Source organism: Amphibalanus amphitrite, unplaced genomic scaffold, assembly GCF_019059575.1.
Source record: "Amphibalanus amphitrite isolate SeventyFive unplaced genomic scaffold, NRLGWU_Aamphi_draft 000246F_arrow, whole genome shotgun sequence".
In the NCBI taxonomy this organism is placed as follows: Eukaryota; Metazoa; Arthropoda; class Thecostraca; order Balanomorpha; family Balanidae; genus Amphibalanus; species Amphibalanus amphitrite.
Window position 1 is genome coordinate 166,599 of NW_024881741.1, and position 140,762 is coordinate 307,360.

Here is a 140,762-nt window from a genome sequence, read left to right on the forward strand (position 1 = left end):
TACCAGGCACGTGACGCCAGCTTGCGTCACGCGTCAGCTCGTGGATTTCGGCCAGCCTGTTGGCGACGAAGGTCTTGAATCGGCGAGCTTCGTTGTCGATGTACTGTTGCACAACCTTACTGTCTGTCCAGCAGACGATGTCGTCAGGTCGTTGGGATAGCTCCCCGACGACAGCGTCCGTCAGCCGCGCTCCCAAAACCGCCGCCTGGAGCTCCAGTCGGACGATGGATAGAGGTTTTACCGGAGCGACTCGGCTCTTCCCCATCAGGAAGCGACAGTGGTGACATCCGTCCCTCGTCGTGGTCCTCAGGTATGCCACGGCGCCGAACGCCTCTTCGGAGGCGTCACAAAAGACATGGAGCTCACGCCGTACTGTCTCGAGGCCTCCTGGCGTCACGCACCGTTGGACTGTCACCTCAGTCAGCTTCTCTGACTCTTTCAACCATTCTGTCCAGGTGCTGAGCTCAAGCTGTGGCAGCGGGTCGTCCCATCCCAAGTGAAGGCACCACAGCCGCTGCATCATCACCTTCGCTCGCACCGTGAACGGAGCGACGATTCCAAGTGGGTCGAAAATCGCTGAAACCTTGCAGAGGACTCCTCGTTTGGTTGCACTGGCTTCTTCATCTCGTAGTCTGAAGCCAAGAGAGTCTTCTTCCTCATTCCAAACGACCCCAAGAGCCTTTTCACTCAGTTTTGAGCCTTTCAAGCACAGACTCGTCGAGGGATTTGCCCTTTCAGCCTCTGGGAGACTCCGAAGAACTGTAGGTGAGTTGCTGCGCCACTTCGTGAGATGAAAGCCGCCGTTCCTCAGAGCTTTCATCACCTCTGCTTGCAGATCATGAGCAGCTGCTTCTGTCATGCTTGAAAACAGGCAGTCATCCATGTAGAAGCTCTGGATCATCTCATCAGGGCTCACTGGGCCTTCCGCACTGACTGAGGCTCCGTGATCTTGAAGGGCTCTTCGCAGCACGTAGTTGGCGATGGTCGGCGATGACTTCGCTCCGAAGATTACCACCTGCATTTGGTAGACATCAGGTTCACGTTGTCGCTCCATGTCTCTCCAGAGGAAGCTGGACGCGGGCTGGTCAGCTTCCCGTATCCGGACTTGGTGAAACATTTGCTTGATGTCGGCTGTGACTGCAATTAGTCCCTCTCTGAATCGCAGCAGTACCCCGGGAAGGTTCTGGAGTAGGTCTGGGCCTGTGATTAGCTTCTGGTTCAGGGACGCTCCCTGGTACAGTGCCGCAGCGTCGAATACGACTCTCACCTTCCCCGGTTTATTGGGATTGAGGACTGCATGATGTGGCAGGAACCAGCGCTTCTCCTTGGGTTCCATCATCTCTTCTCGTGATAACTTCCTTGCATGTCCATCATTGATGTACCCATCAATTATGTTCTTGTACTTCTCCGCAAGTTCTGGATGCTTTTCCAGTTTCCTTTCTGTTGATGTTAGCCGGTAGTATGCCTGCCTTGAGTTGTCGGGGAACGTCGGATTTTCCTCACTCCACAGCAAGCAGGTCTCGTATCTCTCACCGACCTTTTTGGTCTCTTGATCCAGAAGAGCCAATGCACGGAGATCTTCTTGAGATCTTGCGTCCTTGACGTTGATCTTTGTGCCAAAGGCTTCAGTGGTCCACCACTCCTGAACCAGCTCACTCAGGTTCTCTTCATCTGTTGACTGTTTGCGTACAAACATGACGTGCCGCGTACTACGGGGTACCAGTGCCGACACAGATCCAGTCAGGGTCCAACCGAAATCTGTCCTCACTGCGACCGGTTGGCCGGTACCTCCCACTCTGATCTCCCGTTGCAGGACAGCTTCCAGTATGTTGGCCCCGAGCAGCAGCTCGACACGTGCACCACTGTACTGAGGAAAGTCGAGACCCTGCAGATGCTTCCAGCTGGAGGTCTGTCGTCGGCTGATGCTGGGTGGAGTAACATTCAATCCTGGCACAGACCAAACTTCCGGGATTACGATGCGGCCCTCTTTGGCATCGGCAGAAATAGGGCTGACTGTCAACGGAACACGGATGGATGACTGTCTCTGTCCGCTTCCTTCGACGTTCTGAAGTCTGAGCTCTTCACGCTCCCCCTTCACACCGATTTCTTGCAGCACCTTCTCACAGCAGAGTGACGTTTGCGCCCCCGGATCCAGAAGAGCGACAACATCCTTGTCACCGTTCGGGCCGTGGACTCTGACAGGAACCAGTTGTACAGGGTGTTTCACTAAAAGTGTCAAAAAGTAAAAGGCCCTAATGCACATAATAACAATGTTTTCTATGGACATTTGCACATCATTCCATCCGCAATTGTTGGACATTTGAATATATAAAAATGATATCACCGTCACTCAAACCTATTCCACATATCCGCCGCTTCTTTTGATGCACCGTTTCGGCACGTGTCCGGAGGTGCCTCACAGCCCGTTTTCATCTTCAGCGTCCAGACTGTCGGCAAAGCCTTGCATTGTGCTCTTCAGCTCCAAAAGTGATGCGACTTAAGTCTTCCTCAGCTCTGCGAGAGCTACTGACCAAAACCAGAAGGCTAGCGGTGACAGATCGGGGCGGTGAGGCAGCTGATTATTCGGCCCGGGAACGGAACTTCTGGTCCAGCCAGTTCTTGGTGGCTACAGCCGTTACAGTGGTTGTTTTTGATAAATTGGGGACTTGGCTATTTCTGATGTTGAAATAAGCTTCTTGTTATCTTAAAAGGCCCTAAAAAAGACCCTGACCTTTTCAACGATTTCCGCCGAGAGTTGGGGGCGACCCGCCTTTTTTGGACTGGAACCGGCATCAAAGGAACCCTTTTAAACCTCTCAAGAAGCCCTTTGAAACTTTTATAATCTGGGTCGTAGCGAGGTGAGAGAGTGAAACGTTTCCTGAAAAGTCGGCGCACGGTTTCAATGTTTCTGATAGCACCAAATGTAAGTGTAATCCACCGCTCCTGTTGCGGTGTAAATAATCTGTTCTTGTTCTGTATAAGGAAAAAAACGACTAGTAACTTTGGCCTCCTGCCCTCGCTCCGTATGAGTGTAAAATATATCTTAAGTGGCCAAAGCATAAATGTCCAAAAATTTGCAACAAAGCCACGTGCGCAACCACGTGCTTTGCGTATTTTATATATCTTTAATAAGCATTTACTTTTTGACACTTTTAGTGAAACACCCTGTAGAAGCGTGTCTGTGGCTTCCGTCATGGCTGCACCAACGATCGGATCTTCTCTGTTCAGGCGATTCTCTGTTCTGCCGCTGCTCTCCCCGCCCCCTGAATCACCTCTGGGCGTATGTAGAAGCTTGTGATGTGTCGCCCTGCATCCATCTGTGCCACAGCGCTTGGCAGATCTACACGATCTGACGAAGTGCCCCTTCCTGAGACAGGCCCAGCACAGTCGCTCCCGTCTCACAGTCACGAGCTTTTCCTCCAATGCCTGGGCTTGAAAATCAGGACAGTTTTCCAGTTTGTGCTCCCCTTCGCAGACGACGCAAGGCCTGAGCCTATGGCTTTCCTCACGCGGTGAGGATGCGGAAGTGGCCAATGTCGTCCGCCTCGTCATGGTCTCTTTCGGAGTCACCACAGTCTTCCTCTTTTCGGGGTCACGGCTCGGGCGAGTGGTGTAGCTCAACACGTTCATCTGGATCTTCAGCCACTCGCTAAACATCTCCAGATTGGGCTGGTTTGGTCGCATCCTGTAGACTTCTTGGCCCCACTGATAAGTCAGCTCGTCAGGGAGCTTGGCAATCACTCTGCGGAGGGTGTCGCTTGCCCCCAGATCATAATAGTAGCCCAGGGCTCGCAGAGTCATAACCGTGTTGCTGATGGCGGAGCTGAACCTCTCCATTGACGCCAAGCTATTCACACTTGGTGCTGGGGTAGAAAACATCTGATTGAGACTTGCCTGGCTGATTTCGTCTTTCCGACCGAAACGTTCATATAGCGTCTTCAGTGCTTGCTCGTACAGCGATCCATCAAACAAAAGCCCTTCAATGGCTTGGTGGGCAGGGCCCTCAACTGCTTGCTGCAGATGAGTCATCCGCTCTGCATTCGTCAGCGATGTCTGATTGTGGACCAGCACTTTAAAGAGGCTGATCCATCGAGGCCAGTCAGCGGGATCCCCTCGATAGGTGTGGAGGCTGAGGCTCGGTACACTCTTGGAGAACGCTGTTGACTGACTCGAGCGTGCTTGCTCTTGAGAAACATCTGGAATCATCCAGGTACTGGGATCTAGGGTTGTGGTTGCACTTCCAGCTGAGGCCTCAAGTGGTGCCCCAGTCGCAGCTTGATCGGCTGTCGTCGGCTGCACGGCGTCGTTCACAGCGCAGTCTTCGTTTGCCAAATGGTGTGTGGCAGCGGTGTGACCTTCCTGCCGCTCGTCCCTCTGTTGATCACGCTGAGAGTGCATGCCGCAGTTACCCATGGATGTCGCAGTGCCCTCACAGACACCTTCACGTGTTGGCTTTGCTTCTTCTCCCATCCCAGCGACAGCTTCGTCAAAGTCATGACGACGATCCCAATTCAGGTCATCTTCAGCAGCGCGATAGAGACGGACCTTTCTTGCTGCTCGATTTCGAGTCTCTTCAGCTATCTTCAGCTGAAGTGCACTGTCGCGCTCTTGAAGCTCCCACTCTTCTTGTTGTCGGAGATTCTCCATTTCGAGCTGAGCTTCACGTTGGCGTTTCTCCGCCCTTTGCCTCTCCATCATGTTACGGCGACTTTCTTCTACCTGGGCCCTGACGTCTTGTAGCTTGCGATCCGCATCCTCCAATTCTACGGCGACCACTCTTGATCGGACTGAAGCGGCCGTCCCTGCTGACGTATGTGACTTGGCGTGACTCGGCCCACGGCGGGAAGTGGTAGCTGATGAACGAACTTCGTCCAGCTCTTGGAGATATTGTTGAATCTTGCCCTGGATGGCTAGCTCTTCTTCTTCGAAATGATCGGCATATGCTTGAGCTTCTTCAATCTCTTCGTCTCCCAACTTGCTTTCATATGTCTGATGAGTCTTTCGCAAATCGGCAAATGCTTCTTCTAGTCTTGCGCTGACCTGATGGATGCGGTCACGATTAGCATGTCTTGTTATCTCTACTTCTACTGCTTTGCTGGCCCTTGTCGTAGCAGCCCTCTTGCATCCACGCAGTCGGCGCAGGTCAGCAAGCTCCTGATCCTTGGCGGCACGCTGAGCTTCAGCCATTGTAGGATCGACTGCTTGAGTTTCACAACTGTATTCTGCATCCATTCAGCAGTTGCGATGGGATCTCAGGTTGAGATCCGGCCCGTGGAGGACCAGAAAATGTCGCCACGCCGTCCTCTGGTCTGTAGTTGCGTACAGCGACACTTGATTTGACTGACTGGCTGTGGTGCAGGGTGAGGAGAAAGTGGATTTTGGTAGAGGATGGGAAGGAATGCGGTAGCCGCCGAGTGACCACAGCCCCTCGATGGCGAGGCTGCTGTGGTCAGACGGATCTGAGATGCTCCGGGATCTCGATGGCGAGATTGACCGAAACCGACTGGCCGCCCCAGGAACGAGGAGGCCACGAGTGTTGTATCCCGATGGCGAGACACGTCACTCGCGGTCAGCTTCGATGACTCGATGGCGAGACACCGCAGCCGCCTCCCTCCACACCCTCAATGAGAAAAGGAGAGAGAAAGTAGTGGGCCCCGGGACATAAAGACAGGTATCAGGAGCAGCCACGATTAGCACTGCTCGCACCGTCTTCCGCCACTTATGTCACCGCCCACCACACAAAGATGCACTTAGTAGGACGCTGTATTTGTTCTTTACCGTCCTCACCGCACGAGTCACAGACAGAGAGTGGGTCGGCGCAGCGAGCACCGGCCCCAGGTCACCTCGTTCCTCCCTCGCGGCACACGCCGGCGGCGGCCAATCACGACAGCGGGCCCTCACGTGACCCGAGCCGGGCCTCGCCTCGAGCGGGACCACCGGACGCACGTGGCCACCACATGGCTCGGCCGTAACCGGGCGGAGAGCGGCCGTCGGCCACTACAAAGGTCATTAGGGTTAGGGTCATGAAAATTTCATGGTAGGTGTAAAATTGATTAACGCGAGGGTACTGAACGTTTCGTCGCGATCGGCGCTTTTTACGCGAGTTATTGGCGAAAAACCGAGGGGGTCCGTTCGACCCCCCCCCCCCCCTATACGGGCGAGGGTAATAAATATCTATAGGAATCTTGAATAACTCCACCTTTGTGACACTGCTTTTTGGATTTACTAAGCGGTGGCCTTATTAACTGGAGTCAGTTTATGCTTCTATGGACAAATCCGTGAACAGCACAAGTGGCCACAATAAGCGGATGGGTTTGTTATCCCAGGATTTATTAAGCGGATTCTACTGAACCAGCACAATTGAAAGAAATTATCCGACGAAATAAAGGAAATATAGTTGTAGATCCCAGGCGACTTACAATATGTATAAACGGGCAATACCAGAAGATTTTAACATGCAAATGCCGTCACTACTATCAAGGCGTACCTAAACCAAACTTCTTCACCGTCTGCAGTAGGAATAATTAATAGGCAGGCATATTCCAACTAGAAAGTATTTATGCACGAGAGGGGTACGTAGTTGGGAGTCCATTATGCTTGAAATACTTTGAATTACATAGATGATCTTTAACATTTTTTCTTTGGATGTGTAGACGTTAAAATATTGTGGGCAAAGGTCATCCGTCATCTTGAAAATAAATCTTTCGACTTCCCAATAACTTCAAAACAAATAGTTCACTAGTTTGTGGAAGCCCTGCGGCACCACCCTTTGTGAACCCAACCATGTATTTATAACAAAACAATACATTGTTAATGTGAAGCTGGGCAATAATGACAGGGCCCAATGGCAATGTGGCACTTCCAAACGCTATGGAGACCCGTATGGCCCCCTGTGGTGGGTTCCGGTCTTGGGACTGGGTAGGTGGGTAGATGGTGGGCACTGGGCAGTAGGGTTGTTAAAAAAAACGAATTTTGGAAAAGTATACGGGCTCATGGCTCGTGTTGTGAGGTATTCTTTTCTGAGTCCAACGATGCCCTTTTTTCCGAAAAATATTAACTGCTTCATGCTCCCCAAACGGCTTGAAGAGGGCCATGTCACGCCCGGCGACCGGCCGGTGTCAATAAGGGCGAGAATTCGCCGCCGCGCACGGGCGGAAGCGCCTTATCGGCACCGCGCGCCACAACATCTACCGGGCGGCCGGCCGGCCGATGGGAGGGAGTGAATGCGTGGTCTTCTTTCACATGATAGGGGTGCGCTAGCCCATATTGTCGGAGCGGAAAGCTTCAGTGCAGCATCGTTGCCTCTGCTGCGGTGTTCTGTGTCGATGGTTCAGAAAATAGGCCAAACAGAACTAAGAAAAGACTCAATGCTTCTGGCTAGTTCATTCGAAACAGCTCGTTTCGAGAATACACGTAGGCGGCTAGCGAGCAGTAATCGCCACGCGCTTTGAGAATGTGGATCGATCATGGTTGTTCAATACAATAGCGCCCGTGACACAGAGCGCAGCTGCCACTCAACGAACCATATCGCTTTGTTCATTAGTCAAGAAGCGAACTCTGAGCAACAGCACAGCTCTTTGCACTGCTGTTGACAACTTACATTGCTTTTAGACATTACGGTGGCTTGCAGCCCACATATGCTGTTGCCAACTGCATGCGAGAACTTGAAGTTAAAGGGACTATCCCACCTTCTAAAATGTTGTTAAAACCAGTTAAATTGTGCCCGACTTTATAGATTGGATGACCAGGAACACGGTTCTGGCATTTATTTTTCATTAAACATCTTAGGCTTCCCATATTCCAAACACAAACTTTCAAATATGTGACGTCACAGCCCAAAATTACCTCCTTCCCCAGGCCACATTACTGTCATAAAGCTGATTCTTTTTACTCTGTAGGCACCACAACAAAGTTCAGACCAAGTTTTAAGCGATTTTTCAACGAACAAACCCATTAAATCAGAATGACAAAACGAAGTGACGTCACACTAACGGTCGCTCCATGTTGAAGATAGGACCTTGTGCAAGGCCCATTTTCAAATGAAGGGAACGAATTTCTTCAACACCAAGAGGCCGCGGGGGTTGCAACCTAGATAGATAGTGGTTTCTGAACCTCGCCGCAAACTTGGCTATCTCAACTCAAACCCCATGTTAAAGGTGGGATAGTCCCTTTAAGCGAAAATGATTCACTCAAAAACCAAACTCAAACAGCCTTTAGCATTCACCAGATAGGGCAGCCTCCACCGAGCATCAGTGGATCGTTCGTACTCACGATCAGTGATGATCTTGTGGTTGGTGCCGTTGAACATGACGCTGTTGATGCTGCCGCGCATAATATCCGAGAAGAACACCGTCCTGGCTTCGTAATCAAACGCCAGCCCGATAGCCTGCCGCACAATATCCTTCGAGTCGATGGCCGGGAACGGCCATCGCCCTGGTGGGGTCTGTTTATAACGCGACCTGGTGGGGGGGGCTATTTTTTGCCCCCCCCCCTCGTATCTCCGAAACTACTGGATGGATCCGCAAAATTCAAACGGCGTTCGAAAGGCCTGTCAAATTTGTCGAAGGAAACCAAATTTCATTGACCTCGGGGTCACCGATGACGTCACAGGTCAGGTCAAAGATGAAATGTTTCACCGTTCACGGGTCTTCTAAGGAATGCGCTATAACACCGAGGAAAACGCATTTTGTCGAGAATCAGCGATAGGGCGTCAGTTGCCTAGTAGATATGTTGCTATTAGAGGTCACTGACAATACCAGGTCACGTCACAGGTCAGGTCACCAAGGGTCACAGGTCAGGTCACATGAGCCCAACTTTACTAAGGTTGTGTGATGCATGTTTTATGGCCAATTTTTCATTTCCAACTCAATGGTGTTGGTTATAAGACTATCAGGTACGGCTTAGGTCACTTTCTGGTGAAGTTTAGGTCAAGGTCAGGTCAAGGTCAGGCCAAAAAAGGTCAAATTTTAAAGTTGATAGTTTTGCATAAAATGGGTATTGATTCGATGCAGCTCGTCACGGGGAGTCTAATGGTGGTCTTTGTTTTGCGCTACGGGGTCTAGAATCGCTAAAAATTGAGTTTGAAAATTTGACGTCATCAATTTTGAACAGTTTTTTCACTATAACTTCGCCAAAAAAAGAGGTATCAATCTCAAATTTGGTATGTGGATGGAAGGCGGTAAGGACTATCACATATATTCCGGTTTTTGCGAAATTCAAAAAACTTTTGGGATTTTTCGATCATTATATCCAAAAAAATTATTTTTTGATTTTTGGGAGTCAAAATCCAAAATTTCAAAAATCCGAGATAGCAGTTTTGTAGCCCTGTCAATTCTACAGCTTTTATGTCCTTATCATTTTTCTGTATTTGCAAAGCTATAGGCCTGACAGCTCTTCCCGCGAAACCCTTTTTTGGGTCGAAAACGGCAGAACATGACGTCACTCTGACGTCATTTCCGGCCAACCTATCATAGCCTTTGGAAAAATTTTTGGTCACCATATGTAAAATTGATGTCCAGGAGGGTACTGAAAGTTTGGTTACGATCGGCGCAGCGGTTCTGGAGATATATCGAAAAGTCTGGAGGGGGGGGCAAAAATAGCCCCCCCCCCCCCCACCAGGGCGCGGGTTAAAGGTGGGATAGTCCCTTTAACTAAGAACAGCAGGAGCTGGCAAGGTGCAAGGACAGAATATGGAGACCCCGACATCGACGTTAAGTAACTTACATTTGCAGTTAAAAAAGGATGACATGCCCGGGAATGACGCGGTGGCCACCCTGACATTGTGCCGAAGTTGGGCGTGAGTAGAGACAATAGCGGGAGTACACATACAAGTCAAGCGCCCCTAACTCCAACCCTTCGGGCAGCAAACTGCACCAGCAACCCGGCCATGTCCACCGATGTCGTTCAAAATCCGAATCCAGAGCCGGCATAGAGCACGGATCCATGCCCTGACGTGACATATATCCCCGGCGTGTCACGACAGTACCTATACCTTACCTATTTTCAAGTCTCATGTTGAGGTGAGAAGCGATCAGCGTCCAGTTCAACTTCGACGCCAGACTCGTACTCAGACCCGGCAAAGAGAGCACGGCTCAGCCCTGTTTCCGCGGCTTCTAATGGCCACATCGGGACGAGACATCTCCAATCGTATCGTCTGTTTTACCTACTACAAAACCAGGTTGCTGTGTTGCGATTAGCACGATACATTTATTGCGTAGATATCTGTTAAATGCGTAATTAATTAGAAATAGGAAAAGTAAACAATGCCATCGTCATTCGCCAAACAGGCCAGGTCAAGCATAAGTCTGTCCATCATGACACGCCGGAGATATGTCTCATGTCTCGGGGCGGAGCCGCGCTCTATGCCGGCTCTGGATTCGGGTCTTGAACGACACCGGTGGGCACGGCCGGGCTGCCGCTGCCGCTGCTGGATTGAGCGACACAATTGATTTATAAATTATATGTGTACTCCCGCTATTGTCTCTACTCACTTCTCACTTCTTCACACTGTCAGGGCGGCCACCCTGTCATTCCCGGACATGTTATCTTTTCTTTCGAACTGCTAATCTAAGTAAAACAAACGTCAATCCTGTTGCTTCAGCATTTCACTTCAACGAAACTGCATGACATTGGTGACGCCGATGCTGGTCAGAGCCATGCCCCAAAACTTGAGCCAATGACTGTGCGAGGTCTCCATATTCTGTGCTTGCACCCCATGTGCCAGCTCCTTATCCTTCATAAATTTCGCATACAGTTGCGCAGCAGCATATTTGGGCTGCGAGGCATCGTCCAAATGCAATGTATGTTGTCAACAGCAGTGCAAAGAGCTGTTTTATTGCTCCGAGTTTGCAGCTTGATGAATATTGAACAAAGCGATATGGTACGCTAAGGAGGCAGCTGTATTCTGTAAACGGAATGTTTCGAGTGAATTACCCGAATTGTATTGAGTCTTTTATTAGTTCTGTTTGGCTTATTTTTAACAATCGACACAGAACACCGCAGCAGAGGCACCGATGCTGCACTGAAACTTTCCGCTCCGACAATGCACCCCTATCATGTGGAAGAAGACCACGCATTCATTCCCTCCCACCACTGCACCGGCCGGCCGGCCGCCCGCCCGGTAGATGTCGTGGCGCGCGGTGCCGATAAGGCGCTTCCGCCCGTGCGCGGCGTCGAATTCTCGCCCTTATTGACACCGGCCGGTCGCCGGGCGTGACATGGTCCTCTTCAAGCCGTTTGGGGAGCATGAAGCAGTTAATACTTTTTCGGAAAAAAGGGCATCGTTGGACTCAGAAAAGAATACCTCACCACACGAGCCATGAGCCCGTATACTTTTCCAAAATTCGTTTTTTTTTAACAACCCTACTGGGCAGGTAGAGAGGTTAAGGTCGGGTGACGAGCTCAGAATCTTCAAAACTATAGGCCTGACAGCTCTTCCCGCGAAGCCTTTTTGGGTCGAAAACGGCAGAACATGACGTCACTCTGACGTCATTTGCGGCCAGCCTATCATAGGCTTTCGAACATTTTGGTCACAATGGGTCTGTTCCAGTCGCACTCGTCGCACTTCCTAATACCTTTTAACTCCTCCAAGATTGATTCCCTGTTCCAGTGGCAGCTCTAGCCCCCAAAGCCAAGGAGTGCCCTGCTCCAACCTCCTCTATCTTGCTCTTGGAGGAGTTAAAGGTAGTGTGCCAGCTTTCCTGGACCGTATGGAGTTAATGGCCCAGATAAGGAGAACCGGATTTTTAGAACTTATCCATACCTTCAAAACTCATGGAAACGTCTTAAATTCTTCAAATTTTGAGTACCCCAGTGCGAAATTCGCCCCGACGGGTTGTCGGTCGTACCCCAACCACATTTCACACCACTATGAACAATAAATGCACACACTGAAATCGCTATTACCGATATGCTCATCCAATCAAGTTTCGATAAACCCGTTCATCATCATCTCCTGCGGTTTCGAACACGCCTGTTAGGTGGTGCGGTAGACTGCGCCCAAAGCCAGGGCCCCGGTAACGTGAGGTAGCCGAGTCGGGGCAGCGTGCGCTGACCCAAGCCGGGGCCGCGCGTCCTCCCGGTGTCATGTGATAGCCCGGGGCTGCCCGCGGGGATGCGGTAGCAGTGTTCTATTTTTGGAAATTTTGGGTGGAAAATCACACCTAATGGGTAAAATATTTTCATCCCCAAAACCATTGGAATTCTTTCATCTTTGAAAAATGCTCAACTCATGCTCAACAATTAACAGCCAGATTACCAGATATACCTAGCAGCGCCATATAGACAGTTAGAACTTATAGGTTTGCTACATAATACATAATTTCCATGAAAAAAAGCGAAATCAAGGCACAAACCCAACAACTCACCCTGACTGACAACGAAAGAAAATAACCTTGCACACTTCCAGCTGTTAATAACAAATATGCGTTGAATGACCTTGATCACCTCAACTGTTTGTAAAAACCAGGCTTGTGTTCTGAATAAATGCTTTTGGATATTCATAACAACTATGATTAGTGGTTTGCTGCCAACGCAAAACGGATGAGCCGCTGCTTGCGCAAATTAAACACTACCTCTGCAATTCGCTTTTGACTAAGTTGCGCAGGATACGCCTACAAAATTTTCATCTTTGAACCCGCAGTCAGCTGGGCACACCCTGGCACACCCTAGGGATGAATTTAAAACTTGGTGGGCTCTAACTTCTTTCATATACAAAATAGGGGTGAGGCAGGTACCAACTTATTCTACATTCATTTCTGATCCTATTGTATCAATTTCACCACAAATTATGTCCGTCAATGGCTTCTAGAGGACTTTAAAGCTCGATGCATCGGGCCTGGCAGAGGTCCAAGATGAGAAAAGCCACCCTGGGCACACCCTAGGGATGAATCTAAAACTCCGCGGGCTCTGGCTGGTTTCATAGGCAAAATAATGTTTTGAGACCGATACTAATTTATTCTGCGTTCTTTTCTGATCATATTATATCAATTTCACCACAAATTATTTACGTTATTAGTTTTAAGATGTCTTTAAAACTCGAGGCGTCGGGTCGGGCAGGGGTTCACCGTTCAAGATGACTGACACGCCACCCTGGCACACCCTAGGGATGAATATGAAACTCTGTGGACTCTGGCAGGTTTGATACGCGAAATGAGGTTATAAGACCGGTAATGATGTATTTCACGTTAATTTCTCATGCCTTTGCAATAATCTTACCGCCAATTATTCATTTCAATTAGTTTCTAAAGGTTTTTAAACACGAAGCGTTCGGCCGAGGGAAAGCCAAGATGAATGAAAGGATACCTTGGCACACCTCTAGGGATAAATTTAAGATACGGTATTCCCAGATCTGCCCAATACATGTTCTGAAGCTGGTAGATGGGATTAAGAAGGCCCTAGCTTTTTAATAAATTATCTCTCGCTCGTATAGGGGGGGGGGGGGTCGAGCGAACCACCCCCTCGTTTTTTCGAGAAAAACTCGCGTAAAAAGCGGCCGATCGCGACGAAACTTTCAGGACCCTCGAGTCAATTAATTTGACACCTACTCTGAAAATCTCATATTCCTGACCCAAATGACCTTTGACCTGTGACCTATTTCTTGAGGCCATGTTTGGCCGGAATCGCGATTCGGCGAGCCGCTAATGCGTTCCGTTCACTCCTGTTCCGTTTCGGGTGTTCTGGTCAGTTGTGCTCTCGCTTTCCCTTCCGCTTGGGGTGTCCTGATCAGCGATGCCCTCCGTTCCGTTGCAGTTGCTCTGATCAGTGATCACTGATGCCCTCCGTTCTGTTGCGGGTGCTCTGATCACTGATCACTGATCATTGACGCTCTCACTCAGCACTTATCACGTGACATGATACGAAGCTACCGCTCCGTTTCGGTGGCCGGCCATGAGGTCGGTGGCATCCTTTTATCATTCTTTTTTTGCATCCCGTTCCGTTCCGATATGGATGCTCTGGTTACTGGTTAGTTGCACGCTTTTTATTGCAATATTGCGTATTATGCTGCGCAGTGCACATCGTTCCGTTTGGGGTGCCCTAATCAGTGACCCTTTGTCTAGTCTCATGTAGTGCACCGTTCCTTTCGAAGAGTTGCGCTGACACCGTTTCCATTTTCACTATGCGTAATGAGTACCGACTATCGCTGGCCGTTCCGGCGTTCGGGCCGGGAGATTTCCGGCGTATGTCATGCTGCATAGTGCGACTGCAATTGCATACTCAATACTGCGTCCCGTTCCGTGTGCCCAGAGCAAAGGCACCATTTCCAGTATCATCCGGCCATTGTCATATCTGTTGAAAATGGAAAGCTCAAAGCTATACTGCGTACACTGTACGAATATTACCAGATCAGATGCGAACGAAAACTACATAACTACTTATATTGCCGTATATTATCTCAAATATACAGTAATCTTGGAAGCGGTGCTGCCATATTGTAGGCGCAAAACGTCCCAGAGGCCAGAACACATGAGTTATACGGTTTCTGGTTTCATAGCGATCAGTTACGTCAGCAAACTGCCCATCAGGGTATCATGATTACCTAAGATTTTATGTCTGACAGTGTCACAGTGATGACCACGCCTCACGCATTACACACTTACATAATTATTACACAGTCTGAGTCAACTGCACTAAATCAATAATACAGGACGACAGAATGATACCCTTTGCAACGGCAACGACAGGTTCCTTCCCACTTCCTTTGCTTAAAAAAGAAAGAAAACTTCTCCACATGGCACTAGTACCAAAGCCTGCATATAGAGAGAGCTCCCTCACCCGCCCCTCCCCCAACCTCCTTAAGATATGACAACAGATTTCAACAGAATCATTGCATCTTCTGCTTCAGACCTAGTTCGCTCGCATGATGGCGTCGGGCGACTGGCGTCGCGAGGATGGAGGTCCGCGGATGATCTTTAGGAGAAATATACAGGCAGAAGGACCGTCCTGGATCCGTGCCAGTAAGCATGAGTAGGAACTTAGCAGATGCTGACGGTAATATCTGCTGTCTGCATCTGAAACGGAAAGGAAGGCATTGATTTAAGGCTAGGAGAAGGATGGCCACTGGACAGTCATTCAATTGTGACAATGCATTTTGACTTGTGAGGAAAATGAAATCTCACTGGTTGAAGTAGGTATTCATTCTTAGCTGTATAACCCGGCAGGCGGTGGGCCTACCAGCCACCTTCCGCGCGGTGGGGGGGGCACTTTTTTGCCCCCCCCCCCGTATCTCCGAAACTACTGGACGGATCCGGAAAATTCAAACGGCGTTCGATAGCCCTGTCAAATTTGTTGAGGGAAACCAAATTTCATTGACCTCGGGGTCACCGATGACGTCACAGGTCAGGTCAAAGATAAAATGTTTCACCGTTCACGGGGCTTCTAGGGAAAGCGCTATAACACCGAGTAAAACGCATTTTGTCGAAAATCAGCGATAAGGCGTCAGTTGTCTAGTACATATGTTGCTATTAGAGGTCACTGGTCATACCAGGTCAGGTCACAGGTCAGGTCACCAAAGGTCACCAAGGGTCACCACATGAGCCCAACTTTACTAAGGTTATGCGATGCATGTTTTATGGCCAGTTTTTCATTTCCAACTCAATGGTGTTGGTTATAAGACCATCAGGTACGGTTTAGGTCACTTTCTGGTGGAGGTCAGGTCAAGGTCAGGTCAAAAAAGGTCAAATTTCAAAGTTGATATTTTTGCATAAAATGGGTATCGATTCGATGCAGCTCGTCACGAGGAGTCTAATGGTGGTCTTTGTTTTGCGCTACGTGGTCTAGAATTGCAAAAAAAAATGAGTTTGAAAATTTGACGTAATCAATTTTGAACAGTTTTTTCGCTATAACTTGGCCAAAAAAAGAGGTATCGATCTCAAATTTGGTATGTAGGTAGAAGGCGGTAGGGGCTATCACATATACTCCGTTTTTTTCGAAATTCAAAAACTTTTTAAATTTTTTTGCAATTATATTCAAAAAATATATTTTTTTTTATTTTTGGGGGTCAAAATCCAAAAAAATTCGAAAAACGGAAATAGCAGTTTTGTAGCCCTCTCAATTCTACACCTTTTATTTTGAAACATTTTTTTATATCTCTAAAGCTGTAGGCCTGACAGCTCTTCCCGCGAAACCTTTTTTTGGGTCGAAAATGGCAAAAATGACGTCACTCTGACGTCATTAGCGGCCAACCTATCATAGCCTTTGGAACAATTTTGGTCACCATGTGCGCTAGCTGCTCCCGGGAGGGTACCGAAAGTTTGGTGACGTTCGGCGCAGCGGTTCTCGAGATATATCGAAAAAACTAAAGGGGGGGCAAAAAAATGCCCCCCCCCCCCCACCGCCTGGAAGGATAAGAGACAAGGGTGATTCTTAACTTCATTAGTCTCAATCAAACACAAAGGTTGGGATAAAATGGGACGGATTTCGAAACACTTGGCGATCAGATGCTAAAGTTATAATTCTGCCGTATATCATCCTTACCTATTTGCATCGTCTTTTTCGGTTAGTTTTGGTGGTCAGGAATGGTATGTTCTTTTATTATCAGCCAGCGTAGCGTTACGCCTTTATTGCGAAAGTGATATAGGTTTTCACTTGTTTTTTTTTCTCATCCTAGATTTTTTGGTCATCATCGTCACACCCAACCAAAATCCAATTTTAGAACACTGTGCGGTAGACCGCGCCCAAAGCTGCGGCCCCGGCTTGGGTCAGCGCACGCTGCCCCGACTCGGCTACCTCACGTTACCGGGGCCCTGGCTTTGGGCGCGGCTTCTGCTCATACTTTGTGGTGCGGTGGTGGTGCGTCGGGCCGCGCGCTCTGACTTCGGCCAAGAAAAATGCGTCAGCTGATCATTGTCATTTCTGCCACTTGCGTGTGGTGAAATGGGGTCATAACTTAAGAGATGGCTTTTTCATATCAATTATTTTACATAAAATCATATTTCAAACCATAAATAATGTTCGACAGCCAAATAAAAGAAACAATACCAATACAGGCTTACAGTTTAAGGCTCGACCAGGCCCATGTCACTCCACTTTTGATGACATCATATGGGGGCCTCAGGACAATAATGGCGCGGCGCGCCACAATCGCTTCAAAGCTACTTGCCAACAGTTGCCATTTTTGAAAATATTATTTTGAAATAAAGTTCCGAGTAATAAAAATATTGTAATAAAGTTGTTGCATAAATCGATACCATATCTAAAAACTTACTGAAAAATGATTTATTCATAGTAAAAATATAACCTCGATGCGTTTTTACGTTGCTTTCCTGCAACTGCAGAGGGTTTTTAAATCGTCTATATCTTCAAAACCGGCCATTTCTTAGCATATTGCTGCTCTTTTTTATCGCTAGAAATTTAGTTGAACTTTCCAATGACATCAATGGTTGAGCGATGTGTGTAGAGTGTCACCAACAATCTTCAAATGAAGTTAGTCATTTTTACGTTGTAAAGGAATGGAGTACCCCTTTCGAGCATCAGGGGTGACGTCACTCAGGATCTGTCTCTGATTGGTCGGCGGGGGAGTGACTGTACCTTCTATAGATGGCCTTGGGCTCGACATTGTGTTGTCTACGATTAGACAGCTGATAACTCATTCCCGTACGTCGTAACTCGATAATGACCTTTGCTTATTGTCACATGTGCGCCGCATTCGCGATTGTTGCCGACGCCTGTTTGCAGCTCAGTCCACTACAGTTGTTATACATATCGAAAAACCGATAAACTTTTAGGCGAAAAAGCACTATTCCAGGCCCATTTTTGATTTTTTTGCGATATTAGGTAAAAACGGAAGCTTCTTATCCTAGGAAAAATAAAATGGGAAATCTTTTAAAGGTGGCACACTACCTTTAAGACATGTTAGGAAGCGCAACTGGAACAGACCCATAGTGTAAAATTGATGCCCGGGAGGGTACCGAAAGTTTTGTGACGATCGGTGCAGTGGTTCTGGAGATATATCGAAAAGTCTGGGGGGGGGCAAAAATAGCCACCCCCCTCCACTGCAGTGGAGGGGGGGCTATATAATGGGCTAACCCCATGGGGTTAGCCCACGCCCTGCGGGGGGAGGGTGTTTGCACAGTGTATATAAATAGGTGTTTGAACACCCCCTTGTGGTATTTTCGGGAATATCTTAAAAAAGTGGTGGCGTGAAGCGCCGCCGTTTTTGCACACCTTAGGTATTATACATCAATTCTACATATGTTGTAAAAATTCTAGACCATGGTCATTCAAGGTCAGGTAACCACTAGGTGACTTCAATAGACCTCACCTCATAAAAAGTTTCAATGAGTGCCATAGCTACACAGAGAGACCGATCGCTTGGAAACTTTCAGCGATTGCTAAGAGGAATAGTAAGTATGTATAAAATATGTAGGTATCTCAGAACTTTGATGTCGATGACCTAAGCTCAGGTCAATTTTGCGACCTCCCCGTTATAGGTGAGTCAATGGGAGAAATTGAAAGGCGCCTCTTTTGGACGAAAGCCATTATAAACACTCCCAAACACTGAATTTCAAGTAAATAAGACACACTTAACATGAAAATGGTATCCGTGACCCCTGTTTATGCCCCTTAGGTCACCTCAGGTCACGATTACGAATGGTATCAAACAGTTTTTCGCGAATAACTTTTGATAGAGGCATGCTAGAGCGATGAAAACGCCTTGGATGGATGTGTTCAGGTCGACGATACGGATCGACTGATATGAAACATGACCCTTTTCGATCAGGTCATGACCTTGACCTGAGGTCAAATTTTCAAGTTGACCCCTTAACCCTCGCCCCGTTGGGGGGGGGGGTCAATTTGGCCCCCCTGTGGTTTTTCCTGAACAGCAAGAAAACGGCGGCGCGCAGCGCTGCCAAATTTTCAGTACCTTCCCGGGCATAAATTTGACACCTTCAAACATAATGTCAAGTCTTAGGTCACCTTAGGTCAGGAGTTATTGAGGTCAAACTGAGGTCATGTTCGAGTAAAAATGAGCAAAAAACATGCAATCTTGAAACGCTCACTAAATCTACAGTTACCAAGCAATTTCAAAGTTCTTTATATGGTCATGTAGACAAAAAGCGGCGCTACAAAATTATTTTCTTGGAACTTCAAAGTTTTGGGTTTTTGACCCCAAAAATTCAAAAAATTGATTTTTTTAAGAAAAACTAAAAAAAATCCAAAAAATCCGAACAAAAAACCGGAAAATATGTAATAGTCCTTGCGCTCTGCTATACACATATGGGAGAACGGGGTCAATTGTAACATTTTTTGCATTTTATCACTTGGTGCAAACACATTTGCAGTTATAAAGTTCTTTCTTTTATTATCAAAAACTACGATGTTTTGTCTTTAAAATGCAGCTAAAACATTTCCGAAATAACTTCTTTTTCGGGTCAAAATTGTTGTCTGAAAAAGTCAATTCAGCTGTTACAATTCACCCCAGATACGGGGTCAAAAGTAACACCACCCGGGGACAATTGTAACATGTTAACTTACAGGCTACAGCAACACATTTTTTTCCAAAAATTTGACTTAACGAAAGTATTGGACACTTGTTCATCTTCCCAGGCTTGGTAGGTACGTTTCTTCTCAGGAATAAAGGCTTAAAACCTCGCACTTATGCAGGGGTTGGATAGACCTCCTCTCCCTCGGTTTTTTCGCAAATAAATCGCGTAAAAAGCTGCCGATATTGCGATTAAACTTACAGTTCTCTTAATTCTAGCAATGTTTCGTCTTCCTTGAAAATTTGACGACTTTGACATAATGGGCACTGACCTATAGCCTGTTACATTTGACCCCTGCAAAAATGTTACAATTGTCCCCGTCGCGCCTTGACATATTTTAGCCGAAACTGGCGCAAAAAAGATGTTGCATGTACAGCATTTAATGCTTTCAATTTATGGGCAACAAGCCTGCTAACGCTTACACAAAGTCTGAAGTCGATATCTTTTCAATGGCGGGAGTGAGCTAATCAAATATAACGGTATAAAAATTTACAAAATGCTCTCAAAAACACATTACTGTGCACAGCCATCGACATACCCGGCACTTTCGCCTCAAACTCTGTTGGGAAAGGCAGTATAGAATTACGCATTTTTGGTCTTAACATCAGCTCATTCTATTGGTAAGTTTATGAATTATTAACACTGTTACAATTGCCCCGTGTTACATTTAACCCCGCTCTCCCCTACCTACCAAAATTTCAGATCGATATCTCGTTTTTTGGCCAAGTTATAGCGGAAAAATGTTCAAAAATGATGACGTCAAATTTTTTAACTCAATTTTTAGCGATTCTAGACCACGTACGGCAAAACAAAGACCACCATGGAACTCCCCGTTACAAGCTGCATCGAATCGATAACCATTTTATGCAAAAATATCAATTTTGAAATTTGACCTGATTTGACCTGGCCTTGACCTGACCTTGACCTGACCTTCACCAGAACATGATCTTAGCTAACCCCAAAGGCTGCCTGACCCACATAATGGTATTTGGCATATAAAATGGACCATAATACATGCATCACATGATGCTTTCATATTGTGACCCTCAGTGACCTGTTGACATCTGTGACCTGACCTGGTGTCAGTGACCTCAAATAGCAAAAAATGTGTTTGAAAAACATTTCCCCATCGATGATTTTCAATGAAATGCATTTTACTCGATTTTACAACGCATTTCTTGAAATGCCTGTAAACGGTAAAAATTCGACCTTTGACCTGACCTGTGACGTCATCGGTTTGACCTAGGTCAATGAAATTGGGTCACAAGGTAGCTCCCTGATGGCGCTATCCAACACCGTTTGCCGCTTGTCGCTAGGTTGCGTGGTTCTCAAGATCTTAGGGAGGGGCAAATTGCCCCCCCCCCCCAACAGGGCGCGTTGCTCGGCAGAGCCCAACGGGGCGCGGGCTAAAGATTAAGTAATTAGGTATACCTAGGTCATTCGATGCGTCTCGACGAGAGGAATACGATGCCGGTAAAAGTAAGCTCCTGCAATGCTTGACTCAAAAGTTATTGCAGAAAAACTGTTTCAGAAAAAATAGGCTAGTTTGTCAGTTTTTGCCCCCTGCAGGCCAAACCGTTGACGCTAGGTCAAATCTGAGAGAATTAATCAGAAAGGGCGTTAATGGGCTATCAAATGCGCTTTTCCGCGGCGCTGTAGCTCTATTGGTTCCCGAGTTATGCGTTGGCCTCTTGAAAATTGTCGACATGTGACCTGATAATCGGCGAAATTTTCCCTGGTGACCTCTGTTGACCTGACCTTTGACCTGACCAAAAAGTGACCAAAGTGATTTCGTCATTATTTTTGGCGCTCTTTTGGAACGCCGCCTTCTGCGTAGGTATCGCTACGTGGCCCAGGAGCCGAAAGGGTGGGGGCGGGGGTCGTAACCCCCTTCCCCCCGGTTCCATCCCCCGCTCGGTTCGAACGTATGTAGAAAAACAATTGTTAACACGCGCACCGACGGGAGGGCGGATATCCACCCCCTGAGGCTTTTCGCGAATAGCGGGAAAACCGCGGCGGAAATTTGGTACGACTATTTTCTCATCAATTTTACACATGGTGTACAAGTTTCAACCTCCTAACTTTTAAGGTAAGGTCACCAGGTCACATTGAATGACCCAACCTCAAGTCACTTTTTTTGCAACTTTGTCACCGTGCCAGAGCTACAGTAGATGTCGGAGGCCTTTGAAAGTCGCAGGATGTTATAAGGTCATTAGTGGCTACAATTTGTATATCTCGGAATTTTGATATCGGTGACCTAAGGTCATGTCAATTTCTCGACCTCTCCATGATAAGTCAATGGGGGAAAAATCAACTCCCTGTTTTTAGCACTAAAACGGGTCGGAATGGCCCCATATACCATACATGACTTCATATACGATCAAACTTCACTACCTTGAGGTCTGTTTTGCTGTTGGGTAGCTGTAAGGTCATGTGACGTCATCAAAGGTCACCAGCGTTTTTTTTTTTTTGCCAATAACTCCGTACAGGAACAAGATACAGCCGCGCGGATGGTCTCATTGTGTTCAGCTCGTCAAGACGCATCGAATGATTTAGGTACATGATGACCTCGAGGTCACGTGATCTGAGGTCAACCTTTGACTTGACCTTTCGAGGTCAACATATATATCATTCTAAGCGGATTGACGAGATCACGATGATGCCCTTAGATTGTTCCTATCTTGACTAATTCGAAAGTTTTCGAGAAAAACTCTCCATATCTAGCGCCGCCATTTTAACTTTTATGACCCCTGTAACGTCATCGTTGACCTGACCTGAAAATGACCTTAGTGAAAATTGTAGACCTTGTCCGTGCGTATCCCATGCCGTTTACCGCTTGTCGCTATCTTGCTTCGTTCTCGAGATCTCAGGGGGGCGGTCATCCGCCCCCCCCCCCCCGTCGGTACGAAGCTGGCGCAGGCCGCAGACCCCCGTCAGTGAGCGTGTTAAAACCAAAACCAAAGGTTTAATCTATGTTTTTTTAGGACATGCCCAGTTTTTTTTTTGCCTTTTGTTCCTTTCGATGACGCGAACAAATTGCAAACTCTACGTCATCAGATTTATGTTTGTCGCCGCGCCCAATACTTTGCCGCGCCGGCTGCAGCAGAAAACCCCTAAACAGCTGATCGCGGCTGAATGAAAAGTGGCAGCACTATCGCGGTCACGTGACCTGTCCTTTTTCGCTCGAGCCGGCTGGGTGAGCGCCTCGGGAGCCCCGTTGGATTGGTGGCACCGGAGCATTGCCGAGGCCCGTCCTTCCTGTTTTAATAATTTCCACCATCATGGCTCTCAGCAAGATATTCTCTGCACCTCTGCTGTCGAAAGTTCAGGTAAGTGTGAGAACGTGTTGTCCCTGACTGTGTTACAATTGTATTTGATGCGCAAGTTATGTATATTTTGCTGCTTTTCGGCGTATCTGCACTTAGGTGATAAATTTATGACATTTTTGCTTGCAATTTTCTAGATAATGCTCCTTTGTGCTGAATTTTAATTTTGAAAATATATTTATCAAATATGGTTCATTATCATGTATTTCAATGAATCCAACAACTAAAACTTACTTGAGAATGCATTATGCTCATTTAGTTATGCGTTTGCACATTTTTTATGCTTTATATCATGGAATCTGAAAACAGGGTGCCTGGGGCGTTGATCAAGGCTCTTAAAATTGTCATGTGACAGTCAAAATCTTAAAGGCATTTAAAGGGGGTGGATTTATCGGTAATCATGTACTTATATGCCCTTTGGCGCTCTATTTTCAGATTCCACCCATTATAGGTATAGTCTGTCTTAAAAGTACCGTGTAAAGTGACAGTGAATCTATCAAGCCTGACTGAGGAAGGGCCTGCTAAATTTGAGTCACCAAAGCAATTGACATCCTCATCCATTCCCCAGGTCAATTGGTTCGGTGACTTTGAAATTATAGCAGGCTCTTCCTTGGTCAGGCTTGATGGATCCACCATCATTTTGCGCGGTACTTTTAAGACAGACTGTACACATTTTATAATACATTTGAACCTGCTAGTGGCATGCTCATCTTGTTTTTCTTTGTATGTGCATAGACATTGCTTTTTATCAGCTCTGTTGAATTGCAGAAGAAATTGTTACTGTGAATTTTTATTTGGTTTTGGGTATGTTTTATCAGCTCTGTTGAATTGCAGAAGAAATTGTTACTGTGAGTTTTTATTTGGTTTTGGGTATGTTTTATCAGCTCTGTTGAATTGCAGAAGAAATTGTTACTGTGAGTTTTTATTTGGTGTTGGGTATGTTTTATCAGCTCAGTTGAATTGCAGAAGAAATTGTTACTGTGAGTTTTTATTTGGTGTTGGGTACACCAGCAACAAGACTACTTCACAATTCATTTTATTGGGTACCTTTTCAATTCAAAGTTAAAGAAACATCGGCATTTGGTCATCTAGTTATGAACAAGATTTTTGTGTTTTCTTTATTGTCCAATAATGTTAAGTTTCAGTTATTTCAGTCTTTCTGTCATATTGAAAACATATTCATCGAAATGTAAGAACCTGTTAATTTATTCAATATTCAACCACCAGCTGCCATGTAATCTTTTGAGGAAATGACTTATGTGACTCATATCCTTGCCTGAACTAGATTCAGGCACTAAATTTACAAGAATTGTTCAAAGGAAAGCTTGTGGTTCAATGATTTGGCATGCCTATATGACCATTTGTTCAAGCCAGGACTGCCAGGGATTTCTTATCAGGGAGACATCTCTGAGTAGGAAGTAATCCTAAGCCCTCACAGTTTGTGTATCATATATTTTCATGCTTGCTGTTTGTGGTCAGTTTGGTCACATGACTGCTGAATTTATGCACAATGTAGGTACTAGCAGCACTGGTTAATGTTTGCAGTAGTGAGGCCACTTCAGGTCATCAGATTGTGCTAACAAGTCTAAATTAAATTTAGTTGACTAGCTTGTCAGGTGAGCAATGTGACCTTCAAATGGGCTGCCAGATAAGATACTATGCAGCATGACCTCTATTAAGTAAATTGTTGTCTTGAATGACTTTTCTGACCTTGACATGAGGTCACAGGCCCATGTAACTATATTGTATACTTTTTTCGAATTAACAGCAGGTACCTATATCATTTGATGTGGCTGGGCAGTGGGCAAGGCGGTGGCTAAACCAAATATCTTCCACCATTTGAAAGGAGATGTTTATTAAAAACTGGAAGTGGACCCCCTACCTTGGGATCATTGACCTAATATCAGAGGTTGCTGAACAGCGTGAGGCCTGAAAAAAATAGAGATTAGTTGCTGCATGTATAACAGTCAACAAGCGCTTTTTCGCGAAACTTAGATCAAATAGCGGTACAACTTGCAAGAGGACCTGATCCCATTCCACTGTTTGGCTGGGATCATAGGCTGGGAATTGGGATGATGCTAAAAACCTGAAACAATAGGTCCAGCGGGGGTCAGACGTCTGGGAGCAGCGCCGTTCTACCAGCAGCGGCAGTTCCATCGACGCACCGGCTATCGGCTCCGATGACCTCGGATCGACTGTGTACGCCGTGTGTCGACCAGCGGAGAATATGGGCCAAGGCCGCCCCGCGACGATCCACGTCTGGTCCTTTTAGCAGCAGTGATACAGCAGTGCCAGTGTCTCTGGTCACATACAGTGTGAAGTTGTATCTTTAAAGTTGACAAACTTTTTATTGCTGTTCTCTTTGACCTGTCGCGTCAACATTCGTAACTCGCGCTGGCCGGAGGATTTGCCGTCGACAATGCCCGAAAACACAGATATGCACGGAAAACTGCCGTGGTTGAGGTCAATTTGGACAATTACCTTGGCTTTCGTTTTGAGTTTGAGCTCTGATTTGGTGCCTTCTGCTTTCCTCTACAGCATATAGATTAAGATGACTAGGTAGGCAGAAGATGACAAAATTTATAACAGGCTGATACGCTGCCCCTTTTCTGGTAAGGTCGTAACTGACCGACCTTGGGTCAAGTTTTCAAGCTGACCCTTTGAAAAGTTATACTTGATTCCACAATGATCTTGAGAGGTAGGTATGTGAGCCGGTAAAATTTGTGCCATGCATGTTTTGTATGAAAAGTTATTGAAAAGGTGCATTTCCGCAAAAAGGTCAATTTTGACGGTTTTTCTCTCTCTGGACCAGTTGATCTGATGTCAAATCAATGATATTTCCATAGAGAGCTTTAAAGGAGCTACAGAATGCGCTTTCCTCGGTGCTGTAGCTTCATTCGCTATCGAAGCTATGCGCCTTTCAAAAATTGTCGAACTATTCGAAATTTGCCCTTCGATGATCTCTGGTTACCTGACATTTTACCTGACCTGATAAGTGATAAGTGACCGAAATAAGTGGTAAACGATCTTTTAAGACTTTTTTTCAAATGCCGCCTACCAAATATTTATTGCCTGCTCTAAGCTAGAATTATATAGATAAGAACTTTAGAGATAATAAGTTAGATAAGCGTCCTTTGTTTTGAATGACAATGGTCGTTAATAGGTATCACTTAGAAATCAATGTCATATCTAAAATATGTTGTTTGTGACTGTCCGTCGAAGGAAAAGAATAACCCTCGCCGGCACAGGCCATTTTGCGCCCTTCGATGGCACAATGGGGGGATTGGTATGACCCCCCCCCCCCCTCGCGTTTGGCCCCTGATCGAGCTAGAGCTTCGCGGAAAAAACGAGCGTGCTGCCCGTCACGGGAGGAAGCCGATGATACCCAATTTTAAGGTCCTATGTCATCGGTTGACCTTCCAGGCCAGGTCAATGACCCAAAAGTCGGGAAAATCGGGACCTGTTAGAACAGCGTAAGGTGTGGCTGCTATGGTTTTTTCGGGGTGCTGATCACGAATATCGTGTTAGTTTTGATCACAGATGATGTCTCCATGCATTTAGGCCGGGTCAGGTCAGGTGAGGTCAACCAGTAGGGGTCGTGACGGGTATTTTTAGTACGTTTCAACCGCCTCTGACGCTTCGTAACTTGTTACGAAGGCACCAAAACTTCTTCGTAGGTGTTCAAATGGTTGCTAAATTCGAATTCAGCTCCAAAAACTGGCCTAGGAACATGTAAAACTCGAAAAAGTGAACTGAGGTCATCAAAGGTCAGTGACCTGATCTGACCTTCAGGTGACCTTGACATCCACCCTAGTGCATGGGAACAACATCAAATCACATGTTCGAACGTTTGGAACCACGAAAAGATTGCAAACGCGCGACTAATGCGAGCCGACATACGCCGAATCGCGATTCCGGCCAAACATGGTCTCGGAAAGTAGGTCACAGGTCAAAGGTCATTTGGGTCAGGGTCACGAAATTTTCAGGGTAGTTGTAAAATGATCAACGCGAGGGTTCTGAAAGTTTTGTCGCGATCGGCCGCTTTTTACGCGAGTTATTCGCGAAAAACCTTTTGGGGGGGGGGGGTGCATGCCGGCGAGGGATACCGTCATCATTATCCCTTGCCGGCGAGGGATAATGATGACTCCGTTTTTCTGCTCCTGCGATATGAAGGTTAACGATAATGTGCAGGAGTGTTATCCAAGTGTCTGTGTTTATGTTCACCGACATGTGAGGTCCCAAATGATATACACCATCCGAAGGGTGAATGAATTTAAATACACTCTTGGAAGTTCTGTCATTGCCTCAGAGTGCATACTGTTTCATTACAATCCTCTGTTCGTTCAATCATACAATTCTTCCGTTGTACAAGTTGTGCTATGTTAACGACGCAGCCGTTTCCAAATCTCCTGTTTGAACCTGAGCCCCACCTCTCGAGCTCCTCATGATCTAGCTGAGGGCACGTTTCAACTGGATGGATGCTCTGCCATGAGACGTGAGCCGGGTCACATCCGGGGGAGGGGCCACGTGGACGGACTCGGCAGCAGCGTGCCGGGCGTGACGGCGGGTACAGCGGGTCACTGATGGACCCAGGTGGGAGTGTCAATTGGACGCGCTCGTGACTCCGACAGGTTATGGAACATCTTATGAGCGGACGTCGGATCTGTTAGTTAGAAATAAGATCAAGCTCTGTGAAAGGTATTTAATATATTGTTGTGTATGGTATGTAGGTGGTGGCTCGGAGTAGGCTCCGGCAACCAATGCGCGTTGTGTTTGTTGTTCACAAACGAGAGCCTGCGAAACGCCAGCAAGTAGCTTTCATACATGGCAGAACCACCGGAATACTGATAAAAAACTGACATCAAATGGCGCTCTGCTTTCGTAAATTAATTTTTGCTGAACATTCTGATTCGTAGGTATACCGTCTGCCGGTTTAGCGGTGTAAACACGTGTCGTTACGCGGTACCGGTGTCGGCTCCCGCCCGCGGTGGTGCGGCTCCGACATCCCGGCCCGCCTCTGACGGCCGATAACCGTCCAAGGTCAGAGGCGGCGGGCCCGCCTCGGCCGCCGCAGGCTTGTTGTGGCACATTCAAAACGTGCACAGCGGGGCATATACGGGTGAATTGTACTGGGGTGTATCTTTACTTCAGCGTTTTGTGCTATAATGGGTGTCATTTGTTCACTGTATGGCCCTATTATGTCGCTAATCGTGTATTGATGAAAAACAAACATTGGCATGCTCCAGGCCACGGCTATAGCTCCAGGCATTATTTTCACCCGTTTGTTCATTCGAAATTGTGTTTTCGCAATGATTTATAATTAAACTTTAAGTCTACTCATGGGATGCGGCCGCTCCTATCCGGAGCTGTCCGAGGTCGCCCGTTTCCAATTACCATAGCTGATCCATCGGTCCCCTCCCTGTTACCGAGCTCGCCGCCAGTCCGCAGCGTTTGCCGGCGCTGCTGTTAGCAGTTAGCAGCGTTTGCCGGCGCTGCTGTTGGCAGTTAGCAGCGTTTGCCGGCGTCTCCGGGCGCTGCGGCCGGTGAGCGGGAGAGGAGCGGGAGTCCGTGTCAGCAGTCCGTGTCTGGACGGGCCGGCACCTGCGGACTGAGACCGACTCCGCTGGGAAGCCGACAAACCGGCCGGCGAGCTGACGACGGGGCTGGTACTCCGCCGGGGAGGGGAGGGGGCGGCTGGGTGGTCCGCCCGGCCAGGTGGCTCAGGCTTTCGCCGGCTGACGACCAAAGGTCTCGGCTTTAGTAGTTAGTTTAATTCTTTTCATCTCGCTTCAATCAACTGCGATCCAGAGGTTCTGACAGTTTCGTGTTGTCGGTGGAGATATTGAGAAGACTTATATTCATCCACATTTATCCAATGTGGTTTCATTATTTTGGTCAGAATTTATTCATAGTTTGTGGTGGAGAAACTGAATTCGGAAGGCTAGAAGCCGCTGGCTTACGTTATAATTTATATCTGGTAATTTCTAGAAGTGCAAGATTGGAGAGTATGAATGCTGATATGTAACGGTCAATCCCTAATACCTAATTGTTAATGATTCGTGGACATGACTCACACATTTTACAGACGTGCACCATCGTTGCCGTTTCCGGCGTCTGAAGATGATATGGACGTTAATGCATTTACGACTCGTGGTTCGATGGGTTTGGTACCCAGTCGCCTATCTGACCTAAATTGAGTTACGATAAGCACCGCGATTGTTTATCATGGCACTGTGCAACTGCAGTCTGTATTAGCAGACATCTCATTTGAGATAGGTAAATGGCGTCTGCTGGTGATGAAATCCGTATTATTAGTCACCAATGTCGGGTGAAGGACCTGTGTGCACAGCCATACCTGACCTGTGTGCTCATAGTGGTGGTTCAATTACTTCTAAAATTGGCTGACTGATTTCGGAGAGATATCCGACTTGGTGAATTGTAAAATATCAAACCATTGTCAAGTGGCCTGTGGCATGATTTGCATCGCATCCTCCGTCACATTGTAGGCTATACTTTCTTGCGTCGACAGGAGCTTGCTGCACGGGCTCCACAATTCATACACAATCCATGTGACCTTCCCCATCTAGCCTACCCGCGCCGATGACCACTGTAGTCCAGGCGCCCAAACACCCCAAATAATCATCATCATCACCAAACCTACTCTGACCTGCTCCTTCCATCTTTCCCCAAGCTCGCCAGTGACCGTTTTGATGATCGTATCTTCAATGACCTTTTCACAAGTGACTACCATCGCTACTCTTACCATCACTGGCTTGATTATTGATATCTGACTACCATCGCTATCCTCCCCCCCATCGCCGCCACCCTTCCCATCCTACAACTGCCGCTATGGTTCTCCCACCGCTGACCGCCGCTGTGTCTCCGCTCCGGCAGCATGTGGCACCCGTCTCTGTGTGCTCGCGGCTCATGTCGTCCGGACCGGACTCGGAGCTGCGCGCCGCCCTCGCCGCCAAAATCCCCGCCATGCAGAACGAAGTCAAGGAGTTCCGCAAGCAGTACGGCGCCACCAAGGTCGGCGAGATCACAGTCGACATGGTGAGTCCGATGCCGTTGTGTGATTGCAGCTGAGACAGTGCTCGACTTTCTATTGTGATATTTGCCAATTATTTGCCTAAGGCACGGTGCATTTAAACTTGAATAGGGATACCAGCAAAGTGCTCGGCTTAAGTTACTGTGCTCATTAAGTCATGAAGCCGTTTACTGTAATCATCCACTTTACACGTATGTGAGATGCGACGACAGATGTACTCTGCTAAACGCTGAGGGGCCCCTTGACTGTCACGCTCGACATGGGTCTGAAAGGTTCCAGGATTTGGACTGTTTATTCGTGGTAAGTTTTTGCCAGTGGTCGCGAGGCTGTCAGGCTGTTTGTCAAGCGTAGCAACTTCTCTCGGCCGGGCTGGAATGTTTATCCATACAGTGTCTTGTTGCTGACTCTATGTTTTTTTGTGCTCCTCGAAACCCAATCGTGAAATCCGCCATGGATATTGAGAGCTTTTGAATGCATGACGTTGAAAGATTTCAGTGTGTTGTTATCACTGCAAACAAGCGCTTTTATAATTGATGAGTTTGAATGTTCTCTCTGAATTACGTAAGAGTCTCACAGATTCACTGTATGGAGCCACGCTTTTCTATTCCATCTTTATCACTCCGTACTATATGTCCCTCGCAGTTCGCCCTCGCCCTGTCCACCCACCCCTCTCCCAGACCGCCCTCCGCTGACCGTCCCGTCTCTCTGGTCAGATGTACGGCGGTATGCGCGGCATGAAGGGCCTGGTGACGGAGACGTCCGTGCTGGACCCCGAGGAGGGCATCCGGTTCCGCGGCTACAGCATCCCCGAGTGTCAGAAGCTGCTGCCACGCGCCGCCGGCGGCGAGGAGCCGCTGCCCGAGGGCCTCTTCTGGCTCCTCCTCACCGGCGAGGTGCCCACCGAGGCGCAGGTGCGTGTGTGTGGGGGGGGGGGACAGGTGTGACTGTCGGGGCGGGGTAATTTACGGGTGAAATGGCTGGGTGAGAAGGTGTTGTGTATGTGTATTGGGGGAGAGATATGGATTTTCTGGGGCGTAGGCTGGTACAAGGGCTCAATCGTGGATATGATATGTCGATATGATATGATATGTATTCTCGGTGATCCACACATACATCGTGGTTTTTCATACACCGCGTCGGTATAAAACACACTAAAAGATCCTCAATAGGTACAGATAAAAGCAATGGGTTAAAAGAAAAGCGAGCAAGACAAGCAGTTAAAAACTTACACGCACACATACATCACTCCCACGCAGCCGATGACGTCACTCACAGTCTATCAGATGGTTTTTGAGCACGCGCTTAAAGCCGCCGGCACCCGTCTCCCGCACTGCCCGCGGTAACTCATTGTACAGTGCAGGAGCAGAGTAGGCAAACATACGCTTCCCCAACTCGGTTCTGATTGATCTCGGTCTATATTGCCCTGCGCGACGCGTGTTGTGACAGTGTTCGTGCACGCTGATGTTTTCCGCCAACGAGAGTGGTTCACCACATGTGATCACTGTACGGAATGCTGTGATGGTGCTATATTGGTAAAGCGAAGTGGCCCGTAGCCACTCCAGCGAGCGAACTGCATCACTAACGTGGTCACGCTTGGATCGGCCTGTGACTGTTCTTGCACAGAAGTTTATGATCTTCTGGATGCGATCACGAACTTCTGAAGATGCATTTCCGTATACTGCCAGGCAGTAGCGGACTCGCGACATGACCAGAGCATTGACCAACATCACCATGACGTCACGAGGTAGCCAATGGCGGGCAGCTGACAGACCCAAGAGTACGCCCGTGCATGTTCCGGTCACCTGGTCTAAGTGCGGACGGAAGGTCATGTGGCGGTCCATCGTCAGCCCCAGATTACGCACCTTTGACGTTTCAGTGATCGTTTCGCCACCAAAATTTATTTGGATGGGCGGGAGGCCCTGTAGCAGCTGCTTTGTTCCGAATGTCACCAACTGCGTTTTTGCCGCATTAATTTTCATTTTCCGACTTGCAAACCATTTGCGAACTGTGACCAAAGTTGCCTCGAGTCGACTAATGAGTTGTGGCAAGTCCTCCTTTTTTCCACAAACGGCGATCTGGCTATCATCAGCGTACTGGACTCGGCAGTGGAAAGCTGCCTGTTGCTGTTGCGTACATGTCGATGTGAGCATTGAACATTGGCACTGAACAGCTGACATCACCGACACTTTAACAGGCGCCTGACACGTGACTCGTCCTTTCTCCCCCTCAGGTGAAGTCTGTGTCGAAGGAGTGGGCCGACCGGGCCGACCTGCCGTCGCACGTGGTCACCATGCTCAACAACTTCCCGGCCAACCTGCACCCCATGTCGCAGTTCTCGGCCGCCATCACGGCGCTCAACTCGGAGTCGACGTTCGCGCGCGCCTACTCGGAGGGCGTGCACAAGAGCAAGTACTGGGAGTACTGCTACGACGACGCCATGGCGCTGATCGCCAAGCTGCCCACCGTGGCGGCCACCATCTACCGCAACCTGTACCGCGACGGCAGCGGCATCGGCGCCATCAACCCGGACCTCGACTGGTCGGCCAACTTCTGCCGCATGCTCGGCTACGAGGACGCCCAGTTCACGGAGCTGATGCGGCTCTACCTGACCATCCACAGCGACCACGAGGGCGGCAACGTGTCGGCGCACGCCACGCACCTGGTGGGCTCTGCCCTCAGCGACCCCTACCTGTCGTTCGCCGCCGGCATGAACGGCCTGGCGGGCCCGCTGCACGGCCTGGCCAACCAGGAGGTGCTGGTGTGGGTGACCCGGCTGCGCCAGGAGCTCGGCGGAGACGTCACCAAGGAGCAGCTCAAGGAGTTCATCTTCAAGACGCTCAAGTCCGGACAGGTGCGTGGGGTTACGGGAGGGGTGGCGGGGCGGACTAGGGCTGTCCTAGCAGCTGCTGGGGCGGGGTGTGGGATGCTGTGGTTACTCCGGCGTTAGATGGCGCTAGATATGCTCATTGCTAAGCAGTCGCTGTGATTCTTTAGAAGGCAGAGACGTGCCAAGCCGTTTGTGGTCAGAAAATCGATGCCTTTTGTTTAAATGGTTACATGCGCCTTTAGTTCTATCCACACATGTAGGAGAGGCTTCATACCACCGGTATCTTATCATTTCACAGCTACTGTGACTTAAATATCTTGCTAGACAGACGCTCGGTGCTCATCTGATTCTTGTTTTTGTGCCAGCATCCACCGTGCTCTTGGGAGGCCTAGCAGGTTTTAACACCGTGCTCGTTTTTTAAGAGGAATTTCCCGAATTTCTGACAGTATTTCTGTTCATTGCTGGCGCTCGCACTCGTCTTCCTCCGTCCGTTTCGCTTCTAACCCCTGTCTTTGATTCCCCACAGGTCGTGCCCGGCTACGGCCACGCCGTACTGCGCAAGACCGACCCGCGCTACACGTGCCAGCGCGAGTTCGCGCTGAAGCACCTGCCGGACGACCCTCTGTTCAAGCTGGTCGGCCAGCTGTACGAGGTGGTGCCGCCCATCCTCATGGACACCGGCAAGGTCAAGAACCCGTGGCCCAACGTGGACGCCCACTCTGGCGTTCTGCTTCAGGTGAGTGGCGCCGCCACGCGGCCCAAACGGGAAACGGTGCCCGAATTGTTCTCTCGGGGGCAGGAGTCAGATACCCCTTTTGACGATGTTGTTCGGTCATGTTCGAAATGTTATTTTATACTTTTGAACAGATGAATAATGAAAAATATAACTTTATTTTCCAACTGTAATGACCCGAGGAGTTGCACATGTTCGTCATTTGGTGCTCATTCTTTGTATTCTCCTTACTGACCAGTGACCATCCCTCTGTCCGCCCTCGCAGTACTACAAGATGACGGAGATGTCTTACTACACGGTGCTGTTTGGCGTGTCCCGAGCACTCGGCGTCATGGCCTCGCTGGTGTGGGACCGCGCGCTCGGCCTGCCCCTGGAGCGGCCCAAGTCCATGTCCACCGAGGGCCTCAAGAAGCTGGTAGGCGCTGCGTAACGGGCCCTGCTGCCTGCGAGTGAGTGTGCGCGCGAGCAGCTCGAACGGTAGCGCTAGCAGTCCGGCGGCGCGCCGCCGATAGCAGCGGACGATCAATGCGGGGGCGGCGGTGGGCCGCCGCGCCGCGCCCAGTGTGTGCAGTCGCCCTCCGCTCGGCTGGTGCGGCCCTGGCGTGCCGCCGGCGCCCTTGTTGGTGTTTGGGGGCGCCCGGCCGGCCGGTGGGGCCGCGCGCTGTGCTATCTTAGTTCCTCCTTTGAACACGATCAGCCGAGTACAAAATTTCCATAATTTATGGCGGCGCCGGCCGGACGGCAGTCGGTGGAGGACGAGGGCCGCGGCCCGCGCGCGCTGCCGGCAGCGGGCTGCGCGGCCCCGGGTCTGGCCCCGTGGGTCGGTCCGGGGCCGCCGGACGGACGGGACGGCGGGAGGGGGCCGGCTGAGCTGTGGGTCCGAGCTTTTCCGTTCGAAATCCCTGACAGGCGGTGTAGGTTCTTGACGATTCGGTTTGTCGGTGATCAGTTGTGGCGGTGAATGACTGTCCCCTGGACTAACAGATTGATTTTAGATGTACATGTACATGGCCAATGTCAATAAATGGGAGCGAGATGGACTTTGCGGATTTGTTTACCCCAAATCGCTGCAATCACGGGCGAAAAGGAACGCTGATAAATGAGGACTGCTATAGTTTCATTTGCGCTTTCGCCTACGCTCTCGGCTCGCTGCTGATATTGCTTACTGCTTACTGCTCATCAGCCTTGAGAGGCGAGATGTAGAGGATTCCTCATGGCTCCGAGTGGAAGATCAAATATCTTTTTCAAAGGGTTTTCTGTAAGAAAACAAAGCTGAAGGACCGGGGAGGGCCCGTATTATTTGACAGAAATGTCTTCTCTCTGCGAGGGATACCCTGTTACTGATGCGTTACAATGTCGCGGCATTTTGTGCTGTGGACAGGCTCCTTTGTGACGCCATAGGTCGGCCACCTGACCTGACCTGATTCTCTCCAGTGTTACATACGTGATAGACGTGTGCTGGACTCGTTATGTTGGTGTCTCATTCGAAGGTTGAAAATGAACTCGGGAGTGAAAATGAGCCTAGCCGACCCGTTCACCTATTTTGCTTTTTCATTTTATTATTTTAACATTTAGCCCAACCTATCACTAAGTCAACACCCGCGGGTCAGCGCTTCGCTGTCTTTGAAAGTCATCAGTGTTCTGCCACCGATTCAATTTGCATGTCTTTAACACGTCCCGTTAACTCCCTATCAGCTATCTGTCAGTCTAACTGGCCCAAGTGGTTCCGGTCGTGTCACTCACATTAGCGCCTGCCGACCTGTGGCGTTCTGGCCATGTCAGCCCGTCTTATCAATCACATATCACACCTAGTAGAAAAGTATGTAAGGCGTAAGAAAGTAAGAAAGGCAATTTTTATTTATACATACTTTTCTACTTATGATGATGCTCAAAGATGCCATTGCTCGCCTACAACACATATCACACCTCTAAAGTGCCGACCGTCCTGCTGACAGCCGACCGTTCTCCTCTGACAGCTCCCCTCAACCGTCCGCTGACAGCTAGACGACTGCGGATTCCCGGCCCAGGGCCCTGTTTCAGCGTATTGACGCTACCTGACGCTACCGGTATGGGCGCTCGTTTTCCATGGAAACGCAGGGTGTTTCACTAAAAGTGTCAAAAAGTAAAAGGCCCTAATGCACATAATAACAATGTTTTCTATGGACATTTGCACATCAATTCATCCGCGATTGTTGGACATTTGAATATATAAAAATGATATCACCGTCACTCAAACCTATTCCACATATCCGCCCCTTCTTTTGATGCACCGTTTCGGCACGTGTCCGGAGGTGCCTCACAGCCCGTTTTCATCTTCAGCGTCCATACTGTCGGCAAAGCCTTGCATTGTGCTCTTCAGCTCCCAAAGTGATGCGACTTGAGTCTTCCTCAGCTCTGCGAGAGCTACTGACCAAAACCAGAAGGCTAGCGGTGACAGATCGGGGCCTCGCGCTGGCCAGGGGCGGGCGGTGAGGCAGCTGATTATTCGGCTCGGGAACGGAACTTCTGGTCCAGCCTGTTCTTGGTGGCTACAGCCGTTACAGTGGTTGTTTTTGATAACTTGTAAGGGCTTGGCTATTTCTGATGCTGAAATAAGCTTCTTATCTTAAAAGGCCCTAAAAAAGACCCTGACCTTTTCAACGATTCCCGCCGAGAGGTGGGGGCGACCCGCTTTTTTTGGACTGGAACCGGCATCAAAGGAACCCTTTTAAACCTCTCAAGAAGCCCTTTGAAACTTTTATAATCTGGGTCGTAGCGAGGTGAGAGAGTGAAACGTTTCCTGAAAAGTCGGCGTACGGTTTCAATGTTTCTGATAGCACCAAATGTAAGTGTAATCCACCGCTCCTGTTGCGATGTAAATAACCTGTTCTTGTTCTGTATAAGGGAAAAAACGACAAGTAACTTTGGCCTCCTGCCCTCGCTCCATATGAGTGTAAAATATATCTTAAGTGGCCAAAGCATAAATGTCCAAAAATTTGCAACAAAGCCACGTGCGCAACCACGTGCTTTGCGTATTTTATATATCTTTAATAAGCATTTACTTTTTGACACTTTTAGTGAAACACCCTGGAATTGCCAATTTTTGCCAACGTTTCCATAAAATGTTTCCTTTGATGAAGCTGGGTAGGTAAATGATAAGATTTTAGAGCCAAATACGATATTTAACACAATTGTGTTTCATATCATGTTCGTATGGACAAAGCCTACACACTTTGCCTTCATGACGAAGCATTTTCTCATGATCGTTGCCAGGTACTTATAACGCCTCTTCCTGTTTATTTTGGAGGACTTTTAGTTTACTCAACGTCATACAATTACACAGAATACATGACAACAAGAGCGAGATTACTGACCATCAGACAGGTCGAGGTCAGGCTCAGGTGCACAGAGATTTTGTGGTCGCCTTTCCCGTCCTCCGTAACAAATTGACAGAGACATCGTTCTGCTGAAATCCGTCTGTAAAAATGTGCCACAACGCGTGGCTCAGTGTATCCGCAATCCAGTCGGTCAAACGTAATGTGACACGTGTATCACGGTGCCTTTATTAACTATGGAGCTGCAATATTAAGTACATGACCTCCACCTAAGGGAAGGACAAATATTGTTTAATGCTAGCGTATTCAAAAGGCCTTCACGATCATTCATCCCGTGTCCGTTGACGATTTTGTGTCTGGAGCATGATTGAACGCACCGTCAGATATTTATGTGTATGTATTCACACAACTCTAATATTTACACAGGTATCCTTATTTGTATTGCTGGCACAGCATCTGATTGCGTGTCAGGTCAATCAGAGGCGCACCCAGGCACGCTCAATGTGCGGAGCTTCCCAAAGAGGCGTCGTTAGGAGTGTGATGGTGAGGGTGACAGTGGCGGTGACGTCGGGGGCAGTGGAGGTCCCTGCACGGGTGACCCTGAGGCGGCCGCCCGGTCAGATTGTTTTATAGATGGAAATGTATGAGCTCCATGCGTGTAATGCATGGACAGTGTACAATCTTTGTCCCGGGTGGGAAATATGTTTTCGGCCTTCTTCATGAACGTTTCATTGACGAAGTTTGCGGCCTCGTCCATATGAATGGAGTCATATAGACGTCGTCCATTTTTTACGAAAGAAATGTGACACATATATCCAGTTTTATACAGGGTGTCCCAAAAATAATGTCACACTTTTCCAGCAGGGATGCGGAGCCGTGGAAATTTCAGACGGCTCCGGCTCCGGCTCTGGAGAAAAAAAAAATCGGCTCCGGCTCCGGCTCCGGGTGAAATGCCATGGCGGCTCCGGCTCCGGCTCCGGCTCTAATACTCCCCTATCCCCTATGCAATTAAGTACGGGTGGAAGAAAAAAGACTATGGGATTGGTGTACGTTGCTTCTGTATTTGCATAGCAAGGCGATTTTCATATTTTCAATACGGCATGTTTTACTGCCTTGAACTGTCAAACCGAACTAGGTCAATAATTTTTTCCTCTTCAAAAAAGGAGCCGGAGTCGCCCGCTTTTTTGACGGCTCCGGCTCCGGGCAAAATATGCCGGCTCCGGCGGCTCCGGCTCCGGCTCCGCACCCCTGCTTTCCAGCGTCAATTACATGAAAATAACAAACACGAGAGGCGCGCTTTTCTTACATATGTATCCCACCTTCTCCCTGATACGGGCAAGCATACGGTCCGGGACATCAGACGTCAACATGTCCAGCTTCTGTGGACTGATCTTGGACCAGACAGATCGAACGTTCCTGGTCAGCGTGCCTTCAGATTATCCTGGTGCCATTTTGTTCACCTCTTACCGGACGATCGCACTAGGATTTTCAATCGGCGACAGGTCGGAACTATTTCTCGGTCATTTGTCATTCTCCCAGAATGCTGGGAGGCTCGCTCTGCACCAGTCCTTCGTCATCCTAGCTCGATGAGCCGGGACGCCGACTTGTTGAAAGGTGGCCCTGGACAGTGGACATGTTCAGCAGAAGTTTTTTGCTGGAGACGTGGCTTGGTGAATGGTGGGCTTCAGCTTTACAGACATCCACCGGTACCGATGGATTGTCGACTTGGAGACTGGATGACTGTTGGCTATCAGCCTCCTTGCCAGATACCTTGTTGATAAGCCCGTCTTTAGCTCCGCACTTCGCGATGACGATCTGCGCTACCCGGCTGGCGTAAGTCTTCCTGCCGCTACCCAGCTTGTTCTCAGGCGTCTATCCGCTTCTGTCGCGTGACAACCAGCGCCAAGTTGTGCGGCAACTCATGCCCATTGCCTTGGCGACCTGGCCGTGGGTCATGCCGCCGGCAACCACGCCGACTGCCCCGCTGCAAGACAATTTGCCCTGCAAATTTGCCATCCTGGACACCTGGTCCGCGCACGCTGGATACTGCCCCGGAAATGACCTCCGTAGCGTACACCCCTTGACCGGTCAGGGTCACAAAAATTTGAAGGTCACGTGACTAGAATGTAGCCAATATGGTCTGGGAGCCAGTACCTACCGGCGAAATAATATTGATATTGCGCCGCAGAAGGCAAAATAAAGGCAGTGGGAGGGTGTGACATTAACCCTCGCCGGCCGAGGGGGGGGGGGCGGGTGCCGCCCCCCCCCCATAGGGTTTTTTCGCGATAGCTCCGAACACGCTGGCGATAGAGAGCTGAAACTTGGCATACCTGACCTTTGATCCAAGCCGGATCTTTTGACACCAACCGCATTTTTGGGTCAGGTCAGGTCACTGACCTATGACGTCATAAGTGAACCTCTGCACGGTCTTCAGATGTCGCAACTTCGCAACGCCCTCACTGCCAGAGGAGATGTCACAGGGAAATGAAACTTGCAGGATCTAGTATCCATTATGAGTTCCACAACTTGTATATCTCGGATTTTTCCTAAAGGTCATATGAGGTCAGGTCATTTTCGTGACCTCACCATTATAAGTCAATGGGGAAAAATAAAAACTGCTATTCTGGCGCCGGGAACGATCTCCAACTATCTCAAGCACACATAATCGTGATTTGATGCACTCCTTGCAAGGTTAGATGTGTCACTTTTGCAATGTTGACCTTGCGTGACGTCATTTATGACGTCATCAAGGTCATATTAGTTTTTCGTCAATAACTCTTGATCAAATTGAGCTAGCGAGTCGGGAAAGCCACCAATGGACTCAGGAAGACCTGCCGAATCGAATGATATGCGACATGACCTCTTTCGACCAACTTCGTGACCTGGGGGTGCTGACCTGACCTTGACCTGAGGTCAACACCCCAAGTTGACCTGACCCGGACAAAAAGTATATCATTCGACGCGCCTGAGCGAGACGAACACGATGCTGCCTAAATCGGCGCTCTGCGGCCGTTTTTTGCGAAGTTATTCACCAAAACCTGAACCGTACCTTTTTTTTATTTTTTTTTTTTTAAATACGATAGCCCACAGTGTTATCGTTGCTTCCCCTTTAGAAATATTCCCGAATATCCCTTGATCGACCAGTTCCTTCTCCCCTTTTTGACCCACCATGAATCGCCTTAGGTACCCCTGACAAGGCACTTCCCACACCCATCCCTCGGTCTATCCCCACCGCTTCCCCTTCGCCCTGTCCCACCCCTTCCCCAATCCCCGAGCCACCCATTGAAAGCCCCGGCCTAACTCCCCTGCTGCTGGCGCCACCTTTTGTGGGCGGGGAGCCTGTCGGACTCCCCCGGTGCCCGTCAGGTGGCAGAGCTGGGCTCCGGACGCTCACCGTGCTCTCCTCTCTCCGACTCTCCGCCTCCCTAGGCAGGGGCGGCTCCAGGTCACCGGCCAGAGGAGACGGAATCACGGCAGGCCGATCGCCGACGGGCAGCGAGCCGTCACCCGCCACGGTCGGCACCGGAGAGTCGCCACCTGCGACGGCGAGCTCGTCGTCGTCCATGGACCGGTTGTCTGCAGCTCTCGCAGGCGGAGTGCTCTGCAGAGGCGGCGACAGGTGCACCAGTTGGACTGCATCCCTGGCGCAGGTCAGCAGGGACGATTCCGGTTGTCTGTTCTCCGGCTGGCCGGCAGGGCCAGATGGGTCGGCAGCCGCCGCAGCTTCGCCCCGCCGGCCACGTTGTCCGGAGCGACGCCGAGACCGGCCAGGCGAGCCAGCTGGGCTAAACTGTTCCACCTCCATTCCACTTCCAAAGTTGGGAGACGTGTTCACTCGTTCCGCTACACGGGCACTCCCCGGCGCCCCGCCCGCAGGGACGGAGCCGCGCCGCCCGCCCATGGCCTCGGCCTGGGCTCGCCCCCGCGCCAGGCCGCAGGCCGCGTCGGCCCCGGCCAGTCGCCGCACCGCCTCCGGTCCTCCGATCCGGGTCGGCGCTGAGTCACGTGACCGGCAGACAAAGATGTTACCCTGCCGCGTGAAGACGGAAGAAATTTTTCCCTCCTTCCTGAGCTTGAGAAGCTGGGAGAACATCTCCTGTCGGCGAGGGGTCAGTGACTCAGCTATGTAGAGTCCAGAGCCCTTCAACTTCGATTTGGATCTAAAGAGGATGTCCCTGTCGGATCCCATGTCTGCCGTGGTGAATTCGACTAACATTTTACCGTTCTTTAGCCTTATTATCGTCCTGACTTGTGCGCTGTCGAGACTATGGTCCAAGTAGCGCTTCACCACCGACTGAATCAAAGAGGCTGCGTCCTCCCTTCGTGTCTGGGCTTGCAGAGCTGGACCAGAGAAAACAAGGCACACCAGCCGTTTGGCCTGCTGCTGGCTGTCCTCGCTGGTCTCCAGCTGCAACAGTCGTTGCTTCAGTTCGGCCGTCTCCTTCTGCAGCTCCAGGATGGTGGTGTCGGCCGATCGCTGTCGGTCTGATACGGCCGTCAGGGAGTCCATCGCAAATGATAGCGAGTCTTCTATTGCCGCTAAACGCCTTTCATTTGACTCCTTGATCTCCTTCACACTTTTGGCATTTTCCTGTGTTATAAACAATTTGAGCTCCGCGCAAATGTCACTTTGCCCTTCCTGTACAGGAGAGCTCACTTTCCTCTTTTTGGTCATGGCTGCACCAAAAATATCACTGTTCTCACAAAAATCACCGCAGAGCGAAATACTTCTGCACCACGCCCGTCAGACCCGCTCGCCGGGGCAGCCACACTCGCCCGGAGCGACACCGCGCACGTCCGACCCAGCCGAGGTCAGGCGGCCGACTCTTACCTTGGGGCACTTGACCTGACCTCAGAGGTCACCGGTTGACCTAGGACCTTAAAATCGGGTACCAATCTCTGCGTCTCGTAACGGCGCACACGCTCGTTTTTTCCGCGACGCGCTAGCTCCACCAGGGGCGAAACGGCGAGGGGGGGTCGTACCCGCCCCCCCCCCCCCCTCGGCCGGCGCGTATGTAGAAAACCAATAGGTCCGGCGAGGGTTAATTTTGGGACACCCTGTAGTTATGATCGCCATGCAAAAGCACTATGCCACTCCAGCTTATAACAAAAGCTACAGTCGTATGTGTCTACACAGGCAGCAGCGAGGCTAACAGGGAAACTCGGTATACTGGAAGCTACTCAATATGCGGGAACATCATTCAGTTCAGCGTCGGTACTGAGCTGAAATATGTGCAACATTATCATCAAACTGATCTTACGATTACAGCCCACTTGTAAACCCAAAACTGGTTTCATTAACCAATATCTACAGCTACAAATGACGTGATAGACCTCTATGCGAGTGCATTGTCATCTTCTCGCGGATGGTGACCGTGTCGGGCAACTGTGACCGAGTTTCGCGGAAGCGTGCCACGTGTGGTGGGCGGTGTTAGTACCCGCGATATCTCGGCAGCGGGGGCGTCAGACCGCGGCAGTGATACGATCTAGATGACGGGCTCACGGCGGCGATCGACAAGATTCCGGAAACTGAGCGCTAACCCGTCTTAGAGACGGCTAGCGCCGGGGTGGGCCGGCAGACTCGAATCAAGAGGGCATGTCACGGGTGACTTCAAAAGACATGAAAAGAAAAAGAAAAAACTGGAAGCAAACAAACAAGAGATAAAATAAACAAGAGATAGGTCGGTATTGCCAGAGTGGATAATGTTGCCGAGGCCGTTGAGTCAGTAAATTTCCTTGGTTATATTGATGTGATGAGGGAGTGCGGCCACCGGCCAGCCGCGGTAGGACACTCGTTACATCATACCCGATAAACGACCAACTGCACTGTACCGTGTGATGGGAGCATCACGGGATAATGTCGCCTGCTCGGAGCAGGCGACATTATCCCGACCCGGTCACGGGTGGGGCCGGCGTGGACCGTGGAGGTCACCGCGCCAGTTTGCGGAGAGATCACGCCACAGAACGGAAGATCGGGGAGTCAGTGTGGGAGCTGTGTTACGCCTGTGCCCACCGAAATGCGCGCGCGTTTTCTGGTGTCCAAACTCCAAACGAATTGACTGGGAAGTGCAGATCTCGCGCGTTTGAGGAACACTCGTGTCCACCTTTTGATAAGATTATTAGTTATATAAGTGCGGTCAGCGGCTTTGGCGGTCATTGGCCACGGTAGTGTCGCCTTAAAATGGTCCATTCTCGGCAGATCATATCGCACTAGATGCCATCATAGTGGAACGGCTGCCACGCAGAGAGGCTGGAGGATAGCTGGAGGATTCGAACGTAGGATACCAGACGCCACGGAATGGCCGCTGTGGCCGCGTTTTAAATAAAACTAAGGCGAATTTCGGAATCGGCTCCAAGAAATATCAGGGATGGGCCCCATCTCCAAGGAGGTTTATGTTGGGTGCTCTTCGAGGAGTATTCCAATCATAAACCTCACCTATCAACTGAAAACCTCTAGGTAGAGCCTGATGGTCGGATTCCGCCAGTTTTTTTTCGTCACAAGCAACACACTTGTTTTTTCCGCGGAATGTTATAAGGTCCGAACGCTTAGATGGCGAACCGACCCTCACTGTGCACTAGTCACAGTAAAAAGCAGAATTGTAGATGAGTCACTTTTTGAAATGGCCACTGTTGCATCAGACTTACATTTAAAGCGTTCACTATTAAAAGACTGTGTTCCCACCGGGTTTACGTTCGCTATAGGACGCCATCAGGACTCTCCTGTGACGATACAGCCGTCACGTTCAGCTGCAGCATTGTGTGGACAGCTCCCGACCGCAATCCTGTCAGACGTGGCAGTGTGTGGACACTGGACAAATCCAGACCGGCTGTGTGAGGATACCTACTGGACAGACCCAGACCGTAATCTGGTGATGGCTCGCTGACTCCGCGAAATATTTACCACAGACATTGCACCGTTGCAGAAATTTTTTTTTTCGGAATTACGCTATCATTGGCTGGATTAAGAGTATCTCAATACAGCCAAGAGTATTATTGATACAGATACAAACATCCCCACGCTCGTATTGAATGTAAAAAAGTTCACGCAAGTAAGTATGCTGACCAAGAATCAACTGTAACATAATCCGCCATTCATTTGCAATTATCACGGTACGCTTTAGACAACGCTAGCCCAATATGTACCATATAAAAAGTATTCCTTTAGGTAAGGATCGTGCTCTTGGGCTCAAACTGCATCTTACAGGAGCTTTTTGTTAGCAATCCTGAACTTCGAAATTTGACCTTTTTGACCTGATCGTGACCAAACTTTCACTACACCAACTGAAAATGGCCTCGGATAGCACTAGATAACACTCTTTTCGAGTTTTATTATATGTCACATAGCTTACGATGTGATCTATTGTGACCCAGCCTAACGCTTTGACCTACAACATGCCAAGTAGAGACCAGGGTTGTATACCAATCAAGTCGATTGAATTGATTGATTTGTTTCAACGCGTATTTTGAGTTGATTGGATTGAGTCGATTGACTTTTCGAGATGACTGGTTGACTGACTCGTTTGACTTTAGCGACTGGTTGACTGATTTGATTCCCGAAAATTAGAGTGACTCGTATGATTGAGTCGATTGAATGGAAAGTTCAAATAAGTTTTAGTTGACGAAAAATAATGACACCAATTGATGACATCAAAGATCACAAAACTACACTGAAAACTGCTTGTCATCACAACTGCAATATGAGGTAGATGGCCAAATAAAGAACAGGGCCTAAACATGAACAGCCAACTTTGACTTTTAACTGCAATAACTGCTCCAATCCTGGTGATAGGACCTGACGATGCACCTACCTACCTTTCTGCACTCAGCAGAAACGTTTTTTTTTTTTAATTCAGGTGATAAAGTGCAAGGCCCTATATACTAATAAAATGTGATTAATTAATAATTCACATCTCCACATCTCCTCATAAACAACCCACTGAACTCTATAAATATCTGAAACCCCTACAAAAATAACTGAAACAAAAGCGCCGTTTTCGTCTCGCTAATTACGTTTACGTGCCTAATTAATAGCTAATTTGCTGCACTGTTTGATTTGCAGCAGAACGTTTGTTGATCCTCTTCTCCTGAGAGCCTAAGCATAACATATTTAATATATTTCATTTTCCTTAAAATATTTTACCGAATATTATTAAGTGGTTTTATTTCAAATGAAATAATAATTAAAACGAAATTGGTGTTGTACAACCGATTTATTTTATGATGATCTACCATAATACATGATAATCAATGACGTCATCTTACCAAAAAATCAAAAGACGTAGAATAAGGATTTATAAAAGCTTAGCATACTTATTTCTTTGTAAAACGTTTAAGGGGACTATCCCACCTTCTAAAATGTTGTTAAAACCACTTAAATTGTGCCCGACTTCATAGATTGGATGACCAGGAACACGGTTCTGATATTTATTTTTCATTAAACATCTTAGACTTCCCATATTCCAAACACAAACTTTCAAATATGTGACGTCACAACCCAAAATTACCTCCTTCCCCAGGCCACATCACTGTCATAAAGCTGATTCTTTTTACTCTGTAGGCACCACAACAAAGTTCAGACCAAGTGTTAAGCGATTTTTCAACGAACAAACCCATTTAAATCAGAATGACTAAGCGAGGTGACGTCACACTAATGGTCGCTCCATGTTGAAGATAGGGCCTTGTACAAGGCCCATTTTCAAATGAAGGGAACGAATTTCTTCAACACCAAGAGGCCGCGGGGGTTGCAACCTAGATAGATAGTGGTTTCTGAACCTCGCCGCAAACTTGGCTATCTCAACTCAAACCCCATGTTAAAGGTGGGATAGTCCCTTTAACCGAAACCGGACGACGGTGAAAACAGGGCGCCTGGGGCGATTTGATCAAGGTTCGTGAAATTTACACGTGACGTTTGGCACATAGAAGGCCCATGGAGCGGGAGAAGTTCCAAATGTCACGTGACTAATATGCCCTCCGGTGCCCTGTTTTCACCGGCGTCCCCGAAACCGTCACATGCAGGTAAGATATTTATTTCTATTTCCCTATGGTCAATATGTTATTGATGCATATTATAATATGCATTTTAATGGATAATTATCCATTAAAATAGACATGGTGTAAGGTAAATGGCCAAATCACGAACACTGCTAAAATCCGAGCAGCCAACTTTCAACTGCAATATCTGATATTTAGTGTAAATGGAGTTGGAATATGGCCAAAATTAAATTGACAACTTTTAGGTGAAAGTTGGTGATTTGGGTTAAGGGGCGAGTCAACTACTGGGTCATTTTGCACCGATTAAATGAAACTTCTGCTCCAATTCTACCCATTGAACCTCAATATCATCATATATCACTAGGTATCCTTCCTTATTACATAGGAACTTTGAATGGCATGGCAATTTTTAATTTTAAATGACAATATTTTTATGTTTCTTCTGTTGGTAGGTAGGTAGGTAGGTAGGTACACCAGACTACTATGGACACTTTTCCAAGTTGGTGGGGCGAAAAACCTAATGTATGTCTTGGTTTGAGTCGTTTGATTGAGTTGATTGATTCCTTTCATTGTCGCGTTTGAGTCGATTGAATCAATTCCCGAAAACTGCTCTGACTTGATTGATTTGATTGGTTTCCCAAATTTGTCGTGATTGAATTGATTGCTATTGATTGAGTCGTATACAACACTGGTAGAGACTCAGTACCCGCAGGGTACGTTCAGTATATTTTTATGAGTGTGTAAGCCAAAAATGAGCTTGCTAATGTGCTGGCATGCCGAAACGTCGATAACTCTAATTTTGACCTGACCCGTGACGACATCAATGGCCACTATATATGTCAAAAATACGAGTAGGTTCCGATCGACAGTTTTTAATGAGGCTATCAATATCTTGTTCGACAGCCCCTTCCCTCCATTCCTTGCGATATATTTCAGTCGTGCGCGAGTTGAGCATGCGCCATCATATCCTTACAAATCGCTAAAAGATTATCAACTTCTCATGCCAACAACCAACCAGTCCCTGTATTCCCTTCCCGATGGCTTCATAAGCAAGAGAGAGCTAATTTATCATTCCTGTGAACTCGTATATAAATTAGTGCTCCCAACGACCAGAGCTGAGTGCTCGCTGCCGTAGGGCCTACAGGCTTCTCGCCCTGAAGAAGCGTGCACACTGCACATTCTGTAACGACCAGCTATCAGGAGCTACGAAATGCCCTGCGGGGATTTTCTGGGGCGGTACAGAAACATACACTCACTAGTGGAGTTGTTGCTAGCTGCTTTCCAGGGAGGCCAGTGCACCTGGGTGAGGGAATGTTGAGGGGTCAAACTGCAAGGTACTTGCCAGAGTCGAACTGCAGTAACCGCAGTGGCTGGAGTAATACTACAGTGACTGGTGCCCTGCCGGAGTCAGATTGTAAAGTGTGAAGGGTTGTATTACTCGCAGGAGTCGGGCTGCAGCGACCCAGTTATCTGCCGGAGTCAGGATGTGCAGTGACCCGGTTACCTGCCGGAGTCAGGCTGCAGTGACCCGGTTACCTGAAGAAGTCAGACTGCATTGACTCGGTTACCTGCCGGAGTCAGGCTGCAGTGACTCAATTACCTGCCCCGGGGTTGAACTGCAGTGACTCGGTTATCTGCCGAGGTTGGGCTGCAGTAATTGGGACCGGGCGGCAGGGGAGGGGCGGTGCGGTGACCAGCAGTGGGGGGAGGCGGGGGCGCGGTGACCAACAGTGGGGGAGGCGGGGGTGCGGTGACCAGCAGTGGGGGAGGCGGGGGTGCGGTGACCAGCAGTGGCGGGAGGCGGGGGCGCGGCCAGCAGTGGGGGGGGGGAGGCGGGGGCGCGGTGACCGCCGGGTGTACCGACCGGCTCGTCCCGGTCTGGTCGGCTCCGCCGCCACCGCCGCGCCGGTAGTCGTGCGCCGGAGCCGCGCCGTGCCGGTCGCTCCCATATATACGGCCGGTGGTGACGGAGCGACCCACACGACCAGCATGGCGTGCACATGGACCACTCCCGGCCGCGCCCTGCCCCTCCTCACAGCCAGGTGAGACGCAATATCAACATTTAGATTTTATTAATTTGCCAATATTACTTATTAGTTATCAATTTGCCAGGCGCCAGAGCCAACAACATTCAACTACAAGCATTGCCTTGAAATTGCATGTCTTGTAAATAATTGGATTGCTTGGTCCCTTACCTCATGATGTTGATGATATTGAGCCCAATACCAGTTTTCACAATGGTGAACATATTTGCGCCTTATGGGTAGGCGCAAATATGGCGCCTAAAATTTATAACAGTAAGTTTAAGTTTCGGTTGAAAAAGTCACTGAATTGAAAGTTTCTGGTGTCTTACATATCAGAGCACGTAGGCCTCGTTAGTTTGGTCGATTAATTTGACGTCAGCATTGTTTTTATATCCGTTTGTGAACATTTTAGACTGGCCAATGTAGCGTTGCATCAATGACTCTAGACCAATTCATTTATTTGTGAGTAGGTTCTGTCACAAGCAAAATTTCGTTTTTCGAATACGTCATTTCTGGCCAGCCTATGGTAACTACGAAACTTTTTGGGACAGAATGTGTCAAATTGATGCAGGTATAGGTACTGAATGTTTGTTTTTGTCGATACGCTAAATAGTTTAGAAGCACCTTTAGAAAACGAGAGTGGACTCTGAATAGATCCACCCCCTCCGAGTCATGTGCGGGCTAGGGATCCGTTTTACTATTATTATGTGGGGATTACTTGTTGCTGGACAGAATTCATAGTTGTAGTTTAGTTCGTCGACCTGCTTTGTTGCTAAGCTGAGATGGAGTTAGACTACATACATAAAACGCTATAGTTAAGACCAGAGTTTCGGAGTCGTGGTAGTGCTGCTCGGATTCCGACTCCGACTCCGGGTATGATACAAAGGACAATGGTGGCTGCCAAAATTCCGCATGATATGAAGCCCCGTGTTAGATCTACGTCCAAGAGGAGGTCGATCCCACATTCTGGTTTCGTCCATGCGGTCACCATTTCTCCCACGTGGACGCAGCTGAATCCACAAGAGACCAGCGGCCAGCGCTTGAAAACCCGCCGAGAAGCACGAGTGTGGCCGTATCATGACCACGAGCATCGCCATAATGTCGGTGATCTGTGCTTGTGATAGGCACTCTTCGGAGCGATAAAAGAAGGAAATAAATATACAGTTGTCATCAAGTCTTTGACACTGGATAGTGGAAGTTATAACGCGAATTTAATGCTTGCTAATAAATTACGACATAACTTGAAACTTGTAAGATCTAATGTTTGTTATTCAGAACAAAAACAAGATGTGTGAACAACTTATTTGTGATCACCGGAAGCGAATTCTACCGCGGGGCAACTGGTTAAAAACAACTGAAAAGTGATAACACGGGTTTTAGACTTCAGTTAACTTTCCGGAGTCGAAGTCGAGGTAGCTGAACCGACTCCGACTCCGACTCCTGGCTGCTTGCCACGATGAGGCATCATAATCGTGTGGCTTAAGACACTACCTGCAATTTTACATCATAATGTTTTTGTTACCAATGCCAACACTGAAGTTTATTTTCCTCTTTTCAGTTTTATTCTGTTGAGCACTGCCACAGCTTATAACTACAACAGTCACCTGCGGACTGTATTCGACTCTGAAGACAGTTCCAGGCAAAATGTCGGAGATCGGTTGGGAAATGCGCCACGATATTATACCGGTAAGATAACACGAGTGTCCGTCGATTTTGGTGCTACTGTTATATGCTGAGTTGCAGTCCCCGTGGCGTGCTATTGTCCTGTGATTGATAGCAGTCTCCCTGCTGTAACACGAAGAATCAGTGCGTGAAATCGGGAGAGACTGATTGAAACTACCAATTACGTCTATTCATTGCCCTTTCTTACAATAGAGAGTGACGTTGCGCTTAGCAACAGACATTTCGCTACAAATTCTAAAAGTGAAGCTTATCAGAGCTCATGATCAGCTAAGCGTCCCCAAGTCTGTGACGCGTGTTTTCTTGTCCGGACCGACGTGACGCTAGTCCGACCGCAATAGGCGGCCGTGACCCGCTACCCGTACTGCCGTTAGTCAGAGGGTAGGGAGTGGTCGCACACTACAAGTACAGTCATCGGAACAGTCAAATGCCACGTCTTATGATAAAATGTTTTGAGATAAGCTGAGTATCGAGCTAATAATGGACTATTTTCACATCTATGGCTTAACTTAGATGTGCCAAGTGCCTCATCTAGCTCGTAGAGTGACAACATATCAAGTCCTTTGGTCAAAGTGGTCACATATCATTCTATTTTCGTCGATTAGAGTAGCTTTATACTATAACACTGTCGGTCCGTTCAGATTGGCCCGAACGATGGAGCGGGTGACCCGCTCCATCGTTATAAGAGAGTGTGAACAAACCAGTCGATCTATCAGAGCGTTCAAATGCCGTATCAGCCGCCGGTACCCGCTGATGAGGGAGTCGGCGTCCCGGTCGGTCGGTCGGCCGGCGGCCACGGACCGGTTTAGCGTCCGTCACCGCCGCCGGCTGGTGTCGGCCGCGCCGGGCCGATGACTGCTCTGCTCCCGTCCTGGACGACAGATTGTCTCGGTGGCCTTGGCAATGAACTGGGCGGGGTCACTGAGTCCATGTGCCCCAGGTGGCTACAAGCTGTTCTAATGGGCGAGGAAATAACGCGATAGCGCTGAACGAGCTCCAGTGTCATGACAGGCGGTTTGACATACCATGAGCATGAATCGCATCAGTATGCAAACTTAACAGCTAGTTAACTTCGCAGTTAAGTAACGTAAGCTGATCTGCCGTAATATCAATGATCCACCAAACATTTCGATCGAAGTTCGAACTTCGAAGCTCGCGTCGTGATGTGAATTGATCATGATTTTATCGGCGCAATCATTGGATCGAGGGAATTAATGGTTCTGGGGCCCGCGCTCCGACCTTCAGTTCGGGTGCAGCGACCCCAGCCGACTGCGTCATCGGCTCAACACAGGTGTTGACTTACAGCGCGCGCTCCGTCTCCCAATGCTTGCAGTCGCCATTCAATTGTCAGCAGCTGGTTGACAGAAATCACTCGAGGGCCCAGTTTCACCAAGCTCTGTTTGGGGTAGTTTCGGCGAAACTACCCCAAACCAGTTTCACCAAATGGGGTAGGTTCTGATTGGCCACTTCCAAACTACCCCATGGAGTAGTTCTTATTTTACCCCAAATTTGCCATGCAAACAGATGCTCACGGTCCGTGAGCAACTGAACAAGCCAATCAATCAGCTGATTATCGTCGGTTCTACCCCAAATATCCGACCAAAATTACGGCAGACATTCGTGGGGTAATCTGTGAATATGATACCAATTGTGAGCAAGAATTGACAGTAAAATAGTAATAAGAACATAATTTATTGAAGTCCAATCACCTGTCACGTTTGAGTACGCATTATTCATAGCATACCTACTTCCAATTTCATCCAAGTATTTTACTGCATGTAGCCTGCGCCACCTATGCTTGTGATCTACAACACCAAAAGAAGCATTGTAGATGTCACCCATAGCTGAATGCCAAGAATTTTACTTTTTTAACTATTAAAGGTTTTCTTCAACCTTGAATACCGGATGAGGAGGCCTTGAAATATAAACAATAAAAATGCACATTCTTCACCATAGACCCGGGAACTGGGGGGGGGGGGGCAGCGGGGGCGCTTGCCCCCCCCCCCCCAACTTGGGAGCCGAGGGGGCGGCGCCCCTCAACACTGAGGCAGCGAGAAAGGATCTTTCCTCCTTTTTCCGGACTTCTTTCCTTCTTGTTTCCTTTATACATCTAAACATCAACACACGGCATTTTCCTTGCCATCTGAATGCATTCTGCTGATTGGTACAGTATCGATTTGACAACATCTGCTATTGTCATCCCGCTTCGGTTTGGGTCTGACCTTGGCCATATGTTTGACAGGCCAGATTTTATAATGGACCATTTTGGGTCAACTTTGAGAAATACATAACGTACATACAACGGTGGTAAAATCGTTGCTATAGGTATAACACAGTTTACCCGCTCTGGGTGTGAGGAAGGGGTGTGGATGAGTGCACCGACGTGGCGCCCTCGGAGGGCCGGTATGGGATTAAAGCTCAGCGACACTAAGGGCTTGTGTGGTGCCTTCGGTTATCGGTAGCACCCTCAGAATAACCGGCGCAAGGCCATCAGAGCCGGCGGTAAGGGGCCCTTAGAGTTTAGATTTAGAGGCACTGGTGTGGGGCGGTCATGCAGGTGCCGGTGTGGGCACTCAGAGGTGCTAGTGTGATTCTCTCATAGGCGCCGGTGAGGGTCCTTACAGGCGTTGCTGTAGGCCCTCATAGACGCTGGTGTGAAGCCGTTACAGACGGGTGTGGGGCCTTTAGAGCTGCTGACGCGTAAGGGGCCCTTAGGCCGACAGAAGAAGTCCTGTGGGGTCCTTAGAGACCGGCATGGTACTGTCAGACGCCGGTGGGGCCCTTGAAATAGAGTCACCGGTGTGGGGCCCTTATGGAGATCTTAGTGTGGCTATTTGGGGCCCGTGAGGTGCTTCTAAGTCGAAATATGACAATCGTTAGCCCTCAGCGGTCAAATGGCGCTGCAGGGCCCCTCGGACCCCAGGGCCCAGGGTCCTTTTGAACCCGATGGGGGGGGGGGGAGTACGTGTCCCGTTAGACCCCTAGCTGCAGCTACGCCACTGTTTCATATGCATCATGTCAGGTATTTTAGGCTCGCCCCCCCAACTTGAAAATCGTTCTCGGGCCCCTGTTCTTCACGGTGGTTACATGCCATGCGTCTTGGCCGTAATACATAGATGCCTTGATTTAAGGCATCTATGTATTTCGGTCAATGTGCAAATATCCAGCAAATATCAAGACGCTAACAACTGAAATCAATATAAAAATGCCGTACCTAAATCAGCAAGAGGATGTGTGGTGCATACCTAGGTAATTCTCATTAGAAATAAAAAGCATATGGTGCACGAAATTCGTAAGAAGCAGTTGTTAAAAATACCAGGCCAAGTGGATTCGATACTTCCCATATCCATGTAATGTATGTATTTTGTAATGCACATTAGAAATAAAAAGCATCTGGTGCAAAAGATTCGTAGTTAAAAGCCGTCAAAAATACCAAGCAAGGTGTATTCGATACTAAAACATGCACTAATTTACTAAAACATTCTAATTATAAAACACTTAACATATAATCTAATTTAACATCTAATCTTATCTTAAATATCTAATCTAAACATCTAATCTAAGCATCTAATTTACTAAAACACTAATTAATATTAAAACGTTCGATGCTATTCGATAATAAAACTAGATAAATAGATATTCGATAATGTAACCCAGCCCCCGTTCACGAGCTCCAGAATTCCTTTACCGTGACGTCATCACGGCGCATGAATTTTCCTTCACCCATAGCAATGCATGCTAATCATGGTGTGTTTCAGGCAGGCTAAGGAGAAATCCAAGGCCTATATGTGTTCAAAAGACGTACCACTAAGCCAATCGATTCGTCTCATTACGATAAATGGGGTTGAAATCGAAACAATCGGCCTATATTTGACCAAAATGGGCCAATCAAATGGCCCTTGCAACTCATAATGAAGGATTTCCTCTGCGTTAAAAAAAATTGTTTCTGTGATTTTTATCAGCTACAGGGGAAATCCTTCATAATTGCTACCAGATTACTACCATATTCCCTCGCATTTCTGTTGCGCATTGCCTCACAAATAAAAGTTTTATGAAGTTTATACTAATTTAATTGTCATATTTTGACTGATTTTGGCGATTGTTAATTATTTCAACGCAGCATGGATCAGATAGCTTTCATAGTTTGCTGAAGAATGTGGCTTTTGCTTGGTTATTTTCAAGTTATCTGTGATTTGGTGCGCCGTGATCGTAGCATTATACAAACTATAGGTATCAACTTTAAAAATTGAATCAACTTTTGAAGTGAAGTTCACATGAAAAACCAAAAGTTCAAGCATAATAATTGTTTAAACATAATGATGCAACATGTGTCTCCCAGATGGAACTTATATTTCAATTGAAAACTGAAAATAGAAAACAGAAGATGGATCTGCGGAGTTACTGAGATCACAAGGTGCTCTTGATTGTTGGTAGTTGAAGATGTTGAGAGAACTTGTGAATCTGCATACCAGTCCTGACTTGTTTGATTGTTCAAAACTATTTTAATCCTCATAACTGTGTAATGTGTAGTGACTGTGCACACTGCGCAGCACATGTGCGCAGAAACATGCAGGTGGCTGGTAGGTGGGTTAAACTTCGGAGATGCAAATTTGGATGTCAGTTATAAAATTAATGGTTATGCCTTGTAGAGTAAGCTCTGCTGTTATTTTTTTTTTTGTAATTGTCTTGTTTATAATTGTAACCTACAGCATTGTAGGTTGCTGTTGGTTTCATTTTTATTAAAATGCTTGACCAGATTTTGCACTTGTTCATGCATGAATGGCTAACTTTGGGGTGTTTATTCAACCCTGACTGCTAAAGTTTTTCAAAGGCACATGACACAGCACGGCTAGATCAGCTGGTACCTACCTGTTGACTTTTTTTTTTGTTTTTGGTGGTGATGTGTTTGCTGTTTGTCTTTTGCAAGGTGGTCAATGAAATAAAATAATGCATTATTTTGAAATGTTTCCTTGACAGAAGCCAGGAGCCGGATTGATGTGTGCTGGTGAATGAGATGGTTCAAAATCATTATAGGTATGATGTTTTTCAATGTACATAAGTCATAACATCCCTTTCATACGCTGAAGTTTTAATAGCTTCCCAGTCTCTGTCATTTTCCTGAAATATTGGTGTAGATAAGAGATATCAGTACCTTCTCAGAGGTACCTCCCTTCTGCTGGATAAATATTTAATTGGTTGGATGAAATGGACAGGTAGCCTTATGAAAATGTAATGTGAAATTTTATTTCTATAAAACTTTGAATATGAAGTTCTAATTATTCATATGTGCATACATTTTTGATGACTTAAGAAAATTTTCCACAACAGTAGATAATGTGGGAAAGTCTATCAAATGACACATTCTGAAGGCTCAATGCTGACAGAGTGCTGCCTCAAAGAATAACTGACTTGCTGGGTTACGAATATTTCTTTATTTTTAATTTTCAAATGTAATGTAGAAAACATTGCAGTGAAATAACAAAATAGTGCAGTAAAATAGGATTGGCGACGATCAAACAACACGTGCGCCATTGATGTCTGCAAAAATTGCTACCAGATTGCTACCAAATCCGTGACGTAACCACGGCGCCTTTATTTCCCTAGTGAACCAACCTGAGTAGTAAAGTAATCTTGATGTAACCTATCCATCAAGATTCGCGGTTGTGCATTGCATTCCTTTCTCAATAAGGTTGTGAATGTGAATCTTGGAAACTGAGGTGCCATGGTGCCATCGTTACCAAGGTGATTGGTAGACAAATACAAGAAGCCAAATCGAATGTGTTCTTCATTTCACGCCGTCGTGAAATGAAATTCTCGACCAATCAAAACGTTCCGTTGTTTTGCTGATGCTGCTTGCTTAGCAAACATTCACAAGAGATGCCGAAACTACCCCATGGGGGTAGTTTGAGCTGGTGAAACTGGATTCTATCCCATATGGTAGAATGGAAATCTACCCCATGCCGAAATTACCCCACTTGGTGAAACTGGGCCCTCGGACATTTGTGAAAAGTACCGTCGTGTTTGTTCATTCAGAGTCAGTGTTTTATGGCGCTGTAGCCAATCCTGTCCATAATATTCCAACCTCTCGTAAATGCGAGTGTAGCTCTGTTGCTAGTTGCAACTCCGAACTCTTCTGCACAACCATTCTCCTCCCTGAATGTATCTCGGCAGCGATGAGATCAGGAAGCTCGGCACAAAGCCTCCCTGTGCCTGCCTCCCGAAGTCACTGCCCGGTGCTGGGTGCCCTGTGGCTCCCAAACTGCGCACCTCGAGAACAAACGACCTTCTCTACAACCTCGCGTCCTTTTTGCCGCCTTCTCTCCCTCTTTTTCGTCCAGACTTGTAGAAAAATGGCCACGCCGAGGCGCAACCGCCTTATAAAACACCCGGCGCCGGGGTCTTACGAGCCCACTCATTCCGTTAGATTGGGGCCCTCGCCACCCTCCTTCGACAGTCCCGGCATCCTTGCTATTTACAGGACCGTTGGCTGTCTGACTGGCTTGATTAACTGGGCGGTCAGTGATGCGTCCCGGCGCCCTTGGCCGTCACGAGGAGCTGGAACTGGAGTTCAATGGACTGTCGGCCGGCCGGCCGGACGGGGCGGGGCGGGGCGGGGCGGGGACGGTCGGGTCAGGCCGGTCCGCGGCCGGTCAGCTGGGCTGGGGAGCGCGTGCGCAGGGATTGAGCCCGGGAGCTGGCGGGGGAGGGGTGAGGGCTCACGGGGGAGGGGTGGGGGCTCGTGCAGCGGGCGTGACCTCGCCCGCGGCACAGCGGCAGAGAAGAGAGATGTCGGCATAAGTGCGCAGTGATTAGCGCGGTCTGTGCCCGGAGAGTTACACCGCTGGGATGAGGCGGGCATTGTGCAACTGTGTGCAGGCGCCCTGTAAACACAGGGTGCTCAGTAACAGATACTTGGAGAGGTGATTAGACGGCGAGCCGAGAAAACAAAACACTAGTTATGGGATATGCAAATTACACTGTGCTCACCCGCCCCCGTAACTCAGTGAGCCAGAAGAATATCTGACCGCTGAGCTGACGGCATTGCAGCTGCAATAGTGACAGATTCGAGGGCCTTTGGGGCATTTGTTTCTCCGGCAGCGTTCTAAATTCAATAAATTTGTCGTTGTCATTCCAAAGAAACAAAAATTTATACGCATTCACTGGTAGGTTTTCTTTTTTAACCCGCGCCCCGTAGGGCTACCGGCGGACTCTACCACCCGTAGGGGGGGGGGGGGGCGTTTCGGCCCGCCCTAAGATCTCGGAAATTTACCGGCCGATTTTCGAAATTCAAACGGCGTTCGATAGCCCCACCGGGGAACTACCTTGTGACCAAATTTCATTGACCTAGGTCAAACCGATGACGTCACAGGTCAGGTCAAAGGTCAGATTTTCACCGTTCACAGGCATTTCAAGAAATGTGTTGTGAAATCGAGTAAATTGGTAAGTTATTGAAAACCATCAATGGTACATTGTTCTTCAAACACATACTTCCCTATCTGAGGTCACTGATACCAGGTCAGGTCACAGAGGTCAGGTCACTGGGGTCACAATATGAAAGTGTCGTGTGATACATGTTTTATGGTCCATTTTACATGACAAATGCGATTATGTGGGTCAGGCAGCCTTTGGGGTCAGTTTAGATTATCTTCCGGTGAAGGTCAGGTCAAGGTCAGGTCAAATTAGGTCAAATTTCAAAGTTGATATTTTTGCATAAAATGGGTATTCATTCGATGAAGCTCGTCACGGGGAGTCCAATGGTGGTCTTTGTTTTGCCCTACGTGGTCTAGAATTGCCAAAAACTGAGTTTGAAAATTTGACGTCATCATTTTTGAACAGTTTTTTCGCTATAACTTCGCCAAAAAAAGGAGATATCGATCTGAAATTTGGTATGTAGATAAGACGGTAGGTACTATCACATATATTCCGGGTTTTTTTCGAAACTCAAAAAACATTTTGGATTTTTTTGGCTAATATATCCAAAAAATTGCTTTTTTGATTTTTGGGGGTCAAAAATCAAAAGTTTCAAAAATCTGAGAATATAGTTTTGTAGCCCTGTCAATTCTACACCTTTTATGTCCGGATCATTTTTCTGTATCTTCAAAGCTGTAGGCCTGACAGCTCTTCTCGCGAAGGTCTTTTTTCGGTCGAAAATGGCAGAACATGACGTCATTCTGACGTCATTTGTGGCCAACCTATCATAGCCTCTGGAAAATTTTTTGGTCACAATGTGTAAAATTGATGCCCGGAGGGGTCCTGAAAGTTTGGTGGCGATATCTGCAGCCGTTTAGGAGATATCGACGGAAAAGGACAGGGGGGGGGCCGTTTCGGCCCCCCCCCCCCTACGGGGCGCGGGTTTTAACCCGGCAGTTGCTGGGGTATTTCGCCACCCACCGTTTGCTGGGGGGGGGGGGCGTTTATTTATTTATTTATTTATTGCGGTTCTTGGCGATATCCACATCGTGGCTCTTAGCGCGCCGCGTCAGTACATGGGCGAGACTTATGACAGTTCATACAATAAAATACCAGTAAAACGCCTTTTGGGCGAAGAACGAGCGAGCGAGATAGTGAGCCCTGCACGTGCGGAAGGGCGAGAGGGTACTTCCAACGGGCTTGCGCAAAGCACCCTTCTATCCAGTCGCGTTAAACGCCCCCAGCCAATAACTCGAGAACCAATAGGCGCAGCGAAACGCATGAGGCGGCAAACGAAAGAACGCGACGAGACGCTTCAGATGAGTACTTTAAAGTTGAATTTTGAGGTCAAAGGTCGGGTCAAGGTCAGGTCAGACACCTGAAATCGGGCTTTCAGTAGCATGGACTTCTGGACTTCGCAATGAGCGCCTCTCGTCATAAACTCTGTCAAAACGGTGCACAATCCATCATATAAGGCCTACAAGAGTGTCAGCCCCATGTAGGGGTCAGTCCAGCATAGGTCAGGGTCAAGGTCAGGTCAACCGGGTAGGCACATACCTATCCCCGAAAATCAAAACTGATATTCGCAGCCTGTGACACATGTTTTATGGGTAATTTGGGGCGTAGAACACGATGGTGACATTCATTTTATCATATGTGTACGTGTTTGGCTCAAAAAGTTCAATTTAAGAAATGTATGTATCATGGTCGTGAAGTAGTCACGAGAAATTACCAAGATTCAGATCAAGATTTTGGCAAATGCGAAACGATAATCAATAATCGAAGATAGCCATTTGATTGTTCATGGTATTGGCAGTCTAATGCCGTTTACGGCATGTCTGTATGTCTATTTTGTGATTTTATATGATTTTTTGAACATATGCCGTTTTTGGTCGAAAACTCAGAAATCATGACGTCACTAAAACCTCGATATCTCAAAATTTTTCCGACCGATTTTTTTTTGAAATTTTGTCACAATAGACTTCAATCAATTCCCAACAGGTAACCAAGATTTGGCGCGCCTGCGGCGCGCCGTTTTTATGCTATGGCCCGGCGAAAAAAGTGGGGGCGTTTAACGCCCCCCCCCCCCCCCCCCCCCAGCAACTCGCGGGTTAATTGACCAGCAACGCAAAACAAAGTAAAATCATATACGTTTTTTTATTGGAGACCCTTTTAGGGAGGATGGCCCATCCCCAAATTGTCGGATAGCACGTTTCTGGATCGGCTAGTGCAGTGGTTAGATGATAACGCGGTTGGAGTCAGTTCGGTGCTCGGCGCTCGCTGTTTGCTCGTTGCAGGGATAGTGGTGGTCCTTGACATTTATTTACCAGATTAGGTGAGGCCGGTGAGCCTACCTGGGCGGACACGGCTGATGGAAAATGTGTCGCAAATGTTCCACTCTATTATACTTATCGACGTCCCTGGCTGGTTTAGATGAGACTCTGTCTTCCATCCCAGCTGATTATGTTCACGTTTATACATACATACATGTATGTATATGTGAAAAGGCATTATTGCGAATCCGGTTAAAACATATGAGAGTACAGCAAAATATGTTATATTATCTGTTACATCTGTTTGTAGTAAGATTAGACGAAACTCATGCATATTTAAAAAGTAAAACACCGAGAAAACAGGATAACATATGGTGAAGCTGAGTGGTTCACCATCTGCCACAGATGGTTGAGGACAGTGACTTTCGGATCCTGTCTTTCCTTCACACCTTCCGTTACCTGGTCACCTTTTTATGCTTGAGTTTACGAGCTATGTATCATGTGTCTCTTATCTCATCATCTATCATCTCTCTCACAGCTTTCTTTCTCCCTCTCCACAGGTGCCCGCCTCACCCCTCCACCTGCCAGAACCGAGTCGGGCCCGGCTCTGACGACATTTCAGGTTTCCTCCCAGGGACCATTCCAGCAGCACCTCCAGTACACATTCCAAACCCCATTCCAGGCGCCGTTCCAGTCTCCGTTCCCCGCCCTGCTCGAGGCTCGGTCCCAGGAGGTTTACGCCGCTGTGGAGAGGACGTACGACGACGCGCCGCTGGGGGAGGTGATATCGGCGGCCCCCGAGGAGCCCGCCAGCGTCAGACCGCTGACCTCTGAGGGGGAGACGCCCGAGGGGGACACTGGGGACGCCACCGACGACGGTGCCGACGCTGAGGAGACGGAGGACGGTCGGCTCGAGCTGGAGGGTGATGACAGTGTGCCGGGACCGGCCGTGGACCGGGAGGTGTCCCGGCTGGGAGTCTTCCAGTCGCCCCGGCCAGGTCAGTGAGCGCACTGTGAGAGGTACTCGTACAGCACAGTAGAGGGAACGCACTGTGAGAGGTGCTGCAGAGGAAACTGATGGCTTTTTCGGTACCGAATAACGTATGTGCAAAGGTATATCCGTTGAGGGAGCTGTTCACGACCGGTGGATCGATGTGCTTACGAAGAAAATAATTTAGAAGTTTTTTTAAAGTACCTATGTCTTTAGCTGTCATGCTGTTTACCTTCATTCACTAGCTTACTAGCATTTTTTCAGGGCATTTTGCATAAATATTTTAGTCGTTTCTTACACATAAAATGTGCTTCAATCTAGCAACATTTCTCTTTACTAAAGATGTTCGCAGTCAATCTATTATGCGATAACTGGATATGTGTTCGTCGGCAGTTTTATCGGATCCCGCTCTGTACAACCGGCTTCTGTGTGAGAACCCTGACGGTTCTCAGGGCGTGTGCCATGAGAACCAGTTGAGCTGCAAGCTGAGAGGAGGCTCCTTCAGTCATAAATGCTCCGGCGGAAACGGCGTCTGCTGCGTGTGTAAGTAAAAAAGGGTCAGTCCTCAATTATGTGTCTGCCAATCGTGGGTTTCCAGACGCCTTGAACCTTGGGTGATTTTTTTTTTCTTCTTTTGACGAATTGCATATGTATCCTGCCACCATCGTACCCTCTTCGGTCTCCCTATAGTAGGAACCACATTGCCAAGGATATAACTTACTGTTTTTGCATCGATTATTGCTATTGAATTGCTTTTGTGTCGGCACGTACCAAAAACAACCGAATTCATTATACGTTATTGTTTTAGGCAAAGTCCGTATGTTCCCTAACGCACACGTCTGGTCTTTTCCCAGTCCAGAGCAGCTGTTCCTCGTTCACCAGGGAGCGCGTGTCGTACTATCGAAACCCCGACTTTCCGTTGAACAGCACCGGGAACCGCATCTGCAACTACAAAGTTGTTCTACAGCCGTCGACATGTGGCCTCCGGTGAGTAAACGCTCAGTATGCATGTCATGTTTGCAACATCGCCGATTTCTAGATGACGTGAATCCGATTCGGAATGAGATATGCCTCGTGTTTATTCCATTTAAAACAAGGTATTCTGTAAAGAATTTGGCTTCCCTGAGCAATGGAAACAGGCTGACGTTCGTGCTAGTAAGCTCTTCGGATGGACAAAAACAGGTTTGCCGTTGAAAGCCGGAATGAGTCTTATCTCGCTCCTTGAGACGACACCGTAACTGTGCACTCAGCACTGTGAATGCAGTGAGGCTGTTGGCACGTGCCTCAACTAAGTAGGCTCACTGTAGCCTGGTCATTACCTGTCCAAATGTGGGCCAACAATGAAGCGTTTCACCACACGTCAATGCTTTCAGTGAGGCCACACTGCGAGATAAGTAATGTGCCTGCTTGTTTCTACGCTCTTAAGCGTGTAGTTTGTACTTTTCCCATACCTGCTACATTGCATGATTAAATCGAGACATCCAGACATTTTAATGGCACGTGCACTGTACCACACTTTTCAAAGTTTAATGCAGTGCTTTAACCCTCGCACGACCAGGCCATTTTTCATAACACGAACGACCAGGGGGGGGGGGTTGTTACGACCCCCCCCCCTGGCGTTTCGAAACGGAAGGTCGTAGAGCTTAGCGGAAAAAACCAACGGATTGCTCTCAACGAGATCTCGCGATTGGTGGTATATTGTTTGGTCCTAGGTCAACATTTGACCTACTTTTGACCGGTCAAAGGTCAAATTTTCGGAAAAATAGACTTTTTTCAACTTTCGGCGGCGATTGCGGCAAAACGGTGGGAGATATCGACTTGAAACCTTCACTATCGTGTTCCTTGATCAATTCTCTATCGTTTGGTATGTATTTCGTTTCCCTACCTCAAAAAATGGCGCGTTGGGAGCGCCGGAAGTCGGCAAGGTCACAGTCGGCGGCAGAAATTCGAAAAATCAAAATTTAAATTTTGGAAATCTGATTGTATTTTTGGATTTGGGAGGTCCATTTGCTCCCTATAGAAGCTAATATTGCTGCATATTCCCATTGAGGTGACAAGAATTAGCAAAATAGTGGTTCGGGCGCTTTTCAAAAATAGTACCGGACGCTGTTCCTCTTGTGACGTCATAGCTCCGTGACCTGACCTGACCCGGTCAAATTTCTTATACCATATGATAGCCAATTCTTGCCCCAACATGCATGGGAAGTTTCATCACGATCCATCAACCGATGTCCGTACCACCGGCAGGAAACCTCGGGCGTTGGCACTCAGTTTGTGAAAATCCGGCCGGAGGCTGTACCTCTTATGACGTCATAACTCCGTGACCTGACATGACCCGATCAATTTTTTTCGGCAAAAGATGCGCAAAGGTTGCCCCAGAGGGTATTGAAAATTTCAGCCCGCTACGACAAGCCGTTTAGCGTGCACTTCGAAAAAACCTCAGGGGGGGGGGGGTTGATACAACCCCCCCCCCCTAGGCGTTCTAGGGTTAATATTGCCAGCCGTGTGGTTCAAGGGGTGTGGTTAAACGCGTTGAACCACACGGCTGCTGACGTCACTATCAATTATAGTTGTGAGCTTTTTGGCAGGTATGGGAAACACCTTCCAGCCCTAAGGCCGGGAATTCAATAAATGTCACCTCGCTTTTTTAGCGAAAAGCACCTCGGGCCTAACGGCCCTCGGAGTTTTCGCTAAAAAACCTCGGTGACATTTATTGAATCATCCCGGCCCCGGGCAGGAATATATTACTATTGCCGACAAGGTGCTGTGCTACAGAGGTTGACTGGAACCGGGTAGGCTGCGCCGCTAAACACCCAGGTCAAGCGGCACAGTATATCCGTGTGCCCTCGCTTCTGCTACAGACGCGTTGGGCTGGGTCAGGGTAATCCATGGCTAAGCAGAGGGAATGCCATCCCCGGCATTCAGCACTGCTACCTGACCCAGAGGCAGTTTAAGCGGCTAGGCCTATTGACTAAGCCACGGGACCCGATACTCGGTCAAGCACGGCCGAGAGACGATAGCGATATACTGTGCCGCTAGGCCTGGGTGTTCTGCGGCGCAGTCTACCGTTCCAGTCAAACGCTGGGCCGCCGTGGGGTGAACATCGCTGTGTAAGCAACAGTACAGTTACGCGCAGGGGCCTGTGAAACGTTCGTTGATCTAACCCCGTCGTCTGTCGCCACAGGATCGACTTTATGAACTACACGACGGAGATCACGCCGTCGTGCACGGAGACGCAGCTATCCGTGTTTGTGGGGGACCATACCAGGACGGCGCCGCAGTGCGGGGTGCGCACCGGATACTCCAGTGAGTGTAGCGGGCGTCGGCAGGGAGACGGTGGTCGGCCATGACGGCTAAATGTGTCAGGAAAACATTACTTGGTCGTTTACCAGCTTACTAAAAAAATATAGGTATTTTATCTTATGATTATAAAATAATTTTGAAATAATATAGGTACGGATCGACACTTTTTCGAAAGCGAGTACCGAGTCACCGACGCTGTTTCTAAAGAGCTCTTCTGGCTTGTGCTGCCATTTCAAAATAAGGGTCAAAGACCTTCGTTATTGAATAAGCAAAGTAAGGTTTCTTTTTTTGCCGTTCAAGATCCTACACCACGTAAGCTTCACCTGCCGTATATTGGAAATGAACCATATACCTCCAAATCCCTCCCGGCTCACCAAAAGGAGTCGTATTTGATCTACTCACGCCGCGCCTGGCCCCGCTCCCAGTGGTGTTTGACAGTCTGAACGCGACCAGAGACAGGGAGGCCGTCATCAGCCATGTGCTCGGCGGCCGCGAGCCCTACGCCTTCGAGATCCGCGTCACGCAGATGCTCTGCTCGTCTGTGAGGCCCATCCCCGAAGAAAGTGAGTGGCTTTTATCGGTAGTAGCTTCATATGGCTACGAGAGATGCATGTGCGAGTACGCCATCATTGAATGATGCGCTGCTTTCTGGCTGAACTTTGCTTATCATGATGCCCTGACCCTGAGTTATGTATTGACGTCTTCACTTATTGACCAGAAAACGTAGTAGTCGACGTGTATCTTGTAATAGGACTCTCACCAGCCACTGATGTGAGGCCTCTGTTACGTCTCTGTGACCCCTAATGTGACTGTCTGTGACTGTCCCTGTAACCCCAGGCGCCTGCGGTCGGCGGAACGTCGGTATGGTCCGCCACAAACGGGAGGCACCACGGACCCCTACCGGCGCCACTCTCTTCCCCACCGGCGACCCGGACACACCTCTGGGTGAGCAGACCGGGGCGGGAGAACTCGGTGGAGGACTGTGGATCATTATAGCGCAGATCTTTCTCGAGGGTCGCTGAATGTCTTGAGTTACTTATTTGTTACCTTATAAGAGGCAATAACATGCATCTTAATTTCAATTTCCAAAAGTTATCAAATTCAAGCGTAGTACCTAATCTTTCGTCATAACGTTTTCTGAATGTGCAGCGGTGTACAGTGCACACTCCTTTTCTTTTGCCCGGGCAGACCGCACCTGCTATTTGCATTGCATCGCACCTTCATTACCAGTGTCTCCTAATGCCCGTCTGCCCCCCAACAGAGCTGGAGATAGCCGATGCCGTGGACGCGAACGGCAGTCAGCTGGCGACCCGTATCCTGGGTGGCCGCGAGGCGGAGGTCAACGAGTGGCCCTGGCAGGTGGCGCTGCTGAAAAAGGTGGTCACCAAACAGGGCAAGCGGGCGGCGCGCTTCTTCTGCGGCGGAACACTCATCGGCAAGGAGTACATCCTGACGGCCGCGCACTGCGTCGACAAGTCAGTATAACATCGCTGCCTTACGCTCTCGGAGTTGGCACGCTCTCGTAAATTAAACCGTGTGCTGAATGTAAAATTACACAACCTTAGCCGGGAATCGAAAAAGATCGTGCATACGTAGACTTGTTTGTTTGTCTTTCACCAAAGACGCTCGTTCTCGCCATGGCACTCACCATTGACCGCGCTCTCATCGTGTCTCTGCCAGATTCGACGGTTTCAACCACACGGACCTGCGCTCACACCTGATCGTGCTGCTGGGCGACCACGACCTGCGCTTCCTGAACGAGTCGAAGCAGGAGTTCCGGCGCGTGTCGCGGGTGATCGTGCACCCGCTGTACGACTCCAGCCGCAACCAGCACGACATCGCGCTGCTGCAGATCTCCAAACCGGTCAACTTCTCCGGGGCCATCGCGCCGGCCTGCCTGCCCAAACGGCCCAGGTGCGTGCGTAAAGTGTAGGACAGGACATAAATCAGGATGGGACTTTGGGACGGTCTCTCTGATTTGTGCATTATTCTATGTGTTTGTGAGTGAAAAGCTAAGCGGTTTACTCATTTCACGACGTTTTCCAATTTTTGAATTTTCTCTGGGAGTTCTACAATTGAAAGTAACTGTGAATGATGGTTATTTCTTACATAACATTTGCTTACATCATTGGTTTTCAGTGGCACTGCTAATTTTAGCATTCTGTCAAAAAAATGAGGCTTATATCTCATTCCAAGCCTCTCCACTCCTCCGTTTCTGCCACTCTCTCACAATTCGACCCTTGCACGCAGGACGTTTACGGACACGGACCTGAACATATCGGGCTGGGGCGTGGTGTCGTTCAACGGCTCGCGCCGCGGCCCCACCTCGTTCGTACTGAAAACCACCACTGCCAAGGGCGTCGACCGCGCCGCGTGCGACAAGACGTGGGACGACTTTGACAATCCGGGGACCGTGTACCGGGAGCTGCCGCACCTCACCGAGAACCAGGCCTGCGTCGGAAACTCGCCCGGAGCCGCCTGCTTCGTGAGTGGCGCACAGGGATCGGTCAGATGGCTTGGTACCGATCGGAGTGTAGGAATAGTACGTGGTTGCTCTTCATAGAATAAAGTGAGGAATTGTAAGGCGAGGTCCCGCGAGGGTGTTTTATCTTTACTCCCTCTATGGTCGTCTTTGAATGATTTTATGCGTTACATAATTTTGAACTCAATTACCATATATGCACGAGAACATATTCAGTCAGCTAACCAACCAAAGTCAGTGTTGTGTAATGTCTCCGTTTATTTGCTACCGATGCATGATATTGGTAAGCCTCGTAAATCACACTTACGGCTCTCTAATCTATCGCCCTTGTTTCGCTAACCGCCCGTCGTTCGGTCCTTCCCTGGCAGGGTGACAGCGGCGGCCCGATCACGACTCAGGAGGAGAGCGGTCGGTTCACAGTGCTGGGCGCCGTCAGCTTCGGCCCGCCGCTCTGCAAGGTGGGCGGCAAGTTCCCCACCATCTACTCGCGCGTCGCGGCCTACCTCGGTTGGATCCAGATGGCCATGGTCGACATCTTCTGACCGGACCGGCCACCGAACGCTGGGTCTGAATAGGGCCACTGATTGTGAAATGTATTGGAAGTACGGAAACGCGTCAAATGCGCGTGCATCTGTCTGGAGCATCTGCTGCATCTGGTGAACCAGCATTGTGAACGGCAGTGTGTCACAGGGCATTCGGGGTGGCTGTGTGCATGTCGTGTGTGGCAGCACGTGTGGAAACAGAGTGGGCATAATAAACAAAGGATGTGTATCAACGAGACGATTAGAACGTTCGAATTGCTCACATGTTAGTCCAATGTCCAGCAGCTGAATTATATATGCACTTATTGTCTTATATAAAAGGACAATCTCATTCATGTCGGTTGTAAAAGTTGCGTGATCAATGATCATTCTCTATCGTTATTGCAGGTATTTTTTCATCTATGCAGTAGGTATGAATAATCTTTGGGTTCGGTGTCGAAAAATCAACACGGCTCTGCCGCTCTAAGCCAGTTATAATGGCAAATGCGAGACATTATGCTTAAAAAAAAAAACGCTTCCTTTGAGACCGTCCTTTGGAAGAAAACGACTTTCTCATTTGATGTTGATGTGGTTGAAATGTAGGTATCTGTGTAAATTGTATGTAGTTTGTGATTGAAGTGGGTAGGTATGTGTGATGGAGAAATAGACAAACTTTCAAACGCGTGTTGTTCATGAAACATTCTAAGCCTTCGAAAGGCTTCTGCGTTGAGGGCGAGGGCAGCCTCGCGATGAGCCATTCCACCAATGCTTGAAGAGCTGGATATATTCATGTGTTGTAGGATTAAAGATTAGCATCTACCTATCCCTGTAATCTTTAAGTGACAGAAACGAGGGTAAAGAGAAAAAAACGTTCAAACTTTATAAGGTACCCTCAGCGTTTTCCCCACACGTGCTATCAATATCTACCTCCCGAAATATATTTCCGGTCGGTTGACTGGCCTGACATTACCTAGTGTTAAAAGTGGTGGTTTAAGAGTGGAGAATCAGGCGCATAAAAATGAATTAAGGACCAAAGAGATAAAATACGTTTGAGTGGCTGTATTGGAGATGGCGGTACGTAATCACAGGCAATGGTCGGTGGGTAGGTGGGGCGCTACACAGGCAATAATCGGTAGGGTAGGTGCACACAAGGCGGGTAGGTGCCGACCGTCCAGCGGAAGGTGAGGGCAGCTCTGTATGCCACCCCCACTCCCGACTGGCGGGGAAGGCCGAGGGGAGCAGGGACCGAGAGAGAGACGGACAGCCGTGGCCGATCCGGAATACCGGCCACCGTCCGCCCCGCCTCCCGATCGCCTACTGCCCCGTCCAGGCACGACCGGGCCGAGGTCGCCGCCGATCACGTGACCGGTGCCAGGTCAGCGTGCATGCGCCTCCCGTGTCACGCCGGCCGGCTGGGCCGCGGCGAGCGGCCGGGTGGGGCAGCGCCGCCGCTCAATAACACAGCGGGGTAACAAATTCGACGCGACACAAACAAACATAATATAATCACAACGATGTTACGATACCATAAATGCATAACGTAAATGCAAACTTAACACCTAGCAATGAAGAAAGAATGAATCATTTATCAGTCATGAGCCAATATTTATGCATTGACTAAAGGCATGCATGTCCTATTAAATTGTCCTATTGTATGCATTATCCAGGATCGGACTGGCAAGATTCCTTTACTACCGGACTGGTGCCGTCCAAATATCCTTCACTGGCCAGCGCTTCCAAATATATGGCAGCACGGGATGATACCACTTTTGCGGCATATGATGCGCGTCTGAGACAGTATGAATGCTTGTTCGCCTTTCTAAATTTTCTGCTGCTTTTGCGAGTTGCCTAGCAACGAATTGCTCGGAAACTGTGATTCCAGCAGGTTGCTAGGCAATTAGCTTATGTGAGTTGTGTAATGATAAATTTTTGAATACCATAGCAATCCTACCCGGCGCCTTATGAGCTGAATCTGAATCAATGTTTGAATTTGTTCTCATGGGACCGTGAATATTTTGCCGTTTCTGTTGTTTCCGTGTATTGTCGCAAGTTGTGCATCACTCAGTGTAGCTGATTCCTCAACTAGATAAATTGTTCATTAAAATCATCGAAAATGTCATATGATAGTGCTATCACGGTATTCTCACCTGATGGTCATCTCTTTCAAGTGGAATATGCCCAGGAGGCCGTCAAAAAAGGGTCAACAGCGGTGCGTATTTTCATAAAATAAATTGTCAGTAATATTTTAACCTTCGCCCCAGTGGGGGGGGGGCATATGTTACCACCCTGTCGCGTTTTTTGCGTGTAAATAAAAAACCGCGGCGCGTAGCGCCGCGCCGCTTGGGGTAGCTTTTGGTACATCAATTTTGGACAATGTGTGAAATTTTTGACCCCAGGTCATGTCAGGTCAGGTCACAAGGTCAAGTTAACTGACCAAGCCTAAAAAAAAGTTTGCAATCATGTCCAGCCAGTAGTGTTTGTCGGAAAGGTTTTAAACTTGGTGGATTGGATGATGTTATGGGCGCCTACAATTTGTATATCTCGGATTTTTTATATCCGTGACCTAAGGTCAGGTCAGTGGCGTGACCTTTCCATTACAAGTCAATGGAGAAAAATGAAAATGCCTCTAGATCCGTGTGTACGCATAGGAACAGTCCAAATATTTCAGAATCACAATGATTTGGACCACCCGTGATGAGCAAGGTGTCATTTTTGCTGGTAGCCTCTAGAAAGGTCATCCGAGGTCATTTGAGGCTACAAACAGTTTTTTGCCAATGACTCAAGATTGGAAAGAGATAGAACGCTGGGGATGGTCTCATTGTGTTTGTCTTGCCGAGACGCATCGACTGATATGCAACATGACCTTTTCCGGTCAGGTCATGACCTTGACCTGAGGTCAAATTTTCAAGTTGACCTTTCAAGGTCAAATTATAGTTCATTCGACGCGTCTCGGCGAGAGGAACACGATTCTGGCAATAGAAATGTCGTGGCTTTTTGTAGTCGAAAGTTATTGTCGAAAAACACTTTTCGTAAAAACAGCTATTTTTGGAGTTTTTGCCCTCTGGAGGCTAAACCGTTGACCTGAGGTCAATTTTGATAATGACGTTATCAAAAGAAGAGTTCAAAAGCTATCGATTGCTGTTCCATGCGTTTTTCTAGCTACCATAGTTCCCGAGATAACCGCATGTTTTCTGAAAAATATAATGACCATTGGCAAATTTTGACCTTTGATGACCTCTGGTGACCCCAATATTGCTCTAAGATGAAAAATGACTGAAATACTTTCAAACTTACGCATTGAGAGCTATCGACTGCTTTTTACCGCGTCTTTCTATCCCTCTTAGTTTTTGAGTTAGAGGTGGGTGGTAACATATGCCCCCCCTCACTAGGGCGAAGTTGGCTGAGACCGCCACTGGGGCGCGGGTTAAGGGCTTCCAGATAGGATTCTATCATATGGTACATTAGATAGGCAGGGCTGTCACTAATTGTTGCTTGGGTTGCCCCCAAAATAAATTGTTTTTGTTGTAAGTTGTATACCTATATTTTTTTTTTTTTTTTTGTTGGTTTCCTAATCCTCAGGCTGGTCATTTGTCATGCTGAGATTGGTATCATGTCTTATGTTGTATTGTTAATTGTTGTTCAGATCACCAGATTTACTTATTTTTAATGGTGGCTGTCGGAACACTTTTTTGAATAATTTTGAAAAACAACACAGAATAGATATTGCAGCTGCCAAGTTTAATCACAGCTTTGTGTGCTATTCAATTTCAACAAATGTATTTAGATTTTAGATTCCTGGAATGCTTTCTATTTTCTATGTCTTGCTTCACTTCATCAGCCTTTGTACAGCATTAAAAATACTTGCATAGATAGTAAAAACCAACATTAAAAAGACAATATTCTGAAAACCTGAAAATCTATAAACATCATTTGTGGAAGTAAAACACCATAAGAATTAAGAACACTCCATTATTTTTTGGAATGTTACTTTTGTCTATTTTGTTTATCTTTTGTATCTATTTTTGGTGCTCTAGACATGCTGGTGAGGGAAGATGGATGTATTTCTTTGAGAAATACAAAGCTGGCATCCTGAGCAATATTTACTAAAACAATATTATTGTCTCAGCAGTTTGGTTAGCACCTAATGCTTCTGTACTAACGCTGCTGGCTTTTCCCCCATCAGGTTGGTGTGAGGGGCAAGGACGTGGTTGTCCTTGGAGTGGAGAAGAAATCAGTGGCCAAGCTGCAGGAGGACAGAACTGTCAGGAAAATCTGCCTCATTGATGACCATGTGGTCATGGCATTTGCAGGTAATTACAAACCTATTTTTTACTGGAGCATGAGTCAGTTTCTAACTTCACATAATCTCCCTTGTCATTTTCACTTAGTTTATGTGTAACTCATTTGTTTGATAAAAATGTCATATATTATGTGGCATTCAAGGTGACAATTTATTTAAAAGTGCTGGAACCTTAACAATGTCAAAAAGTGATTACCTAGCCTTACTGTCTAGGTAATAGGTATTGATTATTTGCTGTCAATAACCAAGATGAACAGAGCCAGGAGCTGGGCTAGCTAGGTACAACTTATCAGAGCTGGGTCGCTACTGGCCTGATTGTGTCTCTGTGCTGCTTTGTTCTGTCACCATTCCTGCTCTGGCTATGCACTCTGTGACCTGAACAGTGAACAGGTAATACTTCTCCCTACTGTCTCCCCACTGTGAACTGTCACTGTCCTTGCTGCTATCTCTTTTAGCCATGTCCTGTACCAGTACTGGCACTGCTTCCACCTGCTCTGTGACCTGTGACTGACGTCTCCCCGGTGTCTGAGCAGGTCTGACGGCCGACGCGCGCATCCTCATCAGTCGGGCGCGGCTCGAGTGCCAGTCGCACCGTCTGACCGTCGAGGACCCGGTCACCCTCGAGTACATCACGCGCCACGTGGCCACACTCAAACAGAGCTACACCCAGAGTAACGGGCGGCGGCCGTTCGGCATCTCGTGCCTGATCGGCGGCTTCGACTACGACGGCACGCCGCACCTCTATCAGACGGACCCGTCCGGCACCTACCACGAGTGGAAGGTACCGCCAGCAGAGCGGTTTGAGAAGAGAATAGTCTTACACCGATGCTTGGTTACTTACTTTTTGATGCATATATGTGGAGGCAATTGATATCGATTTGAAAGTCCCAATGCTTTTTTTTCAGCCTAGATTGCAATCACCATTAGCATGCTTATTCGTACCTACCCTGGCTGCTGTGCTCTATCTTTTTTTCGACCACATTAACATTTGGAGAAGCTGACACATAATATTATGTTCACTTTTCTCCTAGTACCATTATTCTTACCCGAAAAAATCTAGGAAACCCTGACGATAACATAACTCTGACATTTTCTATGACAGCACTGCCCGCCACCTCGCCTCCCGTCAGTGCCGACTTTGCCCTCACTCCCCTCTGTCTCCGTCAGGCGAACGTGGTCGGCCGGAGCGCCAAGTCTGTGCGCGAGTACCTGGAGAAAAACTACTCGGCGGAGGCGGTGGAGACTGAGAAGGGCGCCGTCAAGCTGTGCGTCTGCGCGCTGCTCGAGGTGGTCCAGTCGGGCGGAAAGAACCTCGAGGTGGTGCTGATGCGGCGCGGAGAGCCCATGAAGGTGATGGCAGTCGCCGCGGCGCGCTACGGGGGCGGGCAGGGCCGAGTTTAAGGGGGGGGGGGGGCGACTGGGATATGGGAGACCGCTTGATTCACAGCTGGTTTGTTACCGGTTGTCATGAGTTATTCCCTGTTTTGATTTGCTTTTCGTTGTTTAATTCCTGAATGCGTATGTTGTAGGAGTTGTTCCTAACTTGTCTTGATTTACATTATTTCCGTTTCTCTTCATTCGATTTTCCTTACGCCAGTTTGCATCAGACATATGATTTTCGGTCTTGTATTTACATATATTCGGAGTCAATTGCAGCCTATTCGTACAAGCACAACAGATCCCGCATGCGTAAATCCTTTTGTCTGTGACTTTTTCGGAAAATGTTACAGCGTCCATGATGTAGAATGGTTGGCCTCGGACGACACATGATGACATCGGCTCATCAGTTTAATATGTTCTCGGTGTGTTCGCAGATCATGGACGTATCCGAGATCGAGGAGTACGTCACGGCCATCGAGAAGGAGAAGGAAGAGGAGGCCGAGAAGAAGAAGCAGAAGTAGACCGCACGCGCCACACTCACCGAGCAGGGCTCCTCTCATCTGAAAACTCGCTGTCCACGCTGATTCGAATAAACGCTGATGTTCAATCGTCAGGATGTGTAGCATGATGTGTCTGAGACTGAGCTGTCAGTTATATATCAGAAAGGAAAATACTTTTTATAATGAAGCTATTGTAATTTTGTTGGTTCTGTTCTGGGTGGGAGCCTGGGTAAGAGAAGTCTGGGTAGGAGCCTCTCTGGGTGTCGTGTCGGCGCCATTTGTGGTTGCGCACTTCCGCCATCTACAGACGGGGTACTGAACAGTGTGCATGATGGTGACGTTTTTGGCATTTCTAAGCACTCGGTTACCCACTAATTCGCTCGTCATATCAGAAATATCCATACCTACGTATATGCTCATGACCTTCCCAACCTAACTCAATTGGGGGTGGGTTAATTTGAGCCTGGATTTGAGCGGCTGACTTTCAAGTCCACACAGAACAAATACATGTTGAGCCGGGGTTTCAGCATTACCGGCTACAGCTCTGTCCTCCATTAGGTCAGATGAAGAAACGAGCCAAGGCGGCAGCGATGTCGCATCACTTCGGCTGCCGCGAAAAGCGGCGTGCCGCGGCGTTCCACAATCGCACCCTCCACGACAAATCAGAGCACGAGCCAATATCCCCTCAGCAAACGCCTCATCATTCATCAAACGCCATGTGTGCACTGTGTGCGTGTTTATTGGACTATCGCTAAAATAACCGGACAGGACAGGACAGCGGAGTAGCGAGCGATCATAGACGAAGAGGCGATCATAGAAGCGTTGATGGGGCAGACAGACAGACTGGTACAGACAGGAGTGGTCTATACAGACGACAGCTCGCCTCTGACGACGCAGAGACACACGCGACCAGGGGAGCAGGAACTCGACAAGTCAGCGGAAACGGTGCATCGGTCCGCGGCACTCGGCTGACGGGAATCATCTCTCGCGGAGACCTTATTGGTAATGGTACATTCAGGCGGCGGATAGGCGGGCGGGCGGGCGCGGCTCCGGTCCCCGGGCCGTGCGGAGGGTCCGGAGGAGACAGTCCGGCGGCCGACGGCGTCCAAAGCACTGAAGCCGGGTACGGAGGGTGGTCGAGCGGCGGAGCCGGGCCGCCGCGGCACAGGACAATATCGAGAGCACCTCGGCGCGGCCAAAGGCGCCGCCGCCGCCGCGACGGAAAACTAGCTACAAATAAACGGTATGTGCTGGTGGCCGGTCGGTGGTCAGAGCGACCCTCCTCCCGCGTCCACCTTTTCTGACATGGTACACCTAACTCCGAGCCACCCATAGACGACATAAAAAGAATACCAAAGTGACAACATAATAACTACATAAAACTCAGTCTCCGTTCAGTAGTCGGCTGCGATCTCTAGCTCTCCGATCGCGCTCACCTATAAAGGGCAATGTACAAAAATAGCTTGGATAGCGGAATCAATGAGCAGGCTGGGATCCGGCCGGCCGGCCGGCGCTGCGTACAAAATCAACTGTCTGGCGGCGCGCGGTGTCTCGCCGGTGGAGGCGCCCCCCAGGCGCCGGCGGCGGCGCGGCGGATTTGATTTGAGGCGCCGGTGCGGCGGACGGCCGCCAGGTCGGTCGGGGCGCACCGGGCAGCGCGGCGGAGTGAGGCACACCTACCCCGCTCCGGCGGCTCTGAGTGTGCGCGGCGGTCCCTCGGATCCGCTCTTACGTCGTACCAAAACACACAGACAGACACACTCGGCACAAACTCACGGCCCGGCACAGGGCGCTCAGCCGCGCACACACACCAGCACACATCACACACCTACACATCAGAGTAGCGCACCGTCCTCCCCTCAGCACCAATCGCAGCACATAAAACAGAGCCTGTCTTTGGACTGAGTCAAGTCCCACACCACGCCAGCAACCGAAAAAAAACACACTCACACTCTACATACGCACCAAAAGGGGATGCAGCACGCGACTATTGACCGACACTCGCAGCTGGGCAGACACTGCGCCGCCTGACCACCCACTCTCTCACTCGCTCACCTTCTCTCACACACTCTCAGCCGCGCCGGCGCTCGTACTGACCTCTCTCACCCCTCTCACTCGGCACCACATCCCGGCAAGTACGGTCCTCCTTTGGTCTCGGCGGCGCGGACCGCTCGGTCCGGTCAGCCGCCTCTCCTGTCCTCTCTGCTCGCACACGAGCGCCCGTCACCGAGGTGCTGTCACCGCTCATCCACTGGTGACAAGCACCAGCCGCGGGTGCAGCGGCGCGGGCGCCACCAGCGATGGTAGTGAACACATCAGCGACAGCCGCGGGCCGCCTAGAACCCGGCCGCCTCCTTATACTCGGTGGAGTCCTGCGAGAAGAAGTCCTCCAGCTGCCACTGGAGGGTGTCGAAGGTGGGCCGCTTCATGGGGTCCTTGTGCCAGCACTGCAGCATTATGTCGTACAGCTGGGGCGGGCAGTTGGGCGGCGCCGGCATCCGGTAGCCGTGCTCCACCTGGTGCAGCACCTCGGCGTTCGTCATACCTGGAACACGGCGAGGGGGAGGGGGCCGTCAGACTAGGGGAGCGGGTAGGCGACGGACAGACGAGGGACAGGCAAGGAGAACGGAAAAAAAAGATCGAAGAGACGCAAAGGGAGGATGGAATTACAGACGTGGAAGGGGAGAGCACCGCACAGACGAGGTACTCGCAGGGACGGCAGACGGTGGGATATACTGGGAGTATGGAATCATAGACGAGGAGCAGGCAAGCAGTCTTCACGCCTTCGTAGAGTGTTGTTTGTTTCGATGATAACAAACTCTTCCGGTTTGATAAGACCATTGCGGGGCTATCTGCACATAACCATCAATGGTTTGCAAGGTGCTTTTGTCAGGTGATTTCGTCACTACCGCTAGTATTCAACACTGCTGACGGCACCGCATCACCTATACCTAACGTTACAGTATGTGTTCAGGCCGCGGTTAGGACACCCACAGAGCGCCCCGGCAGCGCCTGTGTGCTGTATCCCGCGGCTCCGCGCCGTCAGAAGCTCAGCCGGCCGCCGCCCCCCCCCCCCCGCGCCACCCCAAGGTTGTTGTTGTTGTTGGTCCCTCCGTCTCACAGCTGAGACGTAGCCGTCCGGCTCTGTAGGGACCTGTGGGCGGCCCCCAGGGCCGCCACGATGGCGCCGCTCCGCACCTCTTCAAGGTCGGGGTTGATGGATCCCAGCAGTCGGTGTCGGGTGGCCATCAGGGCCGGGCAGCGCAGGAGGACATGCTGGGGGGTGTCCGCCTCCTCCCGGCAGACGGGGCAGAGCGCAGCCCTGCAGTGTTGATCGTCACACTGCTCGCACCCCGCCAGCCGGGAGGGCGCCAGCCCGACTCTGTGGCGCCACTGTGTAGAGCTGGTCCAGTGGCCGGCGCGGAGCTGGTGTACGTCCACCGCCGCCGACCGGTCTCCGCCGGCCACGGCCGGCGGGAGGCGGTCCCCGGTCAGTCGGCGAAACCAGCCGGCCGGCCAGGCTCGGATGGTCCGGGCCCTCGCCACTCTGGCGGCGGCCCGGTGGGCCGTCTGGACGTCGATGGGGGCTTGGTCCTGGGCGAGATTGCTGGCCTCCCTGGCGATCGAGTCCGCTCTCTCATTCCCCTCCAGTCCGCAGTGCGAGGGAACCCATTGCAGATGGACCTGCCGGCCTCCCGCCGTCAGGCCCCGGAGGACTCTCCAGATGGCCCCTCCCAGCGGGGAGTGCTGGGCGGCCGGGCCCTCTCGGAGTGCGGCAAGGGCGGACTGTGAGTCTGTGCAGATTACTACGGGGTCGTCTGCGTGAAGCGGATTCTCCAGAAGAAACGAGAGGGCGGTCCGGAGGGCGACCATTTCAGCCCGGAAGCTTGAACACAGGCGGCCCGCCGGGGCGCGGACCGATCGTTCCTCTCCGTCCGGCCACACGATCAGGGCTCCGGCGCCACCGTTCAGGACGCCGTCGGTGGCCGAGCCGTCGGTCCACACCCAGGTGGCGCACTGCGGGAGCGCCGCCAGGTGCTGGGATGCCGCATTTCTCTTCCAGGTGTCGCTGGCCGCGGTTGGGATGGCGGCTCCTATGTCGAGGCCGAAGGAAACCGTTGGTGACGGTTCCCATGGTGGATCCGGCAGGGGGAGGATGGGCTCGATCGGAGGGCAGATGCCCGCCGCTCTCCATGTCTCCTCGCCCACTCCTCTCCACCCTGTCACGGTGCTGAGGCGGGTAGGGACCTGGCTCTCCGCCACCTTCCGCAGCGGGTCTCCAGCCGGGAGGGCGCGCGCCTTGGCCAGTAGGCGCGCCGCCAGGGCCGTGCGTCGCTCGGCCACCGGGGCGAGGCCCGCCTCCGCCATTACGGCGTGTGCTGGAGTGGACCGGGGGCAGCCGGTTACCACTCTGGCGGCCTCGCGCATCTCCCTCTCCAGCAGCATGACATGGGACGGTGACGCTGCTGGGAGCCAGGCGGCGGCGGCGTGTTCCAGTGCGCCGCGGATGTAGCCGGAGGCGACGATGCGCAGCTGGCGCTCTTCCAGCCCCCACTCACGCCCGGTCAGCAGTCTGAGTTGGTTGGTTCGAGGTCGCACGCGCTGGCGGAGGCTGCGACAGTGGGCTCCGAAGTGGAGCAGTCGGTCCAGTGTGATTCCAAGCAGCTTCAGCTGGTCGCCCGCGACGACCGTCTCCCCTGCCACTTGGACGGAGCAGTTGACGGCGTCCCGGGCCCACTGCGACAGGACCAGCGCCTGAGTCTTCTGGCCGGCAACCACCATCTTGGAAGCGCGGGCCCACTTGACGAGCGCATCCGCTGCCTGTTGTGCGCGTAGTTTGGCGACCTCGATGTTGTTGCCCGAGCACAGGGCCGCAGTGTCGTCGGCATAAAGGAACGCCGTGGTGCCAGGGGTCTTCTGGAGTTCCGCGGCGAGTGGGGCGGCCCATAACAAGAACAGGGCCGGGGACAGGACGCTGCCCTGAGGCAGGCCCGCCCTGTACACCCGCTCGCCGCTAGTTGCGCTCTGGAACTCCACTCGCGCTCGCCGGTCTCTTAGATACTGCCAGGTCCAGGCGTAGAAGCAGCGCGGGATCCCCAGTTCCATCAGGCGGACCCTGAGGAGTCGGTGGTCGACCGTGTCGTAGGCTCGGGCAAAGTCGAAGGCCAGGAGGACATACTTCTGAGCGCAGCTACCGTCAGGGGGGTTCTTGCCGCGAGACTTCGGTGCGTTCCATCCGTCTTGGACCTGTTGTACGAGGCGGCCGATGCTGTCTTCCACCGACCGCCTCTCTCGAAATCCCACCTGTTCTGGGGGGACCAGGCTGTCACGGTCGACGAGGTACCGAAGTCTGGCTAGAATCAGCCTCTCGACGAGCTTGCTGAGATGGCTCGTCAGCGCGATGGGGCGGTAGCTGGCGATTCGTTGCTTGTCCTTCCCCGCCTTCGGGATGGGGATAATCCGGGCCTGCCTCCACTCCCTCGGCACCGAGCTCTCCAGCCAGGACGCGTTGATGGCTCTGAGCAGCGCTCGGCGAGCGACCGGACCCAGGTGAGTGAGGTGCTCGTTGCAGACGCCGTCTGGACCCGGAGCTTTTCTTCGATGAAGGCGTTGAAGTTGGTGGGAGAGTTCCGATTCGGAGAATGGCGCGCAGCAGCCCGTGCGGTGGTTACCGCACTCCTTGCATTGCGGGGACTGGAGTTCGCGCAGTCTCCTCTTGGCCGCTCTGTCCACCTTGGCCGACCTCACTTGGCGCGAGACGTGGGCGTAGGTGGCGTTGAACGCTTCCGCTTTCTCGCTGTCTGTGACCAGGAGGCGGTCTCCTTCAGTCATCGCCTGTCCGGGTCGGTGTTCGTCGCTGGCGCCCTCCCACTTCTTGAGGATCTTCGTGACTCTGCCCAGGCTTGCGGGTTTATTGAGGGTGGTCTCAACGAAGTTCCGGAAGTGTGCCTGGGAGACTCGTTTCTCCGTCTCCGCCGCGCGCCGCTTCGCCGCCACCCAGCGGTCCCTGGTGGCCGGGTCACCGGGACGGAGTGCCCGGCGCGCCTCGCGACGCTCCGCCACCGCCTGCTGCAACTCGGGGTCCAGAGCCCAGGGCTTCACAACCTTCCTTGCGCCGCGGGGGATGTACTTGCGGCTCGCTGACATGATGGCCTCGGTGAACCGGGTGGTGAGCTCTTGAGCGGTGGCATGCAGAGGCTCCGCCCTGAGAAGGGTCGCCTCGCAGTCCGCCTTGAACGCCACCCAGTCGGCCTTGCCGAAGGACCATTGGGGCTTCCGCGTACTCGGCTCCGGCCGAGGAGTGGTCCTGATGGAAACCAGCATTGGAAGGTGATCGCTCCCCAGGTCCGGGCCCACTCTCCACGTGGACCTCCGGGCCAGGGCGCGGCTGCATACCGCTACGTCGGGTGCCGAGCTCCCCCCGGACCGGTAGGAGGAGTGAGTCGGCTCCCCTGAGTTGAGCGGGGACCAGCCCACGGAGTCGAGCCAGTCCGCCACCCGATTCCCGACGTCGTCTGCAGTGTCGCACCCGGAGTCCCAGAGGGGGTGGTGAGCGTTCAAGTCACCGAGGATGATGGCGTCTTCGTCGGAGGGGAGGGCTGCAGGGTCGAAGTTGTCTTCGCGATCATCCGTTGGAGACCGACGGATGGGCGGCCTGTAGATATTGAAGATGGAGATCGGTGATTTGCCGAGTATGCGCACGCCGCACACCTCAGTACTGTCGTCTGAGGGGGCGAGTGGGCGTCCGGTCAGGGGGGTGAATGGGATTCCACCACGGACGTAAATTGCTACGTCTCCGCCCTTCACGGTCGCCGCACCTAGTTGTCTGCCGCGTTCTCTTTTCGTGACTACCGGGGGTTGGTAGCCCGGGATGCGGACAACGTTCTTGGAGGAGAGCTGGACCTCTTGTATGGCCACCACGTCCGCGCTGACCGACGGGAGCCAGCTTTGGAGTTCCGGGATTTTGGTCCGGAGCCCCTCAGCGTTCCAACCAACTATGTGGAGGAGACTACGCTGCGCTCGGTTGCGACGATGGCGACGGTTTCTTGCTCTCCTTCGATGCTGTCCTCTTCGGGCCCCCCGGTCGTCACCCCCTCCGTCGGTGCTCTCGGAGGGGGGCGCGGCCGTAGGGCTACTCATTCAGCAGGTCCGGCCGCGTGCGACGCGGCTCTGGACCTGCAGTGGGCATACGCAGCCCCGGCGCGTGAAGAGTCGAGGAGAAGAAGGGGCGCGGAGCGGCGCCAGGCGACGGGGAGCCGCCAGCAGGACCCTCTCGAAGAGGGCAGTTTGGGTCCGTTTGGTTTCCTCCGCTGGTCGCCCCAGCGGGGGCGGGCACGAGGCCCACACCTCCCACCGCGTGAAGGCGGACCCATCCGGGAGGCCCACCCCAAGGTCGAGCGGCCGCTGGAGCGGCCGCCCGCGGCGCGGCGCCGGCCGGGCGGCGGGCGGCACTTCTTTGTGGACGGCCCGGACGGGTGGCTCCGCGATAGGGCTACTACAGGCCCGGCGGTGGCCCTTTGATAGGGAGACGGAAAGGCGCCGCCGACAGACACAGCAGCGTCACATACGGCTGCAGACTACCCTATGTTCGCTTGACCGTATACAACCGCTACCATTGCTAAATGTTTCAATTCAATCACTTTTCACTCCAGACGAGCGTCAGTGTCGCAAAGCTCACATTGCTGTGTTCCGGTACTAGCTAGTAGACGAATTCTACGCGTCCCTGGAGGATGGTTAGTTCCTGGATGGCTCCTGGTCAACGCCTAGGTACTAGATAAAAGTGTTTTTATTTTCTTCAAAGTAGGCGAGTATAGCCCTCTGACTCACCCGGGTAGGGGATACGGCCGTATGTGATGAGCTCCGTCAGCAGAATGCCGAACGACCAGACGTCAGACTTGATGGAGAACTTGCTGTAGTTGGCTGCCTCCGGGGCCGTCCACTTGATGGGGAACCTGGCGGCAACGCAGCGGGTCAGGTCAGGTCAGGTCACACACCGGCAGTGGGGACATTACGGCTGTACAGAGCTCAGCGGTACGTAATCACAGGCGGACACCAACCGGCCCAGACAACGAAAAAGTCGGCCTGCTGAGCTCTATTCGGAGGAACAGAGTACCATATGTGAGAGATAACGCAATACCCATTGAACAGTGAACATGCGAAACACCTGGCTGAGCGTGATTGCCACTAGTCCCATTTTCCCACCATTTTTCCTTGCTCTATCTTTGAATCATGAGGCTCCATCATTCCTCTTCCAACGTCACCATCCCCGGAACTTCTCCCACCGTCTCAAGCTGCCAGCTCCAGATCTATATGCTTGGTATTACCTATTGGCATCTAATGCTGGCACTCACTCTTCCACCTTACGTGCCCACTGCCCAGTGTCTAACCAATACCAGCTCGGGCCCATCTCCACCAACACTCCGTGCCCTCAAGTCCTCCAGCTCACCTCGCGCCGACGCGCGCCTCGTATTCGTTCTCCTTGATGAGCCGGGCCAGGCCGAAGTCGGCGATTTTGACGACGTTGGTCTCGCCGACGAGCACGTTGCGAGCGGCCAGGTCTCGGTGGATGTAGTTCTGGCTCTCCAGGTAGGCCATGCCGGCAGCGATCTGCGCCGCCATGTCGATCAGCTGGTTCAGCTTCAGCGCCTTGCCGCGGTCTGTGAAACACGCGGAGGAGGCGGGCGATCAGATGGGCTGGTAGGGCGGTAGGGGGTACGAGTGGGTGCCGTGTAGACTGATCGGAGTAGATGTCGCATCAGTCTAGTATCAACAGGGATGGGTCGGCCGGGAGAGAGCGGATTATGGCAGTTTGGAATCTACGGCTGACTTGGATCGAGAGCGGAGCGAGGGAGCCCAATCCAACTCACTTCTTATTCAAATAAACGAAAGTGGATAGCAAAAAATATAGGTGATGTTACTTCCATGATAAAAAGTTTCACTTTGTTGAGATAATTTACACTTCTGAATCACAGACATGTAGAGTATAGATTATATTGCAATACCAATATGTCTATTACTGAAACTCCGCAGGTATGGATTGGATATGAGTAATCACATGCATCATCCATACACTATTACTGCCGGGGCTGCAGTCTGGGTTCAAAGAGCGGCGCCGCCGGTGACGGCAGCGGCGGCAGCGGCGGCACCGACGTCATCGACCCGCCGCGGCTGACTCACTGACTCACTGACGGACGGACGGACGGCTGACGGCGGCGGCACGCGACAACCCTACCGAGTACCGACGGAGTACGGACGGCCGGCCGGAGCAGTCAGGGGACCGCCGGCGACGGGGGCCACCGGGCATGGGGAGCGGTGGGAGCTGAGCCGATAGACAGAGGAGCGTCGGCCGAGTCGATAGGGAGGGAGTGGGTTAAGGAGAAATCAGACAATCCATTAAACTGAAGACTACCGAGAAGGAGTTTATCCTACCCGGCAGCTAGATAGGAGGAGGAAACCGACGGACGGAGACGATAAGGGTTTCTAGGCACCCAAAGTGCTGCCATAGGCACTCAAAAGAAGGATCGCAGGAAGCGTCATGAACTATTTTCGTCACCATTCCGTTATTGCTTATCACCCTTCCTGTTTTTGTTTTTACTTCCATAGCTTTGCATGATGAAGAAACAGGAGGAAAAGCAATTAGCATGTTATAAAATTCAAAACTAACACGCCACGCCTGCTACAGCTTACACGAGACCCGTTGAATTTTATACCCGCAGCAGGTGACGGGAAGGAGGGGGCTGTTAAAGGACATTTGAAGGACCTGCCCCGGGGTACTTACATGGTCAGTTTCAGAGAATCTTGGCCCGAGAGGCTGGGAAACTTATCAACTGTAAAGTAAAAACTTTTAACTATCCACGTGTTTGGTAGCAAACACAATCCGACAGATGCTATCAATAAATTTAGTTTGTCGTTGTCGAAAATCGACACCATTATACGGATTCTTCCCAGCGCCAGGGTCCACTTTTGCGTGACGCGGTATGAGGCATAACGGACGTAAAGCGACTTGTTGGGATTTAGTTGGGTGGGATTTAGTGAGCATGGTGTTATGATGGGGCTATGTTTCAAACTCATACGAACATCCACTAGCCACTTCTGATAGAAGTGGTAAACTAACTACAGACTGTGACTATAAAGTGAAAAGAAAAAGACTGTGACTTGGTATCAACAAGCAGTGTCTCTGTTTCTATTGAAAACCGTCTCTTGTCTCCGTCTCCATTAACGGATTCCATCTGACCGTCTCCGTCTCAGCTGACCGTCTAACGTCTCCGTCTCGACAACTGCCCGTCCCCTGTCCCCGTCTCTATCCCCATTATAGCCGCCTCCGTGTCCCTCTCAACAAACGCGCGTCTCCGGCCTCCTCCCCTCCCCCGTCTCAATTCGCTGTCTAACTGGCCGTCTCACGTCTCTGTCTGATGGTCTCCGTCTCAACTGATCGCCTCACGTACCCCTCAATGAGTATTAATGAGTCATACCATCTCCGACTCAACTGGCCGTCTCTCGTCTCCGTCTCCGTCTCCCGTCTAGCCGTCTCAGCTGGCGGCGGCCGTCTCCCGTCTAGCCGTCTCAGCTGGCGGCGCCCGTCTGGCCGTCTAGCCGTCTCAGCTGGCGGCGCCCGTCTCCCGTCTAGCCGTCTCAGCTGGCGGCGCCCGTCTGACCGTCTAGCCGTCTCAGCTGGCGGCACCCGTCTCCAATGGCCGCGGCGGCTCCGACCGACCGACTGACTCCAATTACACTGGACGCCAGACGGGCCAATGAGGCCGGAGCCACCGCTCCGTGGAGGGAGGGGTACTGTACGCCGCGCTGCCGGGGCCAGGGCGAGCCTGAGGAGGGACGCATAACCCTTGCCCTCGACCTAAAGCGCCGTACCATCACCCCCAATCATTTCACTACTTGGTGAATCAAACTTAAACGTATTATTATAAGAATGTAAATGCCATAAAAAGTTGGCAGTTCATAATAAAATGTGTATCAAGAACTTCAGGCACATGATCTTCACCATTCGCCGCGAGCACGTGTCACCATGGATCGACAAAAGAAAGCGAGGTGGAGCAGTATCGCTCGTGCCCGCTCAGACTCAGCAGGCTTTTAATGTGGGCGGACTTGATAACCATCACCGTTACGCAAGATCGGGTGCATACCGGTCGATCATACCAGTGACATACTGGTCTATCACATCGCGACTCGATACGGTCACTCAAGGGCCGCACGCAAACCCTATCAGGAGGAAAGTTGTGCGCCAGATACAACACTCAACTTTGTAGAAACGGCGCACCAGGTTCATCAAAGAATGAGGCTGCGTAAAACAAAAAGGTGAAAAGGTCATGCAGTACGTTCGAATGTTTCCTGAGGTCAAGGTCACCCAGAGAGGTCACCTGGTCCGTTTACCCTGCCACCACCGGCGGTGAGCGAGGGTCTGATTGACACGCGTTTAGGCCTGACAGCCGACGTCTGATACCGGCACACGCCAGTCCACAGCGGTCGACAGAGCCGGCACAATGCCTGATTTTTCACCCGAGCTCCGTCAGACAATACCAGACATCCGACGCCCGCCGGGTAACGGGCCGACCGCGGCGGAGACTGAGCGGGCAGCGGCGGCAGATTATCCAATTCGTTAGCCCAGACCAGTGACTAACGCCTTCGTCCACAGCCTCCCGCCCACGGCGCGTGGGGCAGTCGCGATACAAAAACAAACACCGCACGGCACCTATCGCCTGCATGACGGTGTCAATGATCAAGGTACGCCGACGCGAGAGGTTGGTACACAAGCGCTGACGTTGGCCGGCGTTTGCAGACAGCCCGTTTCAATTCGCTGCTGAGTGCTGATGCCATACAGTGCCGCCTCGCCCGTCCCTCAGGCGGGGCGGGGCGGGGCGGGGTGGGGCGCCCGATGCAGCCCCAACGTCCGCCTGGTCATGATAAGGCTGCTCTGCAGCGGCAGCGCCTTCTCGACTGTGGAGGGGACGGGACGGGCCTAACGCGCGGGAGCGTCCCCGTCTCTGAGCTCAGCTCTGCTCACAGCCCACTGAGCGCTGTTTTCCTGGGCGATAACAGCTGACTGCTGGGCACTGGGCCCATGCCGATATCGCGCAAAGACAGCTGGCCGCTCCACTGGCACCGACCGCCAGCCTCTGCATATCGAGACGGAGCCGACGTCCCACTGCTACAAGTAAAGTAATCTTCCCCACTGCACTGGATGGAAGGTACTGATGACCGACAAATGGACACAGACCGCCGCCGATTGAATATAGCAGCGAAGACGTCATTATTTGGGCACGGAGCACAAACAAAATACACAGCACCTCTGGCGGCCCCCTAACCGATCTCACTAGATCGACTCATCGGGCGTGAACTAGTGCAAACCGCTCAGCTGTGCCCTGATTGACAGTTCGTAGTTGGTTAACCGATCCGAGCGACTGTTTAACTCCAATGTCGGACAGGACTGTGACTGCTCAGCTGTCGGGTTGACTGACACCAGCACTGCTAGGATGTCCCTTTGCTTCGCCGACACTGCTTAACTGTCGCTCTCGCTGCTCAAATGGGACAGTGAGCTGCTGGACGGTCAGTCCGAGACGCCAATCCCACGTCAAACAAACACAGTCCCGTCGGCCCCGGTCATCCTCTCTCGCCACTCCACTTGGCCGAGTTATAGCCTGTGGTCGGGTTACGTTCGGACAGAGGGTGGTACGAAAGCATCACATCCGGAAGTCTATTAGCAAAGTAAAACAGGTCAGTCGGATGGTCACGGCGCCACACCATTCCGTCATTAGCAGCTCGTCCCACTCGGCGATCGCGGTGTCTGTGGCACAGAGGTCTGCGTTCCAATGCAGGATGCCTGGCGAGGAAGTACCGCCACCTCAACTTCCGGCCGCGGTCGGACCCGACCCCGGAACTCCACACCGGTGACGTCATCACGGTGACGTCACGGCTCGGCGGCGCGCGTGGTTCGCCGGCCTCGGGTGGCGGCCGGCAGCGGCGGCGGCGGCGGCGGCGGCGGGGGCCGGCCGGCCGGGCGGCGGACCGCAGCCAAGGACGGCGGCCGGTGCTGGCGGGGGCGGCGGCGGGTAATGAGGGGCACCTGTCGTCGCCCGCATACCGCGGTCCGGCGGTGGGACGCGGCGCGGATACCCACGGGCCGCGCCGATCGTGTCGGTGGTGTCGTCTCATGGACACGGCATCCTCTGTTCCATCCTCAGGACTCGCGAACCTCTCGCCCCGCACCTCATCCGGGCTGGACGGTCGGTAGGCAGACAACTGAACCAGTGACAACTGAACCAGGGACAACTGAACCAGTAAAACTGAACCAGGGACAACTGAACCAGTGACAACTGAGCCAGTGACAACTGAACCAGCGACAACTGAACCAGTGACAACTGAACCAGCGACAACTGAACCAGTGACAACTGAACCAGTGACAACTGAACCAGGGACAACCGAACCAGTGACAACTGAACCAGTGGACAACTGAGCCAGTGGACAACTGAACCAGTGGACAACTGAACCAGTGGAAACTGAACCAGTGACAACTGAACCAGTGACAACTGAACCAGTATGACAACTGAACCAGTGACAACTGAACCAGTGACAACTGAACCAGTGACAACTGAACCAGTGACAACTGAACCAGTGACAACTGAGCCAGTGGACAACTGAACCAGTATGGCAACTGAAACAGTGGACGACTGAACCAGCGGACAACTGAGCCAGCGGACAAATGAACCAGTGGACAACTAATGTCGTACTGCGCTGTATAGGTATAAAGTAGCGCGTGGCTGGACGGACGGTCTGTGCCAATCTGCCGGTCTGCCAATTGATATGTGTCCGATCTATTAGAGTGTCCGTCCGAGAGCCGTACGGCGGCTGACAGGGCTGACAGAGCCTGGTGGTCGCGAACTGGTGTGGTAACCGTTACGCCCACCTGGGACGCCCGAATAGTTAGCAACGTATAAATAGGTAATATTCACTTTGAGTTTGATGGCCTAACGTACTCGGGACAGACAGGGCACGCAACGTGGGCTTGGCAGAGTTCAGCCCGCCTGGGCCCAGAGGAATCTCCGGTATATAAATGGATTCACTGCTCGGGCTTACATCGGGCTTACGCCAAACGTCGCACAACTAGGGCTAAACAACGGCTGTCCTGAGCTCGCCGCCGAGAGGCCCAGAGGGCATACCTCCGGCAGAGCATAGGCTTTAGTCGGCGTTTTTGTGTCCTTTAGCCCAAGCGCTAGCCGACTTTAGTCCAAGCGCTAGCCGACTTAAGCCCGACTAAAAATCTCGGGCAAGCCGCACTTCAGCCTGCTTGGGCCCGGAGTAAAATTGCTCGCTGGGCTACTGGTTAGTGGTTCAGTTGTCACTGGTTCAGTTGTCCACTGGTTCAGTTGTCCACTGGTTCAGTTGTCACTGGTTCAGTTGTCACTGGTTCAGTTGTCCACTGGTTCAGTTGTCACTGGTTCAGTTGTCACTGGTTCAGCTGTCACTGGTTCAGTTGTCACTGGTTCAGCTGTCACTGGTTCAGTTGTCACTGGTTCAGTTGTCTACTGGTTCAGTTGTCCACTGGTTCAGTTGTCACTGGTTCAGTTGTCTCTGGTTCAGTTGTCACTGGTTCAGTTGTCCCTGGTTCAGTTGTCACTGGTTCAGTTGTCACTGGTTCAGTTGTCACTGGTTCAGTTGTCACTGGTTCAGCTGTCACTGGTTCAGTTGTCCCTGGTTCAGTTGTCACTGGTTCAGTTGTCCTGGTTCAGTTGTCACTGGTTCAGTTGTCATGGAACCGGACGGTCACCTTCATCCGTCACGAGTAGCCCTCAGGGGCATGCTCAGTGCTCATTGCTCACGTGCGGTGGGACGACCGTTAGCGGGCCTGGATAGCCTATTCATCGTGACGGGTTCAGCCCCGTCGGCGCACCAGGGTCAGTCCAATGTCTCCCCCTTATTCCTATCATCCTTCCAGCTCTGAACTGGTCTCATTGGACCAAAATAGCGCAATCCTCCCCCCCCCCCCCCACACACACACACAAAACGAAGAAACAAACTCGTGGCCGCGGTCAGCCGCTGTTGGCACGCAGCCTTTGACAGAGCTCTGTCAGCCGGCCCCCGGGCGGCGTATGTCCCTGGATTTATCGGTACAAACGTTAGCGTGTTCCGCTTGACCGCATCAGCTATCAAAACCAGCGTGGGTGGGGCAGTGCGATAGCGACAGAAGAACATAGTTTGAACAACACATCTACCTGTGACGAAGCCGTGTAAATATTTAAACTGCAGCCCTTCAAATGGCTCACTAAAGCTGACGTCCATAAGCTACGGTTGCGAGTCCATACAATCGCCTCCGATGGATACGACAGACCCGAGCTGTTCAGATGACTCATTCTTTCTGAGGTCAAGAGCACCCGTATACACCCTCGCAGTGTGAGTGAATGATAACGGATTTAGCGACAAGGGATATTTACGGGGAATGCAGCTACTGATAGTCCTGGCAGCCGCTTAAACTTCAGACTGATAGGAAACTGAATGCCTAGGACACTCACTTACTGAGCGGCAATACACTGCCCACGTATCGCTGAAGGGATTCTAACACCTTGCACTCAAATCTAATCAGAAAAATTACAGATAAATACAAATATACGTAGACTGACTTAGGACAAGACAAAGCCACATCTAGAGATTGATTTATGAAGCAGCTGCAAGGCCGGAGACGGGAGTCTAGAAGTGCAGAAAAATGTCAAGACCAATTACAAATACTTGTTCAAAAGTGGCAGAGGGCGAAGAGTAAATGTGGATAAGGATGTCTGAACATAAGCATATGCGATAAATATGAATAGCCTCGCAAGTTTTCCCATTGTGCAGAGCGGCACATGCAACATTTAAAGTTAATCAGATGCGGCATTATCGTCTTTCAGTCGAATAAAGTCAAGTCAACAAAAGCTTCAGAACGACAGCCGCAACGGTTAAGGGACGACGTATGGGGTGAGAGGCAGTGCCGAAGACTGAGGAATGCAGAGCTGAGCTGCGGACTACCGCTGAGTGTTGGGCTATACGAGTATATTCGTCATTCGGAGCCCCCGGACCCGACCCGAGCGTCCCGGTCTACTCACTGCCCTGCAGGTACTGTGAGTATCGTCAGGAAGCAGGCAGAGGCGGCGGCCCCGACCCCGTCTACTTACTGCCCTGGACTCCGACCCAGTCTACTTACTGCCCTGCAGGTACTGTATCGTCAGGACGCAGGCGGAGGCGGCAGTCCCGACCCAGTCTACTTAGGTACTGCCCTGGACTCCGACCCAGTCTACTTACTGCCCTGCAGGTACTGTATCGTCAGGACGCAGGCGGAGGCGGCGGCCCCGACCCCGTCTACTTACTGCCCTGGACTCCGACCCCGTCTACTTACTGCCATGGACTCCGACCCCGTCTACTTACTGCCCTGGACTCCGACCCCGTCTACTCACTGCCCTGCAGGTACTGTGAGTATCGTCAGGACGCAGGCGGAGGCGGCAGCCCCGACCCAGTCTACTTACTGCCCTGGACTCCGACCCCGTCTACTTACTGCCCTGCAGGTACTCGAGCAGACTGCCGTTCTTCATCAGCTCAGTGATGATGTAGATGGGCTCCTCCAGGGTGCACACGGCGTACAGCTGGATCAGCTTGGCGTCCCGCAGCTTCTTCATGATGGCCGCCTCGGCCAGGAAGTCCTTCGGGTCCATGGTGCCTGCGCAGCGGCGGTGGAGAGACGAGGTCACACAGAGAGCAGTGGTTCCGGCCCGGTGCGTCCTCTCCCGGGGCAATAAAGCGCTGATTGACTCACACATGCTCGTCATTGAAGTAGTATTGCAACATAAGCAGACTCTTAAAGATGCAAATGAAACAGAAAAGCCAGAATGGTGCATTGAACTACGTTAATAATAAACATAAGAATTAAAAAATAATAAGGAGTCACGTCCTTAGAAAACCCAGATCGTATATCCACCACCCACTGAAGCAGATCCTAAAGCTGCCTGATCACTCACCGGGTTTCAGCGTTTTGATGGCGACTGGCGTGGTGTTGTTCCAGAGTCCCTCCCAGACCTCTCCGAACTGGCCGTGGCCCAGTTTGCGGACAAACTTGAGCGAGGTTCGGTCAATCTCCCAATGGTCGCGCGTGTCGTGCGACAGACCGGCCGTCACCGGCTTCTCGATCTGCAGACGCAGGGAGAACGCGTTCACCGTCAGACTGGCACAGGCAGAGTCACAACGAGACATCGCTCTCTCATACAACACAAACAGACTGGTGGAGGCACGAATGGACGAGCACACAGACGACAGACAGCAAGGCGTGCCGGCACATAGACGACAGACATGGTAACACTGGATTGTAATAGTCAAACGAGAGAGAGTCTAACAGGCTCAGATTATAGTACGCAATGTGCAGAAGTCATATGACGGCCAGATCATCGAGCATACGCAAGTGAGCCAAATACTGATAGACTAGACTCTAATTCATGTAACACCCACAATTAGTAATCTGCTTAACAAACTTATCGACAAGTCTCACTAGGAAAACATCGTCAGTTCATCGCGCTCATCGCTCAGCCTCTACGCTCGCTGCCTCACCACGCCACCGTTATAGCCCCGGCCCACCTTAACACAGGGCTTCCTGAGGTTGACGCAGAGACCGTCGGCGTCTCGGCTGTAGTGCTCCACCAGGTCGGGCAGCGTGCGGAAGGTGGTGCGGCGCGCGATGAAGAAGCCGCCCTCGTCCAGCTGACGGATCCGGTAGTGTTTGACCGTGTCGCCGTCGCGCACAGAGAGCGAGTAGTCGTTGCGGCGCGACTCCGAGTCGCGGATCAGGAAGGCGCCGTGTTCGTTCTCGTCCAGCAGCAGCTTCTTCTCCGCCTCGATCCTCTTGATCTTGCCGTTGTACCATCTGACATGGAGGTGACGTGGGTTCAGTCAGAGTCAGCACACGTGGCGGCTGGGGATTTCTCTGGGCGTGAGGAGATAAATGGCGTCCTGTTCCATTCAGGATTCACCATAGCATTATGTTTACTTGCAGGTAATATTTTTGATAACTGACACCCCACAATTTTCACAAGTACCTACCATAGTACAGAACAAATGTGTTTTGTGTATGTGATGTAGGGCGAGCAGCAGCTGTTATGATTTCCATTTCATCCATTATTGTTGAACATTTTTAAGCAAGCAAAATGATTTATGATAGTCCTAACTAGATATCCTAAATGAAATAATTTTACAGAGAATGGAATGAATTAAAATAATCTTCAATCCAAATGGAAAACAACAAAAAGAATTTGTCATTTGTTAAATGTAGACTCATATTAGGTTTATGCTTAAAAAAATTAGGTTGATGTTCTCATTTGTATCTAAATCCATTATGAGACACAAGGTTTATCATCAAAATGACAAAAGTCAGTCACCTATTAATCACTTTTGTAGTAAAGGTCACTTTGAAATATAGAACCAGCACTTGCATTGAGTTCTATAAGAGGTAGACCTCAACAACTACCTACCTACTCATATGGAAAATCATTACACCACAGATCAGAATTTGAGCTGTGTGCTAATGCCTTATTGGTAAAGACTCATTGAATTGAACTGCTGCCTACAACTCCAATTGACCATTTCTAAAGATGGGGACAATTTCATTTGTGCTACAGCAAACAAAAACATTTAACACAAAGGACCTTATAAATTCTGCTTATTATATGACCCTGAGAGACATGTTATAGAACAAATGCTACAGCATCTATGCAACCATGTCAGAATAAGCAGGCTTAACTGACCCAGAGTACTGGTACAAATGGATAATGATTCATGCTAACCAAACACATTGACAAGCAATCATCAACTACAACTGCATAAAAATGAAGTCACTTTAATCAGAGATATTTCTGATGATACTATGCTTCAAAGATAGCTTCTTATGAAAATAAGTGCAGGCCTTTATTAACAGTTAATGCAAATCAAAAAAAAAGAAAAGTAAAGGTTTGATGTTACAGTAGAATAGCAATGTCTAGGCACATGAATGAGAATAGTTCCATGAGGTAAGTTACCCCTTAATAATGCATCTATGATATATGCAAATGCACAAATCTTGATATGACTTTCAAACAAGTAGTGGCTAAGGGTGTCTATCCATCAAATGATTACTTACGGCTCTGCTTCGATTGATTTCAATTTTGCTACATAGTTTGATGGTATGTAACCTTCACGGTGATTGGTTCTGCTCCTTGCATACCACCAGTCTCCCTGAGTATCATTTATTATTTCTAGATGGTCACCCTTCCTGAAGCTCAAATCTTCATCTGTTCTTGCATCATAATCATACAGTGCAACAAACAGCTTGAGATTGCCAATCGCTGTAGGATTGTTCTCTGGCACAGATGGCAATGGTGGACCATTCACACGTGACTCTGTGATGTATCTTCCTCCAGCATCACTGGGCTCCTGAACAAGCTGACTGCTCGTATTTGGATGCGTACTGGCCACGTTTGTTAGTGACGCTGTGTGAATTCCATGCCTGTCAGCTGGAGCTGGCCCAGGGAACCCATCTCTCCTCCCAGCCTTTTCCTTGCTAAAACAGCTTCCCATCTCGCCACATCAGAATCCACAAACCATTAGCAGGTTTAATATAAAACTGTAGGAACCAATGAACTGAAACACTTGGAAGACCACAAATGTAAGACACAAATCAAGCAAAATACTGAACGATTATGCTTGATTGTCACACATCTAAGAAAAGCACTTCTTCTTTCACAAAAAAATGTACTTCGGGTTTCTCGCATCAAACACCACGGCACACCAAAAACCCCAAAATTCCAAATTTTCACGCGCCCTTTGTGCACGACAAGCAAGCCTTTCCCCAAAAAGTTGTGTACACTTTCTGTTGCGCCTTAATTGTCTAATATAAAATAAAATATATGACGTCATTAACATAAAGAGGCTAGAAGTTGGCTACAAAAATGCATTAAACATTACTAAAATACAAAATATTACAATTTTATTCATCGCAAAAACAACGTAAAATAATTGCAACAAATAAATTACCATTTTAAGGAAGATATCATCAAATATATATTTTCTTCTCAGCAGATCTCACAGTAGGCCAAGGTTGAAATAAAAACTGTATATGAGGAATAAGAATCTTAAGAATTTATGACGCTCAGGCAAAACATCATTAAAATTTGCAAATATCATCAAGGTAAAACCTACTTAAATAACAAAAATGAAGCTTGTTAAACAGTGAATAGCAGTCACCCATGTACTAAACCTTCAAATATTTTACTTTAGAGCATCAAATTTTCATAAAGTTCATCAAGTATAGAATTCACCAAGACTTTGATGACTGACTTTTTCATAAGTATTAGTTATACTTTTCCGTTGAAAGTGAAATGACCTCGTTGTAATGCATCAAGAAAAGCCTTACCGAGACCTCAAAACAGTCCATCAGTCCGGAGCATAAAGGTCTTGAACGATTGTTTTGCACTATGGATTTTTGCACAAATATTTACCAGTACAACTTCTCATTGGCTTGCATTAAAAAATGCTCCTTTCCTTTCTTTTATATTGAGAAGCATATTTATAATCCAAGTTGTAAATATTTTTTATTCCGTTTAGAATTTATCATCAATTTTATATTTGCTCCTACAAAGTTGCAGCAGATTAGTGACTGATTTTATTTCACTCGCGCCAATTTCATTCGCGCCGTAGCTTGCGCGCATTTTCGGAACGTGTGGCGGACGCGGTGCTGCGAGGTATTATTTTGAAGTATTTCATATTTGGCTAGATAGTACCAGGTTGGAAGAAAGGAATAGTCCGTTTTTTACAAAATATATGATTAGCCAGTTAAAACAACCTATTAAGTCACCTGCAGGTATTTTTGGGCCTTTAAATCGAGCCATCCTACATGACATTCATAGATTCCATGACGGTTTTTCGTCCAGCAGATTTTCGTCTGACAATTTTTCGTCCGCAGATTTTCGTCCGACTTTTTTTCGTCTCGCATTTTTTCGTCTGTACATTTTTTCGTCTGTGCATTTTTTCGTCTGTACATTTTTTCGTCTGTACATTTTTTCGTCTGTACATTTTTTCGTCTGTACATTTTTTCGTCTGTGCGTTTTTTCGTCCGGACATTTTTTCGTCTACAATTTTAACGTAACCTAACCTAACCTAACCTAACCTAACCTAACCTAACCTAACCTAACCTTACCTACTGATGTTTGCCTACCGGGGGATAAGGAAAAAGTTACTTGCATGAATAGATTGCAAGCAATGGTAAGTCAAATATTTTTAGGTTAAGTGGTTATGCATCAGGCTTCAGGCCTTTGGCCTGAAGCCAGATACACAACAACTTAACCTAAAAATATTTGACTTACCATTGCCTGTAATCTCTCCTAAGGCATTGCCTTCGGCACTGCACTGCTTCGCCCCGAGTATTATTATGACGTCATTTGCCTCCACAGTTGAATAGCATTGTAGTATGTTTTCACTCAACCTTGGGTGAACAGGCGTAAAATTTATGGAACGAAAAAATGTCCGGACGAAAATATGTACAGACGAAAAAATATACGAACGAAAAAATGTCCGGACGAAAAAATGTACAGACGAAAAAAGGTACAGACGAAAAAATGCACAGACGAAAAAATGTACAGACGAAAAAATGCGAGACGAAAAAAAGTCGGACGAAAATCTGCGGACGAAAAACTGTCCGACGAAAAAATGTCAGACGAAATTTTGTCCGGACACGCATTCATATTATAGTTCACGGAATTCAGAATTGTGAGGCAGTGTAGGCTTATTTGTCTTGGACTGGATCAGGATCATAATCTTTAAATCGCTGTTTCTATATATCGAAGACTTACGAATATTGGATATTCTTGAAAAAAGTAGTCAAGTCTGGATTATTTATTGGCACTGACATTTGGTGCGGAAACAATAACAGTCTATCTGTATTGTATTTCAACATTAACCCTGCGGCCGCTGGGGGGGGGGGGCATATAGTTACCCCCCTTTACTTCTGTGACAATACCGTTGCAACGCAAAGAGATAGATAAGCAAAACTTTGGACACGTCTTCCTGAATACCTAGCCGAGATTGTGTGATGTGTCCAAATTTGGTGTTGATATCATTTGAGATGACGTCACAGTGACGTCAGAAGTCAAGTTATAGATTTGCGACTCAGTCTCCTCATGATATATCCGATTATATGAAACCAAATATACAGGACGACTATTGGTCAGGAACCAGACTGGAAAAAATACACGTTATGCCGAATCTGTCTGGCGGGATTGCACCGAAAATTTCAGCGCACGTCCGGCGTAACTTCGCATGGGCCGAATTCAGCGCATGGCGGCGGACGAATTTTTCTGCGCAGGGCGGTCGCATATTTTTTTGGTGAAAGACGGTCACCGAATTTATGCGGTACGCTGGTCAATATAGCAGCAGATTCGCCCCGCGGGTGGCTCTGGAGAGGTTGCGGGACGAGACGTCCCCGCCCCGGTCGTCGCGTGCTCGAACTGGCGATCCGCCCTGAGTCTACTCAGCGGAGGAACGGCCGCCCAGGTGAGGCCTCAACCTTCTATGGAAAACCTTGTTGAACGTCGCCAAACGTCGTTAAGCAATAGCAGTGGGTTCCTGCCCACTGCTGTATCGAGGGGAATGAGAGCGCGGACGATCTGGCAAAACTGGCGGCCGCCCTGCCCTCAAACGCCCGATCGCTGACCAGGGCGGTTCATTGTGCGGCCTCGCATCAGTGGCGCGACAACTGCTCAGAATCACTATTCCAATTCAAGCCACTCCTCGGGAGCACGCCGCCGCTCCCTATTCCCGCAGAGGACCGAGAGGATGCCATTTAGGTGCACCAGATGAGGGCGGGCCACTGGGGCCGCTCGCTCCAGTACGGCACCGAATCGGCTGTCTCCACTCCGCCGTGTGCCAGCAGTGCCCAGACAAGCGGTGCCCAGCGGCGCTCTGCACCGTGAGCCGAGAAGAGGCTGATGTGCCGGAGCACGTGCTGCTCCGCTGCCCGGCCCTCGCTGGCTCCCGCCGAGGTATTGGGTTTACGTGGAAATAAAAACTCATTCGGACGCTCAAACATGGGAGATCGTACAAAGCCCCGAAACACTCTGCCTGGCTGATATAGCCTTGATCAGTAGATGTGCATATGTGCTTTATATGAAAATGGCTTAATTTTCGCACAAATAGATACCTAATTTTTGGCGCAAATCACTCAGAAATTTCGGCGCAAAATCGCTTGTGCCGAATTTCGGCGCAAGAGGGTCTCATGGGCGTCCGGCGTAGTGTATGGGTGTTTTCCAGTCTGGGTCAGGAACTAGTTGGAAGTGTACTTAGATGTTTTAGGATAACAGCAGGTGCTATCTAGCTCATTGACAGTTGAGTTTCATGATCAGCGACATGAGAAGCGGTCCATATCGGAAAACGAAAAAAAAACTATGACGTCACTGTGACGTCATATTGAGTGCCACAACCACCAAACTTTCCTCAAATATTGCCTAGGTATTCATTTGAAGCTATGCCATGAACAGTACAAACAGGTCTTTCATTGCCGTTCAGTTTTTAATGCCACAAACAGTATTCTGGGCCCTATTTCACCGGTGATAGCAGCACGCTGCTATTACACGTCAAATTGGGTTTCCATGGAAACATCAACAAACCATGATGCCGTCAATCTGTGTGATGTCATCAAATATTGCTGCTAACATCCTCACGGCCGTGCGATCAGACAAATGTTATCAAACGCATTCAACGAGACAGCAACTCTGTTCCAAACGCAGCTCACGGATTACACGAAACGTCATTAGTGTGACCTCATCGCATTACGTCAGCTCGCGCAATTTGATAGTAGTGTGCTGCTATCACCGGTGAAACAGGGCCCTGAAGCCAGATAGAAACCAACTTTCGTCGCACGGGTGTCGGCGAATATAACCTTGAAAGTAGTTAGGGACTTGACGCTCTATTATTTTGCCGGTAATGGTTTCTCGAATTTCACGCATAGCGCATGGTACAGATGCTGCCACCGCTAGACACTTTCCATGAGCATCTGTAAAATTTGATGCTCTACAGTGAAAAATATTATTTCGTCGATAATTTTTTCTTTGTTTATGCTCTTCCTTATGCGTTCCGTTCTGTCTGAAACCGTTCAACTTGTTTTTTTATAAAGCATCGTTATCCCCAACATGGCAGTCTATGGGACACGCTGACTTCACATAATCAAGTTCTTGAAAGTTCGGATCAACGTACTGAGCGGCTCAGGTAACTGGTTGACTATTTTCTGAGTTGTCCTCGACTGATATGGACGGGGGACCTCTGTGACAAATAGTTTACTTTTACTCGGACAGAAAGAATGTAGAAAAATCTAACTAGCTCTTATTATATATGGGACTTTTTTTTGTATAGTGGTTAGTACATCTGCTCTCCCCTCCCCCTCCCCCACCCACCCCCAGCTTCCAAAACCACCTATCTGGACCTCCGGATGATACATGTCGGCACATTTACAGGTTTGACAGAATGTCTCGCGCCCGTCTCAGCTCCCGCAATATTCGCAACAATGGCGCCATCAATAAAGGTGTGGGCCACAAGATCAAGAAGCCCAACGCCAAGAAATCCAGCAAGAAGTTTACCAACATCCGGCCGTTTGGGGAGTTTCCACCATCGCCAAAGGTTAGTCCGTGAGAGGATCAACATAGTGGTCGCGAACTCGTACACTAATTTCAAAATGAAATGGCTCTCCGATGAGAACTTTGGTCCTTTATTTCTGGTGGCATCGGTCTCGCCGCGTACATCGAAATGTGATTTTTCTTCCATAAAGCTTATTGTTTGAGCGGACATGTATGGCCGACCGGCAGGACCAGAAATGTTACGGGGTGTACAGCGTTCGTCAGTGTTCGCACTCTTCGACAGTCGCTGCAGGACGAAGAGTTTACAAGTACTTCACAGTTTTGAAGTTAAATTCTTGCTAAGATTGCCCTTATTCTTGAATAAATGAGGACGGTAGCCGGTAGGTTAGGTACATAGGTGGATAATTGTGCTGGACTGGGGGTGTTCGAGCTCTCCCAATTCCACACCGGCTTGGCTTTGGAGGCGCTACAGACGGCGGAGGTCAAGGTCACCGCTAGGGCGGCGGCGAATTTGCTGTGCCCGAGCACCCCCAGCTCGGCACAATTCTCCACCTATGGATAGGTACCTTACAAACTTACCAAACATAAATCGGACACGGGCGGAGACGTAACGTGCCCTTACGCCGGTGCCGGTGCCGCGTGGCGCCAGCGGAATGGAGGGGAGGACTCTGCGTAAGCCGCGCCGGCGCTCTGTCGCGTAGCACACCGCGCCGGTGCTGTGTCTCATACCTAGTCGAAATCGAACGACTGTCAAGCCGCTGTTCCGTCTCAGTCCTCTTAGTTCACAAAACGTGGACAAAGAATAGGGGACAGAGGACAAATCTACCTGCTACCTACTAGGGTGGGGCGCCCACACTGGGCGCTGCTCGGCTTTGCTAACAAGCACACATCAAGGGTGTTTTAGGTCAGGCATGGAGTAGTTTCATGTTATTATTAACAGCCGCGAGGGGGGTGCGGAAAGGGTGGTGCGCTATTCACCATGCTCGGCAGTGCTTCGGTCTGGTGATGTGTAAGGTGGTCTCACTGGCGGATCCAGGGGTTCAGCGCGGGGGGGGCATACCAGGTCACGGAGCCAAACCTAGGGTACCCCCAAATCCTGTTTTCTCATCGGATTTAGGCCACTTATTTTTCGTCATAGCCCTGACACGAGTTTTTTTTTTCTAAAAAAAAAACAGAAATGGTAGGACACCTGACCCCCATTGGCAGATCCAGGAGGAGGAGGCATTTGGGACAAATACCCGGGCAGCGCCAGAAATCGACGAAAATTGGTGGGGCCGTTGGGGCCCTCAGCCCCTCAGAATGACTGGTGTATAGAGGCAGAGCCGACCCAGGGCCGCCGGTGTGGAACCTTAAGAGGTGCTAGCGTGGGACCATCAAAGGTATCGGTGTGGGTTCCCCAGAGGCAGTGGTGTGGGGCCCTCAGAGGCACTGGTGCAGGAACCACAAAGGAGCCCGTGTGGGCCCTCTAAGGTGCTGGTGTGAGGCCCTCACATGGACGTCGTTGTGGTGCCTCAGACACTGGTGTGGCGCTAAGCCCACACCATTCACAGATGGCTGTGTGTGGGGCCCTTGGAGTTGTTGGTGCGAAATGCGAATGCTTAATAACCCAGTAGGACCTCTCAGAGACCGACAAAGGGCCCTCAGAGGCCGGTAACAGGCCGTATGATGTCAACAATGGGCCTTCACAGGCCGGCAAGTGTCTTCAGGAGCCCTGTGGAATCCTTAGAGATCGGCATGGTACTCTCAGACGCCGGTGGGGCCCTCATAGTCACCGGTGTAGGACCTACAGAGTTACCGGTGGCTGGCTGCCAGAGGCACTGGTGTGGGGCCCCAGAGGCGCCGGTGTGGGACCCTGAGAGTCGCCGATGTGGGCCTCAGGAGACACTGGTGTCTCAGAGGTGGCGGTGTAAGGCCCTCAGACGCGTCTGTGTGGTGCCCTCACAGTCGCCGGTGAAGACTTTCAAAGGCATCGTTGTGGGAGTCCTCACTCCTCAGAGACACATGCATGGGGGCAAGGGGTCTTCAAGAGACCAGCAAGGGCCAGCAGAGGGTTTCAGGAGCCTTGCGGGATTCTGGAGACCGGCGTGGTACTCTCAGGCGTCACTGGGAGCCCTCAGACTCACCAGTGTGGGGCCCACAGAGTGCAGGTAGGTAGCCGTCAGATGCGCCTGTGAAAGACCTTCAGAGGCGCCAGTGTGGGGCCCTCAGAGCCGCCGCCGATGTAGGGCCTTAAGAAATATTGGTGTTAGTCCCTCAGATTGGCGGTGTTGGGCCCTCAAAGGCGCCGGTGTAAGACCCTCACAGGCGCCGTTATGAGCCCTCAGAGACACTGGTGTGGAACTGTGGAGCCGTTCCATGCGGGTATGGGCCAGGACCCTAATTAGAGCTGACGCTTAATAGGTCAGCAAGGTCACTCAGAGGCCAGCACAGGGCCCTCAGAAGCCGGAGTGGGGCCCTTATGGAGATGTGTGATGTGTGATGTGACTCAGGAGCCCGTGACTCTGTGAGGTGCCCTCACGAGGCCTGCGGGTCTTATCTCAGTCGAAATAAGGCACGCTTGGACCCTGAGCGGCCAATTGGCACTACAGGGTCTCTCGGGCCCATAGGGCACCATGCATCTAATGAGGCGGCACGCGCCCCTTGTGCCCCCCCCCCCCCTGGTTACGCTGCACTGGCTGCGGCCATACAGGTAAATCATATTCTAACCATCCCTATTCCCAAGCATAGGCGGCGGCCGATTCCTGCATGATTTGCGCAATATGAGTGCCATCGTTAGACAATACGGTCAAAAGGGTTGAAGCGGCATGACTCCCTGTGGTTAGAACTAAGAAGCAGCATATTTTTAGACAAAATAAAGCAATGACAACTAAATTGAGGTTACTAAAACCAGTGGCGCGGGAACCGGGAGGGGGGGACTAGCGGGGGCTGGGCCCCCCAGCCGAAAAGCTGGGGGGGGGGCTCGTAATGTATTTGAGCCTCCCCCCCCCCCAGCTGGAGGAATCGAAATCGGAAATCTACCAACATACCTAATTTCATAGATTCATACATAGGCGCGGGAACCGGGGGAGGGGGCAATGGGGGAAGCTTGCCCCCACAATTCTGCGGCCGTGGGGGCGGTCCACACAACTTTTCATGAGGCCAGGAACCGTTGGGCAGCTTGTCCTTCCCAAATTAGGGGTTGTGGGTCACATAGGAAGAAAGCATGTACGTAAGTGAAAAATCCACCTCTTTCACTGGCTCGGCAACTCATTTGACTTGACAGATTAAAACCTTTACTCCAGGTTGCCAGAACGGTAGTTTCTTCACTCAGCTGAGACGGAATGACTCACTTTTTGCATTTTTTCGTTTTTTTTTTTTGTTGTTGTTGTTGAAAAGACCAAAGTCTGAAAAATAAGTGGCCTAAAACCGGTGAGAAAACTAGATTTGGGGGTACCCTAGGTTGATCTCTATTATGGTTCAGCCCCCCCAGTCTGGAAGAAGTTCTCGCGCCGCTGACTAAAACGACTCTGATCACAAAAGTAGTTACTAGGAAGGCTTTCTAAACCATTTTTATTTAGTTCCTCGTTATAGGCGTAAGAAGTGTAAGTCTGAACGGGGGGGGGCATACTTGTACTGAATGCCCTCCCCAGGCTCCTGTCGGGGGGGGCATATGCCCCTAATGCCCCCCCCTGGATCCGCCAGTGGGTGGTCTTGAGTCTTCTGTCTTGCTATTGGGGCATTCCACGTCAAATCAAACACCGAAATCCGTCATCCCCTTCGATTTTTCTGAAAATTTGTAGGCAGACTGGGCATGGTTCAAAACTGAGTTACGTGTAATATTTTCGAAATTTGATAACGTATCGCCGAGATATAGGTCATCGAATATAGCCAAAAATGCCACACATCATTTTTTTAAATGCTTATAACTCTGGTTCCTTTTCTGGTATCAAAATGATATTAACAGGGTCTTGTAGGCAATTGATAAGGCTTTGATTTTTAATTATAAAATTGAATTGAAGTGACCTTGAAATGCATTTTACCTTGAATTAAAACATAAAAATTTAAATAGCAAAAAACACGCCACCTTCGATTTGAGTAATTTTTACATATTATGTCCGTCACAATGTTCCTAACCATCTGTGAAAAAATTGGAGTGGGCCATTCATAACTTTCGCGGGAAACACCGTTTTCATGCATCAACATCACGCAACCGCGCGTGACCTTGAAAGACAGAGTCAAGACATGCTTGCTTGTGTACACTTTCTGAAATGAATGATTGCTGATTAGTGATATCCCAAACTCTGCGAGAATGGAAATGCATAGTCATCGTAGTCAAGCATTCACGTTCCATTGTAAAAGTGTCTCAGGCAAACGGTATTTTGCGGTGAATTTTGAGCCGTGTGGAAATGCATCATGAAATAAATTCAACGAAAACATTATCACGCAACGATATCTTCACGTCTTTTAATCTTCACTATACGAAAGAACATACATTTTTGAGTATGTATGGGGAATTTCTAGTTAATCTGATAATAAATATGGCAGTTAGAGTCCTGCTACGAGTAACATGTCGCCAGCTGAGGCGGGATCGGCCGACGCGGGAAACGCAGCAGTCAAAATTTTGTGTTTACACGTTCATATTGCAATTGTTTACCAACCTATTTTCAGAATTCTTTCACCATAAGATTACCTGTACATTTCTTAGTCTTCTCACAAAATTTGACGCGAATCGAACGTAATCAGCGGTAAGGAGCGCGATGTAAAGACGGAACCGTTCCGTTCCGTCCCGGCACAGTCTACAATTCAGGCGGCGCGTAGCGGTCGGCGCCGGCTGCCGAGTCGCCGCGTCGCCGCGGCGACAGGATGTTCACTTTACACCGCTATTACTAGAACAGTTGTGAACCGATTTTCTTATTGCTTGCACGATGAGATGTGCAATTCAATTCTGGACAGGTAGCCGTAAGTAATTTCGCATCAATATTATGAGATATTGGCGAAAAACAGGAGGGGTGGGGCGAAATTCACTCTTCCCCCTCCACTGCGCGTGCTAACATACGTTTGCATATGTGCCATTTTCTTCAAAACTTATGAATGGCCCACTCTAATTTTTTCACAGGTTGTTAAGAATATGGTAGGCAATAAAATATATGAAAATGAGCCAAATCGAAGGTGGCGTGTTTTTTGCTATTTCAATTTTTGTGCTTAAGAACAGAGTTAAGCAAATTTCAAGGTCATATATTTAAGTCGATGCAATTCTAAACAAATGCTTAAGAAATTACCTAAACAGTAAGGTTTATTTCATTCAAATCAAACAAGTACAACCAAAGTTATGGTCGTTCAAAAATATAAAGATGCAACATTTTGTAAAAATTTGATGCCCTATATTTAGAAGACCTGTGGTCAGAATGTGCAAAAAACATCAATGTAATGTCCGGGGCGACACAGGAACTCGCTCACAAATTTATAATGAAATCGCTTATGGTAAGGTGCAAAACAGCCGATTTTTGTTCGATTTGACGTGGAATGCCCCTATTGTTCACAATTGCATAATGTAATGAGTCATCAGGTAATCCGAGTCATGTCGAGGTGCTAGGTATTCACATTTTTACGCAATTTAAATGCCAGCGACACCAAAAATTGTCAGCAAATATTGATTACGAAAGCGACAGGACCGCTTTACCGAGAAAGCTAGTTCTGAACATGAAGCATATCAAATACACGTTGTCACTTTTCGTGACGTCCATTTATGACGACAGCAAAAATATGTTTCAAACAAGTGTTGTGAAGCATGCGACTGTCATGAATCATGAACAAAAAATGGCCGTGCTGGGCACCGGTTGTCCATAGCAAGCCAGGAGTTTTCTATAATCTATCCGTGCTCGTTACGTTTATAAGTCATGATGATCTGAGTTTTCGTCAATCCAAATGTGCAAGCCTTCAATTACGTCCAGTTACACACTTGTTCTGCTCCGTCGTGTCTTTCATAAAGGCGGGGCTGAAAAAAGATCAATGTATTTCGCTGGTAGTACTGGCCTATTTACCTCACAGTTTACAGGCAGTTACCGCTCTGAAGAGCATTAGCAAGACTGAAAACAAACGTTAAGCAACATACGCAACATCGCACTACCATCTCCTTAAGCCGAAAGCCTCGACATTGGGTATCCCCTCCGCGCACGATATTTAATAATTCACAGCGATCTGCGTCCTTCAATCACTCGCGCCAGCTGCGCCTACTTATCCTGCCAGAGCTCGCTCTTAAAAGAGCGGAACTCGTCCAGTTTGGAGCCGCGGCCCGCGGACCGGTCGCCGCCCGTCTCGCGCATGGACTCGGCCTTCCGCTGGCTGAACTGGGAGCGGGCGGTCTGCGCGCTGCTGGCCGTACTCTGTCGCGCCGAGCGCAGCTCGGACAGCACCGAGTCGGCGCCGCCGCCGGCACCGGGCCGCGCTCGGCCGCCGCGCGACTCGTCCTTGAGGCCGCGCCACACATCGCCGCTCATCAGGTGCTCGTACTCCTCGGTTTTGCGCTCGTGAAGCCGCTGGGCGCGCAGGTCGTCGTCTCGCGTGTGACGCATCGGCCGGTAGTCGGCCATCAGGTCGCGCACCTTCTTGTCTCCGCTGGCCTCGGCGATGCGCTCGGTGCGCACCTTGGACCAGCGCTGCTCCTCGCGCTCCCAGTCGGGTACGAAGCCGAAGAGCAGCTCCTCGGCGCGCCGCAGCGCCGCTGCCGACGCCTCCGACCGGGCCTCGGCCGCCCCCTCGCCCGTCTCTTCCCGCTCGGCGGTCGGCTCGGATGGCGATGATCGCTGCTCGCCCTGCTGCGTCCCGGCAGCCGACTCGCTGACACGTTCGGCGGACTCTGATGTCGATTCGTGGGACTGTCGGCCTGTCTGTCGCTGCCCCTTCTCGTCTGCTGTCGCAAACTCCTGGCGAGATGACTGCTCCTCATGACGCGAGGAGGAACGCTCCTCGTGCCGGGAGGAGGATTGCTCCTCGCGTTGCGATGACCGTTCTTCTGCGACGGACGAGCGCTCGGTCGTGGCGGACTCCTGTCTGGAGCAGGATTCGGTCACCTGCTCCTGCTGCGTGGAGCTCGCCGCATTCTGCTCGGCCAGCGCCTTGTCGAGCGCGCGCCGCCGCCGCTCGGCCTGCTCCTGCGCGCGCGCCATCTCCTGGTCCGCCTGCAGCTCCTGGGCGGCGCGCTCCTGCCGGCGCTGCTCGCGCTCCTGACGGAACCGCTCGGCCTGCTGCTCGACCAGTTCCAGTTCCTCTAGCTGCCGACGTTTCTCCGCATCGGCGCTCTGCTGCCGCTCCTGGCGGCGGCGCTCGCGCTCCTCGCGCTCTGCCTCGGCCTCGCGGCGCTGCTGCTGAGCCTGCTCCTCGGCCAGCTCGGTCTGTCGACGCTGCTCCGCCTGTCTGAGCTCCTCCTCGACGTCCGACAGGCGGCTGTCGGGCCGCAGACTGACCGGCTCGGACAGGCGGCTGTCGGGCCGCAGACTGGCCGCCTCGTCCAGGGTGCTCGTGTTGCTCGTCTGGCGATTCATGCCGCGCGCCTGGCCCCGCAGCGTATCCTCGTCATCGAAGTCGTCGGCGGCGAACTGCCGCACGATGTCGTCGACCAGCCGGTCGGCGCCGGCGGTCCGCGAGCGGCGAGACGACGCCGACAGCTCCTCGATGTCCACCTCGGACGTGTTCGGTCGGGCCGGCCGCGTGGCGCGCTCCCGGCCGATCGTCGACGCCTGAGAGAGCACCTCGTCAATGTCGACGTTCGTCGAGTGCGAGTCGGTGCGCTCCCGGTGTCGGTTGGCCCAGGAATCCTCAGCGCCGCGGCCGCCCGTGTCCTGCAGGAAGTCGCGCACCAGGTCGTCGGCGAAGGCGGAGGCGCTGCGGAAGCTGTCACTGCCGCCGCGGCGACTGCCGAAGCCTGAGTCCTGCCGCCTGCCGAAGAACTGGTCGATCTCGGCGCCGTACCGGGAGAAGATGTCCTCCTCGTCGCGGCGGCGGCGCTCTTTGCGATCGCGCATCTCGCGCACCAGCGTCTCGGCGCGCCGCACGGCGTCCTCGAAGAAGTCGTCGGAGCCGGTGCGGCGCAGCTCGCGCTGGCGGCGCCACCGCGCCTCCTCCTCCCGCCACGGGTCGTCATCGTCGCGCGCAAAATCGCGCGCCAGCTGCTCGGCGCGCCGACTCGCGCTGTCGAAGAAGTCGCTGCGCCCGCTGCGGTCCCTCTTGCGGTCGAAGAAGGTGGCGACCAAGTTGTCGACCTCGCGGCGAATCTGCTCGCTGCGCGCGTTCAGTGAGCTGCTGTCGTCTCGGCGGACGGCGCGGCGCGCCTGTTCGTACCGATCCTCGTCCGCCAGCAGCCGCTCCAGCTCCCGCAGGATCCCGCCGCCGCCGCCGGCGCGTGGGGAGGCGGCGGCGCGGCTGCCGGCGGTGCTGAATGTGTCCAGGTGATCCGTCTGCAGCGAAGCGCTGCGTCCTCCGGTGCCCAGGCGGCGCGGCTCGGCCCGGCTCGAGCTGCTGGTCTGACTGACCTCGCTGACCTCACTGACCTGGCTGCGCTTGGTAACGCTCTGGCGCTGCGTGGCACCACCGCCCAGGTCGGCCACGGACGTGGTCTGGCGGCTCTCGCTCTTGCTGACCGAGCTGGACTGGCTGGTCTGCTCTCCATCGGCCAGCTGGCGGCGCGACTGCGCCTCGGAGCGCTCGTTCACCTTGTTGTAGGTGTCCTCCGAGTGTTCGACGCCGCCGCCGTCGAGCCGGCGCGCACCCTTCTCGTGCCGGTCGAACTGCTGCACGCTGCGCGACGCGGCGCTCTGCACGCCGGCCTCGTGCGCCGCCTCGGACTCGATCTGGCTGCGCTCACTCATGGTGACATTGCCGCGCTGCTCGTGCCGGGACTGGCGCTGCACGCTCGACTGGCCGCCGCCGGTGGCCGTCTGCACGGCGGCGCTCTCGGCGCTGCTCTCGAAGCTGCCGCCGCGCTCCATGGTGAGCGGGCGTGACAGCCGCGCGGGTCGGCACTGCCCGTCAGAGGCCGGCTCCGATGTCGGTCGCCGGGTCACGACAGGTGGCCGCGGCTGTGGTCGGCGGACAGGCTGACCGGCCGGCTGCCGCCCTGCGGACTCGCTCACCCTCAGTCACTGCTGGTCCGCTGGCTGGTCCGGTATCTCGCGGAGTGCGTCTCCCCACTATGTTATCACTGTCCCCGCGAGGTGTCCGTGTCGCGGCGGCGGGCTGCGGCGCTCTGCGGACGGACGCCACTGCCGCCGCCCTCTCCAGGCCCCGCTGGTGCCAGACGCCGACGCGGCGAAGATTCCAGTGCCGGTGCCTATTTCGGGCGGCGTAACCGAACCGCGGGCGCTAGGGAGGCTGCCAGCGCCTGCCGGCTGGCCGCCAGACGCCGACGGCACCGCCTGCCGCGCGCCGACCGAGACCTAGTCAGGGGGCTAAATCGACGACACCGCCCCCGCCGCGGCACAAATGTTTCCGTGACTAAGAGGGCTGACTAACTATGAAGCTGTTTGGGAAGCTGCCATGGTTGTTCGTGACGTCACCAGTTTTTGGTGCGTTCAGATGTGGGGGCGACGCGCTTTCGTCGAGACCGGCTGGCTGACCAAGTTCTGACGTCATCTCAATGTCGTCGTCTTAACGGTGACGTCATTTGAGGCGCTGACGTGCCTTTGGACGAGAGAACCTACCTCGTTACGAAATGCCTATTTTGGCTCAGAGCTTTATACGCCTTAGGTCCTTCGTCAGCATGTATCGGAAGAGTTCTCGAGAACGAACACTTTGTGGCCGATTGTCCTAACACTCTTGCGGAATGCACTGAAGCCTGTAGCTCAGAGCTGGGCGCTGCTCCAGTGTAGTTGGACTACCGCCTGAGCAGCGAGTCGCCTGTTCGTGCTGTCCATTGGCCGCTTCCCATGCCGCCATCACATCGAAAAGTCGCTCGGCTAGGTGCGGCGTGCCTCCGTTTTTACGCTGTATTGATAGTCACGGCACTGGCGTCCGGGCCGGCGGTATGTTTTGGACAGGGTGTTGGCAGCCGGATCAGCGGTCTATTTTGGCAGCGGCGGACGCCATCAAAGTAACGACCGGCTTACGATATCCGCTGTTTATGGGAGACATGGAATTGAGATTTTGTGGCGTTGTTTGTTTGTCCATAAATAGGTTAAGAAGTCAGTGCTTTTGTGGCAAACGATATGCGTAAAATATTTTGCTTTTAAAGGCGCGTTGAATCAAATTATGACTCAAAGGTATTGTTATTCTTGTTAGCGAAACGACTGAAACCGATCTCCGTCGCTAAAACCGTTTCGTAATCAAGTTATATGTTGCTGCTTACATTTTAGGGAAGTCTAGATGCCAATATCCGATGAAGCTTGAGTGTCTTGATTCCAAACTACTTCACGATAACTATCGGCTGTTTTTATTATATTTGATATAACATCGCATATGGAATGTGGATAAATAGCTCAACTAATACAATGTGTCCGCCCGGCTGGTGGAAACATTTGCAATTTTCGGCCTACCGTTTGTTAGACGCTGCTTCCATATGCTGTTCGGTGCCATTACTGACTCCCCCCTCCCCACACCGCTACCCACTGGGCTGAACTCCTCCCCCTCCCCTCCCCTGCAGGTGAAGCCGTCGGACCGCCTACCCAGTGCGACCACGTCGCCGGCCGACTCTGAGAGTACCACCGCCGCCACCACCGACTCGGCCAAACGGTTCTTCCGCAGCCGCGACCTCAACAGGAAGGCCACCGTCGTCATGTCCAAGGAGCTCAAGTGAGTGCGCGGCTCGCTCTCCGCCTCCACACTGCCCCGTTTCCCCGCCCCATCTCCTGACGCACCGTCCCGCTTCCCATCTTCCAGCCTCCCACTCCATCCGCCCCCGGTTTTATGGGCGGTGCTGCTGGGTCCGCAGCGCCCGCTGTTGGGGCTCCCGACAGCCGAAAGTAGACGACTGGCCCCCACTCTGGGGGGCCACAGTGAACCTGTGACAGGTCACATGTTTTGACAGGGAGGGGAACTCTACCTCTCACTCTCAACGAAAAATCGACGTGATCATGGCATTTCATCAATCATCTTCTTTTTATTTGGGTTCTTATTTATGCATATGACTTTCCGTGATCCATCTTTGTTAGCCCGCCGTGCTTTCATATAGCGCCAATCAGGCTTGAGTTTTGTTCTCGCTTTTGTCCATTACTGACTTCATGTTGTTCTTGTAAAGCTGTCGTTACAGCTATTTCTATTTACTGGCACCGTCACTGCCCGTGTCAGTAGGGCAAGTGAAGCCTCGTTGGCACCGTGACTAGGTCGATCGCTATCAGCTTTTCTGGTCTTACGTGTTCTGCAGTCTAGTGATCGGTGACGGTTTCGGGAACAATCTGAATAGGCGGAACTTTGGCTGTTGTGTGAGATTTGGAGTACCTATGTGATGAGAAGTATCCTATCTATTTTGAGCGCGCTTGTCGGCGGGCTATTTTGTTCGAACTGTCGACTCTAGTCTACATTGTTTTTGACGCCAAAGCCAACAGCGGACCAATCATGCTGTTGGCAGCTGCCGAACGGGGACGGAGGTGGGGGGGGGGGGGATCTGGGGTGCCAGTGCTCCGGTAGTACGTCATCACGGGGAGGGCGGTACTGCGTGATGTACGACTCAGGTCATCCTTATTATCAGCACTGCTCAGTCACTCCCACTGACTTTTTTGGAGATTAGGACGTACCGCCCCACATGCTTGCTCCGATCACTGTCTATTGCAGCGATTTTGAAGAATTCTGATGTCGGCCGCCTTTCCCCTGCGACTAGTGCCCGGCCGGCTGACGGCCCCTCCTCTCCCGCAGATACCAGGTGACCAGCGGCGGTCTGGTCCGCACGCCGGCCCCCACCCGCCGCGGGCCCTACAAGAACGTCCGCGTTCCTCCGGCGCGGTCAGCCACTGCCACCTCCACCTCCACCTCCTCTGGCGGCGGCTCCCGGCTGACAGAGCAGCAGCGCGAGCTCCTGGCGGCCATCGAGAGCTTGGACGCCCCGGAGCCGGCCTCGCCGCGTCCCGGCACGCCGGCCACGCCGGGCACGCCGTGCACGCCGGCCAGCTCTCTGCGTCTGGAGCTGGAGTCGGAGGAGGAGGAGGTGTCCCCGGTGCGCCGCAGCCCGCGCAAACACCAGCCCCCGGCGGCAGCGGGTACCCCGCGGCAGCAGAAGAGGACGGTGGTCGCCGCCGGCACCCCCACCACCAGTGGTCAGGGGACGCCGAGCGGCGCCGGCACCCCGCTGCGCCGCAGTCCCCGCAAACTGAGCCGTCCGCTGCCGGCACTGGCGGCCGCCGGCACGCCAACACACGCCGAGAACGAGGGCCCCACCCGACTGACACTGACGCCGCGCCGCAGTCCCAGGAAACACCAGCAGTCGACACAGGTTCGTTACGCGTGGAATGGAAGAGAGGCAGGCAGGCAGACAGCAGTTAACACAGGTTTGTTACACCGTACACGGGGAGGGGGAGAGGGACTGACAGGCAACAGTCGACACAGATATCGTCACGGTAAGGTTAGAACGGTGGCGATACAGGCTCGTTAAACTTCAGGTTTAGAGAAGAAGAGCACAGCAGTCAACACAGGTTTGTTTTACGGGAAGAGGAGCTCGAGTTTACATAGTCAGGGGCGGACGGGGCGACAGTGTGGTATGTAGGGTGTTGCCGACTGCGCAATCAATTATTGTGACGTCGGTGCGGTGACTGCTTGTTTCATCAGCTTTCCTTGCGACCTTATGCATTCCTTGTCAATAAGTTGCCGTCTTATCTAAATGTGTTCGTCGGTTGTCGGCAGCCCGTTGACTATATGTCCCCTATCAGCCCCTCATAACCTTAAACCTCCCCACACTTCCCGCTATCCCCACGATAAATCCCATGCGCTCACTCTATGATCCCTCGCCCGTATGACTTCCCATGCTAACTCGTCTGCTACCTGCTTTATAAGCCTTACTGATGGTTTCCTTCTCGGCAGGCGGCGTCGGCGGCGTCCCCAAGTGGGCAGCGCACGCCGCAGGCCGTCTACGACCGACTCGAGGAGGCTCTGCTGAAAATGGAGGCCGGAGAGGACAAGGAAAACGAGTCGCCGCAGCGCAGGAAGAAGGACGAACAGCCCAAGTTCTACTCCATCTTCTACCGGCGAGCGGACGGCAGCAGCGGCTCGCGCAGCGCGCCCGCGCCCGCCCCTGCCCCCGCCAGCGCAGCCGCCAAGTGAGTCATGTCGGGGAAACGGAGGACGCACGGAGTGAGGCTTTACGGTATATTTGACTAAATGCAATGCATTTGGGCTGTGCTGAACGTATCGACATGTGGCTTATGAAATTTCATAGTTGATTTTTTCAGACGAATACGTATGTGATGCGCTGAATGCACTAGATCGCTAAGTTCGAACACCAGAACACACCTGTTCCCCCCCCCCCCCCCACACTCACACAACACACACTAGCACCCAGCCCGGCCCGTGTGACCGTCCTGCCCGTCCGCCTCCCCCAGGAGCGGCCGTCTGCCGGCGCGCTCTGCCGATGACGGTCTGGAGCAGCTGGTGATCGACGCCGGTCAGCGTCAGTTCGGCGTGACCACGTGCAGTGCGTGCTCACTGGTCTACACCATCGGCGACCCGGAGGACGAGGCGACACACGCGCGCCACCACACGGGCTACGTCAGCGCGCTCAACTACTCGGTGAGCACCGGCCACCGGCGGCCGTTATGGCGACGAAACAGAAGGGCTATCTGGCAGTATTGCCGTGGAAGGACCCTCAGTAGGTGATGATGAGCGCTGCAGTCAGAACACCCTGAAACACAAAACAGCATCAGAAACTTCCAGGGCGTGCGTTGGTTACCAAGAGCCTCTCCCGCTCTTACCAGGAGTGGCCCTACCGGCCTGCTCTTTCCCTGCCTTCTGCCCGCGCCTGCCCCTTACCGAGTCGTGGTGTGACGATGCGTCCTCTCCCGTCCTCCAGGGCTGGAAGAAGGAGCGCGAGGTGGGCAACTACGGTGAAGGCCGGATCATCATGGTGACTCCCAAGGACCCGCCGCACGCCTGGAGGAAGGTGGACAGCGTGCTCAGCATCGTGGACGGCGAGCTCGGCTTCGTCGGCATCGGAGTCCGAAACCGGGAGGAGTCCAAGGTAGGAGGAGTGCGGAGCAGGGGGAGTCTAAGGTAGGAAGAGTCCGCAACCGGGGGAGTCAAATGTAGGGGAGTGGGAAACAAGGAGGAGTCCAGGGGTCCACAACAGGAAGGGGTCCAGGGTAGGAGTACAAATTACGACTGCCGCGTACTGGAAGTGTGAGCCTAGCAGTCCACGTGCAGAATATGGTGAAAGGGCATGACTGTGTGCATGAAGATGTAGATATATGTGGGGTTCGGTAATGGGATGCGTCGCGGATATCTGATTGCTATCTTTTAGTACCGATCATGAACGAATGATAAATGTGTGTTCGTTTAGTTCATCTCATCGTTTGTTTTGTTTGTTTTGTTGGGTTAGTCCCTTTCGGTCTGACAAGACCATTTCAGAGCCGGAAGAATGATAGGAATTGGGGGGAGACATTGGTCTGGGTAGGCACCCTAGTGAGTCACTGGGGCTGAGCCCGTCCGAATAGACAGGCCGACCAGCCCCCCCCCCCCCCCCCCCACCCAAGCACTCTCTTCACCCGGCTACGGGTGTGCTTCCTTGGGAGCAGCGGGGCCGCTCCAAGGGTGCATGCCCACATGAGATAAAGCTGCCTGTCCAGTCCGGACCAAGGGTTGCGGCGTGGAGGAGAAGGATTTGAACGTCTTGAGGATAAAAGCGACGGACGGGTCTAAATCTCACCGCTGAGGCCGGAAAGAAGACTGTGTCACAAATTGTTTTGTGAGTTAGATACAAGAGGGGTTTTCTATGGCTAACGATAACCCCTTAAGATCCGTGAAAGCAATCATGGCTGCGATGATCACCATTCATGTCAGTGACACGGCACTAACCGCCTTCCCCACACCGCAGGTTTTCTTCTACGTGGTGGGGCGGCAGATCGTGGGCTGCCTGGTGGCGGAGCCGGTGAACCGCGGTTTCCCCGTCCTGCCCAGAGATGGCAGCACGGGCGTGCGCTGCGCCACAGAGCCGAAGCCGTGCCTGGCCGGCGTCTCGCGCGTCTGGGTGCACCGCGACTACCGGCGCCGGCAACTCGGATCACGACTGGTTGAGGCCATGAAGTGAGTGCTGCTGAATTATTCTTGGGCATTACCCCGCTCTTGATCATACAGCGGGGCGATCAAGCTCGCTTACCGCTTAACCCGTTTCATTGAATTTCGGTAAATGCTTACTAAGCTTTTTGAAACAGTTATCAGATTAGTGTCTCGATTCACTGCACTGCTTATTGTTTTGCCACGTATGAATACAGATGAGTAAGGTGTTTACCGCGGTATACGGCTGATGGTTGCTTGCCGTCAATTTTTATAACACCTGCTTCACATGTACGTTTGTAAATCGCGTCCCGCTGACTGCGGGCTGTCCCGACTGGCGTACCTGTAACCGTGACCTCTCCCCTCCCCCAGGAGCCACTTCTCGGTGGCGCCGCTGCGCTGGCAGGACGTGGCCTTCTCCGACCCGACCCCTGACGGCCTGCAGTTCGCCTCGGGCGTCACCGGCTCGCCCGAGTTCCTCGTTTACAACCAGTGAGCGCCGGCCGGCCGGCCGGGCGGGGACGGGAGGGGACCGCGGACGGACCGCAGGGACCACGGACCGTAGGGACCGCGGACCGTCAGATGGAGGGACCGCGGACCGCCTGATGTAGGGGACCACGATTTGTCAGGGCTGTGCTATTCGTTCCTGAGTCGAGGTAAAGGAATAGCACACGAGCTGTTTTTATTTGTCGTTTTTTTTTTCCTTCAATTTAGATGTTTTCGATTTTTTCCATTTTAACCGTTTCTTAGAGATATTCTGTTGTCCAGGGATACTGTATTTTGGCGGAGATTTGGGCATCGTTTGTCTGAATGTGTTTTTATGGAGTTGTGTGTGTTCTGGCGAGTGGCAAACCCTTTTGAAAAGCTGGATGGGTGCTAGTTCATATTTGAAGTTAAAGCATATGCATCTTTGGACGGAATCCACACTAAGTGCGCCGGGAAGGCTTAACGAATGTATGAAGTGCTGACACGGAGCCTTACTAGCATTACCTTCTGTGCTGAGTTTGGACAATAAGTGAGCTCAGTGGGCTATCGCTGGCCGATCAGAGTGGTCCGCTAACCCAGCTGTTTTTTGAGCGGGCTCTCGATTTCGAGGGATCCTAATACAGGGGGAGCGCATGTGTCTATAGCGGCGTGGTGAGTGCCTTTAGAGTTTGTATAGCACATATATCCCGGCGCGTCGCGGCGGGAGGGGTTAAGCCTGCCGGTGGTGTAGCCTGCCAACGAATTCGGAGCGGCCCCGGCCCCACACCGGGCCCATTACCGCGGCTTTGTGACATAGACCTGCGAGCGTTTGGATGGTCACGTTCTTTGATGAATAAAAGCGAAAGGAATTTCCATCCTGGTGTAAATGCGATGGCCAATATCTGTCTTGGCGAGTCACCGCAGTCCCGACGGACTCATATATTGTCTGCGGTGATGGGTTTGAGTCAAAGAAGATAAGTGCGAGGATATAGCAGAAGGAAGCTGGAAGTTTCGTTCGCTACCAGTCACAAAGTTTGCGTAGTTGCAGCGAAGTCCCGTCACCGTACGAGTAGTGTTGCGTTCTGTCTGTCAGCGTTTGCCGTCTGGACACTGCGATCAGGAGCCGGCCGGCAGAGGGCACCGCTGTGCCGCCGAGACCTAAACAACGGGTCGGGACAGTTTGATGAACCGTGTCTAGAGAGTGCAATGCTGGATGACCGTATCAACACAAAGAGGTGCGGGCTGGACAGCTGACTGGATAGGGATGGATGGCGAGATGAGATGTAGGCAGGGAGTGTGTGGAGTTTTGTTAGAATGCTGAATGTACAGAGGATGGAGGATCCGAGGATGCCTAATAGTGGGTGGGATGGTGTTGAAGGGCTAGATCTACATATAATGGAGAACCAGAGGCTGGATGGCCGGTGGGTGGTGGCAACTTACGGCTGCGCGGCTGATGGTGAAACGCTACGATTCGGGGATGACGGGAGTGATCCATGGACGAGCACTGACGACTTCAGAATGGTGTTCCGCTTTTCAGTCACAAGCTTCTATTGACTGGAACGTTGTGTTGCTTATCACGCAGTCAAAGCGTGTCCATAGTGGGCGTAGGGTCACAAGAACAAATTGTGTCACTCAACCTGTGTGATGCGGCGCAGTATATCATTTCAGGCAACTTATTTATCTGGGAATGGAGTCATCAGTCTGTAGCCAGCTAAACATCAGGACTTGACGTATTCTCGGCTACTGCTCTGACCTATGCTAAGACCATCCTAGCGATTTTAGAATAAACGGCAATAGCGTATAGGTGCCGCTCAATTCATTGAATTTCTTCTGTCATTGCACTTAACAGGATCCGGAACGACTGAAGAGTGAAGAGACTGAAAACGAGCGTCTAAGAAGGAAGTAAAATGTGGAGTCGATTTTACCTCCGCTTCAGTCCCTTCTGTCCAGACGCTCCGTTCACTGACTGTAATTACGATCAGGGATGCGGAGCCGTGGAAATTTCAGACGGCTCCGGCTCCGGAGAAAAAAAAATCGGCTCCGGCTCCGGGTGAAATGCCATGGCGGCTCCGGCTCCGGCTCCGAGTAAAATGGTCCGGTTCCGGCGGCTCCGGCTCCGGCTCCGACTCCAATACACAGTGCATCCCCTATGCAGTTAAATACGGGTGGAAGAAAAAAGACGATGGGATTGCCGATTGGTGCACGTTGCTTCTGTATTTGCATAACAAGGCTATTTTCATATGTTGAATACCGCATGTTTTCAGTTTTATTACCTTGAACTGTCAAACCGAACTAGGTCAATATTTTGTTTCCTCTTCAAAAAAAAAGGAGCCGGAGTCGCCCCCTTTTTTTACTGCTTCGGCTCCGGCTCCGGGCAAAATATGCCGACTCCGGCTCCGCACCCCTGATTACAATCCTACATTAGGTACTTCCTACTAAATTTTGCAGCATGCTTCTCGGGATCGGCCTAGCATGCTCAGCGATAGGCCTTTTGACACCTTTCAACTGTCAAAAGGCAAAGGCGAGGCGCCCCATGCAATCGTCCATGGCGTAACGAAGAATTGTCATTACATGCGCAGCAACATTTTTCGGTGGCATCGCAATTGTATGCCTTGGTGCAGTCATACTAAATCAGGAGAGAATTAAAACGCTTAGCGGCTCGTCTGTTTTTAGTCGAGAATTGTTTGCCTTATATTTCATTGCTGACATGTTTTGCATTGTCTGCCCTCATAGACAGTTATTCGCTGTAACCGTCTAATTAGGCAGATGCCACTTATAACGCGATGTTTCCTCCTCTGAACAAAAGTTCTATTTATCCTATTATGATGCGGATGTATATTGCTATAAAGGAATGTTCCATGCATTTGACATATGCCTCTATATATCACCTTTTGTTTTATGTACCCGTATGTGCCTATTTACCTGTTTGATGCCCGTGCTGTAACCTATATACCCAATATATTGCTGAAATGGGTACAGTATCACCATCTAGGCTCAATAGGACGGAATTTGTCTAAATAAGCGTCACTTTTGGTTATCGATTGCGATACTGATCTGCATAGTCCAGCCGCTGTTGAAGACTTGAAGTTTTATCTCTTTATCACCATTTTCAATATTTGGTCGTACTGATTTCGGCTGTAGTTGATATTGTAATATTTTTTCAGCAATATGCGCTACCTACCTTTCCCATGATAACTGGCTGATGCATCATTTTCCTCAAGACGAAAAGATGCGCATTCCGCAACTGCTTGCCTCTGATCGGCGTCTCCCAGATGTTCTACGTTTAAAACTTTAATCCCGTCTCGGTCGCCTGCTCGGGTTTGGCGGCGCTACCCTGGCCTGCAGACCTGGTTCATGGCTGGGTTAGATCACATTCACGGTGGAAGGCCACCGCCGTAGAAAACTTGATGGATTCAGGGGGCCGTGCCCCCAGGTCAAAGCTGTCTTCTCTGCCCCTCCCTATCCCAGAGGTGTCCCGATACTGCTATTACGATACGACGGACCTACCTCCGAAGTGCCCTCGAACACCTTTTGCTGCCAGCCAATAATCAGTCATGGTGTGCACAAAAGGTGCGACTGGGGGCCGCTGGTGGATGGTATAAATATACTCGGGTAGCACTTAGCAGTATACACTACATATACAAGCAACGTCATTCCATAACCGAGACTAGAGGAACGTTTTTATGCAGTGTGATCGAGAATGGGCGTCCGATGCCTGTCGCGTTGCAGAGTGCCCGTTCATGCTATTGTAACGGACTAACTCTGACAACGGCACGGCATACCTACTGATTGACGATACATTCTAAAGGAATGGGTATTGTGCATTTGCAATGTTTTAAAACGCCTGAAGGCTGCAGAAAAGTCGCCCGTCGTTTCCTCATGCACGCCCAGTGAGGTAGTTAGTAGATCCGTCTTACCAAGCGCCGCGACTCTAGCACCGAATATTCTACACGATTTGGATAACTGATGCCTCGCATAGCTTCACTTATTCACACGTTCCTATCTCTTTCCTCTCCATTCATTTTCCTTTCCTCTCCAATTCACCGAGGATAGTTCTATTTTATCGTTGAGTAGGGCTTATTGCGCCGGACCTCTAAAGACACAAAGATAGGCACGTCCACAACATTGCCATGGACATTGGACGTCACGTGGGACTCGCGACAATGGCTACCTAACATGGCGATATTGTTTTGCCCGATCTTGTTTTATCATGTAAGCTAGTTAAGGATATCAAAATTCTAAACAGCATTCCGATTTATTACTATATGCACTAGACAGCATTGTATTATGCATTTTATTTACAGTACTGTCACTTTCCCCTAATTGAACATTTCCCTGACATCAACATTTGTCCTTGTAACGAAAACAATGCCGCTCATTTTATTGAGATCTCTCGGCATTGGTTCTTACAGCATGTTTGACTTATGCCTCATGCAGTGAGCATATTAGTTCTGTTGTAATACTTTCAAAGGTTGACACCGGCACCCCTTTCATGTCGAGATTGACCTGAAGCGCCGGATATCCGTAATATAGGCACAGTGCATGCCTTTTATGAGATTAAGTATGTAAAATAGAAGTGATATTTTATCACATGGCCCCTTGATCTTTGGGTGTGTTATATTATTACATTGAAATGCATAAATTGCGACTGGGTGACTGGTTACACAGAATTCGCAAAGGTGCTACTTTCCAGATGTCGAGACTCGAGAAAGGCTGGACCGATTGCGCTCAATTTTGGTTCTTGGTGTCCAATGCGCACGTCGCACGTGCAGGGGTGCCACTTCCACACCTCGAGACCGACTAGGCGGAGTGCGCTCAATTTGTTAGACCATTAGGGACCGGTTAGTAAGGTGCCGAGCGGCGAGCACCAATCAGTTGGGGTATACGTATGTACCATTTCGCACTTTCGCATGTGCAGAGATCACTCGCTCTTTTGTAGCCCCTCCCCCAAAGATATCTCTGGGATAATGGTATTTAATGCTTCTAACGGGTCAAAACTTTTTTATGCAAGTTGTCAAAGCGTTGGTTACATACCTATTACGCGGATTTAAGCGCGCTTCCAAAGCCAACAATAACAACAATGCCGTCATAATTGCAGTTCGTTTGCCACAGCTCCTGTAACCATGTGCATTGTGCATTGTGCATTGTTTCAGCACATAGTATGTGCTTCACTTGGTGACGAAAGTTACGGGTACAGGTGGCCACGCTATCCACGCTCCCATAAATCGTAATTACCGTACTAATAAGGACACAGGCGGGGAGTGGTGAGCATGCGGCAGTTCCGGGAGACGGCAGCGGGCTATGTAAGCCCAGTAAACCTGCCGAGCCCTCGCCGCTGTGTGGCGATTTTGGCTCAATGTTGGAAGCTCGGGGCCGTAAGTCCCGTTTGCGGTCGGCGCTGTTCGGCCGACATTCTCCGGGTGCCCCACGGTAGCGTTCCTTCCCCCTGTTTCCTATAGTGACATCACAAGGTCACCGTGCAGCGAGCGCCGGCGAGTTTTCTAATTCCCTCTCACCCGTCTGTGCTGTTCAGGGAGGCCGAATGGTGTCCAGTGTCCAGGCGGTATTTGTTACCGCAGTCCGGACGAACGCTTCCGAACATCATCACGCAATAACCCACTGTGCACCGTGCGGGGTCGATGAAATGAGTGCAATGAGGTGCATGCTGATATGGCCCAGTGTGCCATGAATTTGGATGTCATGATGCACTAAATTATAGTACGCAGACGGTCACGCAGTATTGTCCATGTCCATGCCCTGCAACCTGCAACAAGGTAAAATGATGACGTTGTGAGTCTGGAGGCCAGCAATATGTCGGTGGCGCTCAATGCGAGCCGACACTAATGTCGGGCAATGACAATGGTCAGTGAGCCCCCGAAGGCGATCGGAGTCGTGCTCTTACTCATCTTGGCCTCAGACTTTGACCGGAAATGAAGTGTTAGCCCGATACTTAACTTATTAGCTATTGGCTAACATCATGAGGTCTTATCCCGTTATTAGCTGCTGTCTAGACATCATGGTACTTTGGTACTTTACTTCTCTGCTGGCTCCTGCACGGACTCTGGTAACTATCGCTCTCATAACCACCCACATCCTACTACTTCTCTCTCTCCTCATATCCCATGGTGGATCCTGAACATATATCACGACACCCCCGCATTACTCTTAAAATCTGGAATAGAGTCGAACCCTGGTCCTTTCAGTAGCGATAACATGAACATTAAAGCATCCCACGTGAACATCAATAGCATCACCTCACCACACCGACTACAGGGTGTCTCAAAAGTTCGTTCACAGGTACCAGCCATGCTTTTTTGTCAATAATTCTGAATCAACAAGAAATTAACAGTCGAAATTTTGCATGGGCATTGGTGACAACCTTCCTCAAGCAGTCTCATTGTTTTCAAGTGCATTCGACCCTTCATGAGCTCACAAAAAGGGTTCACCTCTGACCATGGGTCAGGCACGAAAATGTAGGTTGCAAAGTCGGGTATGTTGTGAAACTCTCTGTTTCAGGAGTAATGGGAATGGTTAAGTCGGAAATGACACATGGCTAAGTGTCGGCGAGGATGAGTGCAACATGATGATCATCTCATAAAAACGGTGGCTAAAATTTTTGAAGGACGAAACCATGCGAGACTAACGGCGTTTTGAACGACCCTCGTACGACAGGAGACTCGTGTTCCGGAAAGCAGCTGAAAATGCGGTCATAACTATTGAAAACTGGCAAGAAGGTCACAGACAGAGGTTACCCATTTTCAAAAAGTGCAGGTCATCGTAAAATAAAGACAAATTATAATTTAAAATTGTTTATAATATCTATAACGCTAATTTTTGGGGACAATAACACAAAAATCGTCAATGCCAAGGACACCTGACCCTCCAAAAGTGTCAGTTATTGTAAAATTTTATCTAACGAAGTTTCAAGAGGCATATCTGCAGCGAATAATTTTCTTTTAAACCCAAAATCCCGATAAAACCACACGATGGACAGGTTTGGGCCGTTTACAAAGCAGAACATCTCCCGAGGAAAACACTCCGCAACCGAGCGAAGGTCTTGGCATGGGGAATGACGAGCGCTTGGAATTTGCAAAATTTGCACAATGTGTCTGAGAAACAGACGTCCGACACATTCTTCTACCATATGATGCGAAAAATTTACTTCTGGCACTTCCCGTTTGTTCAGGACTGGGGTCGTTTTGAAAAGGAAAATGGCGCTTGGGATGTCGGCGCCAGTCATTCATGAAGGAGTTAGCGCCAGAGAATGCCTGCAAAATACTCAAGAATGGTGTCGATGCAAGCTGTCGGCTTTCAGGGAAAATCAGATGTTGCCGGGGAGCTAGTCAAAACTAAATCCGACGCAGAAACTGCAGGGGATTCCCCTGCAAGAGCTTGAAAGCTGGTAACCTTTTATCAGCCTCCGGCAGCTGACGGAGCAACAAAAATCGGTATGGGCAAATATTTTTGGAGATACAGCAAAGGGGTTGGTTTCCAACCTTCTTAATCAGTTGTCAAAGCATGCATATTTGTCTAGTGTACACACAGACACCAAAACCTTATACTTTTGGCCGGTTCTTATATGCTTTATTGGCATGGGAAATGTGTGAACGAACTTTTGAGACACCCTGTAGACGAACTATCTGACTTTGCTGACTCTTCTGGGACCGACATTCTCATGTTGACAGAAACAAAGTTAGACAATACGATACACCCTAGCCTTTATAAACTCGATAATTATCACGAACCGTATCTGAAAAATCGCTCTAGACACGGGGGTGGTGTAGCTGTTTATTTTAAGACTTCACTTGCAGCAAAACGCTTACCAGAACTCGAAATTGGAAGCACAGAGTGGATCTGGACGCTCATAAAAATAAAGAAACAAACAATAATAGTATGTTGTGTCTACATCCCACCAAAAATGTCTCAAGACAAGTTGCACGAATTTCTAGAGACATTAGGCGAAAGTGTGGCACTCGCTCAATCCCTCAATCCGACCATGATTTTAATTGCAGGAGATTTTAACGCCGGTAACAATTATCTACACAAAGGCCATCAAAATCACAGCGAAATCACTTCGTTCGAAAGACAGCTAGAAGGCATGGCGTCCTCTCTGAATCTTTTACAATTAATAGACCAGCCAACTAGGCCAAACGCTAGCACTGCAAATTTAAGAGATTTAATTTTTATATCTGACAGAGACCAGGTGGTCGACCATGGTGTGGCTTCCCCATTCTCCCAGATTGACCATTTTCCGGTATACGTAACAGTGAAAATAACAAAACCAATTATAGAGAGCACTACAAAGACGGTACGAGATTTCCACCTACTCGACGCAGATATGCTCACAAACGAACTTTTACAAACTGACTGGGATAATATTATTAATCAAAACACTGACCAGGCCACCGTGGATTTCACACATGCAATTTTGAGCGCAGCAGACAAAGCAATACCGACTAGAATAATACGCACTAGACCAAATAGCAAGCCATGGTACAATAATGAACTAAAACGGGAAGCCCGAAAACGAGACAGACTATTCAGAAAGGCGCTCAAACTACAGACAGACGAGTGCTGGGCTAGATGGAGACGGCAGAGAAACGTAGCTACTGAACTAAATAAAAAATTAAAAGAAGCGTATAGGATAAATCAAGTACAGCAACTTTTATCTACGAAAAACAATCCGCACAAATACCATAATATTTTAAGGCAAATGACCGGAAGATCCAAAGCGCACGTATTACCACCACTCATCAAACCAGACGGTGAGACAACAACTGATGATAACGATAAAGCAAATTTACTTTGTAATTACTTTGCTAATCAGTCAATATTAGAGACCAGTGACAAACAAATACCAGTTTTAACGCCAGAATCCCCGGTTCCGATCTTAAATACAATAACTATTACGGAGAGAGAAGTACTTAATCTTTTAAACTCACTTGACGTAAACAAATCATGTGGTCCCGATAATCTCCCACCAAAAATTTTAAAACTAGTAGCACTTTTAATAGTGACACCACTAACTAAACTTTTTAATCAATCGATAAATCAAGGTCATTTTCCGTCAATTTGGAAAGAAGCAAAGGTTCACGCTATTTTTAAGAGAAAAGGCTCAGCATCAGATCCATCAAACTATCGACCCATCAGTCTTTTACCCTGCATTTCTAAAATCTTTGAAAAAATCATTTTTAACCGCATTTACAGTCACATAACCGAAAATAATCTTCTTACCGACAAACAAAGCGGCTACAGGCCACATCATAGTACTCACCTTCAACTTGTTTACCTCACACACAAACTGTACAGCGCACTCGATACTGGCAACGATTTTACAACAATATTTTTAGATATAAGTAAATATTTTGACAAAATTTGGCACGCAGGTCTTTTATATAAATGCAAGACACTATTCGGAATTACAGGTACACTTCATGCATGGCTTAAGTCTTATTTAGCTGACCGAAGTATCCGAGTGTGTGTTAATGACAATTTTTCTCAGTCCCGTCTTATTAACACCGGATGCCCGCAAGGTAGCGTCCTGGGTCCATTACTTGCCCTCATTTACCTTAATGACCTCGCTGACATCACTCATAACGAATCTCTATTTTACGCAGATGACACATCACTATACGCATCATACTCACGAAACCCCTCACAGCTCATTGCGCTTCCCGGGCAGCGACCCGTAGCCGACTCAAACCGAGACGAAGTTTTTAAATCCTTACAAACTGACCTTAATATAATTTCTAACTTTGGTACAGATTGGCTCATCAGCTTTAGTGCGGCTAAAACCAAACAGGTAATTTTTAGTCACGTGACGTCTTCTCACTCACCATCGTTGTCATTCGATGACAGTTGCATACCTCTGTCAAGTAGTCACACTCACCTCGGTCTTACACTATCGACGGATCTGAGATTTCACAACCACATCAATATCATAATTAAAAAGGTTAATACTGCGCTAAGTCCCCTATATCCAATCGCTAAATATTTACCACGTGACATCCTAAACCAGATATACAACACCTATATACTTCCAATATTTGACTACAGTGACATTGTATACGACGGACTAATAACGACCAAAGACAAACTACGACTAGAACGACTACACGCAAGGGCAGCACGTCTAGTGACGGGTGCGTTATTTAACACATCTCATAACAAGCTCCTTTTAGACCTAGGCTGGGACACCTTAGAAACACGACGAAAAAAACACCGACTGATATTTTACAACAAGCTGATAAATCATTTCGCTGACTTGCCGCAATACATAAGGGACATACTACCACAAACCAGACAAGACAACACGGGTCGTGCTCTTCGCAATGCCACCAATCTCACACTCCCAAACAACAGAACATCACTTTTTAAACAATCTTTTATTCCTAAGACGACCAGAGATTGGAACATTTTACCAGAATCCATCAGAACCGATCCCAGCCCCAAATCCTTCCAACGAGCGATAGAGACCAGACTTTGTGCAGGGACCGTCCCACCATATAATAATACTGGATCAAAGTTTGGAAACATTCAGCATGCAAGACTTAGGCTGAACGCAACTGTCCTAAAAGCTCATCTCTACCAAATCCAAAAATCTTCTTCTCCCTGCTGTGAGTGTGGGAGCCCAAAAGAGACTGTAGCACATTTCGTTCTAAATTGTCCCCGTTTCCAAGTGCTACGCTCTGAACTTTTCGGACAAGTTTCAATAATTATACCCATATTTAACAACTGTAACAGCGTATCTAAACTTAACTTATTGCTGTATGGTAGAGGCCTCAACAAAAACGATCAGATCAAAGTAGCGAAATTATTCCAAAATTATATTATCAAAACTAAAAGATTCCAGAAGCAATAGCATCCAGCGGCGGACGGCGGGCCGGACGGTTCGTCGTGTCGCCTGGGGGCAGCAACTTTAATTGAAACCAGCGAGCGGTGGGTGTGGCGCGGCTTGGCGGTGGTCAAACAGACTTGTTTTCATATTATGTTGTGTTTTTTATGTAATACTCATGTTTTTTTATACCGATTGATTAAGAGAGGTGCTTTAATTTAAGAATTTTTATTCTTTTGCACCAATCTTATAATATTTTTGTGTATGTTTTGCTCATTTGTAATGCTGAAAATAAATGTGTATGTAAATGTGTATCATATGTAGGTTTGGAATTGTAGGTGATTGCTGCCAGGATCATCTCGATTCATTCCCTTAAATAAAAACCATGTCTTTGTTTAGCTTCACCCAACTCAATGAAATATTCATGCCTAATATTTTGCTAAAACTAATGTTCCTATTTTTAAGTATTAGAGAAATAGTATATGCAATAATGCAATATGTCTATGTACATGTATCAAATCCATCACGATCACACCTGTACCTTCTTTGGTACGGCTGAGGCCTGGGGGAGCGACGGAACAGTCATTTGTATCCAAGAAAAGCATGGAACATCGCACAGCTTGTATCGAATGCTGATGTACTAGATTCGTCAAGGTTTTCTGCTAACGCATATTATGCATTGCTTGGCACATACCTACGCATTGTTCCATTTAGGATGTAGCTATGAAATTAATGTGTCACAGCCCCAAATGTGATCCGGATTCATGCCCGGCATCAGGACGACCACAGTGGCATGAAAAGTAGCCCACGGTCGCCTGCATAACGCCCCTGTTACGTAACCCCATGCAGAAATATGTCTGTTCTGCGTGATTGTGTTTTACAAAAGTGGAGCACGTAGGCTCGTAAATGCGCAGAAATTCTTCCAAACATGAAACTGTAAAATGCGGTGCCAGACTCGCCATGGCGCATCCGGGTGCGACGAGACGAGCAAATTCTTGGCGCGATGACCCACCGTTGTAATGGGGAAATCAACTACGGAGCGCTATACTTAGAACCTGTTTCAAAACACGCAGTAACTCCTTATGCGGCACAAGATGATGCAAAACAATTTATATACACTTAATATTTCAAATACGAGTGAACGCCCTCTGGCCAAACAAGTAAAAGCTACATAGGTAGGTACCTAATAGCACGGAACACATTATATGCAACATGTCGTATGCAATATCTATGCGTAGACCTTATATTCCGTGCCTATAGCCTATAGGACATAGGTACTGAGTTTTAAGGATTAACTATAGTTTTTATCCTGTTAGCATTATGAAATAGAAAGGAATGCATTTGTGACTTTATAAATGCAGCAAAGACCTTTCGCTAATTGTTACTCTAAATCGCCATTTATCGTAAATCGTTAATCGTTAATCGTAACATCGTTATCAAATTAAAATTCGACACATTAATTGCCCGACGTTTCGCTGTATTCGCTTTCTCAAGGGCGACAAACATTTTAAAAAATGTGAAAATATTGCTATTATTCTTTGAATGTTTGTCGCCCTTGAGAAAGCAAATACTGCGAAACGTCGGGCAATTAATGTGTCAAATTTTAACTTGATAACGATTTAACGATTAACGATTAACGATTTACGATAAATGGCGATTTAGAGTAACGATTAACGAAAGGTCTTTGCTGCATTTATACGATTTAGAGTAACGATTAACGAAAGGTCTTTGCTGCATTTATACAGTCAACCTGTCTGTTTTCATCCGAATGCATTTATGCAAGCCTTCCGGGCAAATAATCAAAATGGGCATGCTTGCCCAAGTAGTGCTTATATGATTTTAGGATTTTTGAAACGATGTAGCGCTCTATTGTCTTAGATGACCTAGCGCTGTGGCGCCCTAACGCGCCCTGTTGTATAGCAGATCCCAAACTAAGACTTTACACACGATTTATCGAGAAAGTTAGGAGCATGACCTACGGTGATGATAATCGAATTTAACTCTAAGCTTTGAACGCTGAGTTTATTATTTCATGAGACGTATTGATAGAATAGGGAAGGCAATGGGAGCGTGTTTTGTATTATTTCAATTAAAATGAAAAACACGTTCACATAGCCTTTCCTATTCCTATCAACACTGAGTTTAACTCTTTTTGCTCTGTTTCTACTCTCATTCTCGTGTATTATTTTCTTCTGGAAATTCACTTCATTTTATTCATTCATTGTTATAATCTACTTGAAAATGACACATTTGTGTGCTAATAAATTGTTGCATTTACCATGAGTAGATAAGCCTGATGAGCCACTTAAAACATGGTTTCTTCAAACTACTCAGAGTCAGAACTCAGAATTATTCAGCAGTGAAAGTTTGCATTAAAAACGTCTTGTCTGTCGCGTAGGTAGATAGTTTTCTAGTTGAGCTAGCCAAAAATAACCATATGACACGTTATTTTCATGACAGACCCTGCCGGACAGTACCGAATCGTGCACGAACCGACTAGCTCAGTGACTGCTGTGGAAGTCCCAGAACGGACCAACACTGACTGTGTTATATAACCGTCGCTGTCTTTATGTGGGCGGCAGCCCCCCACTCACACTGTCCAAAATTCGTAATGCGCGTCCTGCAGGGGCTCTCTTCCCGCACAGCGCCTGTCGTCTGATATTGGTTAACCCGCGCCCCGCTGGGGGGGGGGGGCAGAATCTGCCCCCCCTCCCGTTTTTCGCCAATAACTTCTAAACGCGTTACGCCAGCGGCGTCAAACGTTCAGTACCTTATCATACATCAAATTGACACGTTCCCTGAAAATTTGAGTGAAATCCGTCGGAAAATTTTTGAGAAATTGACGTTTTAGTGACGTCATGTTCGCCATTTTCGCCTCAAAAACGGCAAAATTTCAAACGCCGCTAACATCTTCGTTTTTAAAGGAATCAAGACGTAACAAAAAAGGTTATACGTGATTCTACTTTGTCTATCAAATGGCTATCTCGGTTTTTTGAAAATCTTGGATTTTGGCCAAAAATTTTCCAAAAAACTGACTTTTTTGGGAAAATATTTATTAAATCCAAAATTTTGAGTTAATCGAAAAAACCGGAATATATGTCAAAGAAGTGGTCTATGTGCACCTACATACCAATTTTTAGAAGAATCGGTTCAAAAATGTGGGAGTTATTCAAAATTTTATGACGTCACGACACACAAATTTTTTGAAAAATGATTTTTTTGGAAGTTCTAGACCTCGTACGGAAACAAAAATAGCACCATTCGATTCGCCGTGAAAAACTGCATCGGATAGACACCTTTTTAGGCCTTAACAACCAACTTCAAAATTTGACCTCACTTGACCTGACCTTGACCTGACCTCGACCTGAAACTTATCCAGAGGTGGTCCATATCACTGATTGAGTGTGCCTATTGAATTCCATGAGTAAAATGACCCATAAAACATGTGTCGCACATGCCCTTTTCTATATTTTGTTTTTGGTGACCTGACCTGACCTGACCTGACCTTGACCTTGACCTTTGAATGACATTGTGTGCAACGAATATTGTCTTGGTAGTCTAAGAACACGTTTTGGGCAATCAGTCTCAGTCCATTCTTCGGCAACTACGGTGCAAGGCCGATACTGTAGAAACTTGCATTTTGTACCCTTGACCTGACCTTGACCTGACCTCTGACCTACTTAAGCAAAAAAATTTGGGCTCTTAAGATCCGCCTTGTTGAGAGCTTTCGATTGCCGTTTTCCCCGTCTTTCTACGACCATCGGTTCGGAAGTTAGACAGGGGGGGCAGAATCTGCCCCCCCCCCCCAGCAGGGCGCGTATGGCTGAATAGCCCAGCGGGGCGCGGGTTAAAGTTTGCCAAATTCCTCGCATAAAAAGAAAACACAGCCTTATATCAGAAAGCTGCGCACTGCACAGCTTAAAGCCGCACGGCAACGCACCCAAAGGCAAGTAAGGTATGGGAAGAAATATCCTAACGGCGTTTGCCCGGTAGCTATTGAGTTAACGGAGGCGAATGTAAGCCTACCCGATGAGTAACCAGAGTGAAAGTCTGTGGATCTTCGGGACTTATCCGTCCGCACCTGTGCCTCGCGCAAAGCCGCAACATTGGGCGGCCGGCCGAGTCGGCACATCTATGTATAGCTCAGTCAAACCGTTAGTGCGCGCACATTTCCCGCGGCACTGCATTGATGGCCGCTAACAACTAAGCTTACGGCTGTTCACCGTCCACAGCCACGCTAAAAGTGCAACGTATTTGCTTGTGGCTATGTCATCAGAATCAGATAACGCATGAGCCCGTCTTATCCTGCAACAGAACCGTATCCGGCATCGGAGCATCATAGAAAAAAAATAATAATAATTAGGTACCTGGTTACTGTCATCTGTGCCCATAACGTTAAATCAATTATAGGTAGATGCGTAATGTTTATCCTAAAATGACTGTAATATATGCATAATGCATATGTACTGTGAATATAAATTTGGAATATTGTGCGCCACGAAAACTGTTCTTCGGTCAGTAAATATAATCCATTTGATATTTAGATGCAAAACTTCAAAATGAGAAGGAAATAGCAAGCCAAAAATAACGCCTACTGAGGCTTTACCTATGTTGTTATTGAACTTGAGCTGTGCTTTCCATAATATAGTGCGAAGTTCCCTTTTTCTCAGTTTTGCGGTGGCCGACGTCGACGACCATTTTGTTCCTGGTATGACGCCCTGTCAGCCCTGACGTGCGACACGGCACAATCATGCTGATCGAATCGGCACACTCATGCTGCTGGAAGGCGTTGCTCACGTCCTGTCGTCTGCTAGTCTGCAGGGTGTGTCGATAGCAGCCAGTGCGGTACCTGCCCACTCACCGGCGGATTAGCTCGCGCCGCGAGGGGACTCGCACCCCGACGTGATTAGGTCGAGGTGTGCCAGGAGCGAACCGCTGCGCTCCGCGGTAACTGAGCGGTTACTAGCCGCCATTTTCCCCTTTTACCCACAGACTGCTCTAATCTATTTTTGTTTGCATTGATAGATATCGGTCTTATGAAGCACCTGCGCAGCGCACACGAGGAAAATGATTGAATAACGCAGATTTTCGAATCGCATCCTGCTCAGGGTGACTTTGAGTTATAATTATAGGTACAGGACATCGGCAAAAACCCTGCAGAAATGTGCGCAGACCACGTCTATAAGCTCAGCTCAAAACAATGAAATGTCAGCGAGGTAGAGATGGGCTGAGGAGCTGAACATCCGCATCAATTTTGACGATCGCTACGATTTGGTCTAGCTTTACATTGTATTTTGAAGTTTAAATTGAAGTAGGTACATAACTAGCATATGTATACTAGACGGCTTGCATCAATGAAACTGAAATCGAGCAGTAAATTGTTTTGGTGGGCGTCTTGCGGGAGATCAAGTGATACCGGTTCCTGCTATGCTATGTGCCGGACCGAATCTGACTGTGCCCTTGAGTGCTATCGTCGAATTATCACGCTTCGATAATCGGTGATTATTATTCAGGTTTCTAATCCATTGGATTGGCGCACCCTGCGGTACCACGGTGCCTTTTCAGCACGAGGCCGCTGATACCGCGGTCTTTCTTTTTAGCTGGGTGCGAGTGGTGGTGTATTTTCATGCATTTTTAGAGGATTATCCGGGCAGTGAACCGAGAGCAAAAAGTTTTGATTGTTGCTGAACATAGTTATCGGGCGGCCCGCCCAACTGCGTTTGGGCTATCGCCTTGGGGATTTGACTATATTTGCCGCACATAGCCATATTTGTTTCATACGGAAGCATTTAGTGCCAGTGTATCTGTGGGGTTGCCGACTTTTCATATGGATTTGCGCCAGGATGCCCTTGAAGTAAAATAGTGCCTTTAAAATGTGCCGGATGAATGGTGAAACGTTACAAAAATTACCTTATGTCCCTGTATCCTCATTTGATTAAACTGTGTTTTGTAGGAAACGCCCATCGCAATTTTGGGCATTTACTTATCATTTTCATCATCAGCATTGCTAAAAAAATCTTTTTTTTTTTGGAAAGCCCTTTCAGTAGTCGTTGGCTGGGTTATCAGCATGCCCATTCTTATTAAAGCGTGTTTTGTTGCTAGTGCAAAATTAAAACTAGGATTTTGAGCAAGATATATAGACTAATGTAAAATTGAAAGAAACGAGCATTTCACCGTGCAGCACCCATGTGCTTCTGCTTTCGGTTCTGGGTCATCAACATAACAAGAGCCAAATAGAATTGCCGCGGTTTACCGTAAGCCTGTCTGTTAAGGTTAACTCTCACCAGGCCAGGGGGTTGATGCAACCCCCTAAGATTTTTCGCAAATAGCGTAACAACGGCTTCGGGTAGCGCCGCCAAATTTGGAACACTCTCTGAGGCATTATTTTGGTGCCTTCCCTGAAAAGTTCAGATCTCATAGTCTTTTCAGGTCATGTTACCAGATCACAAAAGCCGGTACAAGGTCAGGGTAAAATTGTACTAGTTTAGCGGCATCGGAATCACATTTTTTGTTAATAGCGTAAGAACCGAGGCATATAGCGCCACCAAATTTCAGACACAACTTGAGGCAATCACTTGACACGGGCTCTAAGAGTTTTGAGTTCCATTGGCCTCAGCCCTCAGGTCAGGTCAGGAGGGCGCAAAAAACGGTACATTTTCAAAATGGCACTGAAAATACACTTTTTTAGCCCCCATTCATGGCCTGAGGGATAAAACACATCAGCTACTGCACTCTCGCAACAGAAAGAATACACCATTGCACATAAAGTTGTTTTCATGCTGCTAGACGGCTATGGCCGGGTCAACTGAGGGCGAATGAGGTCAAACTACGTTTTTTACTAATAACTGAGCATACAATGAGGCTAAAGCTTTCAAAATGGTGTCATTGTGTTCCTTATGATCAGCCGCGTCGAATGATATGCGATATGATGCATCTCGATAAATTCATGAACTTATGAACTTAATTACGTTCACTTAAACTGGTAAAAAAAAATATACCATTCGATGGGCACTGACGTGCTGAGTTCGTTGGTGGCCTTATTTTTGTCCTATGTTTCTACGATCAAAAGTTATAAGGAAAAAACTTCTGGACGTATTCTAGCGAATTTTTCTACAATTTTACCCCCATTACCCCCCTCCTCCTAACTATTGACCTAAAGTCACCAAACTCACACGGAGGTGAGATTACATATGGGTCCACCTACCCTGTAAATTTGGTGTTTCTAAGTGTCATAGGAGCCAATCGCCAGGGGGCCGCACCAACCCTCCCCTGGCCGTCCACACCATGAAAAAGGCCAGGGGCGGATCCAAGGGGGGGGTCACATGGGTCATGGCCCCCCCCCTTGAGGCCCGGGGGCCCAAAGACCTGCCAGGGGCACCACCGGCCTATCAGGGGTATCACAGTCCTGACAGGGGCACCACAGGACCGCCAGGGGCACCACAGGCCTAGCAGGGACACCACGGGCCTGGTGCCCCTGGGCCCTGACAGGACTGTAACGCCCCTGACAAGCCTGAAGTGTCCCCGGCAGGCACGTGGTGCCCCTGACAGGCCTGAGGCGCCCCTGCAAGGCCGGTGGTGCCTCTGGCAGGCCTGTGGTGTCCATGGCAGGCCTGTGGTGCCCTTGCTAGGCCTGTGGTGCCCCTGACAGGCTTGTAATGCCCCTGGAAGGACTGTGGTGCCCCTGGGCCCTGACAAGCCTGAGGTGCCCCTGACAGGCCAGTGGTGCCCTTGCTAGGCTTGTGGTGCCCCTGGCAGGCCTCTGGTGCCCCTGACAGGCTTGCGGTGCCCTTGGAAGGACTGTGGTGTCCCTGGGCCCTGACAAGCCTGAGGTGCCCCTGACAGGCCCATGGTGCCCTTGTTAGGCCTGTGGTGCCCCTGGCAGGCCTCTGGTGCCCTTGCTAGGCCGCTGGTGCCCCTGGCAGGCCTCTGGTGCCCCTGCGCCCGGAGAGGACTGGTGCCCCTGAAAAGTCTGAAGTGCCCCGCGGCAGGCCCGTGGTGCCCCTGACAGGCCCAAGGTGCCCCTGCGAGGCCGGTGGTGCCCCTGGCAGACCTCTGGTGCCCCTGGCAGGTCTGTGGCGCCCCTGGCAGACCTGTGTTGACTGGTGCCCCTGCTAGGCCGCTGGTGCCCCTCACAGGCCTGCGGTGCCCCTGGAAGGACTGTGATGCCCCTGCCCCTAGGGGTGCTCATGGGCCCAACAGGCCCGTTGTGCCCCTGACAGGCCTGTCGTGTATACTTGCTAGACCTGTGGTGCCCCTGCTTCCTGGCAGGCCTGTGGTGCCCCTGGCTGGCCTGTGGCGCCCCTACAAGGCCGTAGGTGCCCCTGACAGGTTTGTGGTGTCCCTGGAAGGACTTTGGTGCCCCTGACAAGCCTGAAGTGTCAAGGACAGACCCTTTAGACGCCAGGGTCAAGTTCGTCGGACTGACAACGATTTGCTTACCTGATTACGTTCCTGGTAAGTACTCACTACTCAGCGTCCACAACATACCTATATACACATAGCACATTCATATATACTTGCTTACAATTGGTAAATGTGGTTGTGGCTAAGAGTTAAGATACTGACTAAAAATAAATAACTAAATAAAAAACTGAAAATGGGGGCACCACCAAAATGAAGTGGACGAAATCCGTTGAGTTTTTAATTTTGGGTATAGGTAGGGGCACCACTTCGATTCATGACCCTCCCCTTGGAGTTTTCCTGGATCCGCCCCTGAAAAAGGCCCTGGCCTTGCGACGGCTAAAACTGCTATAATGGCACTGCTCACTACTTAGCTTTTCAGCAGCATATGTATTTACAATTTCCCATACCTGCCACATTGCATGATTAAATCGAGACATCCAGGCATTTTAATGGCACGTGCACTGTACCACACTTTTCAAAGTTTAATGCAGTGCTTTAATATTGCCAGCCGTGTGGTTCAAGGGGTGTGGTTAAACGCGTTGAACCACACGGCTGCTGACGTCACTATCAATTATAGTTGTGAGCTTTTTGGCAGGTATGGGAAACACCTTCCAGCCCTAAGGCCGGGAATTCAATAAATGTCACCTCGCTTTTTTAGCGAAAAGCACCTCGGGCCTAACGGCCCTCGGAGTTTTCGCTAAAAAACCTCGGTGACATTTATTGAATCATCCCGGCCCCGGGCAGGAATATATTAAGATAGCCTTTCTATCGTCTAACTGACGTAAAACATACCTACAAGTGCGAAACGCAATATTCGATTGTGTCTATCTTTAGTTATGTAATTTTTTAATGCAATACAATAATGAGGCTCTTCAATAACCTTTCCCTCTCCCTCCTCTCTCTCTCTCTCTCTCTCTCTCTCTCTCTCTCTCTCTCTCTCTCTCTCTCTCTCTCTCTCTCTCTCTCTCTCTCTCTCTCTCTCTCTCTCTCTCTCTCTCTCTCTCACTCTCTCTTACTCTCTCTCTATATATGCTCTCACTATCTATCTATCTATCTATCTTTATCTCTTCTCTTGTTCCCACGCGATTAGACAGAAGTCCTTTGGTGGTTATATACCACTTAAAGAGACGGTCGAGTAAGACTCCTCAAACATTGTTCTCATCTGGGTTGTTTGTCCACCATTTCTGACCCGGATTCGGCTACCATTATAGCTGCAAGCGCATAGCCTTCTGCTCGAATAGTCGGAAAAATAATATTCACGATGATCATAACCCGCATGGAGGATTTTGGCGGAGCAATTTATCGAACGGTATACTCAGTCTCGCTTACAGACATTTTACACTATGCCACTTTTTATGTCAAAAGAAAAATGTTTGAGTGCCATATTCGTGCTACTGACCAACAAAGGCGATGCAATCTATCAGTTGTCGCGCTTCCAGTGAGGTATAAAACCATCCGGTGATGTGTTCCCGGTACTGTCCAGTGAAAGTATCTTGTCTGATAGGAATATAACGCCTCCGTCCATGGTTTTGATCTATTCAATCGATTGTTTATCAGCTGTATTGCGTGTATTGAAAGCCGATGCCTACCAATCAAGCCAAAAGGGCCAAAAAATAATATTGCTCGTAAAAAGCATGCCTCGGTTTGAGCTTCTGAACATGCTTTCGAATGTCAATCGCAACAATATTTGAGTAGGACTACATGAGCTTTTTATCGCATGCGATGTGCAGTAGCTATACTACATTGAAATGCCCAGCCTCCTCTTCGTAAACAAACGACATTGGTGTGCCTTCCCGCATTAAAGGCAGAACACCAGGATGACAGGGACCCATCCCATACAATCTGAGGTGCATCTTTCTGCAAAGGAATTCTTGCGCCTAACACGTGATCGCACCATTAAACTTCAGCTTTCCATGAGAAAAAAAAAAACGCGAAATGAAGTGACAATCGTTTGAATGTGATGTCGTAAAAAAACAATCATTACTTAACGACAAATATTTTATAAGTTTTCAGTAATTATGAGGTGAGGCAAAAAAAAGTTGCTAGGTAGAGAGCTACTTTGGGCCGTGGGAAAGGTCCCGGTGCTACGAGGGTAGATGTCCCCTCCAGTGGTGACTGATGGCATACACGGTCGCCGAGACGTGCCTCATCCATACTCATCCATCTCCTCGTGTGTTCTTCACTCCTGACCAGCGGTTTCCACTTTTCGCACCATCAAACGGCCACTGATGGTATAACATTATACCGTCATTATGCCCTATTATATGTGATAGCGTCGCCGAGAGTTCGCCGTAGAAATGAAGCCTTAACGCTTATGACCTGTTTTAGAACGGGGGCCATTTTTGGAATATATTGCAATGAAGGTTGTTAGCTCACTTTCCATTTTATTAGAGGTCTTTGTGAGTGATATTATGCGAGTCATATTTGGCATACACCGCTTGTAGCAGCTTTCCTTGAATCACGAACAATTTCTTTTATTTTTGTCGTGAGCGCCAGAACCGCCCGGTATTAGGTACCGTGGGGAAAAGTCGTGCGCTGAACACTAAAGGCACAGATTCAGCGCTGGCGTTTGTTTAGTTGATGAAGGTCGTCGAAAGAGCATACTTTAACATGAAACAACCGGATGAAATCCAAAGGATGAAAATCAAAATGTACCTACATGTAGGATGTAAGGATGTAGGTGCTTACATCCTGTGTAATGGTGTACTTGCATCTGTATGCCTCTGTCCACCCACGGCCTTGGTCCACCCCAGTAACTCAGAGCCAGTAATGCCTGTCGGCTGCTGCTGGCGGTAAGAGGTCCTTCTTCGAGCCGCACTGTCGCCCGCTACATGTGCTCCTAACGGGGACGGCCTGCGGTCGGGGATGGCCTTAATGGTGTTGTTGTTGTTCGTCCCTCCGTCTCACAGCTGAGACGTAGCCGTCAGGCTCTGTAGGGACCTGTGGGCGGCCCCCAGGGCCGCCACGATGGCGCCGCTCCGCACCTCTTCCAGGTCGGGGTTGATGGATCCCAGCAGTCGGTGTCGGGTGGCCATCAGGGCCGGGCAGCGCAGGAGGACATGCTGGGGGGTGTCCGCCTCCTCCCGGCAGACGGGGCAGAGCGCGGCCCTGCAGTGTAGATCGTCACACTGCTCGCACCCCGCCAGCCGGGAGGGCGCCAGCCCGACTCTGTGGCGCCACTGCGTAGAGCTGGTCCAGTGGCCGGCGCGGAGCTGGTGTACGTCCACCGCCGCTGACCGGTCTCCGCCGGCCACGGCCGGCGGGAGGCGGTCCCCGGTCAGCCGGTGGAACCAGCCGGCCGGCCAGGCTCGGATGGTCCGGGCCCTCGCCACTCTGGCGGCGGCCCGGTGGGCCGTCTGGACGTCGATGGGGGCTTGGTCCTGGGCGAGATTGCTGGCTTCCTTGGCGATCGAGTCCGCTCTCTCATTCCCCTCCAGTCCGCAATGCGAGGGCACCCATTGCAGGTGTACCCGCCGGCCTCCCGCCGTCAGGCCCCGGAGGGCTCTCCATATGGCCCCTCCCAGCGGGGAGTGCTGGGCGGCCGGGCCCTCTCGGAGCGCGGCGAGGGCGGACTGAGAGTCCGTGCAGATTACTACGGGGTCGTCGGCGTGAAGAGGGTTCTCCAGTAGGAACGAGAGGGCGGCCTGGAGGGCGACCATTTCAGCTCGGAAGCTTGAGCATAGGCGGCCCGCCGGGGCTCGGACCGAGTGTTCCTCTCCGTCCGGCCACACGATCAGGGCTCCGGCGCCACCGTTCAGGACGCCGTCGGTGGCCGAGCCGTCGGTCCACACCCAGGTGGCGCACTGCGGGAGCGCCGCCAGGTGCTGGGAAGCCGCATTTCTCTTCCAGGTGTCGCTAGCCGCGGTTGGGATGGCGGCTCCGATGTCTAGACCGAAGGAAACCGTTGGTGACGGTTCCCACGGTGGATCCGGCAGGGGGAGGATGGGCTCGATTGGAGGGCAGATGCCCGCCGCTCTCCATGTCTCCTCGCCCACTCCTCTCCATCCCGTCACGGTGCTGAGGCGGGTAGGGGCCTGGCTCTCCGCCACCTTCCGCAGTGGGTCTCCGGCCGGGAGGGCGCGCGCCTTGGCCAGTAGGCGCGCCGCCAGGGCCGTGCGTCGCTCGGCCACCGGGGCGAGGCCCGCCTCCGCCATTAAGGCGTGTGCTGGAGTGGACCGGGGGCAGCCGTTTACCACTCTGGCGGCCTCGCGCATCTCCCTCTCCAGCAGCATAACATGGGACGGTGACGCTGCAGGGAGCCAGGCGGCGGCGGCGTGTTCCAGTGCGCCGCGGATGTAGCCGGAGGCGACGATGCGCAGCTGGCGCTCTTCCAGCCCCCACTCACGCCCGGTCAGCAGTCTGAGTTGGTTGGTTCGAGGTCGCACGCGCTGGCGGAGGCTGCGACAGTGGGCTCCGAAGTGGAGCAGCCGGTCCAGCGTGACTCCAAGCAGCTTCAGCTGGTCGCCCGCGACGACCGTCTCCCCTGCCACTCGGACGGAGCAGTTGACGGCGTCCCGGGCCCACTGCGACAGGACCAGCGCCTGTGTCTTCTGGCCGGCAACCACCATCTTGGAAGCCCGGGCCCACTTGACGAGCGCGTCCGCTGCCTGTTGTGCGCGTAGTTTGGCGACCTCGATGTTGTTGCCCGAGCACAGGGCCGCGGTGTCGTCGGCGTAGAGAAACGCCGTGGTGCCAGGGGTCTTCTGGAGTTCCGCGGCGAGCGGGGCGGCCCATAACAAAAACAGGGCCGGGGACAGGACACTGCCCTGAGGCAGGCCCGCCCTGTACACCCGCTCGCCGCTAGTTGCGCTCTGGAACTCCACTCGCGCTCGCCGGTCTCTTAGAAACTGCCAGGTCCAGGCGTAGAAGCAGCGTGGGATCCCCAGTTCCATCAGGCGGACCCTGAGGAGTCGGTGGTCGACCGTGTCGTAAGCTCGGGCAAAATCGAAGGCCAGGAGGACATACTTCTGTGCGCAGGTACCGTCAGGGGGGTTCTTGCCACGGGACTTCGGTGCGTTCCATCCGTCTTGAACCTGTTGTACGAGGCGGCCGATGCTGTCTTCCACCGACCGCCTCTCTCGAAATCCCACCTGTTCTGGGGGGACCAGGCTGTCTCGGTCGACGAGGTACCGAAGTCTGGCTAGAATCAGCCTCTCGACGAGCTTGCTGAGGTGGCTCGTCAGCGCGATGGGGCGGTAGCTGGCGATTCGCTGCTTGTCCTTCCCCGCCTTCGGGATGGGGATGATCCGGGCCTGCCTCCACTCCCTCGGCACCGAGCTCTCCAGCCAGGACGCGTTGATGGCTCTGAGCAGCGCTCGGCGAGCGACCGGACCCAGGTGAGTGAGGTGCTCGTTGCAGACGCCGTCTGGACCCGGAGCTTTTCTTCGATGAAGGCGTTGAAGTTGGTGGGAGAGCTCCGATTCGGAGAATGGCGCGCAGCAGCCCGTGCGGTGGTTACCGCACTCCTTGCATTGCGGGGACTGGAGTTCGCGCAGTCTCCTCTTGGCCGCTCTGTCCACCTTGGCCGACCTCACTTGGCGCGAGACGTGGGCGTAGGTGGCGTTGAACGCTTCCGCTTTCTCGCTGTCTGTGACCAGGAGGCGGCCTCCCTCAGTCATCGCCTGTCCGGGTCGGTGTTCGTCGCTGGCACCCTCCCACTTCTTGAGAATCTTCGTGACTCTGCCCAGGCTTGCGGGTTTGTTGAGGGTGGTCTCTACGAAGTTCCGGAAGTGTGCCTGGGAGACTCGTTTTTCCGTCTCCGCCGCGCGCCGCTTCGCTGTCACCCAGCGGTCCCTGGAGGCCGGGTCGTCAGGACGGAGAGCCCGGCGCGCCTCGCGACGCTCCGCCACCGCCCGCTGCAACTCGGGGTCCAGAGCCCAGGGCTTCACGATCTTCCTTGCGCCGCGGGGGATGTACTTGCGGCTCGCTGACATGATGGCCTCGGTGGACCGGGTGGTGAGCTCTTGAGCGGTGGCGTGCAGAGGCTCCGCCCTGAGAAGGGTCGCCTCGCAGTCCGCCCTGAACGCCACCCAGTCGGCCTTGCCAAAGGACCATTGGGGCTTCCGCGTACTCGGCTCCGGCCGAGGGGTGGTCCTGATGGAAACCAGCATTGGAAGGTGATCGCTCCCCAGGTCCGGGCCCACTCTCCACGTAGACCTCCGGGCCAGGGCGCGGCTGCCTACCGCTACGTCGGGTGCCGAGCTCCCCCCGGACCGGTAGGAGGAGTGAGTCGGCTCCCCTGAGTTGAGTGGGGTCCAGCCCACGGAGTCGAGCCAGTCCGCCACCCGTTCCCCGACGTCGTCTGCAGTGTCGCACCCGGAGTCCCAGAGGGGGTGGTGAGCGTTCAAGTCACCGAGGGGCGAGGATGATGGCGTCTTCGTCGGAGGGGAGGGCTGCAGGGTCGAAGTTATCTTCGCGATCATCCGTGGGAGACCGACGGATGGGCGGCCTGTAGATATTGAAGATGGAGATCGGTGATTTGCCGAGTATGCGCACGCCGCACACCTCAGTACTGTCGTCTGAGGGGGCGAGTGGGCGCCCGGTCAGGGGGGTGAATGGGATTCCACCACCGACGTAAATTGCTACGTCTCCGCCCTTCACGGTCGCCGCACCTAGTTGCCTGCCGCGCTCTCTTTTCGTGACTACCGGGGGTTGGTAGCCCGGGATGCGGACAACGTTCTTGGAGGAGAGCTGGACCTCTTGTATGGCCACCACGTCCGCGCTGACCGACGGGAGCCAGCTTTGGAGTTCCGGGATTTTTGTCCGGAGCCCCTCAGCGTTCCAACCAACTATGTGGAGGAGACTACGCTGCGCTCGGTTGCGACGATGGCGACGGTTTCTTGCTCTCCTTCGATGCTGTCCTCTTCGGGCCCCCCGGGCGTCACCCCCTCCGTCGGTGCTCTCGGAGGGGGGCGCGGCCGTAGGGCTACTCATTCAGCAGGTCCGGCCGCGTGCGACGCGGCTCTGGACCTGCAGTGGGCATGCGCAGCCCCGGCGCGTGGAGAGCAGAGAAGAGGAGAAGAAGGGGCGCGGAGCGGCGCCAGGCGACGGGGAGCCGCCAGCAGGACCCTCTCGTAGAGGGCAGTTTGGGTCCGTTTGGTTTCCTCCGCTGGTCTCCCCAGCGGGGGCGGGCACGAGGCCCACACCTCCCACCGCGTGAAGGCGGACCCATCCGGGAGGGTCGCGGCACAGGTCAGACCGGAGGTCGACGAGTGCACGGTTTATCAGCGCAGTTTTAAAGCTAGCGCTTATGTCTTTGCATGAGATGACGCATATATGTTACAGACCGTATGAAAACCCAGTCCGTTTGCAAACGGCCTGGCCCAGTCAGGCCGTTTGAAAACGGCCTGAAAAAGCCGGCCGTTTGCAAACCGCCTGAAATATCAGGCCGTATGAAAACGGCCTAGGCAGTTTGAAACGGCCTAGACAGTTTGAAAACGGCCTAGTCAGTTTTCAAACGGTCTGGCGAAGTACAACAGCCTCTGAAGATAACTTAATGGATCCATGTTGGTCGATGATCAGGTTACATCCATGTCAATGCTTGCGCATTCTGCCGAATGACTCGTCTACGTTGAACATTTTCTTACTGTGCAGATGCTCGGCCCGGTTGTTTTCCCGACAAAAGTACTAATTATACAAGTTCTCGGTCCGCCTGTTTACGGTCGTCCAGTTAATGGAGCCTGGTGAAGCCACTACTGGTGATTGGTGAAGCCTGATGAAACGCATCACTATAAGACTCACCGATTATTTTGCGGCATAAAACGCAGGAGCGCACAATGGACATTACAGTTGACATTAGAGTCCTCACCGCGCCCGGTCGACCGCCGGTGGCTGGCCGGTGGCGTACCTACGCCGGCAATACTTGACCATGCGGTGGAAGGCGAAACTTTGAAGTCGGGGGGAAGGCCGGGTCAACCGGGCGCTATACGGGCCGGGCCTCAGTTCTGCTGTCCTCTGTCCTTGGTCTTATCTCTTCCTTGGTCTGCATTCGACACCCGTAAAATTAGGGAGAATTTTCCGGGACTAGCGAGAATTATCGGGGATCACGTTCGGTATCGCGATAACGAGACATGCTGAGGATAGACACTCACCAATAATTTTCCCACGGTGAATATCCGAGTGACAATATTTTCCGGATGCCGAACGCACCCCAGGATTTCATGGTGCCATGTAATGTCATGAAACGGTCGTACTTCAACAAACTCAACATTGTCCAGCTATAACTTCATGCAAACCAGATTGTTTTCAAAATGCCTAGACCGTTTGCAAACGGCCTGGTGTCTGGAAAGTTGTCATACGGCCTAGACGGTTTTCAAACGGCCTGAAATTTCAGGCGGTTTGCATACAGCCTGGAATTTCAGCCCGTATTCAAACGGCCTGACTTTTCAGTCCGTTTGCATACTGACTGGGCTGTCCAGGCCGTTTGCAAACGGCCTGAATCGGGCCAGGCCGTTTGCAAACGGACTGAGTTTTCATACGGCCTGTAACATATATGTTACAGACCGTATGAAAACCCAGTCCGTTTGCAAACGGCCTGGCCCAGTCAGGCCGTTTGAAAACGGCCTGAAAAAGCCGGCCGTTTGCAAACCGCCTGAAATATCAGGCCGTATGAAAACGGCCTAGGCAGTTTGAAACAGCCTAGACAGTTTGAAAACGGCCTAGTCAGTTTTCAAACGGTCTGGCGGAGTACAACAG

The 140,762-nt window shown here is 50.4% G+C and overlaps 7 protein-coding genes across 9 annotated transcripts in view; 4 read left to right on the forward strand and 3 right to left on the reverse strand.

Moving 5' to 3' along the window:
- The window catches only part of LOC122386295, a 3,381-nt gene extending 1,685 nt beyond the window's left edge, over positions 1-1,696 (reverse strand). The window contains exon 1 of the mRNA XM_043375368.1: positions 1-1,696. This exon is cut by the window's left edge and continues 1,685 nt beyond it. Within this exon, the coding sequence (XP_043231303.1) occupies positions 1-1,696 (1,696 nt within the window).
- Positions 1,697-22,568: 20,872 nt separating this feature from the next.
- On the forward strand, positions 22,569-34,458 carry LOC122386301 (probable citrate synthase 2, mitochondrial). Its single transcript, XM_043375374.1, has 6 exons — positions 22,569-22,810; positions 29,702-29,863; positions 30,572-30,769; positions 32,089-32,709; positions 33,212-33,421; positions 33,684-34,458. The coding sequence occupies exons 1-6, from the start codon at positions 22,763-22,765 to the stop codon at positions 33,846-33,848; spliced, it is 1,404 nt and encodes a 467-aa protein (XP_043231309.1). The 5' UTR covers positions 22,569-22,762; the 3' UTR covers positions 33,849-34,458.
- Positions 34,459-47,622: 13,164 nt separating this feature from the next.
- LOC122386302 lies at positions 47,623-67,087 on the forward strand. The gene is made up of 12 exons (XM_043375375.1): positions 47,623-47,765; positions 49,306-49,433; positions 59,671-60,108; positions 60,495-60,644; positions 60,956-61,088; positions 63,286-63,407; positions 63,830-63,967; positions 64,242-64,349; positions 64,666-64,879; positions 65,085-65,318; positions 65,655-65,889; positions 66,255-67,087. Exons 1-12 carry the CDS (start codon positions 47,713-47,715, stop codon positions 66,426-66,428), a joined length of 2,127 nt encoding a protein of 708 aa, XP_043231310.1. The 5' UTR covers positions 47,623-47,712; the 3' UTR covers positions 66,429-67,087.
- Positions 67,088-68,220: 1,133 nt separating this feature from the next.
- Positions 68,221-72,709, forward strand: LOC122386313 (proteasome subunit alpha type-7-like). Its single transcript, XM_043375387.1, has 5 exons — positions 68,221-68,616; positions 70,591-70,717; positions 71,241-71,488; positions 71,875-72,057; positions 72,522-72,709. The coding sequence occupies exons 1-5, from the start codon at positions 68,521-68,523 to the stop codon at positions 72,606-72,608; spliced, it is 741 nt and encodes a 246-aa protein (XP_043231322.1). The 5' UTR covers positions 68,221-68,520; the 3' UTR covers positions 72,609-72,709.
- A 599-nt stretch (positions 72,710-73,308) lies between these two features.
- Positions 73,309-92,564, reverse strand: LOC122386312 (tyrosine-protein kinase Src42A-like). Its single transcript, XM_043375386.1, has 7 exons — positions 91,723-92,564; positions 90,189-90,474; positions 89,579-89,747; positions 89,119-89,280; positions 81,034-81,244; positions 80,415-80,539; positions 73,309-75,132 (listed from the first exon to the last, which is right to left on the reverse strand). The coding sequence occupies exons 1-7, from the start codon at positions 92,157-92,159 to the stop codon at positions 74,924-74,926; spliced, it is 1,599 nt and encodes a 532-aa protein (XP_043231321.1). The 5' UTR covers positions 92,160-92,564; the 3' UTR covers positions 73,309-74,923.
- Positions 92,565-92,809: 245 nt separating this feature from the next.
- On the forward strand, positions 92,810-113,704 carry LOC122386311 (N-acetyltransferase ESCO2-like). 3 transcript variants are annotated; one of them, XM_043375385.1, is made up of 10 exons: positions 93,257-93,322; positions 96,748-96,839; positions 97,085-97,247; positions 107,817-107,965; positions 109,025-109,598; positions 110,183-110,418; positions 110,701-110,887; positions 111,168-111,335; positions 112,188-112,396; positions 112,739-113,704. In XM_043375385.1, the coding sequence occupies exons 3-10, from the start codon at positions 97,095-97,097 to the stop codon at positions 112,860-112,862; spliced, it is 1,800 nt and encodes a 599-aa protein (XP_043231320.1). In that variant the 5' UTR covers positions 93,257-93,322; positions 96,748-96,839; positions 97,085-97,094; the 3' UTR covers positions 112,863-113,704. The 3 variants fall into 3 exon arrangements, with proteins under 3 accessions (XP_043231319.1, XP_043231318.1, XP_043231320.1); XM_043375384.1 differs by lacking the exons at positions 93,257-93,322; positions 96,748-96,839 and adding an exon at positions 92,810-93,032; XM_043375383.1 differs by lacking the exon at positions 96,748-96,839 and having other exon boundaries at positions 93,218-93,322.
- Positions 103,180-106,610, reverse strand: LOC122386309 (trichohyalin-like). The gene has a single exon (XM_043375382.1). The coding sequence runs from the start codon at positions 106,165-106,167 to the stop codon at positions 103,414-103,416; it is 2,754 nt and encodes a 917-aa protein (XP_043231317.1). The 5' UTR covers positions 106,168-106,610; the 3' UTR covers positions 103,180-103,413.
- Positions 113,705-140,762: the final 27,058 nt, after the last annotated feature.

Coding starts and splice junctions, on each gene's coding strand:
- LOC122386301 (XM_043375374.1), top strand. CDS start 22,763: ATGGCTCTCAGCAAGATATTCTCTGCACCTCTGCTGTCGAAAGTTCAG. Junction 32,710..33,211: donor AGACGCTCAAGTCCGGACAG/GTGCGTGGGGTT, acceptor GATTCCCCACAG/GTCGTGCCCGGCTACGGCCA. Junction 33,422..33,683: donor ACTCTGGCGTTCTGCTTCAG/GTGAGTGGCGCC, acceptor CCGCCCTCGCAG/TACTACAAGATGACGGAGAT.
- LOC122386312 (XM_043375386.1), bottom strand. CDS start 92,159: ATGGGAAGCTGTTTTAGCAAGGAAAAGGCTGGGAGGAGAGATGGGTTC. Junction 90,475..91,722: donor AAATCAATCGAAGCAGAGCC/GTAAGTAATCAT, acceptor CCTCCATGTCAG/ATGGTACAACGGCAAGATCA. Junction 89,748..90,188: donor TCAGGAAGCCCTGTGTTAAG/GTGGGCCGGGGC, acceptor CTGCGTCTGCAG/ATCGAGAAGCCGGTGACGGC.
- LOC122386313 (XM_043375387.1), top strand. CDS start 68,521: ATGTCATATGATAGTGCTATCACGGTATTCTCACCTGATGGTCATCTC. Junction 71,489..71,874: donor GCACCTACCACGAGTGGAAG/GTACCGCCAGCA, acceptor TGTCTCCGTCAG/GCGAACGTGGTCGGCCGGAG. Junction 72,058..72,521: donor GGCGCGGAGAGCCCATGAAG/GTGATGGCAGTC, acceptor GTGTGTTCGCAG/ATCATGGACGTATCCGAGAT.
- LOC122386309 (XM_043375382.1), bottom strand. CDS start 106,167: ATGGAGCGCGGCGGCAGCTTCGAGAGCAGCGCCGAGAGCGCCGCCGTG.
- LOC122386311 (XM_043375384.1), top strand. CDS start 97,095: ATGTCTCGCGCCCGTCTCAGCTCCCGCAATATTCGCAACAATGGCGCC. Junction 97,248..107,816: donor AGTTTCCACCATCGCCAAAG/GTTAGTCCGTGA, acceptor CCTCCCCTGCAG/GTGAAGCCGTCGGACCGCCT. Junction 110,419..110,700: donor CCCGCCAGCGCAGCCGCCAA/GTGAGTCATGTC, acceptor CGCCTCCCCCAG/GAGCGGCCGTCTGCCGGCGC.
- LOC122386302 (XM_043375375.1), top strand. CDS start 47,713: ATGGCGTGCACATGGACCACTCCCGGCCGCGCCCTGCCCCTCCTCACA. Junction 61,089..63,285: donor CCGTCGACATGTGGCCTCCG/GTGAGTAAACGC, acceptor CTGTCGCCACAG/GATCGACTTTATGAACTACA. Junction 64,350..64,665: donor CGACCCGGACACACCTCTGG/GTGAGCAGACCG, acceptor GCCCCCCAACAG/AGCTGGAGATAGCCGATGCC.